The sequence below is a fragment of the Octopus sinensis genome, linkage group LG4 (genome assembly GCF_006345805.1).
Source record: "Octopus sinensis linkage group LG4, ASM634580v1, whole genome shotgun sequence".
NCBI lineage: Eukaryota > Metazoa > Mollusca > Cephalopoda > Octopoda > Octopodidae > Octopus > Octopus sinensis.
The window spans coordinates 127,964,332-128,108,510 of NC_043000.1; the positions used below are offsets into that span (position 1 = coordinate 127,964,332).

General features: G+C 36.2%; 6 protein-coding genes across 11 annotated transcripts in view; 3 read left to right on the forward strand and 3 right to left on the reverse strand.

The window, feature by feature from the left end:
* Positions 1-661, reverse strand: part of LOC115210740 (sec1 family domain-containing protein 1) — a 127,430-nt gene extending 126,769 nt beyond the window's left edge. The window contains exon 1 of the mRNA XM_029779449.2: positions 511-661. Coding sequence (XP_029635309.1) covers positions 511-541 — 31 coding nt within the window. The 5' untranslated portion in view covers positions 542-661. The remainder of the gene's footprint in view (positions 1-510) is intronic.
* Positions 662-7,103: 6,442 nt separating this feature from the next.
* Positions 7,104-24,963, forward strand: LOC115210378 (centromere/kinetochore protein zw10 homolog). The gene is made up of 7 exons (XM_029778947.2): positions 7,104-7,507; positions 10,449-10,651; positions 12,509-13,644; positions 19,342-19,517; positions 22,217-22,426; positions 23,165-23,299; positions 23,453-24,963. The coding sequence occupies exons 1-7, from the start codon at positions 7,465-7,467 to the stop codon at positions 23,833-23,835; spliced, it is 2,286 nt and encodes a 761-aa protein (XP_029634807.1). The 5' UTR covers positions 7,104-7,464; the 3' UTR covers positions 23,836-24,963.
* LOC115211079 (cyclic pyranopterin monophosphate synthase) lies at positions 19,862-37,433 on the forward strand. 5 transcript variants are annotated; one of them, XM_036502473.1, is made up of 3 exons: positions 29,458-30,837; positions 30,895-31,388; positions 36,597-37,433. In XM_036502473.1, the coding sequence occupies exon 3, from the start codon at positions 36,613-36,615 to the stop codon at positions 37,384-37,386; it is 774 nt and encodes a 257-aa protein (XP_036358366.1). In that variant the 5' UTR covers positions 29,458-30,837; positions 30,895-31,388; positions 36,597-36,612; the 3' UTR covers positions 37,387-37,433. The 5 variants fall into 5 exon arrangements, with proteins under 5 accessions (XP_036358369.1, XP_036358368.1, XP_036358366.1 ...); XM_036502476.1 differs by lacking the exons at positions 29,458-30,837; positions 30,895-31,388 and adding an exon at positions 19,862-19,872; XM_036502475.1 differs by having other exon boundaries at positions 29,456-31,405; positions 36,596-37,433.
* A 1,869-nt stretch (positions 37,434-39,302) lies between these two features.
* Positions 39,303-110,190, reverse strand: LOC115210839 (cilia- and flagella-associated protein 70-like). 2 transcript variants are annotated; one of them, XM_036502478.1, is made up of 28 exons: positions 110,066-110,190; positions 106,345-106,447; positions 103,326-103,515; positions 99,585-99,686; positions 96,798-96,880; positions 95,212-95,382; positions 91,951-92,078; positions 91,159-91,308; positions 85,293-85,377; positions 85,029-85,101; positions 82,565-82,626; positions 78,931-79,047; positions 77,425-77,585; positions 73,905-73,965; positions 71,742-71,803; positions 70,556-70,618; positions 64,955-65,093; positions 61,417-61,602; positions 61,030-61,110; positions 56,545-56,597; positions 55,861-55,976; positions 54,220-54,432; positions 51,741-51,886; positions 48,697-48,849; positions 46,863-47,024; positions 43,868-43,957; positions 43,195-43,344; positions 39,303-39,621 (listed from the first exon to the last, which is right to left on the reverse strand). In XM_036502478.1, exons 2-28 carry the CDS (start codon positions 106,423-106,425, stop codon positions 39,505-39,507), a joined length of 3,195 nt encoding a protein of 1,064 aa, XP_036358371.1. In that variant the 5' UTR covers positions 106,426-106,447; positions 110,066-110,190; the 3' UTR covers positions 39,303-39,504. The 2 variants fall into 2 exon arrangements, with proteins under 2 accessions (XP_036358371.1, XP_029635453.1); XM_029779593.2 differs by lacking the exon at positions 110,066-110,190 and adding an exon at positions 109,572-109,657.
* On the forward strand, positions 109,708-119,177 carry LOC115210846. Its single transcript, XM_029779601.2, has 3 exons — positions 109,708-110,097; positions 115,816-117,151; positions 118,039-119,177. Exons 1-3 carry the CDS (start codon positions 109,927-109,929, stop codon positions 118,431-118,433), a joined length of 1,902 nt encoding a protein of 633 aa, XP_029635461.1. The 5' UTR covers positions 109,708-109,926; the 3' UTR covers positions 118,434-119,177.
* A 14,575-nt stretch (positions 119,178-133,752) lies between these two features.
* On the reverse strand, positions 133,753-136,731 carry LOC115211027 (E3 ubiquitin-protein ligase RNF14-like). Its single transcript, XM_029779877.2, has one exon. It carries the CDS (start codon positions 135,819-135,821, stop codon positions 134,451-134,453), a length of 1,371 nt encoding a protein of 456 aa, XP_029635737.1. The 5' UTR covers positions 135,822-136,731; the 3' UTR covers positions 133,753-134,450.
* Between the last annotated feature and the right edge of the window lie 7,448 nt (positions 136,732-144,179).

Genomic DNA, 144,179 nt, shown 5'->3' on the forward strand with positions numbered 1-144,179 from the left:
GAGCTTTTTAGAAACTTTTCGATTGTTTGGTTAATTTTAAGGGACGGACAATACTTTATAAAGATACCCTAATGTTTTTACGGGAAAAAGTACAAGTATGTAAGTTGAGTGGCACCAACTCCCAAAAGAAAAACAGCTGTCATTGTTAATGACAACCGCAGCATAAAATAAGACAAGGCCTGGCTATCACAAATTAATAACGAAGAAATATAGCCAATGTGTACTTAAATGTAAATAAGTATTGCAAATAGACCAAATAGGAGGGGGAAAAACAACACTACAAGTTAGATAGATCTACAGTTGTCAAAAATAACACATGATTTAAAACAATAAACAGTAATGTCGACAACAGCAAGAGTAACGATTCTTCGAGAGACATTAGTGTGTCCCTGAAAACAAATGCCACGAATGAGAAAGCATATCATAATATCTAAAGACAAAATCTAATTCGAAAATGTTAAAATAAATTCTAAACATATAGGAGAAGAGTAAATAAAGAACAATTCGTACCTGTCTGCTTTTCCCGTAAGGAAGCTGACATCTTGCCCGTCCTGTTTACGACGCCTGCGTGAACGTGGCACAAAGAAGAGTTCCTAGTCAAGAGGAAACACTCTCATTCAATTGCACGTTACATTCCCTTTATAACGCACTTGTTGGCCATTATTGATCAGTATTATTATGCAATGGAATATGTTTTCCTCTAATTTCAGGAATTTCATTTCTATTCATTTTATATTGAGTAGAGGGAAACTTTTTTGTTGAGTTATTTATATTCTGTAAAATCAAAATTTAACGGTTCGTTGCCCGCCACGTCAACAAATAATTCAGAATTTTTTTGAAAGTTCATTTTATTTTTCATTTTAAATTCCAATGAAATCAAAAATCACAACCGTCTGAATAATTAGTGAACAGAATTGAGTTACATTGGAAAGCTCACAGTTTTTCAATTGGAAAGAATGTCTCATTTAAATGTCATTAATAATAGTTACAGTAATTCAATATTTTAAGTCGATTATTGAACAAGACATAACGTACTCAGCGACAACAATTTCTAGGACTTGTGTCTACACATGTAAAAAATATAACTTCTTATTTAATATGTATAATATTCTGGTTGCCTTAAATAAAGTAATGAAATTTTTCATTCTTTGTAGTTCACTTTATTTTTCTTGTGACATGTTACACACACACACATTTATATATATATATATATATATATATATAAAATACTTTTTACAAGAAAACTCCTAAGCCTTCATCGAGCTGTTAACAGGCCGAAATTTCCTAAGTACATATACCTCACTGGCGATGCACCGGCATGGCCACAGCTTTAGAGCTGAAACGTGTAAAAGAATGTCTGTGTTCAAAGTAAAATTATAATGATTCTTCGTATATCATATTTCCTGATATTGCTTACGGTCGCAAATGAAGCTGGCGGAATCATTTGTACGGCGAGCGAAATCTTTATGTTTTAAGTTCAAATTCTGCCAACTCTGTCTTTCATCCCTTTGAAATCTATAAAATAAGTACCTTGGAAGCACTGGGGTCGTTCTAACCGATTTACTTCCTCCTCGAAATTGCCGGCCTTGTGCCAAAGTTTGAGACCAATATTGTTGTAAATCTAGTGATATATCCATGCGGAACAGTTTGATGTGAATTCTTAAGTTAACGAATGTCATAGTGAAGGGGAAAAAATGTCATAGTAAAGGGGAAAAAATACTCTGTAAGCGAATAGCTTTCTTGAAAAGTATCCGAGGAAAATATTCATTAAAATACATATTAACCATTGCAGGACCTTTTTCACCTACAATCAACTACTCCGTCATTTACTCTCCCACCACCCGCTTCTTCTATCTCTATGATTCTTTCCCACTTTGTGCGTGTAGCATTCCTATACTCATTGCCTGCCATTAAACCTTGTATGTGCACTCATCCTTCATCTCTTATGTTAAACCTCTCTGTATCTCTTTTACCCTCTCTCCCTTCGAAACGCGGAGTAGACGAAACAGGGACAACTGAAGAAGGGGAATATTCCCTGTGTTGTATGTCTTGTACTCTGTTCTTTCGTTGTTTGAAAAATATTCCGTTTCCATGTTTTTGTTTTTATGCTTTCGTTTCTCATTGTGTTCAACGTTTTTTTTTTTATGTCCTGTACCCATATATGCATGTATATATACATAGAGATGTAGGTATGTATATATGCATATATTTACATATTGTTATATATTGTTTATATCATTATACTAGCAGCATAGCCCGGTGTTACTCGGTTATGTAAGAGCCCCTAGTAGGCAACGACTAATCCCAATCTAGTCCTTTCCCTCTAGGGAACGAAGGCGCATGTGTAGGTTGCAATGTCTTCTCTTCACTCCCAAATGACTATCAAACAGCTATCAATAATTCAACCCAACCAATTCCTACCAGGAAGAAATTACATTCAAGACTTTACCCCCAACTGCTAATAGCTGCTAATAAAGTATCCTATTGGAATAAAAGGGGCCATGTAGCTCCTTGGAGCAGACATGATGCTCGCTGTGAATTTAAAAAAAATTCCTGCCAATTTGTGAAAGATATTGTCGAAAATATGTCATCTTGAATTTGAACGCAATTTCCCAAAATGGCATGATTTTATCGATTTTTTCTGATGGTAAGGTATTGCATGGAAAACTAACGTCAGAATTAAGTTTCTTAGGTAACATTAAGCTTCACCATGAGTTTGGTGAAAATCGATTGCAAGTTGCGAAAACTACAACAGAAAATGTGTTGCATATAAAAAGCTTAGATTCTCGACCCAAAGTCGAATTTATCGATTTTTTTCAGAACTGGGAGAACTTTTCAAAATTTTCGCTGCGTTAGTTTTGAATTATGACATTGGGCTATGTGTGTGTCAAGTTTCATCAGAATCGGTTGGAAGCCGTGGTCAGGGTGAGGGTACAACCTAACAGACACACAGACAGACAAACTGCCGTTTATATAGAGAGAGATGATCGAATGCCACGCATCCTTTTTCAAGTAAGTTTATATATATATATATATAGAGAGAGAGAGAGGGAGAGAGCATCCGTTTTACATGCTGGCATGGGTTGGATGGCTTGACAGGGACTGATAAAGCCAGAGGCTGCACCAGGTTCCATAGTCAGTTTGGCTTGGCTTTTAAGGCTGAATGTCCTTCTGAACTCCAACCACTTTACAGTGTGTACTGGGCGCTTTTTAAGTGGCACCTTGCTTTTAGGATCGCAATTCTGTTATAGTGGGTGGGTCTTCTCAAATACAGCAATGCACCATATATCTTTGTCCTCTGTCATCACCTTCATATGGTTTAGCATTCTGAGATTGGTCTTCAAAACTTCATCCCATGTCATCCTGAGTCTCCCTCTTCCACAGCTTTCCTCCACTTTAAGAGATCAGCACTTCTTTATGCAGCTGTCCCTATGTATCCGCATCACATGACCAAACTGGCGCAGTTCCCTCTCTTGCGTGCTGCATATGACTCGCCTTATGCCCAACTTCTCCCTTAATAAATCAATGCTCTGTTGTACATCCAGCAGAGCATACCAACTTTATTTCTTTCCAGCCTTTGCATCTCCTCCACATTCAGGGCCCACATCTCACTACCATACAGCATCACAGTTCATACACATGCATCATACAATCTTCCCTTTACTTGAAGTCAGAGACCTTTGGTTTCCAACAGAGGTAAAAGCTCTTTGAACTTCCTCCATTCTATTCTTATTCTAGCAATTACACTTTCTGTACAACCTCCTCCACTGCTTATTAGCTACAGCTTCCAGAGAATCACCAGGAAATTTGAGGAAATCAGTTTCCCATGTATCTGTAGTCTTTATGGCTCCCATGCATCTTCCACATACAAACACTACTTTCTCTGTTAATCTTCCAACTGATCCACAACACTTCTTGTGTGTCCATAGCTTGCACTGGGTACAAATGGAATTTCTACCTATACTTTTCCTACATATCAAGCAGAGCCATTTACCTGATGTGTGGAGGGTTCTGTCCAATTTCTTACTTTCTGGGACTTTAGTCTTTGCTAGTTTTACTTTAAGACTCATAAATTCCAGGTTCTGTTCCCACACCCGAAATTTCTTTTCTGTTACAAATTCTGCTATGAGAGCAAGATCCTCAGCATATAGGAATCCTCATGGATTCCAGTCTTAAATACCTCTGTTATGGCCTGGAGGACAATGATGAATAGGAGGGGGTTGTGGACTGATCCTTGTAGCAACTGACTATGAGGCTATTGTACTAGTCACTAGCAGTTACACCTTCCTCTTTGTGTGTGTGCACATGTGCATATATTATTGTCAGTTTGTGTTTATATGTACTGCAATCTGAGTGTACATGTGTATAGTTATATTTTTGTATGTATCTATTATGTGTACATATAGGTAGGAGGGGGTAAAAGTCAATGACATTTTGATGTTGACCATTGGTGAAGTCCTTTTGCCTGTCTCTTTAACTGATGATAAACCTACTATATATTGGATGACTTTTAATACCATCTGTCTATAGAAACCTCTGATTATTTTGGTGTCTTAGTTTGAACCATAAATTAATTTAGATACTGTTGTATTTCGGGACAGTCATTTTTTTTTTTTTTTTGCCAAATAAATACACGCACTATATATTTTTTCTTCACTCATTTATTACTGTTCTTATTTTATTATTCTAACTCATGTCCATTGTCCGGAAATCTTTTGTCACACATCTGTGACCTCTTCAGCAACACTTTTTGTTTTTGTTTGTGTTCTTGCTCCACTTATTACATTAGATCTTCCTATTGTATATTTCTAAAATCTTCTGTCCTTGTTTAGTTAACTGCCTGTGTTAGACCCGCCTTCTAATTATTCAATAAATTTAAAACTAGAACTTAAAAGTAACGCTAGCTTAACAAATGTTGGCTATGTCTATGCCAACTGTTTACAATCATACCAGTTTAAAATTTTGCCTGATGATGGTGGACTATATATTATGATGTAATTTTTTACAACTACATCATCATCATCATTATTTAATGTCCACCTTCCATGCTAGCATGTACATTAAATAAAATTCTTCCGAAACAGCTATCATAAATTTTAAATGCCACTCATGCTTACTATTTTATATATCTATGTGTGTGCCTTTGAGTTTGTCCTCCACCACTGCTTGACAACTAGTGTTGGTTTGTTTACATCCCCAGTTGTTTGTCAAAAGGAGACCTACTGAATAAGCTCCAGACTTCAAAAAATAAGTTACTGGGTTCAATTTGTTCAATTAAGTTCTTCAAGGCAGTGCCCCAGCATGGCTGTAGTCGAATACCTGAAACAAGATAATCCATCAATATTACCATTAATTTTCTGCTTTTGGTCGACTCTGATATACAAGCATTCATTCAGTTTCCTGCAAGATGGTCAAAATTCAATATTCATAGCCAACTTCACTATATTCTCTTCAGTTTTTCTATAAATTAATCTTTCTTTAACAGCCTAACTGAGGGGACCATATTTTGTTGAGGAGGTCTAATAAGATATGTCCTCTGATTTTGGTAAGTAATTAAAAGGGATAAGAATGAGAATGAATTGGGATAATTTTTTCTTTATTTCCTTCATACCTTCAGAAAATAGACCTCTTCTCATCTGATTGGTATAATAATTTTAAAATTATTACACAACATATGATTTGTGAATGCAGGTTTGAAATAGGGTAGAAATCAGACATCAGACATATAACAGATCTTAATTTACAGCATCAATCAAGGTAAATTTTATGTAAATTTGATTGTGAGAATGCACATTTCTCGGAGCAAGATATATATATATATATATAAAAATGCAAAATGGGACAAGAACGCAAAACATTCAGAAGACGATACAAATGGACGGGTCCGTCCATGTTTTTTGTATCGTCTTCTGAATGTTTTGTGTTCTTGTCCCATTTTGTTTATATATATAGATGATGATGATGATGATGAGAGAGAGAGAGAGAGAGCAGTATAATACAACTGAAACTCTGGAGAACGGAAACTTGTAGTGGATATAGCCAAGAGTATCAAAGAACAACACATGATTGATTCCTTATCTTACTTATTTCTGCCAGTCACATTGCTCTCTTTGGGATGAAGTTACTTTTGTTAGCAGACACTCCAGCCAAGTTACTTTAGATTAATTAGTAGTTAGCATTTTCTTTTGGCCTCTAATACTTCTATGGATAAGAATCTAGCTATTCTTGAGCAATCTAACTCTTATACATGTACACACATGATAGTTAACAGAGCAGAATTACTTCTTCCCTGTCTAAACCTTTGCTAGTTTGTGAGGGATACTCTCACACTGTCTGTTCTCAAAACAGTGGCCATTCAACTTTATTGGTATTGCTACAAGATGTCATAGCAGTTGTTTTCAGAACTACATTCGTCCTCTGAAGTCTTATTCAGTCAGAAATTCCTTCTATTAAATATTACAAGCTACTGGCTGGCCTATGTTGAGACTTGTAAAAAATACACTTAGAATTTTCTGTTACATTTAGATCTAATAAATGACCATAGAGTTAATATTTGTATTACTACAATGGAACCAGTAATGGTGGAGTCAGATTTCACTAGGTAATCTTTCATACTTGTTATTACTAGTTACCCAAACATTCAAAAAATTCTACATACTGAAAAGAATGTTGCTTCTGTTTATATAGCTAAGGTGACAGACATTACTGGTCTCTGATTGGTCAAAACAACAGTCATAACAAAATCGCAATTTAAATATATCAGCAAACCAAGGAATACAGTTGTGTGCATTGCGCACTATATTCGATATGACAGTTTGCCCGGCGTTATAGAGCAGGGTGAATTACTCGTTTACATTACTGACGAACACCCCAGATAGTATAATTGTAATTGTAAATGAAACTGCGAGCTTTAGGGGGCTCGTAAGCCATTTCATTTAATTCATTGTTAATATTTCATTTCATATCATCCTTTCTGTATTTTTGTTATATGTACCCCCATGTCCTGTATTGTATTGCCGTTATGTCCCATCTTCATTCAGGCCATTGTGCCTATAATAAAGATTCCAGCAAACCAAGGAATGCCACATTTTCACCAACTGGATGTAAAAACCAGAACCGCTTTAATTTACATTGTATTGTCCAGAAATTTGATCCGCTGATCATATTAGAGTTACTACCCTTGACTGTTGTTTTTAGATTTTCAAACATCCTTTGAAAGGCTGTATATGATCTAAACGTCTTTTGAAGAAATATTTATCTACTAATTGTTTGGATAATTTCAATTGATCGATAAATTTTCAATTCACTTTTTGACAAATACATCAGTACAAGAATACTCTTCTGAAAGGTATTTTCACGTCAGCAATATCGCAATGAAGACGAATTCTGTTACCCAGCATTCAGTGGGGTGAAAATTCAAATTGAGGCTTTTGAGTGGTTGGCGCCTCGTGTCGAAGGATAAGTATGGCGGCGACTTCATCGTCTCTCAAGGCAATTCTGTCTGAATGTGAGTATAATTCACGCCTGTTTGATTGTCAGAAGAATTCTTAATTTCTATTTAAGAACCAAGTCCATTTTGATTTCAAAATATATCAACAAATACTTCTGTTTGCGATATCTTTCCTAATTATGTCATTCTCTCCCACCCTCATCGCCACTATTGTTATTAACGACCTAAGGAGGGAACCTTGTACGCGATGCTGATCGTGATAAAAATAGTTGTCACATTTCCCTCAAAATCACATTGTATTGTTTTAATCAAAGGACAGCGCTTTAGATTGTGTACTTCTACGTTCTCCCTGAAAAGACGAGATGGTCACGACTGAAATGCCTTTGATCGTTACGTTTGGCGTGTGAGGGTTGACGTCTGCTGGTGTATAATATTGTTATGACTACAGGTGTTTCCTTCTCACTAGAATGTCAATTAATAAAAGTTGACAATACAAAAGATGAACGTATATATGTTCTTGTATCTTTCCCTACTATCGACAGCGTAATCTTGAAGCAAACTAAAAGCTATGTTTATATATATATATATATATATATATATTATACACACACACATACTCTAACGTACATTGGCATTTACGCGCGGAGTATCTTTGTCATTACTACGTTACAGGAATACAATAACAATTGTTGGTTTTCGTCTAACATTTGGTGCTTGAAGAAATTACATTAACATTTGACCTAACTTTAAATGCCAAAAGATTTAAGGATGATCTATATATAATATAAATCTGAATTAGAGCAACAGATATTTTTATTTTCAAACTGGTTTTCTAATTGTTTTTAGAAATTAGTTTACCGAAGAACCAATTAAGGGTTATATTATAGCTTTCGTTCATAAAAGTTCGTCTATTACTTCCGATAGAAAGCGTTTTTCTGTGGCTGGTGTAGTTGGTAAGACGAATACAGGAAAAAAAAACTTTTGTTGATTAAATAAATATAAATATCTCTACTGTACTTCCTGCATAGGAGTAGCGAACAAAGTATTATAGCGTGGGACATTTCACTTTTATTCTACCTTTGTTTTTAGGGGTTTTTTTTGTCTTTTAATCCTGTTATTGCTGTTTCTCAATATTACGCACATATGATTTCTGTCATAACTACAATTTGGGGTCTCCCATTAACTCTTAAGAGCATCATATAAATACATGTTATATTCCAATAAAATATATCAGGTGAGAATGATTTAAAATTCTTACAAATATTTCTTCTTTATGTTATCAACATAATCGTAATCTAAGTCGTTTAAAATGTGCCTCTGCAAAATTGCATTTGAAAACATCTTTCACAAAGTTATGGGGAAACAAAGTCGGTGGGTAGGCACCAATTCTGACTAATTTATTTGTTTTATAGCACATTTGTAGGCATAATGTGACTTTTTGCTCTTTTCACAAATATATAACCAGCAATGCCTTAAATTGATTTAGCTCGCACATTGTATTATTATATAAACACACATATATCCTTATGAAATTAAGTCTCACTGTTAAATATCAGTTGTTTACGTCGAAATATGACGACATTGCGATTGAGGTGTGTTATCCAATGAATTTAGTAACTGAGACAACACGCGAGTCTAATTGATCGCCGTGTTTGCTAGTAATTCAATCAAATTCACTTCAAATGTTACCCTACAAGTTAACAAAAATGAAAAAAAGAACACGTATACATTATCTAAAAATATTCCTAGATACACTATGCCTAAAAATAATGGAAAGATTCAAGTAAAATGCCTTTGGTCACTGGCCTGCTCTGTCTGGGAGCTTAACTATTGAAATATCCGAGGGCTGCTCCTGGTTAAGTTGATACTAATTTCAAAATACAATCCAAAGAGTCAATAGTTTCTATTTCTGCCTGTGACGTGTTCATTGTCAGGTCAGTCTTTAAACTTATTTCACTCTAACGGTCATTACATTGATCGCTACTGAATCCTCAGATTATGTATGACTATTCAGCACACTGGGAAACAACCTTTGTGTTTGAGCGCACAGGCATGGCTGTGTAGTAAGAAGCTTGCTTCCTTACCATATGGTTCCAGGTTCAGTTCCACTGAGTGGCATCCTGTGCCAACCAAAGCTTTGTGAATGGACTTGGTAGACAGAAACTGAAAGAAGTCCATCGTGTGTGTAAATATATATATATATATCATCATCATCATTTAAGTCCGCTTTGCATGCTGGCATGGGTTGGACGGTTTGACTGAGGACTGGCAAACCAGGCTCCAATCTGATGTTGCAAGGTTTCAACAGTTGGATGCCTTTCCTAATGTCAACCACTCCGAGAGTGTAGTGGGTGCTTTTATGTACCACCAGCGCGGGAACCAGTGAGGTGGCACTGGCATCGTCAACGCTTGACTGGTGCTTTTTACATTCCTGTGTGTGTGTTTATTTATCCACCACCACTGCTTGACAACAAATATTGGTTTGTGTATGCTTCCTTAACTTTGTGTTTTAGCAAAAGAGACCAATCATGCTTTAAAAAAATGTACTGGGGTCAATTTATTTGACTAAAATCCTTCAAGGCAGTGCTCCAGCGTGGCCACAGTCCAATGACTGGAAGAAGTAATATATATATATATATATATATATAATCATTAATAATAGTAATATGCAATATTCTCATAACAGCGAATTTACCTATCAGTTTCATATAGTTATAAAAAAACCAGCAATCTTCAGAAAAATGTGGATTTTAGATAACTGTGTGTGTACACACACACTTGCATGCATTCATACAACAATTAGACATTGATTTCTGTTTAATAAATCGTTAAGTAATGTATATAACAACTCAACAAATCAGTGAACATAAGCTTGTATACATGGCAGACACACACACACTGTTCTTCTGCACAATTTCTATTACCCAGTCTCTACTCATGGAGTGTAGGATTTTGAGACAGCTGTTATAAAATCTCTATAATTTTCATATTCTTGTAGCATCTTCAGAAAATTATGACATCACAACCAAGTTGAATGAGCTGAGCAGAAGAATCAACAAGATGAAAGTAAATATTCATGATATCATCCAAAACAAATATGTTGACTTTCTCCCCCAATTGATTATTGCCCAAAAACTCTCCAAAAGAGTAGAAAACTTGAAGGGGGAGATGAAAACTGTAAAGACGGAAATAAATACTGAGGTTAGTGTTTGTTTGTTTTTTTATCTTCTATGCATGATGAAAAATATATTTGTTCACTCTAACATCTCCTTTTCCATCCTGACATGACTTGAACTAATTTGGGGCAGTATTTTATGGCCTGATAGTCTTCCTGTGTGCTAACCCTCTTTTACTTGTTTCAGTCATTTGACTGTGGCCGTGCTGGAGCACTGCCTTTAGTCAAGCAAATCGACCCCAGGACTTATTCTTTGTAAGCCTAGTACTTATTCTATTAGTCTCTTTTGCCGAACCGCTAGGTTATGGGGACATAAACACACCAGCATCAGTTGTCAAACGATGTTGGGGGGACAAACATATACACACATACATATATATATATATATTTACACGATGGGCTTCTTTCAGTTTCTGTCTACCAAATCCACTCGCAAGGCTTTGGTCGGCCTGAGGCTATAGTAGAAGACACTTGCCCAAGGTGCCACGCAATGGAACTGAACCTGGAACCATGTTGTTCGTAAGCAAGCTACTTACCACACAGCCACTCCTACGCCATACATTTTCTTCAAGTATATATATGTTCCACTTGTCCTCACAAAATTCAGAACTACAGGACATTGTTTATAGGTGATATGAATTTGACATTACTATTTTCTCTCGTCATATAAAGGGGTAGAATGTAAACATATGCACACATAAATGTGTGTGTGTGTTAAGAATTTTCTCTAACCATTTGATTTTTGGTTCAGTCCTATTATGTAGCACTTTAGGCAACTGTCATAACCTTGGTCCATCCAAAGCCTTTTGATGTATCTAGCAGATAGAAACTGATAAAATCCTGTTGTGCATATTTATATATGTGTATAACCATCTGTGCCTCCTTGTCTTGGCATTGCACAATAGCTGCAATACAAGCAGTGTCCTTTTTTCCAGTTTTCTGTGATGACATGTCCAATCATAGGAAAATAGAAATGTATCTTTGCATGGAAACAATTGAAGTTTGAACAGAGATTTACCTGAACAGATTCCATTTGATCCTTGTAAGCATGAAAAGGTGGATGTTAAAACAGTTATCCACACATATATACAATGGTTATGTGGTTGCAAAGTTTTCTTCACACCCATGTGATTTCAGGTATGGTGTATAGCTTCAGGCCAACTGTTTTGTGAGTGGAATTGCTAGGAGGAAAGTATGTGTTTATGAATGTCATTCCACATGTCCCCCACAGACACTGACTGAAAGTAGTGCCTTTGTAAGCAAAAATCCCACTCTTGATATATGAGGATCAGTGAAATGGAAATAAAATACATAATTTGGAAAACTGATTAAAGTTGGTGACAGAAAGAACATCCAGCTGTAGAAATTTTGCCTCCACAAGCAAGTTTTGTTTCACCTGTGCTTACATAGAAATTCTGCTTTAAGCCAAATCTCTCTTAAATTATACGTTACTGTCTTCATCTTCATGAAAATCACACTAGATAATATAGTTCCTGATATGCAAAAAGACAGGATGGTCATAGCTGGAATGCCTGTAATCATAGGTTTTACTCAATCACGGCTAACCTAGAGCTAAACAATAGCTGAAAGAAAGACTGTGAAGTCACTGGTATATCTTGTATTTGTAATTGAAATAAGACTACTAAAAAAAAATTATGTAGTGGTTAGCATTTATTGAAAATATGTTTGTTTTCATTATCATTTTATAGTTTAAGTGTTATAAGTGTTAATTGTTTAATTTCAAAATTGTTCTAGCTGTGTTATGGGTATGTGGCAAAATAGATTATTAATTAAAATAAGCATTTAATACTATAATTTGAATAATAAGATTTGTGTGTTGTCATATACAAAAACATAATTGCAATTTCTACTTTGTCTTTCAGATTAGTTCCCAGTTGAATAAATCAAATAATCAGTTCCAAAAATTGTCCAGCCAACGAGAGGAAGCAACGTTAACACTGTCTTTTCTTGAAAAACTGCTCGTTTTGAATCAGCACCTTGAGTCAGCTGATGAAGCCTTTCGTCACACTAAATTTGTAGAAGTAACTGGAAATTTGCTGACCCTCCAAAAAATTCTTTCCAAGCCAGTCCATGTGCGCGAGGAGGAAATAAAAATTTTAAATGCCATCCAAACTGAAATAAAGATTCAGAACGAGAGACTTATTCCAGAACTCAATGAAACCTGGAAGCGACATATTGTATGGGATGTTCATGACATCAATTCAGCTGAAGGAAAAATCAATAAATTAAAAATAATAATTCCTCCAAAAAATGATAAGATACTTCAGGAAACGGTACAAGCTATGTGGAAGATTGATATTCTAGATCCATGGCTTGTCAAATTTGGCAACAACCTTCTTAATTATTTCATTAAGCCAATTATCACAAATCCAACCAGACTACTTGAGCAATCAGAAGGCACTTGTTTGGCTCTTGCCATTGATCCTCCTAATGAAGAAAGTCAGACCAGTCCTGAGGATGTTCTCTCTCAAATTGCTATAATTATGAAGAAACTCAATGAAAATCTCTTTTCTGTTCCTCTTACCTCTTCCAATGATGGTACACAGCCAGCAATTTCTCTGATGGAACGTTTTGGTTGCCTTAATTCTCAAGAAATATGTCGAGTAATTGTCCAAGACTGTCTCTTACATGCAATTCCTTGTAATAACAAAGATTTAGAAAAGTTCAATGATGTTATTGCAGTGGTGAATTCATTTCAAAATCAAATGTCTGACATGTCATTTATTGATGAGAAAATTACCTCCTTGAAAGATTTTATGGAGAATGTTAATGTTCTCTTTGCAAATAAAAAATGTCAGGAGATTCTTGAAGCAGCACACAAATTAATGACTTCTGAGATTCATCAAACTTTAGTAATATCTAATGACAAACCTCTTGGAGAATTGCCTTCACTGGATTCTGAAGCTCCAGCTACTAAGAAAGCCAAGAAAATAGAAATATTGGCTAATGAGACTCATCTTAGTGATAATACCTTTAGATTACCTACATGTCATATAAGGTTAGTAATGGTGTAAATCACTTTCAAAATTCATTTTCTTTTCATTAACATTTAAGTGTTTCTTCTTGACTCCATTTAACTTCAAATCTTTTATGGCCAGCTGCTCTTGTGTCATCATCATCATCATTTAACATCCGTTTTCCATATTAGCATGGGTTGGACTGTTTGACTAGGGTCTTAAAAGCCAGGAGGCTGCACCAGGCTTCAGTCTGATCTGGCAGTGTTTCTACAGCTGGATGCCCTTCCTAATGCCAACCACTCCGTGAGTGTAGTGGGTGCTTTTACATGCCACTGGCACAGGTGCCAGGGGAGGCTGGCAACTGCCACGATTGGTTGGTGCTTTTTATGTGCCACCGGCATGGAAGCCAGTCAAGGCAGTGCTGGCATTGGCCATGTTGGGATGGTGCTTTTTACGTGCCACCGGCACGGGTATCACAACTACAATTTCCATGTTCTAATTTTAGCTCAAAACATTTATCAGCCATTTGCTTTGCTATCCTCGACTGCAAAATTGCTTATTGACCACCACCTTTGATCCATACATATATATCAACCAATGCTTTGTGAAGTTGGTAGGTAGAAACTGTGCAATGCTTGTTGTGTGTGTACATGGGGCAGCTTTACAGCTGGATGCTCTTTATGTCATCAACTCCTCTTGTTTCTGAGTGAAGTAGTAAACTCCCAGTCTATCAAATCACAAACAGCCTGGACATGTTTTAAGCTGAGATTTGGAAACAAATGGCATTGATTGAATGCAGTATTTATTTATGAAGATTGCATGACATGTCTAGAACCCCAGACATGCTTTGGTGGTGGACTACAAGCAAATGATATGGTCAAGAAGCTACTGTTTACAAACCAGTGAATGTAAGGAAGGGCACCAAGCTGTAGAAACCATGCCAAAATAGACACTGAAGATCAATGTAGTCCCCTGGCTTATTGGATCCTTTCAAACCATCCAATTCATGCTAGCCTGGGAAAAGGGGCAGTAAATGATGGGGATGATTGCGCATACACACAGAATGGGTTCTTTCAGTTTCCATTTACTAAATCCACTCACATAGCTTTTGTTGGCGCAGGGCTGTAGTAGATGACAGTTGCCCAAGGTGCCATACAGTGGAACTGAACCCAAAACAACATGATTAGAAAGTGAATTTCTCGATCACATGGCCATATCTGCAACATCACCCTTTCTTATTGTAATATCTTTGTACTGTTGACATTGCTCTTCTGTTTGCTCTCTTTACCAACAACCAATATGAAGCTGTCACTCTCTCTCTCTCTTCCATTACTCCCTCCTGTATCATCCTCTTCTATTAGTGTTTCTTTCATTACATATCTTCTCTTCTTTCACCATCTTAGTTATGATTACCTTGAAAGATCACTGTAAAGAGAAATAATTAGTCCTGGAGGCTGGCAAGGCAGCCTCTCTAGTGCTGGTGCCATGATGAAATGCACCCAGTACAATCTGTAAAGCAGTTACCATAAGAGGGTAATAACAAAAGTGAAACTGAGGTGAAATGTTAAGAAAAACAATAGTATGATGAAAAGAATAGAATTATTGAGTGAGAGAGTTGGTAGTGGTTAGTCCACTTTTCTCCGTAAGAAGCATAGGGCTGGTTTTCTAGTTTCTCTTGCATATATGTCCCTGCATGGATGGGACTCTGGTTTATTTTAGGATTTCTCAATTTTACCAACTGAGTGGATTGGAGCAATGTGAAATGAAGTGTTTTGCTCAAGAACACCATGCATCACCTGGTCCTGGAATTGAAACCACAATCTTATGATCGTGAATCCAACATTCTAACCAGTGGTAAGGAAGGGGCTAATAAAAGAGTGAGAGGGTGATAGAGGAAGGAAGAGAGAGTGCTAGTGTGGGGGGTCAAAAATGGGAGAGACAATAGTGCTAGGAGTTAATGAGTGGCAGTGATGACAATTACATGTTTAGCTGTAAAGGAGAGAGCAATCAGATATATGTAGGGATGTTTGATGAATGATATATGTCAATCATAGGACAAGAGGGTATGATGGCTAGCAGAAGAGTTGCAGTCAAGGTGGGGGTTATCTCTCATTTCACAGGCATTGTGGTGTGAGAGGGAGAGTGGTAAGGATGGTGAAAGGGATTGATTAGGAAAGATTCAGCGCCATCTCATATGGGTAGTACGGTGAAGTGAATGATAGAGGTGGGTGCCAATGAACAATGGCCTCCAGTACTACTAAACACACACACATATATAACCATACTACATATATATATATAACCACTGCAGAGTGGTTGGTGTTAGGAAGGGCAACTAACCATTAAAATCCTGCCAAAACAGTAGCATAGGGTAGTTTTTCTACCTGGCCAGCTCCTGTGAACCATCCTACCTATGCATGGAAGATGGACATTAAACAATGATGATATATATATATATAACACCATACTACATATATATAGTGTTTATTGTATTTCTGTGAACCTCTATATTTTGTGCATTATTACCACCACGCTCCATCCAAGATATTTAATCATCAAAACATTCAAGTACCAGTTTTTTTTTTTGTTTGTTTTCTTGATTGACTAATCCTTTTGATACAAACCCAGCTGAAACCGCCTCTGGCTCTGTAGTACAAATGTCTTATTTTCATGAGTTTTGAATTAAAATCTTCCACCAAATCTTAGTCACAATTTATGTTCCTAATACTAGTTTAATAATTCAGTTATTTTACTAAATTCTTTGTTATATTTAAAATTAATTGAAAAAAACACAGAGCATCTCAACAGAAATACAATAACAAAAGGGCTAAAGTGACCTTTCTGGTAACTCAGATGCTAATGTTGCAATTAAAATAATTTCTTTGAAGAATAAAGAATTTGTTCCTATTTTCGTATCAGTCTGAAATATATTAGAAAACTGGTCACATGTATAGTAGAGTTTTTGTTTTTCATTCAATAACCTTAATATTGGGGTAAATATTTTTTTAGATTATATATCTGTATTGGAGGAGGTAGCTGCATGCCTATGTGCTTTTTGTTAAATTTAAGTTAATTGTTTGTGAAACTGATAAACTGTATCTGAGTCCAGAGACTGAATAAAGAGCTTGCTTCCCAACCATATAGTCTTGGGTTCAGTCCCACTGCATGACACCTTGGACTAGTGTCTTTTATTTTAGCCATGAGTTAACCAGCCTTATGAGTGGATCTGGTAGACAGAAACTGAAAAAAGCCTGTCTATCTGTGTGTATTTTTGCATGTGCCCTTGTCTAGATGTCATGAGATTGTTATGAACGAGCATCATTGTCGTGTCTATCAATGGGAAAATATTGCCTCATGTGGAGATAGGTGAAGATTGATGATTAGCTATTAGTGACAGAAACAATCTTTGTAATGAATATTAATATATTTGTACATCCAACTTAACTTGGATGTGCTGTGCAAATACCATAAGCTGCAGTAATCGTCCTCAGATATCATCTCATAGATGTATAGTGCTAAAATGCACAGATTATATCAGCAAATGAAATTTCTTCTGCACCAGTGTTAGAACTGTTGTATTATGTGATTCCAGCATATTTTCCCATTATCAGCAATAGACACTTAAACATGGAATGTTGGGCCAAAATCTCATCAAACTAATATAATACAAATTAATATTCATTACAAATACTGCTTCCATTGCTAATAGCTTATTTATACAGAGCCTGTCAGCTTTTTGTGATTTAGAGGGAGGAATTTTGAAACTAGTTTGTTCAGATGGAACAGGAAGAGAAAGAAACAACACATCTATAGGATATTGGGGTGTGAACCTTTGCTAGTTTAACAGAAGGCCTCCTTTTGGATGTGGTCAAGGATGTTAGTGTCATAAATAGTTGTGTTCCATATATGTGAACAGTATGACAATGAGCTTTGTAGAGAGTCAATTAATCAGAGCTAGCCCAGAAAAAAGCCTAGTTTTTGTGATGCCGTTTTGGTGATGATATGAAGCGTGATGAAATTTCGGCCCAGCATTCCGTGTTTAGGTGTCTATTGCTGATGGCATAAAAATACAATAGCGTATTTTCACTAGTGAAATACACTAGCCATTTTCACGCATGTATTTTCAATAGTGTGATGGCATGAAATCACAATACAATAGTCCTACACTGGTGCTGATGAAGTTTCATCTGCTAATACAATCTGATTTTTTTAGCATTATTCGTCAATACAAGATGATCTCTCAGAATGATTACTGCAGTTTGTGGTGTTCATACAGCTCATCCAAGTTAAAATTGGATGTACAACGCCCATGCTAATTCCATGTGAGAAGCACCCATACTGGTGCCATGTAAAAAGCACCCAGTACACTCTGTAAAGTGATTGGTGTTTTATATGTCTTGTTACCAAATAGCTATATACTTCTTCCACAAATTCCTTTCACTTGATCACTTGGATCCTCTTTACCCAATTTTAATTCTCCATAGTATCTCATGTCTATTCCAGCACAGTCTTTCCTCTTGCACACTGTGTGTAATACCTCTTATACTCGGTTTTTCTTTCAGCTCATTTGTGCTTTGCTATTTATGAGCACTAACATAACACATCAAGTAGAACATACTTACTTGATATCTTTCCAACTTTTATACATCCCCTATATTCAAAATGATAATAAAGAGGCAGTGGTGTATACCAATGATTATCCCTGTTGGTTCAGCTGTTTTCTTTATTCTGTATCCTTAGTTGAGCTCTTGACCATATTGCTGTCAATTATTTTAGTAGCTGTCCACTATTTGTACCTGGTGAAGTCTCTTATGCATTCTCCTCATTCAGCAACCTCTCGTAACAACACTTCTTTACCTCTTTCTTCTTTGGGTTAGTGAGGGTAAGTGAGCCATTATCATTCCATAAGATTCATATATTAAAATAAACATTAACCCTTTCTTTACTGTATTTAATTTGAGATGCTCTGTGTTTCTTTCAATTACTTTAAATATAACAAAGAACTTAGTAAAATAACTTAGTTATCATTCAGCTAGTGTTAGGAACATAAATTGTGACTAAGGTTTGGTGGAAGATTTTAATTGAAAACTTATTAAAACCAGAGCCGGTTTCAGCCGGGTTGGTAATGAAAGGGTTAATTTTGGAAGCACTTTGGCCTGGATATTTTTTGTTAAACTATTCCATTATTGTTACATTAACTTTGGTAATTATATATTTGAAATCTGTTTGCTATATCTTAAAAGATACATCAACATACACAACATACATCAACAAATATGAATATTTAACCCTTTAGCATTCAGATTATTCTGTCAAATGTAATCCTTACATATTCAGTTTTCAATTAATCAAGCATTATCTCTTAGCTTTGAGATTCTGATAATATGATTGTTTATTTTTAGAATGACATTGTAGGATAGGTGTGATAGACCAGAGATAGCTGGTTTGAATGTAAATCTGATTGAACATTTGGGCTAGATGTGGCCTGTTTACATGCTAAATGGTTAAGACCAAATTAGAATTATAAATATTAACATCAATAGCTTAATGTAAACATTAATTTCAAACAAAGCTGCTGTAATTATTGAGAATCTGTTATTTAAAGGATTAATTTGTAAAATTTTGAATGTATAAAATGTTTCTGAATCTACTTAATATATAGACAAAGTTTTATGTATTTGTTATTCTTTAAAAGATTTCTTTCTTTTACTGATATGTCTATATTTTGTTTTTTGTAGTGAATCTGTTGTGAAGCTAATAACATTATCCTATGAAACCCTCACAGAAGCTGTATCCAGTTCTGCTCCATGTGCCATTAAGATGTTTTATGCTGTGCGAAATATGTTTGAGATATTTTGTTGTGTTTTTCCTACTTACCACAAACAACGTTTGACCACTTTACCACAATTAACTGGTAGGAATCATTTTTACATTTTCCTTACAGTCTTTTAGAACTAATGGATGAAAAAAATAACAGTGAGATCACAAAGATGATGGTGCCAGTTAGAACTGCAATAAATGTAGGGTTTGAATCTATGTCATGGTGTTGGCTCAAGAGTGCATTATTTTTAGTAAAGTATTGCTTATCTCAATCATATCTTACTGTTTCATAGAAGTTTACATATTGTCTCATAGAATTGAAAGGATGTTTGAAAAATCACAATATTAAGAACCCAGAAATAAACAAAGATATTTGTTTGGGTACTTGATATTTTCATATTTCTACTGAGAACTAATTGATCTGCATTTCTAAAAAGCATTTGATTTTGGTAGACCTTCAAAAATTTAATTTAAAAAGTGTTTTTTATTGTACAACACAGTTATGAATGAATCATTTAGGTCTGTGAGTTTTGGTTGCATGTAAGATGTGGAGAGACATTCCCAAGACATGCCTAACTGTTTCTGATCATTCAGGGATGAAGAATAGGTGTTGGCAGGAATAAAGTAGTTAGCATAGAACTGTCAGAGCTCTGACTAGTCATTTGACTTAAAGTGCAGTAGAGATGGGGAGGTATGGAAGAGTGTAAATGTGATTAAACACTTGAACAGCCAGTTATGTTCAGAGACAGTGATGGTCTTATAGAGGGTGGTTTTGAAGGTCCATTGCTTTGCGATTATAAATTAGATATAGATACATGCCAGACATTGTTTTCAAACACAGTATCATCACAAAAGCAATCTGCATACATACTAGCAAGTAGCACCATATATACTATCAAATGTTTCCAGAATCTGTGCAGACACTGAGTTATAGACTTCAGTGAACATTCAGGAATTTTTTTTTTGTCACTAAATGCAATAACAATAATAAAAAGAATAATAAGAGGACATATGCCATGAAACTTCAATCAAGTATTGAAAACAATGGTAGTGGGAGAAAAAGAGGGACAGATCTGTTATTGACAGTAAGTGGTAATGTGTGGAAAATCTATAAATAGATTCAGTAGAAGCTAAATATTTCTTAACACCTGAATGAAATAATAGCTTTTAGATTTCTTTTTGGTTTCCATTTTCTGTGTTGAGTTCTTTCATTTATACTGCTAGTATTTGAAGTAACACTTCTCTGTTCAAACTTTGAATATGTAATTAAATTCTGACTGTCTGTGTGTGTACACATCTATGAAATCATGAGTACATAAATTGTTCTATCCACTTCTATTCTCTTCATATTGTAAGTCAATTAATCAAAAATATAGTTTAGATGCCTGATGAATTCTTAAACCATACACTCATAAAACTGTGTGTGTAGCAATGCTTTAGTTTTTGACTAGTCTTACCTCAGCCTTAATCTATTGGACTCAGTCACATAGAGGTAACTAATCAATCATTTCAGAACAGTTCACAGGTCCTGCACATTGGATAAACTGCACTTCTGTTTTGTTTGCAATTGTATTTCGCATTCCATCATATACAGGATTGTAGAGTACAGTGGTCAGGATAAGTTCTATACAGTTTGTTGACCAGTGATTTGGTATATCCAATTAGAATGAGATTCTAAAGGAAGTACACATGCTTGATTCAGTGTGTTCTAGTCTGGGTTCTTCTGGATTTATTAAGAGTAACCCTGCACTGATTCTGTGTCTGCAGAAAAGAAAATAAGTGATGAGGGAGAGGTTTCAATAATATTATTAAGAAAGACACAGGTGTCTCTAATGAAATGTTATTAGTTTGTATCTTTTCACTTAGTCCTTTACTAAAAGTTAGAAATATAAACTATTTGGTAGTGATATATTTAACTATCTTAGAAAGCAACTATTAGTTTAGTAATTTACCATACCATCTCATGTTGATAAATAGACAACAATAGTTACATCTGTGTCATTAATATTTCGATATCTCTTTTCCATACTGGCATGGATTGATAGGATCTGCAATGCAACATCTCAATCCAGCGTCTTCTTGTCTCTCAAGCATTTCTTATGCCACAGGTACTCTCTACACCAAAAATTCATTGTAATTTTCACCTCAGCATCTAAATTATGCAATTGTTTCTCCTACATACAATGCAAAATGCTTCTGATACCCAGCTACTTGCTCAAGCCACTTATAATCAGTTCTTTTTTTTTTATCCTTTATTTCCTTATAAATTTATTTTGCACATGAATACTTGGCTCAATCCATTCTCATCATTCTATTTCCTCTGCACTCACCAACTTGTTTGGCACCACACTTCATGTGATACCTTGAGTTTACCTTTTATACAAAAGAAGAAATCAGTTTATAATTATATTTCTCACTTGCTATCATCATTATTTTAATAGTGAGGATGCAATATATTAGTAAGTTTCCAGCAAACAATCTGAGTCCTGACATTCATTTTCAATTGGTATTGTTTAATTTCCTTTATATTGCCATTATCCTTGAGAAAGTATGTTGTCACATTCTATATCTCATCCTCTAAAATTTTTAAGCTTCATCTCGTATGAAAAACAATAATTAATAATGTTGCTTGAATGGCAGTTTCCCACACCTAAGATAAATATTTACCTAACTTTCACTGGTGTAGCATTAAAATTGACACAATGTGTAACAGAACATTGCTTCATTTTAGAAAGTTGATGATATTTTGTGTATTTGAATCCTAAACTTTTTAAATATTTTGTTATATTGCAGCCATCCACTACAACAATTGTATGTACATAGCTCATCATCTTATGCTCCTTGGGCCTCAATTCAATCGTATGCTACCACCTCCACTGTGTGAGGGTGCAGGTACATTCATGGACCTAATTCAGAAAATCCGTTCAATTGGAACAGGGGATTTGTTGCAACAAATGGCAACACAAAGAAAGGATATTCTTGAATGCCTTAGCTCTGCTGCAGGTAAAGTTTTTATAAATTTATATGAACATTTTCTGATGTTTTCTTTTCTTATTTTTCTTTTAATCAATGTATGTATCTGTATAAATATATATATAAATTATAAAACGGATCTGTTTTAGAATTTCCAACCATGAGTTTTCTGCTGAGTATTCTGCAGACATGTATACTCCCTTAACATAATTCTCAGGTAGAATCAGCAAGATCTTTGAATCAACTTCTTTTATATTTGTCTTTAGACTGTGGTTATGCTGGGGTGCTGTCTTCAAGAATTTTTAGCCAAATATATAGACTCCAGTACTTTTTGTTTTAAAAGACTAGTACTTATTCTATCATTTTCTTTTTAACAAACCTCTATGTTACAGGGACATAAACACACCAACACTGGTTGTCAAGTGGTGGTGGGACAGACACACACATATGTATACATACACAACAGGCTTCTTTCAGTTTCTATCCACCAAATCCACTCACAGCTTTAGTTGATCTGAGGCTATGGTAGAAGGTATTTGCCCAGGTGCCATGCTGTGGCACTGAACCATGTGATTGGAAAGCAAGCTTCTCACCACACAACCAGACCAATGTATTTTTATGCAGTTTCTTGTGCAGTGTCACACACAAACACTAGTCATTGATTTAATAATAATGATCAGAAGTGGGGAATACTTGATGTCACTTTTGTATGATTCTTTTGATATTTCCTTTTTCTCCTTTATATCTCTGGATGTTTTCAAATTCTAGGATTTGTTTCCATTTCTGACGAAAGAAACCGTTTTTCTGCTGAGCGCTCTATTAAGCAAGTTGTCTACAAGCTGAACCACCTAAAAACAGTATGGGAAGACATTCTTCCTCCTAATATCTACTTCAAAGCTATGGGTTTGTAATATTATTTACTTATTTATTCCTGTCTTTCTGATGTGCTATCTCATAATTTAGTTCTTAACATTTTGATTTTTGTAACTTCCAAATTTGTTCCTTTATTTTTTCTAATTTTAAATATAAGAATTTTTTTTTTATCCCCATTTATAGGTGCACTTATAAACTGTGTCTTGGTGGAAATGATTAGCAGCATCATAAATTTAGTGGACATAAGTGCAGAAGAAGCCAGTCACCTGCATCAACTGCTTTGTCTTTTGAATGAGAAAGCTGAACCATTGTTTTGTACGAAACATAATGATGATTCAAGTAACAATGCTCATGTCAAAATTCAGTTACAACGGAACATTCCTAGCTGGATAAAGTTTAAAGAACTCATTTTTGTTCTTAATGCCAATTTACAAGAAATTTCTGACCGGTGGGCTGATGGCAAAGGCGTTTTAGCACATGAGTTTTCAAGTAATGAAATGAAACTGTTGATTCAAGCTCTATTTCAAAATACTGACAGACGAGCTGCTGTGTTAGCTCGGTTATAGTTCCTTAGTTAATTATAACAACTGTAGCTTTAAAAGTATGGGACTTGCAAACTTCTGTTAGTTACATGTCACATTTTACTCAACTTCTCTGAAGATTTTCACCTGTGACTTTCATCCTTCCTAACATATTTTGTCTGTCATATCTGTTTGCTATCCCTCTTTCTCTCTCTCTCTCCATACACACACAAACACTACATACATTCTGTCAGAAAATGAAGGGATGATCACAGCAAGAAATGCTTTTGATTGTAGGTCTGCTTAACCTGGATCTAAACAACAACACATTGTTTTTTTGTTGTCTTGACTTGCAATGTCTGGCTTGCACACCTCAGAAAATAGTATTGGCTGTATTTAGTGGGGAAAGTGCTGTGAGATGCAATAGATTTTCAACTCGAGCCTTTTGTGACCATATTTCTGTTGAAATACACTGCCTTTATTTCATTTAATTTTTAAAATATTGAATTTTTTGAAAAAAATAACTGTTATTAAGCTGGTTAATTTAACACTGGAATATTGAGGGGAAGTTTAAATTTATATCACTTTAAAACAGGAAATTTGTATCATAGAACCAGGGAGTTTTGGATAGGATGGCATCAAATGGGTTCAATAAACTAATTATAGATTAAGAGGAGGAACATTTTGTGGGGTTATTCCTTAGCTTGCTTATATCATTTATACATTTTTCACAGGCTACATACAGAGTCTCAGTGGTGCTACATGTCTACTAGGCCTGTTTTATATTATGTACATGTATTTCTCTTTCAATCTGCTTGTCTATATTAACCTTTGCAGATGTAAATTGAATACTCTCTTCCTTATCTAAAGCAGATATTGCATCCATTCATATGATAATGGACTTCATTATTAAATAAAGGCTAATTTGATTTCTGGAAAATTGGGTGACTTTTCAGTTTTAATATATTTTAGCCTCTCTTACATTTGGTTTTTATTTTATTTATGCATAAGCACTTTCATATCTTCTCACACAGTCTCTATCTCTCTCTCCTCTGACAGTATTTCTCACAAATGCATACAAAATTTCTTCCCATATTAATTCTACAGTTTGTACATTAACAGAAACATTTTATATAAAAATATATATATAAATACAAATTTTTTTTATATTTATCCTTGCTGACTTTTTTTCTATAAATAGTATAAAAAATTGTTTATATCCAATTGACTTCTTGTTATTTGCTGTGGAATAAACATTCTATTTCCTTAAATTTTTTTTGTAATTTCCTCAAAGTTAATTTGCAAGGTTTGCAAATCAGTAAAACAAAAAGCACTTACAACCTCAACTATAGTAATATTATGTCTTACTTGAGTTGATCCAACATTTACTTTGTTTCAAGAAAAAAATATAACTGCTCCATCACAAAATTAAGCCTAAAGTTGTCAAAACATTGGTTAAACATCAATAGCTAGATGGATGTACTTATGAATATAAAATACAATGTGAACATTAATTAATGGAAACAACGAATTCAGTTATAAAATTCAGATACAAATCTATAAAGGTTTAGTTTTGTAGTTTTATTGATTATCATAGTATTTCAGAACAAGTTTGTAGCATTGTGCCAATGTGAAAAAACAGTATTTGAAGAATGACTAAAGAAGAGAGAAAATATTAGGAAACTGAACCCAAAACCATTTGGATGCAATGCAAAGTTTTTCCCATGCAGTCACAACTGCAATTACGTGTGTGTGTGTGTTTTCATCATCATCATCATTTAATGTCCACTTTCCATGCTGGCATGGGTTGGACGGTTCGATAGGAGCTGGCTAAGTAGAAGACCTCACAGGCTTCAGTATCTATATTGGCATGGTTTTTACAACTGGATGCCCTTCACACACACCCTTTGATTTTTAATTTACAAAACAGTTGCAGTAACAACGTTCTCTATTATTAATGAATATTCTTCGAATCCATAGAGATTTCTGATGCTGATATTAAAAAGGTTATAACAGGCGTGATGGGGGAGACACTTGATGTTGAAATGGTAACAAATAAAATTCTTTCTTAAAAGAATGGTTTGTAATGGAAGGGTGATGAAATGCTAACATTTGGGTATTCAATATAGATTTGTTTGCTTTCACAGAAAATCTCCAATAGTTAGATGAGGGAGGATCAGATTGGAGCCTGTTGCAGCCTACTGGCCTGCCAGTCAAACCGTCCAGCCCATGCCAGCATGGAAAACAGATGTTGATGATGATGAGGTGGGGATAAGTAAGCCTCAATGTGGTTGCCAAATCTATTTGAAATAAATTCTCTGCAGTATGCACCATTACTCTCTTAGAACAGAAGCTATATAATGAAATATTGTGGTCTTGGGGTCTGTTAAATTTTTTTCTAATCCCAAGAAGCTTTTTCAAATTTCCTACACTGATGTAGTTTTACCTGCTGATGACAAAAATCATGTTCATTTTCTCTAGAAAGTAACAAAAAAAAAGTTGCAAGCTTTCAAAGTTATCATTTTAACAATTGGAAGCCTCTATTACTGCTGTACCAGAAGTCACAATTGTCTGTTTCTATGGGAATAGCATTTTACTGTTATATATTTCCAGTCGGAGTGCAGCAAATAGGATTTGTCTTAAACACAAGTCTGATTTTCTTTTGCTTTAACCCTTTTATTACTGTAATTATTTTTAGATGCTCTGTGTTTCTTTCAATTACTTAAAATATAACAAAGAATTTAGTAAAATAATTTAGTTATCATTCAGCTAGTGTCAGGAACATAAATTGTAACTAAGATTTGGAGGAAGATTTTAATTCAAAACTTATGAAAACAAAACATTTGTACTCAGAGCCGGGTTGGTAATAAAAGGGCTAACATGAGCTCCTTGGCAGTGAGTTGTGTTAGTCTGTTGGAGAATAAGAAGGCAGAGGAAGAAGCATTTTACCAAAGGAGATGTATCAGAAATAACATGCTATGAGCATGCAACTACACCACAGAAGTATGTATTGTCACTGTACAGAAGTGCCATGAGTAATGTCTGCATCAGAAAAACACATGGTTGGAAAAGGGCACCCTTAGGAGTGGCATTCTGTTTTTTATGAAGAGGAATTAGGAATCAGCTGCACCACAGCTGTTGATTACAACAATTATGAGAAACATGTGCAAAGGATTTACTCAACAATCCATTAAATAATGGTGGTTCCAGCAGAATTGTTGAAATAGATGAAGCAGTATTTTTGAAGTGATAATACAACATAAGTTGAATGTTACCCAGGCAGTGGGTTGAGCTTATCTCAGATAGTCATACTGTAAATGCTCAACTGCAGCAAGTATATGATACTTTGAAAGCCTGCTACATTGTATTGACTATGTCCTAGCACATGTCCTGCTACAGAATGACAATGTCCTAGCACACATAGCCAATACAACCAAGTACAAACTTGAGGGACTGTAAGTGCTGCCTCACTCAGCTTACAGTCCAAACCTTGTACCATAGATTACCACCTTTTCCAAACCATAGCTCATTTCTTGCATGGATGGAGGTTGAAAACAGATGCAGGGAGTTTTTTTGCCTCTAAACCAGCCAAATTGTATAAGCATGGAGTCGAGCTTCTGGTACAACAATGGTAACAGACAATAGATTATGATGGGGTATTTTTGATGAATTAATGCTTTTTGTATGTAATTTGTTTGAACTATTAATTAAAGCTCGTAATATGAATAAACTTGTGACTCAACCATGTATTTCTTGTGCACATGTTCAATATATCAGTTCACCATCTACTTTCATTCCCAACTCAGAAATCATGATCAACTACCTGGCCTTCACTATCCAATATTTCACAGTAACTATCTTACATATAATAAAATGCAATATGTGTCTTGATCACACTCAGAAAAGAAGAGTAAAACAACAAATGGAGTAAGAGATGATCAGAGACACTAAATGCAGGCAAAATGGTTTTGCACTGTTGTAAGTCACTGCTGTTTTAATCAAAATAAAACTGCTAATTTTTATCATAAATTATATTTAGTTTATCAGTTTCACACACACACACATACATATATATAAATAATATATATGAAATTAAGCATAGAACTCTTGTTTTCAAAATATTTGCTTTTCTAAGAAGAGAATAACATTTTACAGATTTCACCACTCTAAGAAATGGAAACAAACATGCATGCATCTAGAACCATACATGCATAGGTTTATATGAATACATATGCATATGTGTAGATACATACATATATATACACAGATAGAGATATTTATATATAAAGAAGGTTATATATATATATATATTCAAATGAGGTCGTTGCCAGTGCTGCTGAACTGACTCCTGTGCAGGTGGCATGTAAAAAACACCATTTGAGAGTGGTCATTGCCGTCAGACTGGCCCTCATGCCGGTGGCACGTAAAAGCACTCACTACACTCGGAGTGGTTGGTGTTAGGAAGGGCATCCAGCTGTAGAAACTGCCAGATCAGATTGGAGCCTGGTGCAGCCATCTGGTTCGCCAATCCTCAGTCAAATCGTCCAACCCATGCTAGAATGGAAAGCAGACATTAAATAACGATGAGATATATATATATATATATATATATACAGTTTTATGCTTTATTGTAGGACCAATGAAAGCGTTGTGAATAGATCTGGATAGAAATTGAAAAAGACCTTGTGAGAGAGAGACAGTTTGTTTTACTGTCTCCTTGCCCAATTCTGGAGCCACCGGCGAGAAACTTGCTGGCATGGGACCGAAATACAACAAAACAAGACAAGGTCGAGATGAGGCCATTAGTGGACGGACAAGGAACAAAACAATAAACTGAGTAAAGGGTTCATATTTAAAAATTTTTTTATGGGGGTGGGTACAAAAGGAAATTATATAACGTGCATACATATTGTCCACATAACGTGTGTGTATATATATATATATATATATTTAAAAAATCTCAAATTTTATTTAATTTGCTTTGCGAGAAGGACTGTTTTAACCAAGTCACGTCTTGTCCCTACCTAAAAACGCGGAATATATAAAACAGGGGACAACTGATGAAGGGAATGTTCTTTTATGTTGCCTGTCTCGTTTCTCTATTTGTTTCTTTCGTTGTTCGAAAAAAAGTTCGTTTTCTATGCTTTTGCTTTTTATGTTCTCGTTTCTCATTTTGTTTACGTCTGTTGACGTCCTGTACCCATATATGCATGTATATATACATATATATGTTGGTATGTACATATACGTATGTATATATACATATATTTATATTATATTAATTACATATATATATATATATATATTATATAGAGAGATATATACTCTCATTATGAGGCCGATATTTTCACCCGAGACGTTACAACCGTATCTAATTCTGTGTATATGCATATATTTATTCGATTGCTGACATTTATCAATGATTTCTCTCATTGTATTGATAATGTTATTTTCTTTCATAAATACTATGCTAGTATTTATAATAATGTTAAAAGCGAAACTTTACTATTCTATTTCGTTTTGGGATTTGGTTTGCAAGATTCTTTATATGAGTTCGTGTGTTGAAGCATATTCTGTTTTGTCTGGGGAGAGTCATTTTCTTTTTGTAAGGCACAAAAAGAAAATCACTCTCTCCAGACACAACAGAATTTACTATTCTACACTTTCACTTTCTTAGAAAATGAAATACCGTTCTACTTCCGTGTGAGGGTGTTTAGTCATTTCTCTAACTTCACGATTATGCCAAGACCACGCAATCCTACTTCAATCCTTCCTGAAAATATTTCACCAATACCTTTAAGAGATTTGTGCAATTTGGAAATAAGTTTTGAGCAAATGATTCTTGATGGTGTCAACAGTCGAGATTTGGAGGGAACGATGCGATGGCTTACAAAACACAACCTACTAGCGAACACGAGAAATTGCGAACAGTGTCAAGAACCCATGCGTCTTGTTGCAGATGTCGCTAAATATCCAACAGACGTGAAGAAATGGAATTGTCGTAAGTGTAAGAAAGAAAAATCGGTACGGGAAGGATCTATTTTCTCAAAATCTAAATTACCTCTTTACAAAGCTACTCAGCTGCTCTACTTATGGTCAACCGACTGTCCTCGGAAAATGCTATTAAATGAGATACGAGTATCGGAGCGTACGGTAGCGGGCTGGTTTGACTTTGTGGGTGATATTTGTCGTAGGTGTATGCTTGTTCACGACAAAAATCTCGGTGGCTTTGATGATGCTGGCAATTATTTCAGACAGACTTTCCCCACACCTCATACATTGGGAAATCTTTTGTTTTGGATTGCCACTTTCTATTCTCTGTGATCATATTCTGTGTAAAGAAACTTTTTTTTCCAAGATTTCTTCGATTTTGTCTAAGAATGTTTTCTCTTAAGTTTACAATTCAATTTATAAACTGGGTGAGGGAAGCAACGTATTCAAAATTAAGACCATGGGAGATGTAAAAATCTGATTTGGCTTTCCTGAAATGCATCATTTCTACAATTCCAATTTTTAATGTATTTTCCCAAAAGTACATTTAAGATTCATTTTTGCCTTGAATAAGGAAGATTCCAATTTTGTAAAAGAAAAAGAAACTTATTCCTTTTACTGTACATATGTAATACTTCCTCTCGAGGAAAATTTGTCACACAAAATATGTTTAGGTACAAGAAGGGAATACGACTGTCATATTTATATAAGCAAAAGTAGTACAAAAAATTATAAACTAAACAAAATTTTTGGGAAAAAAATCAAAATTAAAAATTTTAATGGAATTTATGATTTACCTAGTTTAAATATTTTACTTATTCGTTTCGGTAAAATCTTTTACTATTCCCCATTATTATAAGTCCCAATTTGAATCACGCCGCTTTCCTCCCTTTAAAGTGTTGTTTACATGTGTTACAACATTTTTCACCCTTGAAAAGAAAAAATTAAAACATTTGAAATTGTACAGAAACATTCAGAATTTATTATTTTTCAAAAAACGCTATTCCAATGTTTTCATCTCAAATGATGACAAGTACATAAATATAAGGGCGATCAGTTTTTTACGGAAATCGACGGAAAGGTCTACTAGAGACGAAAGATTGCCAATATAAGTTTTGCATGTTTTACTATAAAACAGAGGACATTTCGAATTAGTTTCATTATATATTTTCTTTCTTTAAATACTGAAATATGAAGATATTTGTTTCTTAATCATATATCTATTAATAGAAGATATTGCGTACGATAAGAAGATTACTCTTGACTAAAAGCAAATTCCAATACAAGTGAACTAAGTAACTTTTATATAGTCTTGGGTTGTTGTGAAGCCCCCAGATCAGACCTAGTCAATCTTATGGCATGCAGATAGCCGTCCGACCGACGAGGTTATATCCAGAAGATGTACGTTTCTATTTATTCCACGTCTCTGTGAAATTGAAGACTATAAGGCACACTCCGACACACATCGATGAAATTGCACGGTATAAACAGTCTGGATATATCTATATGTCTATAAATTCTAGGTGGCTACTTCGGAGGTGATCGAGTCGATCTCAGAGTGCGACAATTACTGTTTGTTCCTCTACACATGACCGTGTTTGATGTCGGTGAGTCTCTTGATGTTACAACTATTTCTGTGTGTATGTCTTTTTAAAGCTTTATGTGTATGTGTGTTGGTGCTTAGACGGATTTTCGGAATAGCTCATCCGACATACCTAATGTACCCCCATTAACTTTGTTTCCTTATAACTTTCAGAAAAATTGATATTTTTTTAAACGAAGTTTTCTATAAATGCTTTTCAAATGGTATAGATTCCAATTATAGCGGAATTTGATAAAAAAATTTTTTCCAAAGGACTGAAATTGGAGTTTCGAAAAATACACACGAATCAACTTAGTTTCCTCATTACTTTTAGAAACATGAATGTTTATAAATGGAATTTTGCACAAAGTCGTGGGGTGGGGACACACTTCTCTACGTCCACTTGGGCATACCTACACATGTTGGATTTTGTCCGTTTTCACCGATGTGGTACAAAAAAATGAATTTGAAAAATCCGTGCTCTTCGAATATCCTGGTGGTCTTCGTGGAGGAAAAGGAAGAAAAACAGAAAAGCTTAAATCCATTAGAGTTATGTCCCTTAGATTTGTTTTTTTTTTTTTTCAATTGTCAATTACATATTTTATACTTAATGTTAACGATGAAATGTGTATGTAATTGTATAAATTGTACTTTTAACAATTGTTCGATTCATTCATAGTAGTGACTTCATCAGAGTTAGATGCTGCATTTATCGTTTTTGTCCCCTATACAAAACAATTGAGTCACTACTTATATTTGATATAATCATTACTTTGTCAAATATATATTTTATCGGTCCAGATGGAGAATATGTAAACGGAACCCTTCCCCTCTTAATTCCGATTCTGAAAAAAAAATTTCAAAAATTGCAACTTCAAAATTTCAATGTCACCCCTCCCCTCCCCATTTCTTAATTTTTCACTTTTTCCAGAATTTTTTTTTTTTTTTTGCGAAATGCGTACAAAAATACGGAGATTATGATTCTGAAAAAAAATTGTTTGTATAATTTCAATTTTTCAAAAAAAAAAAAAAAATTACCCCCCTATCGCCCCTACCTCAAGCAGGTCATTTACATGCCAGAAATAACAGCCAAATCTCACAAACTGCGATAGAAGCGCAGCAACACTAGAAGCTGTTATAATTGAAAATGTGTTACCCGTTACTATAATACATACAGACAAATGGGCCAGCTGGGTTACATTCACAGAACGGTTAACCATTCAAAGAATTTCGTCGATCCTGAAACTGGCGCTTGCACGAACTACTTTGAGGCCTATTGGTCCCGTATCAAAAGACGACTAAAGTATGTGACTGGATCATCGGGCGACATGAAATGGCCCCGCGTCGATGAATCAATATAACGAGAAATGTATGGATTTACTTACTACGAAGACAAACTTCCCGAATTTCTATACATTTCTCGAACACAAAAAAATACTCTTTAATTTCATATTATTGCGGGAAATCACTCTGAAATAAATCTTTGCAGGAAAGTGAGTAATAATAATTAAATTATTGTATGCAGTGCTCAGGTGCACCACAACTTGTCAAAAGTGCGTATAAAGCATATGCAGTAATGTACAAATGTCTGGGAAGTGTGTATGGAGGGGAGAAATTCAGGTGTAGTGTTGGCGAATCTCAGGAAGCATGGAAGTTTTGAAGAATGCAGTGCTCCGACAACTAACAACTGATACCGGCAGTTTGTTCCATGCCTCAGCAACCCTTAGCGTGTAGATTGATTGCACATTTCTTTCATTATGTTATCGCAGTTTTGTGAGATTTGGCTGTTATTTCTAGCATGTAAATAGCCTGCTTGAGGTGGGACGATGGGGGTAATTTTTTTTTTTTTTTTGAAAAATTGAAATTTTATGAACAATTTTTTTTTCAGAATCATAATCTCCCTATTTTTGTACGTATTTCGCCCCCCTCCCAAAAAACAACCCCGGAAAAGTGAAAAATGAAGAAATGGGGAGGTGGGGGGGGGGTGAAATTGAAATTCTGAAGTTGCGATTTTTGAAAATTTTTTTTCAGAATCGAAATAGCCTAAAACGTGAGATTCCATTAAAAAAAAAAAACGTGAGATTCCATAAAAATTTTAAAAAATTAAGGAGGAAAGGGTTCCATTTACATATCCCCCATCTGGACCATTTTATCTTTTACTCGTTTCAGTCATTAGACTGCGACCATGCTGGTGCACCACCTTGAAGAATTTTTAGTTGAATGAATCCACCACAGTACCTAGTTTGTTTTTTTTTGGGGGGGCTAATGCAGTTTCGCACCTCTCCTTGAAAAATGCATTTTTTTGAAAAGTTTTTTTCAGATTCCTACATTTTAGATGGAGATTACGAATATGCAAAAAATTAAAATTTGATTATTAAATATTAATGTTTGTTTCTCTTTTAATTTCGATTTGCATATGTTCGTCAATTCTCTACGATCTCTTTAAAGTAAACAAAATCAAAAATTTAAATTTGTAGTGGGGATGAAATTTAAAAAAAATCTTTTTTTGCATATTTGTAATTCCCGTCATCTAAAACGTAGGAATCCCCAAAAATTTTTTTCCAAAAGATGCATTTTTCAAGGAGAGGTGCAAAACAGCATTAGCCCCGTTTATTTTTAAACCTGGTATTTATTCGATTGATCGCTTTTGCCGAACTACTAAGTTGGTAGGCCTGGGGCTATATAGTAGAAGACACTTACCCAACGTGCCATACAGAGGAACTGAACCTAGAACCATGTAATTGGGAAGCAAGCTTCTTACCACACAGCCACAAAAAAGCATTATTACACATGAATGTCTGAAGTATCCTTGTCTTTTTAGAAAATTTAGTATCATTTGTATTTGTAATGTATATCTTTTTAATTTACAGCCATAATATAAAGAGTTGTCAGTCAAAACTTAGATTGTTAGTGATGGCAACAGCAAATTATTTAAATTGGTTAATTCAGTTTAAATGCTTTTTATTGGGTTGTTAATGTTCCAGAAGGCCAATTGTGGCTGCTACATGTTTGGAGATATGAAATTTTATTTGCCATATACTGGCCCAAGTTTCAATGGGGATTTGATTTACAATAAGGAATGTGTATCTATGTTGATATTTATGGGTTTAGTTATCAAGAGGTTGTCTGCAAAAAGTTTTAGTGAGGAGGAGGTGATTACTTTAGGCAAACCATATATGTATAAGAAGAATGACTGGTCTCAGCCCCAAATCCTATGGTATTCCCAGTAATATAAAGGTTACTGTTGATTTACTACTATTCCCACTTTTCAAGTTATATTATGCTTTAAAGCCATGCTGATATTCATTGATAATTTTACTAGCATCTAGGTGGCTCTTGATGTTACTTGTGACTATAGGCATAGGAGTGGCTGTGTGGTAAGTAGCTTGCTTACCAACCACATGGTTCCAGGTTCAGTCTCACTGTGTGGCACCTTGGGCAAGTGTCTTCTACTATGGCCTTGGGCCGACCAAAGCTTTGTGAGTGGATTTGGTAGATGGAAACTGAAAGAAGCCTGTCGTATATATGTATATATATATATGTATGTGTGTGTAGAGACTGATAGAACCAGCATGGCCACAGTCACATCACTGAAACAAATAAAAGAGTAAAAAGAGAGAGTAAAGAGATATGTTTGACTATTTCAGAGCTAACTGATATAATCAAAATTGGTCTATAGTTTGGGGAGTCATGTTAAGAATTTTTAATTTTATTCTAGTCTGAAGGAACATAGACAGGGTCCAGTGAGTGCTGTATAAATGTTATTGTAAATGCAATATCATAGGCTAAGTATTTTATCAATGCAGATACTGGGAATTCTAACTTGCTGACAAAACTGAAAATATTATGTTGCCATATTTTTTAAACTGGGTAAGATAAAAAAAATTGATATTCACATCTTAGTTAAATTACAACAAAATATGAAAACTATCCTAGTATGCTTTTCTGAGGTCCTTATTCATCTTTATCACCCACTCACAGATCTTGGAGCTCAGTATCTTAAATTTACAAGATTCATTGGAAGTGCTTATTTTCCCTGCTATGGTGACATCAAGCAGGAAAGCACCATAACCTCTAAAGGAGGGTTACTGACATCCAAACTCCCTTGTAATAAGCGTTTGCCTAGTTTTCTAAACACTGTTGTCTAAAGATCAGTTGTAAGTTTCAGGTCACTTGTGAGGTTTCTCATGCATGCTATTGATGACATGGAATCCAGTACAACCTGTGTTACATGGTCAGGTCATTAGCAACTAAACTGGCACCCTCACTAGGCGTGTCTGGCGAGGTGAGTTGCTTGAAACCCAGCGGGACTAAGAGCAAGACCTGTCAAAAGGACAGCTGGACCTAGTGTAGGTTCAGCGATTATCTAGCATTAGTACGGGCCCTTAGAAATTCCAGGTATCCAGCAGCTGGAAGACCAGTGAAAGCATGTCTCTAGAACCCACTTCAAATCCAGGCTATGTCTACTACAGTAATCAGGGGTGACTTGGTCAGTAGATCTTTTGTAAAGGTCAATGATCAACAAGATGAGCTGCTATGGATCACACTATCCAAAAATGTGCATGTAACCAGGGGAAACATGTGAACTTGTATTCTCATTGAAACTCCAAACATTTAACTCTAATTGTAATACTGAATATGATATCCCCACTTCTGTAGGGCGTGGTTGAATTCTCACTGTTTACCAACATACTTTTTCATCAATAAAGTTATTGCACTTAGTTCAGCAGAAATACAATGTTTTTGAAGAGGGATTTGAAGCATTGTTTTTAGTTCCTTTAGAAAATTTAAGGACATTTGTGTTTGAATCATTGTTCTGGTTTCGGTGAATACTTTCATTCGAGTTTAAACCATAATATGAAGGATTGCTGCATGTGTGCATGCACACACACAAAGATATACTTGATCTCCTGTATGGAGTTCTTTTATAATGTTTGCAGATTTACTTTCTATGTCATAAAATTTACAAATGCACCAATATATATTTCCCTATTTTTTCTGTTTTCTTTTCCCAGTTTTTTTTATGGTCTTTCCTTCCTTCTTCCACTATCTGACGAAGTGCAATGTTCAAAACTTAGTCATTATCTCTTGTATTTCTCTGAGAATCAAGCTAAGATTGATTGTGAACTTAACCTCTTTTTTTTTTGTTTCCTTTTTCTTTCCACTTACATATGTACACACACACACATTCATTTTCCATATTTTAATATAATTTTGTCTGTTCCATTTTCAGATAGCAGAAACTTAACATGTTTCGAAGAATATTTCCTTGTTGCCAACTTTTGTTTCACAAAAGTCAACTGTCGGCCAAAACTTCAGAAGAATGTAATTTTATTTTAAAATGTATTAAATCTAATAGGTTCTATAACACACTTTTGACAAAACATCCTTCCATACAAGCCACAACTAAGAGTTTGTTGTCACCTCTTGAGTTATCTGAAACTTCCCTTTGTAGTTTTCCTAGCAATGCCAATCAGATCTACCATTCACTCTGTACAAAGAGCACAAATACACTGCAAACCAAAAAGAGTAGTTTTAGTCATATGAACGTCTCCGGTAAAATAAACATGGTTGATGTTGGTGAAAAATCAGTGACTCATCGTATTGCCAAAGCAACTGGGGTTATCTATATTGGTGAAACAGTATTCAAACTCCTACAAGAAAATGAACTTAAGAAAGGGTCAGCCCTTATTGTTGCAGATATAGCTGGAATAATGGCAGCTAAAGAAACCAGTCGTTTCATTCCATTATGTCATAGCATTCCTGTGGCTAAAGCAGAGTTAACTTTTCAAATGAATGAAGCTGAATACTGTGTGCGTGTAACATCAGAAGTCCATACGGTGGCTCAGACAGGAGTTGAAATGGAAGCTTTAATGGCAGTATCTGTGAGTTTGCTCACCATATATGACATGTGTAAAGCAGTTAATAAAAATATGGTTATTAGTGATATTAAGCTTCTCTCAAAGACTGGAGGTAAAACTGACTTCAATGCTTCATATGATGAAAAAGAAAATACAATATAAATGTATATAAATGTTATAACAATAAAAATTTTTAATTTTGTTTTAAATCAAGTTTTGTTTTTATCCAGACATCATGGTATGTCATCTTCGTCATAATCATCATCATCATAATCATCATCATCATTTAACATCTGTCTTCTATGCTGGCATGGGTTGGACACCTGGACAGAAGCAAACAAGCCAGAGGACTGCACCAAGCTCCACTATCTGTTTTGGCATGGTTTTTATGGCTGGATGCCCATCCTAACACCAACCACCTTACAGAGTAGACTGGATGCTTTTTAGGTGGTACCAGCACCTGCAAAGCCCCTGAGTAACTTGCAAGACAAAGATCCTTTGAGAAAGAAGATATTGAAGGAGGTGGCTTTATGCCAGCTGATGAGAGGTTAGAGTATGACAGAGGGACAGAAACAGGTGACTTGCTATAATGAAGATACATGATTATCGCAATCAGCGGGGAAAGAGCAAGAGAGATGGTGACAATGTGCCAGGGCATATTCACAAGGTACAAGAATGTGAATATAAATGGGATGATAGAGGATTGTCCAGGGTGTGTGAGTAGGGAGTTCATGTGGATGCCAAATGGTGGAAGGGGAATGTAGTGACTGGTGAAACCTGGGTGTATGGGGTGGTGACAGGATAGCCTTCTTTGTTTGCTTGTTAAATTTTATTAACTTTTTCCTTATTTTATAACAGATAATTTTATTTTCTTTATCTACATGTAAATGAGATTAACATCGTTTTTACATCTGATTTTCCATGGGTAGGACTTCTTTTTTTTATGAGGATCAGTCCTCATTCTTCTATTCATATCTTTTTTGCTTTCCACTTTTGCAGATTCTTTATAAGAGCATCATTTGATGTTTTTATCACCTAAATATCATTCTTCACATACACACACTTTCCATCTCCTTGTCATTGCAGTGTTTGTGATTGTGTATTATAACAAATATCCAGTTCTCCTCTGTAAGCTTGTGCTTTATCTTTCTTACATACCGACATTATGCATCCAGGGGGCATTCTTGCCTCCATTCTTTCCTGCCTTTGCATATCCTTCATATTCAGCACCCATATCTCATAACCATGCAATGTCACATTTCATACACAAGCATCATACAATTAACCTTCAACTCAAAAGGAGAGATGCCTTGTTATGAACAGAGATAATAGCATCATGAACATTTTCCCACCCTATCTTACTCTGGTTACTATACTTTCAACACACACACCTCCATTGCTCATCTGGTCACCTAGGTAACAGAATTTATCAACTATTTCTTCATTTCTTAGCTGCTCCTGTTGCCAGCTTGCCTTATTACATATGAAATATTTCTTTGTTAACCTACTATAAATCCCACAGCATCTTTTACAGGCCCATTGTTTGCATTAGATACGTAGTATATAGTTCCTGCTACTCACTTTATACATATCCAGTATGACCACCTCATTCTAATCACTGTGAATAGTGTTCTGTTTTCTCTTTTGTTAAATTGACCTTTAGGCCTCTTAAATGAAGAGGTTTAAAGAAAATATTTCTCCAATTCTTGATTATTTGAGCTATGAGAACCTTAACATTTGCTTCTAGGAGTTTCATTAAACAGACAGTCTTGGTCAATCTATACACTAGATTCCTCAGTGGATTTGTTCCTAACTCTTACTTTACTGATCATTCATGTATATGGTTTGCAAAACTTTCACAAGCTGTTTTGCTTTCCTAGTTTTCCTTGATAAGGTACTTTGCTCCTTTATCTAAGAGCTTCTCCAAGTCAACAAATAATAGTTTGATAAGTATCAATGGTTTGTCCTTGGCTAAGAAATTCTCAAAGAATAATAAAATATGTTCCAAAACACACATAAATGAGGTTCCTTTCAGGAAGTTTGATTGGCTATTTCAGTTTCTTTTGTGAAATAAATTTTTATTACCAGAAAACAAAGTATTTCAAGATATTTTTTGTTCACATTAAAATTCATTTTAATTATTGTTATATATGATGATAATTAAAGTGAATTAATATATCCCCATAGGAAAATATAAGTATTAATGCAAACAATTCATAAAAGTTAATCCTTTTGTAAGTGAAGAGACACAGCCTATTTCTTCTGTTCTGGTAACTACATTCACATTTCTTCCTTTGATAGAATATCTTCTTTTGAATGAAAAGATGTATTTCCAATCTCTGTAGTTTCTTGTAAGAGAAGTATTTCTTGCAAGATTTCTTTATCATTTAACCCAAGCTGAAATGGAACAGAACCATTTTTCAATTAACAGTCATGTTAAAAGAGATCAAATATTACATTAAAGACACAAACAGTTCTTGAAACTTTGAATATATTAAATATTTGGTCCATCTGACTGGTTCCCATGCTGGTGGCACGTAAAAAAACACTATCTGAACATGATTGATGCCAGGGCCGCCTGACTGGCTCTCATTCCAGTGGTATGTAAAAAACACCCACTACACTCCCAGACTGGTTGGTGTTAGGAAGGGCATCCAGCTGTAGAAACATTGCCAAATCAGATTGGAGTCTGGTGCAGCAGCTAGCTTTCCAGGCCTCAGTCAAACTGTCCAACCCATACCAGCATGGAAAACGGATGTTAAATAATGATGATGATAATTGACTTCAGTGAATGGATGCATTAGTAAAGTCAAATAGCTAATATTGTATTTTTGTTTCAATTTCTACTGATAAGTTTGGTGATCCTTGAAAACCAGACAATTGTGTATATTGTTTGAAAATATGTCCTAAAATACTTGAGAATATCAAATACTTTGTAATGCTATCTAGTCAATGATTAACTGAAATCATAATATTAATGTTTTCCAGCTCCAACCTCTTCTAAAATGTGAGTAGTTTGTAGATGGCCCCTCCTTTTATCTTTTGTTTCAGTCAATGAGCTGCAGCCATGCTAGGGCACTGTCTTGAAGGGTTTTAGTTGAACAAATCAATCCTAATACTTATTTTCTTTTCAAGGCCTGGTGCTTATTCTATTCGTTTGTTAAGCTGAACTGCTAAGTTAGAGAGATGGAGGTAAACCAACATTGGTCGCCAAGCAGTGGTGGGAAACAAACCCAAAAATACTCAACATGCACGCATGACAGGTTTCTTTCAGTTTTCATCTACCAAATCCACTATCATCAGCCTGAGGCAATAGTTGAAGATACTTGCCCAAGGTGCCATGCAGTGGGACTGAACCCAGAACCATGTGGTTGGGAAGCAAACTTACCATACAGCCACACCTACAACTAACTACATCCCACATCTCCTTGCATAAAGTTGCACCTTCAGAGTTCATAGTCTTACAAGCTGCATGATAACCTAACTAATGCCAGTGCCATGACAAAAAAGTACCCAGTGCATGCTATAGAGTTACTGGCATTAGGAAGGGCAGCCAGCCATTGAAGCTACACCCCAAACTCAAACACTGGAACTAGATGTGGTACTTTGACACTGTTGGATCTTGTTAAACTATCAAACCCATGGCAGCTTGGAAAGCAGATGTGAAATGATGATGCATAAAGATAAACTACCAAAAACATGGATTTATAACATTTCATTAACCCTTTCATTACAAACCCGGCTGAAACCGGCTCTGGCTCTGAGTACAAATGTCTTGTTTTCATAAGTTTTGAATTAAAATCTTCCACCAAACCTTAGTCACAATTTATGTTCCTAAAACTAGCTGAATGATAACTAAGTTATTTTACTAAATTCTTTGTTATATTTAAAATAATTGAAAGAAACACAGAGCATCTCAAAATAAATACAGTAACGAAAGGGTTAACAATCATTCAGTTCTTTTGTTTCAGTGAGAAAATAAAAAGAGTGTGACAGTGGTAAGAAGTCACACCTGCAAGCTGGCCAAAGCCTTGTATGTGGATTTGGTAGACAGAAACTGAAAGAAGCCTGTTCTGTAAATATATGTACATATTTGTGTGTATATTTGTATTTGTGCCCCACCACTGCTTGAGAACTAGAGCGGTTTGTTTATGTCTCTGTAATTTAGTATTTCAGCAAAAGAGACCAACAGAATAAGTACTCAGCTTTTCTTTTCTACTCTAGGCACAAGGCCTGAAATTTGGGGGAAGGGGATGAGTTGATTACATCAATCCCAGTGCATAACTGGTACTTAATTTATCAACCCCTGAAAGGATGAAAGGCAAAGTTGACCCTGGCAGCATTTGAACAAAATTTATTCTTTTCTACTCGAGGCACAAGGCTTGAAATTTGGGGGGAGGGGGCCAGTCAATTAGATCGACTCCAATACACAACTGGTACTTAATTTATCAACCCCGAAAGGATGAAAGGCAAAGTCGACCTTGACAGAATTTGAACTCAGAACGAAAAGACAGATGAAATACCGCGAAGCATTTCGCCCAGCGTGCTAACGTTTCTGCCAGCTCACTACTCTACATAAGTACTCAGCTTTAAAAAAATTAGTACAGTTAAACTTATCAAGGTAGTGCTCCAGCATGGCTGTAGTCCAATGACTAAAACAAGTAAAAGATATGAAAAAAAGATAAATCTTTACTACCTAATGATAATTACTTTTCAAATTAAATGGCTTAATTATGAAGACACTTGAAGTAAGAGGATTTAGTAGTATGTGCAAAGCTAAGAACAGTTGTTATTAACAAGTGAAATAGTTACATCTCAATATATGAAATACTTTCATTGAGAATACAGGTGTTATCAGATGCTACATTGTGTTTAAAAACACAAGAGATACTGGAGGGAGGCAAAAAGTTGTCCCAGCTGTGGCTAACAAGACCAGATGTATATAGGCGGTCTTGTTATTTTATTATTGTTGTTTCTGAATTTGTACTCACAAGTTTCTTATTTCTTTATTGCACACAAGGGGCTAAACATAGAGGGGACAGACAAAGGGATTAAGTCAATTACATCGACCCCAGTGTGTAACTGGTACTTAATTTATCGATCCAGAAAGGATGAAAGGCAAAGTTGACCTTGGTGGAATTGGAACTCAGAATGTAATGGCAGATGAAATACCGCTAAGCATTTTGCCCAGCGCACTAACGTTTCTGCCAGCTCACCGTTTATTGTACTCACAAGTTTCTGTATTTGATGGCACTTAAGGTGCACTTTTTTTTCGCCAAAAATACAGTAATCCCTCGACTATCATGGGTGTTTCATTCCAAAACCCTCTGTGATAGGTGAAAATCCACAAAGTAGGAACAGTACTGTACTGTATATATATATTTTTATAATTTGTATATATTTATTTTATTACAAATGCAAAACAACAATACGGAGGAATCGGCATAAGTTTAAATAATAAACCACGATAGGTGAACCGCAATATGGCGAGGAATTACTGTATGTCTCAACACTTTGTGTCCTATATGTGAAGTTGAGCCTATATTACTGCTTTAACTCTTTAGCATTCAGGTTACTCTGTCAAATGTAATGCTTATCTGTTCACACTGTTTTGAATTAACATATAGCTTTGAGATTTCAATGAAGTAATTGTATATTTTTAGAATGACATTGTAGGGCAGGTGTGAGAGGCCATATATGGCCAATTTGAGCATAAATCAAGAAGAATATTTAGGCCAAATATGGTTGGTTTAAATGCTAAAGGCTTAATTCCTCCCAAAACTTTTTTTTTTTCCTGAATATGCACTCCTGAAATTGAGGTGTTTTTAATATGTGCATTTGTCTTTTATGCCTTCAAGTATGGTATATAAAAATATTGTAAAAAGGGATCTCACAATAATATTTCAAAAAGTAAATCAACACTTAGAATATTTTTCAAAATATTCAAGAGAAGATTTAAATGTAACTTACTTTTATAGAATACTTGAAACTTTGCTCAGCTTCATATATACGCTTATGTTTAAGGCAAACAAGAGCTAGGTAGGCCCAAATTTCAGGATCCATGTTATTCAGAATATTGGCTTCACATAAAGCAGACTCCGCTTCATACAACTTCTCCATCTAGGAAATAAATTACATAAAATAACTTTTGCATTTATGTTGCAACTGTTAATAACATTGATGAAGATATGCCACAAGCATCAATAAAGACAAGACCAAAATTTTGATAAACTATCATGTGAAGACTCATCAGATGTTGGAACCTTTATTTTAGCAACATCGTTACATAAGTTAAAGAAACAATTCCAGGCAAGAATTAAAATAAAAAAGCCAACCCTACAGGAACTCTAAAGAGATTTCCCATAATTCCAAGCTTCAGATATTCAACATGAATGTAAAATTGATACTCTTAAGGTTTCATTAATGGATGCCATCAGGCAATCCTAAAAATTATGTGGATATATTTTATTATTAAAAATGTTGCTAGCGTATAAAAATATACATTGTCAGGCCTGAAATCTGCAAATTTAACAATGATGAAGTCATATATACTGAAAAAGATTTCTGATTTTGGAAAAGATTATCAATGATTTACAGTTTATACTAATTAATAAGAGGACTTTAAACAAATAAAGATACTCACTCGATAACAAGCTATTGCAACTCCCAGCCATGTGACAGAAGATGGGCTACTTTTACATGCCATGAGAAATATATCCCGAGCTTCTGGAAACTAATTTAAAACAGACAATTTATTACACCATAATGTTTAAAACTGGAATAACATTTTTATAATATTAAAGAAAATTCTTCAATTGCTTCTAACAAGGTATTGTGTTTAATTTTTCTTTGTCATGTCATGAAAAAATCTGTCTGCACCAGTGACTACAATTAGTAACTGTGATGGCAATGAAAATCTTCCTCTAAATATTTGTGAAATGAAAATATAATTTTCTCTTCCAGTGCTGTAAGTGAAGGCACATGGATCAGTGGTTAGAGCACCGATCTTACAATCGTGAAGTTGTGAGTTCGAATCCCGGACCGGGTGACTGCTGGTCTTCCATAAACAACCTTGCCCGGACTTGTGCCTGGGAGGGTAACTTTCTAGGTGCAATTCCACGATCAGTCATGACTGACGGGGGTCTCAGCAGCTGTAAGATAATTTAGCTATACTGACCCAAAGAATGAAATCACTTTTAGCAACAGCTCATTAACCACAAGTTGACAATTAACCCTCTAAAGCCATCACCTTCTGTGACTTCAAGGTCCACAACTCTACTTGGTTCTCACACACCTTTCATATTGATGCTGATGGTGCAAATGCTGAATCTTTACATCATTCTAAACATTTTGTTATTTAATATCATCATCTACTTGTATCCTGACACACAGGTAACACTAACACCCTAGATTTTGTTCTTACTTCCAAACCAAATCCTTACTAAACTATTGCTGTCTCTGTCCCTATTAGAATGTCCAGTTACTACCTAATTAAAACTACCCAACAAACCATAATGCCCAATACCTGCCCATCTCTTGGACCCTATGGAACTACCAATTTACATTGATTATCCCTGGCAAGAAATATGCTACAACACCTGAACACACTCAACATGTCTACCAACTAGGTAGTGGGGGGGGGGTGAGTATGTTCCTAGAACTGTCACTCTTTCAAGACTACGACCCAAAAATGAAAAGATTCCTTTATATACCACAAGGTCAGTTATCTCTTCTACCTTCAAAATTGTAACATGTCTTCCTAATCTCTTGCCAGGAGAATTTCCACCAACTTTGCAGAAACTTCCTTAACCAAGATGACCCTCTTAGCAGCACTTCTGCAGAGGAAAATGCATCATTTTCTGTCTATTTTGCTTCCAACTCCACAAAACACACAGGACTCCTCCAAAACTTAATATTTGGCACTGTACCTTGAAACTTTCCTGCTCCTCTCTACCAGCCCCACCACCAGGCACACATACAGACTGAATCTTAGGCTTTGCTATCACTAAAGATCTCTCCCAGTGAAAGGGTATCTTTAAACATAGCTCAGACTACATCTCAAAGACTGTTCCTTCTCTTCATAACCAGAAAATTCTTCACCCTCCAATGATTAATGATACTCTACAAACTAAGATGAGAGTCACAATGAAATATTGCTCCCACATATGAGATGCTGCTACACAGATATCCTAGACTGCATCTAGAGAAGGGCCACTCAGCTGATTGGAATAAAATTACTACCAGACATGCTCCAGCCTCTTACCCACAGGCATGCTGTTTCTTTTCTCCACTTTTTCTACCATTACTACAATGAACATCTGCCCCATGAAGTTTGGTGGTCTTGTTTCATTTCCAACTTACCTCTCCTTGTTTCATCACTCATGTTGTGTCCAACCCCCACCAGAACATCAGCCCTCCCACAATGTCTTTTCTGCAGGTGTCAACTGGCAGCAGTTTAAACCAAACATTAACAGCATCAGATACACCAGTCATCATGAAGAGTCTATAAAGGCCATGGCTACTAACCCTTCTTCCAACAAGTAAAAAGCAATAACAGTAAACAGTACTATTAGCCCTAACAATATCGTTTTCATTACTCTTCAAACATTACACTTCAGAGCTAACCCCTATCCTTGCCAAACTCTTCAATTGTTCTCTACATACAGGGCATCTATCCTGATCTTTGGAAACATGTCCCATTCTAAAAATCAGCCTTTTTGACCCTGAGGATGAATGGCTTATTCCTTCCTTTTAATATGTCAAAAGTAAAGGAAACAATTGTTAACAACCATCTTTATAACCTCTAGTCTCCTTAATGATCACCAGTATAGCATTTATAGAGTCAGATCAACTGGGAACCTGCATTTATATGTCATTTCTTTGCCCTTGAGAAATTCAATGAAAACAATGTCATTGGTTTTGACACTGGCAAAACATTTGACTATATCTAGCAAGAAAGTTCTTCTAGCTGAGCTGCCCATCTCTGGAGCAGAAGGTTCGTTTCAGAGATGTAACAGAGGTTGTTACAGAAGAAGTAGAGAGAGAAAAACAGGCATTTGTAAAATGGCTGTAATATATTTGTGAGCAAGTATTGATCAAGCAACCAAATGGCTTTCTTTTGGATGCAGCCTAGAATCTTGTTATTTGTTTTAACTCTAATCAGTTAAATTAGGCTCAGCTTTAATCCAAAAATTATTGCTCTTTTTTTTTCAGCTATAGTGTATGTAGAACTACTTTATCCAGTGTATCCTCCCTGTTTTAAGTCAATAGCATGTTATTCGAGGGATGTTTAGTTACTATTTTTAACAGGCCAAACTGTTATCTAGATGTTTCATCATTAGCTCAAGTCTGGGATGTTTGTGGAGGTAAACCAATATGGGTTATACATGAACTTTGGAGAAGGTCAGTATCTGGTAAGGGCTGAAATATTTTGTAGTCCTAAATAGGATGGCAAGTCTTTTGGATAAAATTTTAGGTAGTGATTTGTAATGGTCACCACAATTCATAGGATTTTACATAATAATTTTAGAAATTAAATAATTATTAATGAATTGTCACTGAATCCAAGAACAATTACAGATTGTTTAAATGACTTGCAGTAAAGATTTGAAAAATGTAAGAAAAAGGGCAAACATTACCTTCTTGTCTTGCAGATAGATCGATCCTAGACGCAAATACACAGAGTGAATATCCTGGGTATCATTTACAAATGATAAAGTACGATCATAATGATTTTGGGCATTGGAAACATCCCCTGTTAAATACTTCACATGACCTAATAGTGCCCAAGTTTCGGGGAACTCAAAAATAAAACAAAAAATGACAAATCAACCAGCATGTAAAAAATAATCTATATATATAGAGTTGAGAATGTGTGTTTGTCTGTCTGTGTGTTTGTGTCAATCACTAAAACATGAGAACTACTTTATTCACATTTTATACATGCCTTACTTAGGGTCCATGTAGTGTCATAGGCCAAAAAAATTGTCAACTTCTTGCCTAGTGCGAGCCCAGAGCAATATCATATCTTCTCCACTGTTTCAGTATTACGTGTCAAAAGTGAAAGAATAACATTTCTCTATTGTAATGTCAGATATTTTCACGTTAATAGTTTCACTTCAATACTGAAACTATTAAAGTGAGACTATTATCTTACATATATACAGGCATGCATTCATATATACATACATCTATATATATAAAGATGAGAATGTGTGTCTGTCTGTGTCAATCCCTAAAACTTGAAAACTACACAACCAATTTCATTCAACTTTTACACATGCCTCACTTAGGGTCCATGTAGTGTTATAGGCCCTAAAATTTTTTAACTTCTTGCCTAGTGCGAGCCCAGAGCAATATCATATATTCTCCACTATTTCAGTATTAGGTGTCAAAAGTGAAAGAATAACATCTCAGCATGGCCACAGGTCAATGACTAAAATCAATTAAAGATAAATGATATAGTTTTTTTTCCCCAGTTTCCACAGGTTTTTAAAGCACAATGATAGAGAAAGAAAAACAAGAAAAATATAAGCAATTTCTCAGTATGAATTCACTTTCAGTTTATCTGTAGTTTTACTGCAGTCAGTGCACATCAGTTATTTGCACATGATGCTTTATTACATTAAATGATTATACATACTAAGTATGGTTGTATGGTTTGTAGCAATCTAGTTCTGGGTTCAATCTCACAGCATGGCACCTTGGGAAAGTGTATTCTACCATAGCCTTGATCGACTAAAACTGTATGAGTGAAAAATGGCAGACTGAAACTGCATGGAAGCCCATTGTATCTTTCTCTCTCCCTCTCTCTATCAACCTACCATCCCACCCATCCAAGCCCACTGTTTTACCTACCTACCTGTGTGTGTATACATGTGTGTGTGTGTGTGTGCGCGTGCACGTGCACACACGTGTGGATGGCCAGACAAAAATTGGTGCATCGATCAAAGATCCTTTGTGGTATGTAGTCTAAGTCAGTGCTTCTCAAACTATCTGATGTAACATACTGGGAGTTTTTTTTCCCCCAGTGTGCCAGGGACTGGTAATGTTTCTTAGTAATACTAATTCATACCAGAATCAATATGTATAATGAATATAATAAAAGTTGACAACTTTTTTTATCTTATGTTCATCTTTTCAACAAATATTACATAAGCATTTTATAATGTTTGTTTCTTTTCTGGAAACTCACTGCATACAGGCACCAGTCCGTGGACCACCACTTTGAGTAGCATTGGTCTAAGTCACATCCCTTGAGTCAAGGCAGACTTAGCCATTCAGCCCTTACAACATTGATAAAAACAAGTACCAAAGTACTAGTGAGGGTGGGGAGTCAGTCAATGTAAGTGACAAAAGTTCTTGAAGACTATGCCAACATGTTTGCCGTAGACTAAAAGAAGTAAAAGATTAAAGGAATATACAAATTACATAAGGAAATCTGAAATATATGAATATAAAAAAAAGACTCACCTCTTGACTGATTAGAAGAGCCTGATTCAGATAATTTTCAGCTTCAGTGAACTCTTTTTTGAAAATACTTATTTTAGCAAGACACCAGAAATACTGAATGGAAGGTTTCTCAGATGTCTGGAGGAGTTCATGAGCCAAAGCTCGTTCTGCAAGCTAGGAGTACAATACAACAAATGTCTATTTACTTTTTGCCTTCCTTTCTTTTTCTTTCCTCAACCTTTTTCATACCGACCCACTTGAAACAACCCCTAGTTGTGAAATAAAATCTTTTCTGTTTTAAAATGATCTAAATCAGGAGTCACCAAACTTTGTCGACCATCGACCCCCTTTAGCCACTTCTCCTTCCACATCGACGACGCTCCTCATTTAAAATATCTTAGTACCCTACCATACCGTACCATATCTTAAATGCGTACTCGGTACTGATGCTAGCAATTAAAATGTTAGCTAAAATATACGTATATGACAAATTAAGAAATTCTATTGAAGATGACATACCTTTCACATTTAAAACTATGTGTATGAGTATTAGACTTTCAATTTTTATGAAATTGTTTACTAGGTTAGAAAATGTGAGAAACACATCATATTGCTGGAATATCTTTTATTGAAATTGACAACATCAATGTGAAGGATGAGCATGGTGCTGACTAAGTATTTCAAGCAGTTCATCTGGCGAGCTGGTCTTTTGCACACCAACCCTCATTCGACCCCTTCACTACCATCGACCCCTGTAATTCCTCACCGACCCCTAGGGGGTCCCTCGGACCCCCTTTGGTGACCCCTGATCTAAATTAAAACTGTCATCAAAATTTCATGTTAACTAGCTGACCCCATAGAAATTGGCTCAGGCTTTGGTTCTCTGCAGTCCCTTGTCATGTGCAGATGCAGACACCTAAAACACTGGTCTTTAAATGGTCATGGCTGCTCCACTGAGTCTCTTATCACCTTGTTATTCATCAATTGTAGCTCAACACTGTAGGCTTCTGTAGCTTCCACCACCACTGCATTCTATCTAGTGTTTCATGTCAACAAACAGACTTGAATAATGAGTTTGCTCATGGACATCTTGCTGCCCAACAGCTGTTGTAGCCACACCAATATCCCATTGGGGAAACCACTCACAAAACCAGTTGCATCACCTTTCCCATGCCTTCCTCCATAAATTAAAACCTTCCATTAAAATCTCATGTTAACAAGTGCACTCCATGGATATCCATGGTTTAATTAGAAACAACCACCAAGTATTAAAGAGCAATATAGCACTTTAACTGCTTAATTTATGAGTTTTATATATATATATATATATATATTATATATATATATATATATATATATATATATATAAATATATATAGTTACTTACATATGAGAGGGATGACCACTATGTGGACACCTTAATGCTAGAAGTAGATCCGCTATGGTCTTACCACTAAGAAATGTTCTCTAGAAAACTTTAGCAAGCACCAGAAACGTAAGCGAGCAAGACAAATGAAAAGTAACAAAAATATAGATTAATCTATAGCGGATCTACTTCTAGCATTAGGGTGTCCACATAGTGATAATCCCTCTCATATGTATGTAATACTATTTACTGAACCTCAGTTTTTTAATATGCTAGACCACTGGTGTTAAATTGAAGTTATCAAATTAATATCCAATTTTTCACCCTCATTTTAATTTTAATATATAAATATATATATATATATATATATAGAAGGAGTAAAGATCTCCTTTGGTCACATATGACCATGGGATTGCACCTAAAAAGTTCCTCTCTGAGGTAAAAGTCTGGACAAGGTTGTTTATGAAAGACCAACAGTCATCCATGCATACTGGCCTCTCCTCTTCATGCCACTGATGTTGACCAAGGGAAAGGCAAAGGCTGATACAGCTTGGAACCAGTGATGTCGCAACTCATTTCTACAGCTGAGTGAACTGGAGCAATGTAATATAAAGTGTCTTGCTCAAGAACACAATGTACAGACCCCAGTCCAGGAATTGAACTCATGATTGTAACCACTGATATACAGTACTTAATTACATATATACAATGCAACAAAATAAGTCAACTAATTGAACAAATGCTGAAATGGAATATTTGACTTATTTATAACTTGAAGATAAACAAGATTTCTCGTAAAAGTCTCCTTTTACTTCCCATCCATACAAATACTAATGGTAAGTGCACATATACTCATACCATCTAATCTGCCACACACACATATACAAACACACAGCTAATGGTTGTGTGTATGTCTCAGTGCGTAAATGTGTGTGCACCAATAGTATTCATTAGTGTGTGAGTGTGTGTATGTATGCAAATGCTAGTAGCATTCATTTGAATCTCTCACTCCTTTTCTCTCTCTCCCTCTCTCTTTTTCTCTCTCTCTCTCTGTCCTTTTCTTTCTCTCTCTCACTGTTGCACACTTTCTTTTAATTCTTTTAGCATCTCCTTTCCAGTGTGACAGATTATTTACACTACAGGAATTTACTGTTAATACTTTGTATTATACTAATATAATTGACAGATAGATTTGTTTCAAAGAAGGCATAGCCTGTAACATCCTGCCTCAAAGCCATCTGCCACATGCACTTTTATGGACATGTCTTCTGCCTCTCACAAGATCCTCCTGCCAGAACCTTACAGTGCAGCAGCTGCAGGTTAGAAGAGGCCCCATGTCAGGCCCCGCACCAGATGGCTGGACATGATTAAGGAAGATTTCCAGAAGCTCAACATCATCCTGGTGGACACAGAGAAACCTGGTTGGCTCTATGCACAATGATGATGCTGGGACCACTAACTTGGGATGATCCCAGGCACACTGAAGAGAGAATTGGAAGAACATTGTGACTAGTGGTGTATAATGACATCTGCTAGTCAGGTTGAGAAATGTGATTTGAAACAAAGGTGGCAGAGTATCTCAACAGAGAAATGGTGACAAAAAGTTTAAAGAAATTTCTCATAGTTATACATAGTTATCTACAGATGATAGAATGAGACAAAAATAATTAAAAAAAAAAAAGAAAAAATGTTTAATTACTCTGAAAACTTTAAGTTTAATCAACCATTCTGCTGTGATCATGTATATACTGAATTCAGGTTCTGGTTCATTTGTTGAAAAGTAATCTTCCTCTATTTGACTCAGGTTTGACAATTCAGATTTGACTCTGATATCAGGTCGAATTCCTAAAGAAATTTATTAAATACAAAATATTCTTTTGAAATAATCATTGATAAAATATGTGAAAGATATTACAAAGGAGATAATCTTTTCTTATTAATATTTGGTAGAATTACAAATTTGAATTTGAAATTAAGGAACAAGGAAAAAGATGTATAGAATACACATATTGTTATTTATACATTTTGTTATTGCTTACTTATTATGAAGGTCTTAAAATTTTGAACTGGTGAGTGTGTTAATAAGGCATTAAAACAATGAGTCACTACAGACACAATAAAATATGCTTCAACACACGAATTCACACAAAGAATCTTGCAAACTAAATACAAAAATGAAATTAAAATTTCTAGTAATTGGTAATCATGATATTATTTCATTCTTTTTAGAAATCCTCAGCATGACATAGCCAAAGGTATATAAATTTTATGATGTGAATAATTTGTTTTTTAAGAAGAAACAAAACATTTATAAATATTATTCAAAATGTTAGGTTTAAAAAAGCCACATTAAAAACCAAAATAGATCAATGTAAAATAAATAAACGAAAACAGAAACAAACACGCCTGTTAAAAGTTGGTCTATTAACTGAGCATTAGACAAATTAAAAGTGTGATATTCTTTTGTCAGCAATTAAATTTTTTTTTAAATATATCTTTATTCAACTATTCAAACAAAAGATGAGAAACAAAGAATTTACTTGAATCTATTTCTAACTTAACTAAGTTATAAAAATGATATAAGAAATAATGGTAATGCTGAAAATTTCAATAATAGTAATACTAGGAACAACAACAATGATAGGAAATATCAACAGCATTAATAATAATCATGATAACAATAAAGGAAAAATTAGAAATAGGAGAAAGACTTAGAAAATTACAATTTTTAAATCTCACAACAAGAGATATTCAGCAACAGTACTTTGGAGTAAAGATTGCCAAAATAACATGGCAGTCCTGGTTTAGGACGAATGTTGCCGTAATTTAGCCCCAGGAGACATCGTCTCCAGCTGGCTATACGACACGATCTGTGTCCTTGTATTTTCGAACAAGGGAATCTAGAATCCCAACTCAGCTCAAAACAATATCTGTGTAAATACAGCAACATTTGTCCTAAACCAGGACTGCCATATTATGTTGGCAAACAATCTTTACTCCAGGAGAAAGACTTGTAATGTCAGATATTTTCACTTTAATAGTTTCACTTTAATACTGAAACTATTAAAATGAAATTATTATCTCACATATATACAGGTATACATACATATATAATATATATATATATTATGTTTATATATATATATATGTATACATCTGCACAAATGTATATATATACATATATATCTTTATATATAAAAGTGAAGTTGTGTGTCTGTCTCCTACGATTTAGATTCCTAACTACTCCCACATTTTGCGGTGCAGTTTAACCAAAACCGGGTATCTTATAGTTGTGATTCATATCGAGCCCTTCTGGGTATTAGCGCGCATTTACAATGAGTCTACGATTTAAAAAAAATTTACCATCATTTTTTTTCATTTTAATGCATTTTTTCGCTATTGTATAAGGGAAGTAACTCTCTAAAAATGTCTACGATGAGTCAACGATTTAAAAAAAAATTCACCATCATTTTTTTTCCATTTTTAATGCATTTTTTGCTATTTTTTGGCTATAACTCTCTAAAAATGCTTATATAGTTATTTCCCTTACAAACCCGAGCAACGCCGGGCGATACTGCTAGTATCTTTATATATAAAAGTGAGGTTGTGTGCTGTCTGTCTCCTACGATTTAGATTCCTAACTACTCCCACATTTTGCGGTGCAGTTTAACCAAAACCGGGTATCTTATAGTCGTGATTCATATCGAGCCCTTCTGGGTATTAGCGCACGTCTACGATGAGTCTACGATTTAAAAAAAAAAATTTACCATCAATTTTTCCAATTTTTTATGCATTTTTGGCATATATAAGGGAAGTAACTCTCTAAAAATGCTTCTATAGTTATTTCCCTTACAAACCCGAGCAACGCCAGGCGATACTGCTAGTATATATATATAATAATAATAGTATATATATATATATATACATACATATATATATATATATATATATATATAGATGTATATGTATAGTTGTATATGTGTAGATGTATATATATATATATATATATAGATGTACATGTAATATGTACACATATATATATATATACACATATATACATGCATACATATATACACCCATACACACACATACACACACACACATACACATGTTACATAAGTAAATACAATTAATTTGCATGTGAATTATCTGTGTAAATATGATGTTGTGGCTCTAACCTAGAAATCTGCTGTTCTGTCTTTCAGACTTTGATTCCTCTATGACTTCTTCTTTATCAAGGCTGCTCAGTTGAGATTCCTCTTCACCATTAGGCTCATTTTCCACTTTCTTCTTATGAGCCTCTGCTACAGTTTGAGCAACATTTAAACGTTCTGCTTCATGAAAAGCCATTTCTGCTCTCATTTCATTAGCTGCTCCGTCATAAAGAAGTCCTACAAAACAAGCAAAGAATCAAGCAAAAAAAAAACATGTTAACAGTGGTAGGGTGGAGAGCTTGCAAAATCTTTAGTATGTCAGTCTAAACATTTGGTTGCATTTCTTCCAGCTCTTTACATTCTGAATTCAAATGCTGCCAAGATTGACTTTGTCTTTCATTCTTTCAGAGTCAATAATACATGTAACAGTTGAGTACTGGGGATTGATGTAATTGATTTACCTACTCCCCTCAAAACTGCTGGCCAAGTGCCAAAAATAAGAAAGATATTATTTAGCATATGAAAGAGCTGAGACAAATAAAACAACAGTCTAGATGGTTTATCGTTTAGTTATTTAGGTGTTTCTTTAAATTTTCCAAGGATTGTATTTGCTTTTGATTGTTTCCTTTTTAACCATCTCCCTCTTAATATATCAAGTAAAATATCCAGTACATTTTTCTGCTGCTTTGAATATCTCCGCTAGTATTGAATAATCATGATAATGATAAATGATTAATACTTCTGAGACTTAATTAAGGATAATAAAAAGCAGAAGAGGAAAAATATGTAGAAACACTTTGGTATAATGTTACTTCCTATTGCATATATTAAGGAGGAAACTGCAGTCTTAAAAACGTCCATACAAAAATATCCCATACATCATCACCATGTACACACGTACACATGTACACACACACACACACACACACACAACACACACACACACAAATATACTCATCATCATTATCATCCATTTTATGTCCATTTCCTATGTCGGCATAGGTTGGTTGGTATTTGTGTTTGCCTGCCTTCCTACTTATTAGGACTTTGGTTTTAGCTAGGTTGACTCTAAGCCCCTTCAATTCTAATCCTTGTTTCCACACCTGAAACTTCTCGAGTTCTGATAGTGACTCAGCAATTAGAGCAAGGTTGTCAGCATAGAGGAGCTCCCAGGGGCAGCCTGTCTTGAATTCCTCTGTTATTGCTTGGAGGACTAAGATAAATAGGAGGGAGCTGAGGACTGAACCTTGGTGGACCCCTACCTCTACCCGGAATTCTTCACTGTACTCGTTGCCAACCCTCACCATACTGACAGAAAAACATAAAAACAGAGAAGAAGCACACTCTAAGAAGTAGAGTAGTCTATATTTATTACTGGTGAAGACTGTATATAGGGTTACCCTGGGTTTCCCCCTCCGCACTTTAAAGAAGCCATAGCCCAACAAGTCTTAGAGTCTGATGATACGCCATAAAGATATTCTTGTGTGTGTGTGTATGTGTGTTCTTTTATTCTTTAACTGGTCATAGTTATTGGAATATGACCAAACTGGGTATACCACATTCAAGGGTTTAGTCAAATATTTAGGCCACAGGGCATTTTTCATGTGGAGGAGGAAGAGAAGGCAGCAGAAGTATTTTCAAAACTGAGTAAAAGAAGAAACTTACCTAAGAGTGTCCATCCAAGAATACTTTCTGGATAAATTGCTAATGCTGCTTCAAAGAAAGTCTCACCCACCTCATAAAGATTTTTAAAGCCAGACAAAATACCAACAAGTAGCAACCTGAAACAAAATTTTAAAAGAAACACCATCTTTTAATAAAGCTTCACATCTTTTAATAAAGCTAAATTATTTCGTATAACTTTCATGTCAATTCTCTAACTAATGTTCACACAAATACAGGATCTGTTTTGTTCTGTGGTGATAGAATTACTCTAAGAGGATTGTATCATCAGAACATTTACTACCACACAAGTCTAGAAGAACTTGACTTCAATGATTTCAACACATTTAAGTAATGTAATGCATAAATTAATCAAATTTGTTGTTACTTACAGATGATTAAAAAATCCTTTTAGCATAACCTTCCAGTATATATATATATATATATATATATATATATATATATATATATACATACACACACACAAACACACACACATACATACATACATACATACATACATACATACATACATACATACATACATACATACATACATACATACACACACACATGCCTGCACTACTTAAGACCTACTTTATAGTCCATAAATAATAACCAGTAAGTTTTAGGCTGTTGAATCATTAAAGAAGAAATAAATTAGCTAATCAATAAGTGTTTACATACCCATCATGATTCTGTTGGTCAATAGCAATACATTCTCTGGCACATTGCTCTGCCTTATAATCAAAAGAAATTAGATCTATTAATTTATCAGATAGAAATTATTCTGACACAAGTTCAAAATCTTATGAAAGAAAAAATATTCAGCAATCTAGAGATCTAGAGATGGGTGGCCAACACTGGATTGAAAAAAGAATGGATGTCACATTACACATTAAGATTAGGTAAGATGTGATAAATTTTTTCCAGTTTCTAGCTAATATTACAAAATATTTTAACTATTTATCTCTTTAAGAAAATGAAGATTCTTACAAGCATAAGAATATTGAATCACATTATTGTTAACTACCATGAGGTTTCATCCTCATCACTACTATTTTATCTCTCTTTCTAGCTCTGTCTTATCATTCCCACTCTCTCTCTGTCCCCCTCTCTCTCTCTCTCTCTCTTCTATAATGCAAGTAACCATATAGCACCTCTACAGCAAGAAACCTATTCTCTTTCTGGCCCTTTCTCTCATACTTTAACCACTGGCCTCATCATCATCATCATCATCATCATCATCGTTTAGCGTCCGTTTTCCATGCTAGCATGGGTTGGACGGTTCTACTGGGGTCTGTGAAGCCAGAAGGCTTCATCAGGCCCAGTCAAATCTGGCAGTGTTTCTACAGCTGGATGCCCTTCCTAACGCCAACCACTCCGTGAGTGTAGTGGGTGCTTTTTACGTGCCACCCGCACAGGTGTCAGACAGAGCTGGCAAACGGCCACGAACGGATGGTGCTTTTTATGTGCCACCGGCATGAGGGCCAGGCCAGGCTGGCAACGGACACGAAACGGGGCGGTGCTGGCAACGGTCGCGAAACGGAAGGTTCTCTTACATGCCACCGGCACTGGTAACACATCTGCAATTTCCATTGATCGATTTCCATTGATCGATTTCGATTCTGATCCTCACTTGCCTCAACGGGTCTTCACAAGTAGAGTTTCGACATGCCACCAGCACTGGTAACACATCTGCAATTTCCATTGATTGATTCTGATCCTCCTAGCAGAAAATCACATACTGCTCTTCAATAGCTCCTCTTATTTGAAAGGGATCTCAGTCTTGCAAGCTGCTTGGTGATCTCACTAATGCTGGTGCCATGTAAAAAAATATCCAGTACATGCTGCAAAAGGATTGGTGTTAGGAAAGGCGTCCAACCAAAGAAATCATGTCAAAGCAGATACTGGAGCATAATGTAGTCTTTGATCCTGTTTGATTCTGTCAAACCAATATTCCTAAGTCAGCATGGCACACATAGACGTCAAATGACGACTATAACAATAGTATAGTTCGATAGTCTAATTGATGATTGGAGGCCCAATAAAAATTTCATCTTCAAATCAAGATAGCATACATTAGAATGGCTTATCATTGACTTCTCCTGACTCATGGAAAGATTTAAAATTAGCAATGGAAACTGAAGACAAAATTATATGTGAACAACTTTGATACCAACAGCAGCAATAAACCATACCTTCTCTTGGAATCTATGTACGGCTACACAAACTGAGTCAAAATCAAATATACTTGACATGAACACAAGGGAGTAACAACAACCTTTCTTCACTAAGTTCACAATTCATTTTCATTATATCTTATGTCCATATCATTCCTCTCTCTCTCTCTTTTCTTCCTGACTCTACTCCCAAAGAAGTATATCAGCAAAAAAAAAAAAATTCCAGAATTTAAAAGAACGGAGGGAATTTAGTTGCCAACCCAATATAATACCGTTAACAATTTACATGAACTATAAATCTCATCCCATAATGGATAAAATAACAACAGTGGGAAATTATTCAAATATTTCATCTGTAAAAGTTACAATGTAAATTAAAAACTATTAAAGACAAGCAAAGAAATCTTAGAAGTAAATTTCCAAATGTTACACAAAACAACCAAGAAAATATTTAAGAGCCATCTACACATCATGTTTAATGTATATAGTCGATAGGCCACTTGCTGTGATATCTGTTTGGAGATAACAACTCTTATGGACATACTGTTTATCTCAGAACAAATAGTGCAGTTGCTGGCCTATCAATAGGGAGTATACATTGAGTATGGTTGCTAGATGGCTATTTTAATTTAATACCGCCCAAATCAATTTTTGCCAGAGAGAAAATATTATTTTAAGAAGTTTCTCTCTCACTTTCCTTTTACCATGAGAATCTGTCCAAGAATTAAAGTTATTTTCAGTGTCACTACTTCTTAATTCGAGTAGTAATACTGTCAAAAAAAAAAAAAGAAAGAAAGAAAGAAAAAAGGAAGAAATTCACAACCTCAGTATTAATAGCATCGATACCAATGACGACAACAGTATTATTATTGGAAATAAATAAATCCAATTGGGCTTCATATTATATAAATGAATTATAATATTTAATTACATTGACAAAGGCTGTCCAAAAAGAAACCAAACTTTTAAAATAGTATGGTAACTTGCCAGTGAGTGTATTTGGCTATAGTACTGTGTATTTTTTCTATTTCACTAGCCATGAATAAAATTAAAATATAAAAGGTTGCATAAAAAATGGTATGATTCACTATTCGCAAAGAAGAGAATAACAAGTTCTAAGGAATGGAATGAAGTAGTTCATTATTGAGAATGTACTATTCAGACTAGTGAGGCAGTCAAGAAGGATTATAGTGAAAAACAATCATCCTTTTCATTGACAGCCTGTAAGAGGAGCACTTTATGCAAAGTCATTTTTTCATTTCATTTACAAATTCTAAAATATGTTTTTAATGCTACTAAAAATGGTATAGTCAAACTTGACTTTCAGTCTAATATTAATCATGTCATAGCATGCCAGCTGTCAGTCTCTAAGTACTAGATGTATTGTTTAATACACTCGGTGATTCAAACAATGAAGGATTTGGAGGAGCAACCTGTTTGTGTAAAATACTCTTTCAAATTGAGGAAAACTTTTACAGAGACTTTTCTAATGTTATAATTATAGGGAGAACAACATTATGTGTTCTTTTAGAAGGAAGATTACTTGAGTCATTTATACATCACAAGTAGTACCAGCTTTTCAAATCAGAAAGAACATCTACTAAAGATGATCCCAATTTAAAAGGACCTTCCACAATAATTGTCAATCACATTTGGAAAATGCATACTGTGATCCATGAAGATCATCACTCGTCTGTCTGTGGAATTTCTATGAACTTCTCTAAAAGTCTGTTACTTATGATTTTTTTGAGAAGAAGAAAAAAAAGAATTGTTACTAGTTTGTTGAGAAAATCTCTATAGGAAACAAAAGCAGTCTCTATACTGAGAAGTAATGTTTATTGCCACCTAAATATGGGTGTTCTCTAAGAACAGACAATCCTGCTATTTTAACCTCGGGAGGATGCTTCTCCCAGCTGGTTATTCAGTGCACTCCGCACTCGATATATACTGCAAGTGGAGAAATGACTCCCTACTATTCCAGCTATTGAGACTACCAGGCTGTGCGGTTTCAACCTTATCGTGGTCATCCTCAGTGATGGACACCGGTCTGCTTGACAAAGCAGTTGTTCACCCCAGCTTGCAATATATAGAAAATAAGTGACACACAGTCACAGATCTTGCAACAAGTAAAGTAGCTTGTTAAGAAAATCTCTATAAGAGATAAAAGTAGTATATATAGTGAGAAGTAATGTTTATCACCACCTAAACATGGGTGTTCTCTAAAATGAATTGTGTTGCTGCAAAATTTGTTTAACTGCTGAAAAATGATGAGAAAGAAAACTGATTTACAGTCAGTTAGGAGCTATTTGGTTGTTTGAATGCTGATAATAATTTTCTGATAAATGTTGTAACATCATCATCATCATCATTGTTGTTTAACGTCTGCTTTCCATGCTAGCATGGGTTGAATGATTTGACTGAGGTCTGGCGAACCAGATGGCTGCACCAGACTCCAATCTGATCTGGCAGAAGTTCTACAGCTAGATGCCCTTCCTAACGCCAACCACTCCGAGAGTGTAGTGGGTGCTTTTACGTGCCACCGGCACGAGGGCCAGTCAGGTGGTACTGGCAACGGTCATGCTCAAATGGTGTATTTCTATGTGCCACCTGCACAGGAGCCAGTCCGGCGGCACTGGCAACGACCTCGCTTGAGTGTTTTTTCACTTTCCACCAGCACAAGTGCCAGTAAGGCAATGCAGGTAACAATCATGCTCGAATGGTATTTTTTTACGTGCCATCAGCACAGAGGCCAGCTTGTTGCTCTGGCAATGATCTCACTCGTATGGTACTCTTAGTCATCGAATTTGATTTCGATTTCAGATATGGAAAGATATTCCAGGACATTTCCAAAAATAATAAAACCTGGAGGAGCAGTGGATTAAGAAATGAGAGAACTATTTTGAAGGAGGCAAGTCTGATTAAATTGTAATTGTCTTTTTTAAAATGTTGGTTTCTTTTTGGACTAACTTCATATATTTGTTAATCCTACCTTGTCATAATCCATGCAGCCCAAGCAGAATACTGCATAATCTATCCAATGCTGTGGATAATTTCTGTCTTTGATTATACGCTGAAAATATAAATTTCAAATATTATTTCCTTCTTACAAAGATGCATAATTGACAAATAAATACAGCACAGCAGAGAGATAAATAAATACACAAGATGGCCAGCTGAATGGATAAAGAGAGATAAAGACATGAATATAGAAATAACAAAAGAACAATAGTTCAAACTAACAAAAAGAAATATTGGATCAAAAAATAACAATAAAATAATGTAAATAATTATTGGACCTATTGATTGTAGAAAGATTGGATATTAACTTAGGCCTTATAAGAGTTACATTAGTTAGACTAGATAAAATAACACATACCTCTTCATGATATTGAGAAGCTAAGGTCATATTTCCATTCATTTCTGCCTCTTCTGCAAACTGTTTTAGCTGAATTGTATCTGCCAATGGTTCAGGGACAGAAGGTTGATCTTGTATATTAAGGAATTTATTGAGGGCTATATTCATCTCGTCCACAAGGAAGATGTACAATTCACTGAGAAACTCCTTGAAAAAAATGTTATATTACCTTTATAATATATCAAATACAAAAACAAACATTTTGAGGTAAAACAGTCAACTTTACTAGACATCTATATCCAATGAGGAACTACTAGCGTAGTTAGGAGTGGGGAGCAATATGAGTGGTCCACCCCAGGCAGCACTTATAAAGGAGCACCACTGTTGGGTTTGCTGTAGGCAATATGTGCATTTTGTGGGGTCTGGGGGTGGCAAAACAGCAGGGCCACCAAGGGCGGCACACACTCTAGATATGCTAGAGTGAGGAACATAGAGAATATTCATAATCTCTTTTTTTCTCTCTTTCCAGCTGGGGAAGCCATGTATCATCTCTTCAGCAAAACACCTGCTCCTATCTCTCAATCATATTTTAACCTCTCAACAACTGACATAAAGCCACCACCCTTAAAACTACACTCTCATTTAGTTAAAGGGTTTTTATCTTGTGAGTTACTTGTTGATTTCCCTAGTGCCTGTGCCATGAAAAAAGCATCTGGTACACCTTGTAAAATGGTGTTAGGAAGGGCATCCAGCCATAGAAACCATGCCAAAGCAGATATTGGAGCTCAGAGCAATCCTTTGCCTCATCAGTTCCTGTTGGACCATCCAAGATGTGGCAGCATGGAAAATATAGCATGGATATTAAATAATGATGATTATATTATAACATGTAACATTTATAACATTTTATATTATTTACATAATGCTCAATGGAAATGTACCAATTACCAAAATAAACAATAAAAGTGTGACTTGGAGATAAGTAAATAGAAATTCCCTCATCTATCTATTTTCATTGCTCACTATTCAAATGCATATCATGGAAGTAAAGTCCTTAGGCACCTCCTCTATAGGCCACTATCAGAAGCCACTGTCATTACACTTTCCTGCTGGATTTCCAAGACTGACCAACTGAGACTAAGGATATATTCCAATAACCCCACTCTTGGACTATCCCTAGATCTGCCAGTTGGCTTGGCTTGAAGAACCTGTCTTTTGATCCTTTCCTGCAACATTCTAATCACATGTCTACAGAACAGTAACTGTGACATTTCAACGATCTTGTATAATGGTTAATCCTTTTATAAACACTCTGAATGTTGATACTAAATTTATTAAGCTTACCTGACCATTATACTTCTGACACATCCTCAGGAGTTTTATACTGATTTTTGACATAATTAAACTGGAATATGGAATATAAAAGTATCCTACTGGGAGACAAGGAATTACCTCCAATAGATTTGAATTCTTAGCCAATCCAATGCTTATTCAATGAACCATTTTGCTTCCACCTTATTAAGGTATATTTTTTCTTTTACTTGTTTCAGTATTTCAACTATGGCCATGCTGGAGCACTGTCTTGAAGAGTTTAGTTGAACAAATCAACCCTACTACTTATTTTAAAGTCTAGAACATGTTCTATCAGTTTCTTTTGCCCAACCACTAAGATACAGGAGATGTAAACAAACTAACACCAGTTGTCAAGCAGTGGTGGGGGACAAACACAAATACAAAGATACATGCAGATACACACATAGGCGTAGGAGTGGCTGTGTGGTAAGTAGCTTGCTTACAAACCACATGGTTCCGGGTTCAGTCCCACTGCGTGGCACCTAGGGAAAGTGTCTTCTACTATGGCCTCAGGCCAACCAAAGCCTTGTGAGAGAATTTGGTAGACAGAAACTGAAAGAAGCCTGTCATACATATGTATATGTATATATATGTGTATATGTTTGTGTGTCTGTGTTTGTCCCCTCAACATCGCCTGACAACCGATACTGGTGTGTTTACATCCCCGTAACTTAGCAGTTTGGCAAAAGAACTGATAGAATAAGTACTAGGCTTACAAAGAATAAGTCCAGGGGTCAATTTGTTCTACTAAAGGCAGTGCTCCAGCATGGCCACAGTCAAATGACTGAAACAAGTAAAAGAGTAAAGAGTAAAGAGAGAGTACATGTATGCACACAATCAAATGCACCTCACACACACACACACACACACACATAAAAGGGTCCTCCACAATTTCCATCAACCAAATTCACCCACAAGAAATTGGTTGATCTGGGGCAATAGTATAAGTCCTTTGCTCAAGGTGCCACAGAGTGGGACTGAACCTGAAATCATATGGTCTCAAAGTGATCTTCTTAACCACTCAATCATTTTCTTTTGTTAATCATTAGAAATATTTAATCTTCAGAAGCATTTAATGAAAATAACTTGCAAATATTTCAAACTAAATTTTAATTATTTTCTTTCCTTTGTCCTGGTAAATCAGTTTTACCCCTACTTCTACCATTTTAGTTTTCTGTTAGATTTGTCTCTTTCCATCCTGCTACCATTCATACAATGTCTAGCTTCATGAGCCTAATACCAACCACTTTAGAGACTTATAAATTTCTGGAGCTCCTTCATTCATGCTTTCATATTCCCTCAAAGTTTTAATGACAATTGAAACTAAGCATTAATCAAATCATGTTATGAGAATGGTGATAAATAAGATAAATAATCCATTTTGTTACCATTAGGCACTATTGACTAAACATATGGAAGTATTTGAGCTTAATGTTGCCAACTAACAAAGCACTTGTTTATTACACAATTAATTACAGGTGCAGGTTGGCTATGTTGTTGGGAAGCTTGTTTACTGACCATCTGGTCTTGGGATCAGTTCCACACTGTGCTACACCTTAGGCATGTGTCTTCTGCTATAGCCCCAGGATGACCAAAGCCTTGTGAGTGGATTTAGTAGATAGAAACTGGAAGAAATTCATGTGTGTGTGTGTGTGTGTGTGTGTGTGTGTGTCTGTGTTTGTGTGCATGCATGCGTGTATGTGTGTGTATATTCTAGACATCATATGATGTTTTTAAGTGAGCATCCTTGTCATCCAAACAATGTCGTTCATTTCTAGTTTTCCATGAAAAACATGGACCATGGGAAAATATTACCTTGCTCAGAAACAGGTGAGGGTTGGCAAAAAAAAGGGTATCTGGCTGTAGAAGATCTGCCTCAACAAATTCTATTTGACCCAAGTGAATATGGAAAGTGGTGGTGGTGACAGTGATGCTGGCAGCGACGATGACGACGGCAGGCAATGATGATGATACTTCATAATAACAATAGTGAATGTACCCCAACATACTATTTATTTACGGCAAAGAGAACTGGTCTGGAAAGAGTTTAGCATCTTAGAAAATTACAGGAACAATGGAAGAACATTGTCAATCGCTCAGTCGTTAGAAAGGAACTCTATTGATTTCTGTCAATTAAATCAATACTCTAAGCATAATGTAAAAAAAAAAAATAATAAAAAGTTAAAATAATTCTGTGCTATTGTACCTGTAATTTCTCTTTATCATCAAAATCACTTGTCTTGAGATACTTCTCCCGGACAATTTTAACAACAGCATGTTTCAGACGCTCTTTATAGGTGAAGTATTTACCAGAAGTGTTCAAGTGAAATAACAATTTCTGTTTCCTAGAATCAATAAAAATGTATGATTTAGACTGGATAAAACTCGATAACTACAAAAAAGTAAAAGTGCTTAATTTAAACTTTAGCTAAATGTTTACTTAAATGGGATGCGCAACAGCTGTATGACAAAACGTAAGTTACTTTAGTTTCAAATTTTAAATTGTAACTTCATGTTAACAACTTCATTTCTATATCCTCTAAAATGATGAACTTAAGAAGGCCAGGTACTGTAAATCACTGTTAACAACTTTATATATAAAATATTAAAATATACACCAGATGTGCAGGAGTGGCTGTGTGGTAAATAGCTTGTTTACCAACCACATGGTTCCGGGTTCAGTCCCACTGCGTGGCACCTTGGGCAAGTGTCTTCTACTATAGCCTCGGGCGGACCAAAGCCTTGTGAGTGGATTTGGTAGACGGAAACTGAAAGAAGCCCGTCGTATATATGTGTATATATATATATGTGCGTGTGTGTGTTTGTGTGTCTGTGTTTGTCCACCTAGCATTGCTTGACAACCGATGCTGGTGTGTTTATGTCCCCGTTACTTTGCGGTTCGGCAAAAGAGACCGATAGAATAAGTACTGGGCTTACAGAAGGATAAGTCCCGGGGTCGAGTTGCTCGATTAAAGGCGATGCTCCAGCATGGCTGCAGTCAAATGACTGAAACAAGTAAAAGAGTAAAAGAAAGTATGTGCTTCAGTAAAATATGTAATATTACTAGCTTTTTTTATGCTTGTATATTGTTACTATGGTTTGTAGGATTTAGCCAAGACTGTTAATATCTCTAACTTGCAATGATATGTTCTATTGTTGTTCTATCTTGGGAGAGTCATTGTACCAATAAGTAACACAAGCACTGGTTCTATTTCACTTCTGTTATTATTAATCAACTAGTAAACAATTTAATCAATTAACAAATCAGTTGCTAGATTAATTGTTGGGTCAATCAATCCTTTCATCATGACTTGCAACTTGAGACAGACCCAGTGTAGTGAGGGCATGTTGTTGCAAGTCACAATGAAAGGTTTCAAATGACCCAGGCTGAGTGATTGATTGACCAAACAATTAACTGAGCAATTTACTAGTTAATTGTTAAATGGTTAACTAGTTTGTTAATAATAATAATAATAATAATAATATAATAATAATAATAATAATAATAATGATAAAAGAAATCAAATAGAACCAGTGCAAGTGTTTCCTATTGGCAAAATAACCCTCCCAAGAATATTTGAAACCAAGCACAAAAAAGAAATATTTTTCTATTTTTTCTATGAAAAGAAAAAAAAAAAGAAGTAAGTTATTTTTATCCTCTTTTGTTCAAAAAGGCAGTTAGAGGAAAACCTGGAAAGAATTATCAGAATTCCTGCCAGAAATATGGCAAAAGTGGATCCACATAAAAAAAAAAAGACTTTATTATCAAGACAAAGCTAATAATAAAACTGTTTTTAAATAGGTTCTTCAGGCAAAAATATTTAACTCATATTAATTTAGCTGGTCTAGCCACTAAATGATAGTAAAGGAAGATATATTCCACTTTGGCATATTGTGTGGTTAGTATCTTGATCAGCAGCTGTTTCTATGGAAATGTTTGGCTTTTCTGTTGATGACAGTTTTTCATGTAATGTTTACTATGTTTCCATGGAAAACTTGGAATTGCCATGATGAAAGACAATGCCATTACATTTAGCAAGTTCAGCTTGCTTCTGGTGGATTGCTTCATTTAATTGTCCAGCTGGTCATGGTTGTTGTCATCGTCATCAGTACACATCCAAATTGACGGTCCTGTTCATGGGAAGAAGCTTGTAAGAGACAATGCCCTTCCAATCCCACTAAATTGAAAGAATAACCTTCTTTGGGTAAAGTCCTGCTTTGGAGGTTGTTTGTGTTGGTTTGTTGCACTTCACTGTGATCATTTGTACTTCACATTGATATTGACTATCCATTTTTCAATCCCTGTTACTATTCTCTTCAAAAAAGTGGATTGCTTGTTTCACACATCTTCAACGATTTGCAGATGGACATTTGTTGGGCCATGTTCTCCCATTCAGTTGATGTGACATCCAAACACTGAGCCTGCTGACATAACCAAGTTGATGCAGATGGTTTTCAACACTTGATTTGGATGTTTGGAGAATATTTGCGACCATCCTGGTCATATAACAGAGGCTGGTCTCAACTAACACCTTCACTTTGTCAATGTTAATCTCGGTCAACTGGAGCAAGCTGCATCTTGAACAGAAAAATTTCCCAATTGAAATCTTGAAAACCTCTTCTGACACCCATGTTCTGTGACAGTATCCTCTCCATACACAACACATATCTTCCTGCAAGTTTTCACTGTTGTTTTGTCTTTTTTAAGATGAAATAGTGCAATGTGTTGATAATGTTCGTTTTGGTCCTCCATTTTCAAGGTGATCTCAAGCACATAAAATACAAACTGTCTTGTTGCATGTTTGAGTCAAACTACATGTGTCTCAGATATCTAATAAGTATGCATGCACAAAAGAAACAAGTGCATTGTGTCAGATATCTAATGAATATATATGCACAAAGGAAAAAAGCAAACAAACTTTTTAGCTAACCCAATAATATATTTTAACATGCAATATATAATTTAATGAAAGTTAAAGAAGTGATTTTAAATTCTCCTGTTCAGGCTATATTATTAGCATTATCTTGCGTTTGAGAATTTAAAATCACTTCTTTAACTTTCGAAGACATCTCAATGCTTATAAAGCAAACTTCGTTTGTTTGTTTAAGTTCATTGTAATTTGAATTTAACATAGGATAATGTCTCATAAAACGAGATTTCTATATATCTTAAATTTTCGGAAGAATTTGTGGTGCAGGCGGTTTAGCTTAATTGGTTCAGAGCACTGCGACGCATAATCACGGAGGTGTGAGTTCAGGTCTCATAGCCAGCTGCCAACACTTTTTTTCTGCAAAATAAGGGTAGCTTATCCTTTTTAGGCTATATTATTAGCATTATCCTGCATTTGAGAATTTAAAATCACTTCTTTAACTTTCTAAGACATCTCAACACTTATAAAGCAAACTTCGTTAGTTTGTTTACGTTCATCGTAATTTGAATTTAACAAAATTTAATGAGTTGCTGGTGGTGAAATACAAATTTATAAGCAAGGAAGTCAAAGAAAATATGGATGTGAAAGAAACAAAAATAAATTATATATAACAGTCTCGTTATTTTTAGTGATCATCAGAAGTGTTAATTTCAACTTGCTCCAGCAGTATGATAAAGCTATATGATAAGACAGCATATTTTTAGTTCTCAAAGTTAGTAATTACACGTTTAAATGCTGTAGAGATTCACACAGAAAGTGAGTAACAACAATTTTCACTTGTATCATGAATATATAATGTTGCTGAGGTAAAAATAAATGTAATCAACATAGAAAACCTGGCAGAAAGTGATGCAATATTTTGGTGTTTTATGTAACTGAAATGTGTTTCTAATATTCAGAGCAGCTAAAAGACAAGAGAAAGGCTGTTTCCAGTGGTTGAGTTCTTTTGGAAGAGAAAGAAAGAAAGAACAGCTTTGACTTCTGTTTATGTAGTCAGTACCTGGCTGAGAGGCATTGGTCTAATAAACCAATGAAAAGCAGTGAATGAGCAAAGCTTCACGTGGCTGTGTGAGTGTCACAATAAAACCAACACTTTACTTAATTATCAATATGACAAGTATACTAAAAGACTATTGTGATGAAGAGAAAATGTAATATATCTGCTATCAGAGCATAAATGTGTGTGTGTGTGCATGAGAGAGAGAGAGAGATAGAGAAAGAGAGTATCCACAGGCATGGTTCTGTGGTAAGAAACTTGCTTCCAGACCACACGGTCCAAGATTCAGTCCCACTGCGTGTCATTTTGCTCAAGTATCTTCATCTCTAGTCTTGAGCCAACCAAAGCCTTGTGAATAGATTTGGTAGACAGAAACTGAAAGAAGCCCATTATATATATAGGTATATATCTAAGTGTGTGTTTGTGTCTGTGTTGTCTCCCACCATTGTTTGACAAGTGGTGTTGGTGTGTTTATGTCCCTGTAACTTAGCAGTTTGGCAAAAGAAATCGATAGAATAAGTACTAGGCTTTAAAAAGATAAAGTATGGGGTTGATTCATTCAACTAAAAGTCCTTCAAGGCAGTGCCCCAGCATGGCCACAGTCTAATGACAGAAACAAGTAAAAGATAAAAGATATATATTGTATATATACACATAAATATTGAACAATGAGAATGAGTGTTCAACACCACATTGATAGATAAAGATTGTTTATTTGTGTATTAAGGCTACTTTTGGTTTCATGTTAAGGAATACCTCAACAATTATTCAAGTCTTTCATATATACAGGGTGAGTGGAAAGTAACTAGGCATTAGAAATTGCTTATAGAATTTTTAGTATTACTGAAGTCATGATGAAAACATTTTTTAACCAGACAACACTAATGGGGATTTTTTACTTTCTACTTGTCCTATTTCTTATTTTCCAGATGGGCAGTTGCTCAACTGTTCAGGAGTGAGCTAAGATAGCAGCACGCTATGAAGTGTGAAATTCCATTGTTTTGGTTCAGAGATGGTAGTGTGCATGGAAAGGTAAGCATACAACATTACATCTGGAGACAACAAGAAGTTGTCATGCAAAGTTGATGACCAAAGGCTCTGTGAACAATGCAGGAAGTGGCTGTCCAACCACATCCCAATCAGCGGAGAATGTGGCAACAGTGCAGGAAATGTTTAATCGCAGCCTGCAAAAATCAACACATCAAGCAACTCATGAAAGTGGACTAACAGGACACACAATATGTACAGTGTTGCCTAAAAAATTGAATTTTCGTCCATGGAAACCCCATTACACGCAGGAGCTAAAACCTGAAGACTGTGACCACAGAAGTCCAGAACACCAAGAAGTCCAGATCTCACTTCATGTGATTTTTACCTGTGGGGTTACACCAAAGAGGTGTACAAGACAAAACCTCGCACACTGGAGGACTTGGAGATATGGATTCAGGAGGTTTTCAATGATATCCCAGACGATATCCTTCAGAAGGTTGTTCATTCCATCCCTGGCTCTTTGAAGAAACTGACTGGTGCCACCAGTGCCACAGAGTAGACTCAGTGTTTTTTACATGGTACTAGCACAGGCAAGGTCAGTTTTGGCTTAGTTTTTACAGATAGATGCCCTTCCAAGTGCCAACCACTTCCTAGTGTGGACTGGATGCTTTTTACATGGCACCAGCACCAGCAGGATCACCAAGTAACTTGCAAGACAAGGAATTATGAGGGGAATGGGAGATTGGAGGAGATGATCTTGTGTCAGATGATGAAAGGTTAGAGTCTGACAGAGAGACTGAGAGGCAGAAATAGGTGACTTGCTATAGCAGAGGTACATGGTTACCTGGAGAGAGAGAGGGAGGAGCGCACACACTTTCCTCTTTCTTACCTGTCTTCCATTTCATCTTCATTTGGTCTTCTGTTTGTATCAATTTCACCTTTAAATTGCTGCCTTGAAGTGAAGAATAATAAAATAAATAGAATAATGAGAATAATGATGAATTTAGGGAAAATAAATCAAAGATAACATTTTTTTCTATAGTCAAATAGTATGTTTTTATCATTTGTAATTTAAAATTTTTTACAAACTGAAATGAAATTGCAGCCTATTTTAAATATGGCTAACTGAGATAAAAGATGCAGAGGCATATTAGATGCACTCCAGTTTCAGCAGTGCTTATTCCAGAAAATAGTTTTCAATGCATTAAAGCATATAGCACAGGTCCAACTTTACATTTAGGGGTAAATTTTGGGGGATTTTTTTTTTTTTTGAAAAACAAAAGCGCATCTTATATAGGTACAAGCATGGCTGTGTAGTAAGAAGTTTTCTATCCAACGAAATGGTTCTGGGTTCGGTCCTTCTGTGTGGCACCTTGGGCAAGTATCTTCTACTGTAGCCTTGGGCCAACTAAAGCCTTGTGAGTGAATTTGGTAGAAACTGAAAGAAGCTCACTGTCTGTGTGTATGTGTGTGTGTGTGTGTGTGGTGTGTGTGTGTGTGTGTGTGTGTGTGTGTGTGTGGTGTGTGTGTGTGTGTGTGTGTGTGCGTGCATGTGTGTCTGTCTCCCACCACCACTTGACAACTGGTGTTGGTGCATTTATGTCCCTGTAAATTAGTGGCCCTGCAAACGATAGAATAAGTAGCTGGCCTTTAAGAAACAAAGTACTGTGGACAATTCATTCAACTAAATCACTCCAAGATGGTGCCCCATCATGGCTACAGTCTAATTAATGAAGCAAGTAAAGATAGAAGATTATATGCTATCAAATGTGGTAGTTTTTAACCTTTTCTCAGCTTCTCAAAAGTGAGGGTGACCCAACATGAATACAAAATACTTGATCTGCAATCAGGTATTAGAAAAAAATGATATGGTTGCACCTGGAGTGCCTTTGGTCATAGACCTGTTCAACTAGTTTTGACTTGTACCAAACAACAGTAACAATAACAAACAACACGGTTGTTTCGATAAGCTCATAAGCTCATAGCTGTGACCAATGAATCAGACATTTGCAAAACACTGTTTTGTACAACTCATCGGAATACAATTTACTTCTTTTGCTGTCTTCTTTGCTCACCTAAATTCATCAAGGACTTGTTCAGTCACACATTCAATTTGTTTATGGAAGTCAGATACAGCCTAGAATAAATCCATTAAGAAATATTATAAGTAAAAATACATTCTACCGATATTAATTTTATTCTCTCTTATATTTTTAAATGTAAAATTTTAGAAGGTTACTTTATTAATAATGTTGATCAAGAGACTTATTAGAAGTTCTTCAATAAAAACAATGTCAATAATTCTTATAGTACAACAATCTCTAATAGAAAGTTAATATAAAGGTACATAATGTAAGATTACTGTGAAGGAAAAAAAACACCACAGGAAGGGAATGTGGCAGCAAATAAACCATAGTCATGTACCAGAAATAACTCCCATTTAAAATTTAAAAAAAAACTATATCATTGACACCAACAGCAAAAGATGTGTCTACTAAGTGTTTGTTTTGATGGTGTAGATATCCTTAGCCACAGCTAAAGAAAGACCTCCCTTACTGACCAACATAAAACTGCTTGCCTACAGTTTCCAGTCTTTGGTCCACAGATGTGCTCTCCTCTCTCCACCCTTCTAGTATTAATATAGTGGCTTATTCTACATGGAGCTGGCTTGTCTTACAAGGGTGGGCTGACTATGAAAGAGTGATGTTAGAGCTGTGAAATTTTGCATGCATTTTAATTTCAACTCATTTCATTAATAACTGCATTATTTCTTTCCTGGTAAACTGACATCTGACTGTCCAAAGAAGACTTCAAAAGAAACTAGTAGTGACTTCGCTTGAAAATCAACAAAATTTGGCATTGTAATGTTATCAAGTACCTGATTCATTCATGTTGACATTCATGTTGACAATTCCAGCTTTATCAATAGTGCAAAAGTGGGTAGCTGAACTTATGAGGGGAAGGGAGAGTCTTGAAGATGATCCAAGGTCTGGATGTCCTGCAACTGCCACCACCAAGGAAAACATTCACTGTGTTCACTACATGGTGATGGATGACAAGTGATTGACTATAAATCAAATAACTAATGCAATAAGCATATTCCATGAGAGAGTTGAGAATACTCTGCACGATGAACTTGGCATGACAAAGGTTTGTTCTACTCAGTGGGTGCCCATGTTTTCTGACATTTGATCATACATGCACCAGGTTGATCACATCACAAGAAAATTTGACATTGTTTGAGACAGAGTTAGCTGGTTTCCTTGAACATTTCCTAACCCAGGGCGATTGTTGGCTTCATCACTTTGAGCCAGAAACAAAGAGACAATCCATGCAGTGGAAACACCCTCTGCACCTGCTTCAAAGAAGGCCAAGATCGTTTCATCTGCAAGAAGGTGATGGCCTCAGTTTAAAACACATTGTGTTTATTGACTATCTTCAAAAAGGCCCTACCATCATTGGAGAGTACTATGTTATCTTGTTGAGATAGTTACAAAAAGCTATCAAGGACCAAACACCCAGGAAAACTAAGTCCTTGGTTTCAAAGGCTGCTATGTGTGACTGTGGCTTTGAACTGGTTGATTACTGTCCCCATTTTCCTGATTTGATCCCATCTGGCTATCATCTGTTTCCCAATATGAAAAAAACACTTGGTTGGGAACCAGTATTGCAGTGATGATAACATCATTTTTGACCAACAGGATAAAATCTTCCTCACCAATGGGATCCAAGCATTGCAACACTAATGGAAAAAGTATGTGAACCACAATGGGAACTATGTTGAAAAACAAACCTCGGTTAACCCTCATATGCTACCTTCACTTGGGCACTCTGGGATCATTTGTCTCTTCCCCTCTCATCATCAATACTGTGTCCCTCTCCCTCAAACCTCATACTAACTACTATGCCAAGTTTTGCCCACCAGAATGTTGGCTCTCAGGAATTCTCTCCCCACCCATATTTTTTCTGAAACTATCATCTTTCGATTGTTCAAGGGGATTGTTAACTGTTCTGTTTCATCAGTCTTGAAGGCCTGCAAAGGTAATAGGTACAGTCCTTTCCTCCAGACCAAACCAAAAAAAAAAAAGATAGGAATAAAAGTAAAGTAAAAATCATCAATCAGATTTAGCATACTAGTTGCTTATTCCTTCAATATAGGATACACTTCAGGGACAGGACATATAATAATGAAAATGGCAAGTAATATAGTTCAGATATCAAGTGAAAGTGAAACTTACCCTCGCAGTGCCACCTAGTCTTTTGGGAAACATAGGTCGAGGTGGAATATAAGCTTCCACCCTGAAACAAGAAAATATAAAATTTAAATAAATTATTTAAGATATTCTAAAATGCTAAGCTCAACTTCCACCAAATAATAACTTTCACACTGTCACCACAATCCACTGGTTGTCATTGTCTTTATAAAGTCCCAGCTTTAATTCCTCGTTTAAGCCATTTGCCTTCACTTATATTGCTTATACTCTCAACAAAACAATGGTTGTTACACAATCAAATACGCCATAACAAACCTATTTGTTTGAATCCCCTGCAGCCATAGGTGTGCAGCTTTGAGGAACATAAATACAAAAAATTGACTATTTATTTAATCCAGTTATTTAAACCATTACTGTATATATTGTTGCTTGGTTTGCAAGATAAACAGTTAAATCCTTCTCAATTTCAGTTCTGATAACTTTATATAAATGATTAGCACAGTGGTTCTCAATATTTATGACTTTGATGTACATAGGAGAGCAAATAACAAAAAAAAAAAAAAAGATACATTTCATGTACATTAGATAAAAATATTTTAAATCTAATAATTTAGAAAAATATACATAAAAAAACAGTTTTTACTTTATTTTATGTACAACACAGCATAATATAAAATAACTGAAATGAATTTGAACATCATAAAGCTTCACTGTATGAGAATTACAAATATAAATACATGCTTTCTATGTTACTCATGTGTTAAAAAAAAAAGTTGGAGAGAGCATCTCTTGGAAAATGCAATTTTCCAATTGCCTTTTTATAAATCAGTAGCACATCTAAATACCCCTTGCAGTGCACCATTTAAGAACTACTGGTTAAAGCGGAAGTTACTTTAAGCAAGACAAAATTTAATGTAAGCTGCATGTTAGTTATTAAAAACGAAACAAAGTTCATTATTAACAACCCATATCAATATGCTAAACGTTTGTTTACTGAAAGTAAGAGAGGAAGATTGGATTGCACTAACGAAAAGCTCGAACATCATCTTAAAGGGACATACAGTAATGCTGATAGAAATAAAGTACTCCCAGAAATGCTCTGGCTGAAGAAACCACCTGAACCAAAGGTACCATTCAGTTTGAGTGACATCAGACAGAAAGAAATTGATGAGTTCATTAGAAAAGCAAGAACAAAATGTTCACCAGGGAATGACGGAGTTAGCTACAGGATGTATAAGTATTGCCTGAAATTGCATTTACAACTATTTGCACTGATAAGGGAAATGTGGAAGAAGAAAGATGTAGCAGAGTAATGGTGTATAGCTGACGGTATCTATTTACCTAAAGAGAAGGAGGCAAAAACACTAGGGTAATCCAGACCTGTTTCACTATTAAATACTGATGGGAAAATCATGTTTGGAATCATTGCCAGGCGAATCATAAGATTCATACAGCATAACAGATATGTTAATGAAGCAATCCAAAAGGCTGGAAGCTATCAACTGTGCAAAACAACTGAAGTAAAACCTGTACATTGTATGGCTAGATCTTGCCAATGCATATGGATCTGTTCCACATGCACTAATTCAAGCAGCTATGGACTTCTTTTGGATTCCAGAAGATGTTCAATGAATGCTCATGTGTTACTATGATAAATTAAGGATAAGATTTACAGTAGGAAAGTTCACAATGGAGGTATTGCAGCTGGATGCACAATACCAGTCATCTTATTTGTGCTGCAACTACTGATAACATCAATTGCTGAAGAATATAAGACAGGAAAGGCAAGGACAGTAATGATGCTAAGGTATTCAAAAGATAACAATATCAGAAAAAACCTTCCAAAGGTACAAACAGGGAGGAAATGGAAAGTGGAAGAGGCAGTAAACAGGATGATCAGAACGCTAAGGTATGCCGATATAGTTGGAGTGACACAAGAAGCAAGAGCCAGTCTAGGGCTGCACAATTTCAAGCCATTTTGCATGAGCAATGTAAAAGAGATGAAAGAGGCAGTGGTATACGAAGTGAGAAAGGAGGAAGAAGAAAGGCGAAATGTACATTTAGTGCAATGTAGTCAACAGGGACAGTACCTGAGATGGGAGGAATATGTGGTCAGCCGCAGAATCTCATGGAAGGAACTTTGGGCTTGGGAGCAAGCAAGAACATCCTTCCTAATCAAGTCTACTTTGACATTTTACTTTCACCGGCAAATTTAGTCTGGGGGAACATACAAACAACTGATGAATGTAGATGCAGAGAGAAAGTGACAGTGAGACATGTTCTGTCAAACTGCAATAGGCAGATATACATGGCGTCACAATCAAGTCCTTGGTGTCATAAATGCAGCACTCAAGGAGATCAAAGGATATAGAAGGGGAGAGTACCCAAAAGTGGAAAACATGGAAAAATATACTTCCAGGAGGGAAAACGACATAAGGCCAAGACTTCAAATAAAGTATATGAGACAGACGAAAGATGGAAGGGATATTAAGAGTTGGCTATGGATTTGGAAAGACTGTTAATATTTCCACTCATAAAAACAACAAAACAACTGGACTTAATCCTATGGAATACAGAACGGAAAATTGGAATTTTGCTAGAGCTGACAGTGCCATGGGAAGAGAACATCACTAATGCGGAGAAACGAAAGTAGAAGAGGTATGAGAGATTAATCAAAGAGTGCGAAGAACAGGGATGGATTGTCAAGTATTACCACCTGGCAGTGGGGGCTAGAGGCTTCATTGAAAGGAAAATGGTGATGTTATTTAAAAGAAGGTTTGCATTTTCAAGCTCAGAGCTGAAAAGTGTAATAAGGAGGATGCAGGAGGCAGTCGACAAAGCCAGCATCTATATATGGCTGAAGCGAGAAGACCCAAAATGGCTTGAAAACCATAACATGCTGACTGGGAGATAATGTCGTTAGGTGAGGCTGGCTGACACTTAAGCAGCATCACTGATTGGCAAGAGGGCCAAGGTAGCAATCTCGTTCATACCATACCCTCCTCCTGGTTCAAAGGCTTGTACCACCAAACAGCTGGTTGGCTCTGGTTGCTGGAACTGAAACTAATACAACACTGTTGGAAGGCAGGTTTAGAGAAGGCACAGGCTAAAACTACGCGCCCTTCTCCTCCATTGATCAGTTGAAGCTTAGACAGTGTCACATGACAGTTAGCTGGTGCTGGCTGCTGGAGCCTACTGGCAAGTATTTAAAGGGAAATTTGGCAGGATGGTCATTTGCCCGCTGATATTTGCTGATGCTGCATCGAAAAAACCAAAGAACAGAAGAAAAAAGGAGAAAGAAGAAATGCACTCAACACCAGAGCTGAAGACACCTCCGAAAGGTGGGGCCCTGCCACTTTGAAAATGATAGAGGAGTAGGGGCTGAAACTGGACGTGGTTCCTCCTGATGGTGTCTTTAGCGACTGGATCCTTTAAAGGAGCTATTGAGTTAGCGAACCACGAAACATGGTTGGAATTCCTTCCTTAATAAAAGAATAAGTGAGCTTAAAAATGTATATAATTTTTTTTCCAGTCAGATACTTACAAATTAGATAATTCTATTGCTGTTCTCTTCGCTATGAGAGGGCGTTCCAGGCTTATTGAAAGGACTACATGTGACCTTGCTTCAACAAACTGTTGTCCTTCAGCATTTGCATTATGTAAGTCTACATCAGAGGTTGTTTCGAGGTTTGGTTTGAGTGCAGTCTACAGAGACAATAAAATAAATAAATTGTGTCTGTCTGTCTACCTATCTATCTATCTATCTGTATATGAGGGGGTGCTGAAAAGTTTCTGGCTTTGAGTAAAAGAAAATACAGGAGGATCAGATAATTATGATTTTATTCAACATATTCCCCTCTCAGGTTCACACACTTATTGCAGAGGTCCTTCAGTTTTCTCTAAGCCCTGTAAAAGAAATCGGAATGTTGGTTCACCAACATTTCATGATGCCCTTAAACCCAAGAACTTTTCAGCACTCCTCGTACATTTATATATATATATAAATTAGAAAAAAAAACACATTTTATCAATTCAATAAGGAAAAATTAAATTATACCATTTAGAAAAATTACATATTATAGAATGATGATTAAGTAATGTGCAAAATAATAAATAAAACATATATATTTGGTAGAATAACGACACGTGTTTCGTGGCTATATTTAAGAAATAGTAAAAATAATAGTAGTAGTAGTAAAATCACTTCAATATAAATATAGCCACTCTGTGTGGTAAGTAGCTTGCTAACCAGCCACATGGTTCCGGGTTCAGTCCCACTGCGTGGCATCTTGAGCAAGTGTCTTCTGCTATAGCCCTGGGCCGACCAATGCCTTGTGAGTGGATTTGGTAGACGGAAACTGAAAGAAGCCTGTTGTATATATGTATATATGTGTGTTTGTGTGTGTGTGTTTGTCCCCCTAGCATTACTTGACAACCGATGCTGGTGTGTTTACGTCCCTGTCACTTAGCGGTTCAGCAAAAGAGACCAATAGAATAAGTACTGGGCTTACAAAGAATAAGTCCCGGGGTCGATTTGCTCGACTAAAGGCGGTGCTCCAGCATGGCCTCAGTCAAATGACTGAAACAATTAAAAGAATAAAAGAGTAATATATGGTGAGTGTGGAATGTTTACCAAGCACACCAGAATATACATCTCTGATGGGTTACATTAGCTTCTCTAGAACTTTCAAAAAATGGCACAGTCTTTACTGCTATATGATAACTGGTTATTGCTAGTTGGACTGGGCTTCTGACAATCAAGCCTTCTAGCAGACAAACTAGCTCATAAGTCAGTACATTATTTACTTGCTTACAAATGCAGTACTGTGACCAAAATGTATTATTTTTAGCAGAATTATTACATATCATCATTCATTATTACTGTACCAGTCACAAGTATCAATGTTATTACAGTCATCATAAACTAAATGTTTTTTGAATTAATGTTTGGGAAAGAAAAACTAAATAAGATCAGTGAAATTTCTCTGAAGTATAATATAAATATTATTAATGAACACAAATAAATAGAAAGTGAAAGAATATACATTACTTTCTTTGACTCTTTTTTCTCTTCTTTCCCCTTTCGTCCTGTTGGAGATGGTCCAGATGATACAAAGCTGAGTGAAAATTTAATTGCCTCTTCACTAAGTACTGTTGAACTGATTGCCTGAACCATAAGAAAAATTCATCAATCATCATCCATAAAAATTTATCAATCACACAAATAATTTTAACATAGCTTTAATTGTCAAACCAGAAAAAAAAATGTCTTTTCCTTTCTTTTCATTTCTCTGCTATAAACATTTGGTTTCTTCTTCGTCTCCTTTACCTTCCTCTCTCCATCCCTTAGTCTTCTAATTCTTTCTCCCAACAAACTCTTTATTCTGCCCACCCAGTTAAACCACTACATTTATAGTGAGAGAGTGTTTTTCAGATTGATGTATTTTTCTTGGGCAAAGTTCAGAGAGCTCTTACCTCTGCTGGTGACAAAGGGCCTCTTGCACAGAGTAAAAGGTAGACTGTATGACGCATGTGTACAAACAGCCATGCCACATGGCAGTGAAACATGGGCTGTGACTGCTGAGGACATGCGTAAACTCGCAAGGAATGAAGCCAGTATGATCCGATGGGTGTGTAATGTCAGTATGCATACTCGACAAAGTGTAAGTACCTTGAGAGAAAAGTTGGACCTAAGAAGCATCAAATGTGGTGTGCAAGAGAGACGACTGCACTGGTATGGTCATGTGGCGAGAATGGATGAGGATAGCTGTGTGAAAAAGTGCCATACCCTAGTGGTTGAAGGAACCTGTGGAAGAGGTAGACCCAGGAAGACCTGGGATGAAGTGGTGAAGCATGACCTTTGAGCTTTAGGCCTCACCAAGGAAATGACTAGTGACCAAGACTTTCGGAAATATGCTATGCATGAGAAGACCCGGCAAGCCAAATGAGACCATAATCTCGTGGCCTATGCCAGGGGTGTAACCAGCCCACTTATGTGTACCTTTTCCTTCTTTGGGCACTAAAACTCTGCTTGCGAAGACCTGTTGAGGCAAGTGAAATCAAAATCAAAATCAAATTCGATGACTGGTGTCCGTGCTAGCAGGGTGTAAAGAGCAACATACGAGTGTGATTATTGACAGAGCGGCTAACTGGCTTCGTGCCAGTGGCACATAAAAGGCACCATTCGAGTGTGATCGTTACCAGCGTCACCTTACTGGCACTCGAGCCCCATGTTAGTAGGGTATTAAGAGCATCATCCAAGCGTGATTGTTGCCAGAGCGGCTATCTGGCCTCCGTGTCGGTGGCATGTAAAAGACACCATTCGAGTGTGATCGTTACCAACATCGCCTTACTGGCATGTATAAAAGATTCGAGCGAGGTCGTTGCCAGTACTGCCTGACTGGCCCTGTGCCGGTGGCATGTAAAAGCACCCATAACACTCTCGGAGTGGTTGGCATTAGGAAGGGCATCCAGCAGTGGAAACTCTGCCAGATCAAGCTTAAAGCCTGGTGCAGCCATCTGGTTCGCCATCTCTCAGTCAAATCGTCCATCATCATCATCATTGTTCGACCATGGTCGAGACAATGGAATTTACCATGCTACACCAGACTTCACGGTCCATCATAGCATTACGGAGGTCCTGTTGCTGGATGCCTGTATCCCTGGAGATTACATCAGGGTAGGAGAGTGTGCGCCCTCTGGTATTGCGAGTAGATGGCTTCCAGAGGAGAAGAGGAGAAATTGCCTCGTTTTCAGCTCTACAACAATGTCCAGCAAACTGGACTCTCCCACCTTTCATAAGAGATGACACAGGTGGTAGTTTCCTATATATTAGCATTTTGGTTGGATGACACTTCCACGAGAGATTTTGAGCTCTTATAAGGAGGCGAGTGTAGGTTCCATCCAACCGCCTCTCAAGCTTCTTTGATAACGTCCAGGTTTCTGAGCCATATAGTAGAATTGGTTCGACTGTGGCTTTGAAGATTTCAAGTTTGAAGTCTCTACTTAGATTTGATGACCAGATCTTATGCATGTCACTACAGGCTGAACAGGCCATGCCCTTTCTAGTTAGAAAATCTTTTCCAGATGATGATATGTATGACACAAGATATTTGTAATCAGAAACCATATTTAAGGGCGCATTGTTGAGAGTATGGATGATGCAATCACTGTTGGACAGGCACTTGTTTATATATTCAAATCGTCCAACCCATGCTAGCATGGAAAGCGGACGTTAAACAATGATGATGATGATGATGATGATGATGATGATGATGCAGGGTTCTATATGTTACAATTTACTAAATAGGATGTTTTACATGATTGAATAGTTTGAACATAGATTAGTGACTTTGGATTATATACCACACAGTGGTGGCTTGTAGATAAAATTAGTAGGGGTGCTGCTTCAGAAAATTTTTAGCCATTGTTTTAATTTTGTGTAAAAGGAAACAAACATATAAAAAGAAAATTTATACATAAACTTGATTGGTTCGCATTTTAGCCACTGCTGGGTAGTGTATTTAATTTGTTTACTGAACACTGCTGCGAATTCCCCACCATTTTTCAAAAATCCCCATTGAATTATAAAATGGGGGTGTGCCCTGTTTTTCAAATCCTGGCAGTAACACTGAAGCTGGAAACAGGATAATAATCTAATTCTACACTTTATCATATTCAAGAATATAAACATGTTTTTAAGCACAACACATGTGGAGTCAAAAAGAAACATTACCTTTCACCAGCACACTGTGGTTCCTGGCCCGAAGCTTCCTATCTCGGACAAGTGAGCATATGCACAACAGCCAAACACCACATTGCTGGAGCTGATGTTGAGCGAAGCGGTCTTCGTCCCAGTAGTGGGAGAAGTCTGAAACGTGGTCCTTTGCTATTCGTAAGACCCACAGAAGAGAAAGCAGGTCAACCCCCAACACTGAGAGCATCGATGGATGGATGAATGCACATCCAGGCTCAGCGGTTGCGTAGGAAGACGGGGATAAGAAACAGGAAGAAAGAGTGAGAGAAAATTGGAGCGAAAGAGTACAACAGGGGTCGCCACCACCCCCTGCCAAAGCCCCGTGGAGCTTTAGGTATTTTCGCTCAATAAATGCACACAACGCCCGGTCTGGGAATCAAAACCGCGATCCTCCGACCGCGAGTCCGCTGCCCTAACCACTGGGTCATTGCGCCTCCACTACTGGAGCTGCGAAATGCACAGTTCTATACAAGGATTTTTTTTTTTTTTTCATAAACTAGGGGATGGCCACTAACATTAAGCTTAAGGATTATATAATGTACAAGTATAAAGAAGAAATTAAAGAAAAAATGACTCATCACATTGAATGTTATCAATAATATCGAGTGGAAATAGGGAGTGCTGCAGTTCCGCAGTTCCTATACATGAGCTGCCACTAATACCACATATCTGTTTTTAGAACCAATAATTGTTTTACCTCAGTTAATTCTATATATGATAGTGTGCAATGTGAAATCAAGATTAATACTTTTAATTTGTAAATGTTGAGATTTTAATAAGTTACCTGTCCTCTTATATTCACATGTATAAAATATTTAAAAATATGAAATATCAATCCTTACTTTGAGGAACTTCAAAGAAAGAACTGATGCAAATCTAAGCATTAAAGAAGGCATGTACAAAAGAAATGTTCTTAAAAAATTTATACCTTTTCTTGGTATTCACCCTCAGAAAATGGTTGGACTTTATAAGCGCCTTTTATCTGTTTCACTGTAATTAAAAAGAAAAAAGTCAACAAGCATTGATTACATAAAACAGAAACATAAATGAGTATAAAATTAAGATGATTAATGAAATGATCATTGATAACTTTTTCATCATGTACAGATATTGTACGATACAAATAAGATGATAACTTTTTCCGAACAGAAACACCGTTAGAACAGCAGAAATATTGGGTAAATTACACTTACATAGTGTCTAAATTTGCTGATAAATTTGTCAGTATCTTGTCACCATTATCTATCTCTTGCAGTTCCTACTCATTATTTTTCTATTTTTCTCCCCTTCTCTTCTAGATGTGAGTAGCCATGCAAATCCTCTACAGGAACCTGTACTGCAGTCCCTTCTCATGTTTCAATCCCTTTGTTCACTAGCATGGAGCTGACCCCCGACTCCAGGGTTTGTATCAGGTCATCCCATAAGTTCTGTCCGAATTTTGAATAAAGAAAACAAGTGATCAAATGTTATATTTAATTGAAATTTAATCATCAATGTACTTCCCTTGATTATCTATGACTTTGTTCCATCTATTTACAAGCTTTTTTAATCCCATAAATGTAAAACTCTTTTGATTTCAAAACGACGAACTCTGAAATGTCAGTTTCGACCTCCTCCCTGGCTTGCGAAAGTTATGTCCCTCGAAACAAATGGTAGGCTGAAGGAGCAAGGTCAGGAGAATAAGGTGGATGAGGAATTTTTTCCCAACCAAGCTCTTTGATCTTCTGTGATGTGATCTTTGCAGTGTTGTGCATTGTCCTGATGAAGTATCACTCCTTTTTGATTCACTAAAGCGGGTCTTTTTTTCTTCAAAGCTTGGTTCAAACACTCTAATTGTTGACAGTAGACTTGAGCATTGATTGTTGCATTAGGTGGTAACAATTCAAAGTGAATTACTCCTTTGCAATCCCACCAGATAGAGAGAAGAACCTTTTTTCCATGAAGTTCCCTTCTCGGTTTACAATGTTTCACTTTTCAATAGAAGATCCACTTTTTGTCACTAGTCACAAGTCTATCCAAAATGAGTGAAATGAGTTCGCAAGAATGGAGAGAAGAGCAGATGTCAACTTGGGATTTGCAGTTGCTTTCAGACAATTCATGAGGTACCCATTTTCCAAGTTTAGGAATCTTTCCAAATTGTTGAAGATGACAATGAACAGTTGTATGGTTTGAACTAAGCTTTATTGCCAATTCTTCAACTGATAATGCAGGATTTTCTTCAAGTAATGCTGCAAGGAGCTTATCATCAAACTCAACTGGACACCCTGTTCAATCTTCATCTTCAAGGCTGAAATCTCCACTTCTGAATTTTGCAAACCATCTTCTGCAAGGTTTTTCATTCAAGCATTCTTTCCCATAAACTGAATGTATGTTTCGAGTTGCTTCGGCTGCAGAGTTTCCTTTTTTGTACTCATAAAGCATTATGTGTCTCAAATGCTCTTTGGATACTTCCATGTTAGAAAGGGTTTTAATCAAAGAAATTTTAATTCTATTATTCTGTAAAATAATATTTAATTAGTTTAAATGTACACAAATGCATAAAAATAATTTTTAATTCCATTAGACATTCTAAAATACTATTAAATTTCATTCAATTTTAAAAAAGGTAAAGTCGGACAGAACTTATGGGATGACCTGATAGTTCCATGAGCTGCAAGGTGACTTCAATAGTGCAGGTGGTATGGAAAAAGTGCCCAGTCCATGCTGTAAATGGACTGGATGCTTTCTGGAGCATGATAACCCATGCCAGCAAGGAACATGGATGTCAAATGATGATGATGATGATGACGATGATGACTGGTTTTTAACCAATTCTGTATTTGATAGTGTACAATGTAGAATCTGGATTTAAGATGCATTTAATAAGGAATTGAAAATGTTGTACTCTTTTGTTCATTGAGATCTCAAAAGCCTTTGAAAAAGTTATGTTCACCATTGAGAAAATTACTAGTACTGTATCTCTAAACTATAAGACATTTATCAGAATTAACTACTACACCACTCAATACTTCACAATATTTCTAGTAACTCTATCCTTTCAAGTATTTGGCTATTCTGTGAGAATTTAATCTCCAAAAATCAATATAAAATATTACTTTTACACCAGTGCTGCCTAACATTTATAAAGATGGTAAGGCCAACTTCTTATATTTAAAACTGCATATTTTGTTAATCTCTTAACTGTATTATCGGTCTTAATCTTTATTTATCTTAACAGCCCTAGCAGATCATTTAACATACTACTGTAATTGACAGTAAAATAATTATATTTCATTTTAATTATCCGTCATCAAGAAGATTTAATTAAAAATATACATAGATGTGATTGATCATGATTGATCATGCTTGTCTTTTATTCAATGGTTTTATCCACATTCATTTTATAAACTTACCTCCAGGATACAGAAGTGGACTGCAATCAATGTACACTACTCCATGAAAAGATGCTGTTCCTTCATCTTCATGCTTAAAGACAAAACAGTATTCTCATTGTGTTAAATGCATTTCTTCATTTCTGTATTGAAAATATTTAAAATTCAGTTTTAAAATGAAATACAAAAAAACATATTGAATACATCTAAAATATATTCTCATTTTTACATCAGCTCATTTCACTGCATTTTTATTTAATTCAATATTTTACTCTCTTAACATACCTTTTTAAGTCTGCCCCCAGTTGGAACAGTTATACGCAATATTTCCAGTGGCAGGTATCGCTTTGCTGTTATAGTTTCCAAAAGACTGCCAAAAGAGAGATATGCAAAATTTTATGAGATTTTCCCATTCAAAAGGATAAGAAATTAAAAAAAAATAAACCAGACATAACAATAGTCTTTTCTACTCTAGGCACAAGGCCTGAAATTTTGGGGGAGGGAGCCAGTCAATTAGATCAACTCCAGTACACAACTGGTACTTAATTTATCGACCCTGAAAGGATGAAAGGCAAAGTTGACCGTGGCAGAATTTGAACTCAGAATGTAAAGACAGACGAAATACCTATTTCTTTACTACCCACAAGGGGCTAAACACAGAGGGGACAAACAAGGACAGACAAACAGATTAAGTTGATTACATCGACCCCAGTGCGTAAGTGGTACTTAATTTATCAACCCTGAAAGGATGAAAGGTAAAGTCGACCTTGGCGGAATTTGAACTCAGAACGTAACGGCAGATGAAATACGGCTACGCATTTCGCCCGGTGTGCTAACGTTTCTGCCAGCTCGCCATCTTAAAACAGTTCATATCAATAATCTTTTCTACACTAGGCACAAGGCCTGAAATTTTGGGGGAAGGGGCCAGTCGAATAGATCAACTCCAGTATGCAACTGATACTTAATTTATCGACTCCGAAAGGATGAAAGGCAAAGTCAACCTTGGCGGAATTTGAACTCAGAAAGTAAAAACAGACGAAATGCCACTAAGCATTTCGCTTGACATGCTAACATTTCTGCCATCTCACTACCTTCAGACATAACAATAATAGACAGGGAAAAGTGAAGTTGCTTACACAATTTTTGTGTAGCAAATAATTCCAGTAACTGAATACTTAGATATCCTTTATAGAGAACTAGCAGAATTTCCCGGCGATGCTCGGGGCTGAATTGCTTGAAAGTACTGCTAATGATTGCACTGAATTATGATGATTATTCAGGCAAATATTGATATAAGTTTATGGCGAATGAATGTATTTGTAAGTGTATAGAAAGCTGTGTAAAGGGGTTCCTAACCCCTCGTAGAATGGTGTAAGAATTGAATGTGAGGTTGCCTTGAAAAGAGCCATGTTATTGTTCTCATAATTGTAAGAATTTGATAGTCGTGGAAGGCGGTGTAAAACGTTTGCAGGTGAATAGGGTCTCTTCGTTTTCCACGAACGGCAGCGGATGTGCTGTTACAAAACTTCATGCTGTGTTAAAAGAGAATGGATGCCCTATGTAGGCAAGAGGGGAATGAAGCATGGGTAAGTAAATATGGGTAATTTATAAAATATAGAACAATAGCATCTACTCACCATATGTCAGACCGGCAAGACTGTAGTTGTGCTGAATAGATGAATCACAACACAGTGGTGGAGATGTTTTCATTGATGGGCATTATGATTAAATGATCTGTTGCTTAATTTCCAAAGTGTAAGTTGCGATCGTGTTGTCGCTTATGTAAACTTTAACAGTGAGAGTGTAGATGTAGGGGGTAGATGTGTCATGTACGTTGGATATAGAAGATGAGGCTGGTGGTTTGATGATGAATGGATAGAAATAGAGGTGAGCAAAGGACAGGTGTTGGTTAAGTGTGAATTAATGTCATGAAACGCCTAAAAATGTAAATGCCATCATAAAAGAGAGTAGTATGTAAGTGAAATACTAACGTGTTCGAAAATGATGAAACGTAATCCTATAAAACCTCCTTGTACACAATGTTTTTTGTTTTTCGTTGTGGAACGAATGCGAAAGCATCGCTGTTGCTGCCGACACGCGAGCAGGCAACATAAAGCTGACCATGAGAGAAACATGGCTCTCCCAAATGTATTCCCGCCACAGACAGTGTTTGACCCTGCACTTTGTTAATTGACATTGTGAAATATGACCTTACTGGCAACTGGGACCTCCGAAATATGAAAGGTAGGTCTGCTCCTGATGGGAAAAGATGCATCCTAGGTATGAGCACAACGTTGTCTCGACCGCACCCTGTGATAATGTTGGCCTCAATCCGATTGGGAGATAAGGACTTAACAATGAAACGTGTGCCATTGCATTGTTTTGGGGGAACCAAATTTCTAATGAGCATTATAGGGGCACCAACTTTAAGTTTGAGAATGTGTGGTGGTAGTCCAGGGGGCTCAAAGGAATTGAGTACCTCTATTGGATAGTTGATGACATCCTCTGGATCAGGAATTGTATCGATAGACTTATATACATAGACATCCCCAGGAATGAGTTTTAGCATTTCATCATTAATATGGTGAACAGTTTTATTCCTCGGGGCCAGAATAGCCCTTTGGCCAATCCAATCCATATTGTGATAATTAGCTTGTAGATCTGGGAACACTGCATCTCTGAGATCAGAAGGCTTTTTAACAATGGTACAAATGGAATCGATGGCAATATTACCATTTTCATCCCCTGGTATTTTGCCTTCGCCAAGTGCAAGGAGGGTGTGAGAAAATGCTGCTGATGTGATATCACATCGCATATGAGCACGCATATTTGTGTGAAGTTTGAGAGTCTTCACCAGTGGCCACAATGTGGATGACTTAAGACACGCACTTAGTGCATCAGCTCTAGTCCCTTTGGGAATAACGGGAAGTGTTTGTCGGAAGTCCCCTGAAAGAAGAAGTGTTATGCCTCCCATGGGAGCTGAAGAGTGTTTGATGTCTCTGAGGGGCCATCGTGCATTCATCCCAAACGATAAGCTTGCATCGTCTGAAGACTTCTGCCTGATCGGAGCTGTTACTGATGTTGCAAGTTGGTGTCTTAGTCTTCGCTAAGTCAAGCGGGAGCTTGAAAGTGGAGTGAGCTGTCCTGCCGCCTGGCAACAAAGTGGCCGCAATTCCAGATGATGCCACAGCTAGGGCAATGCCTTGTGTTCGCCTAATCTCAGCCAATATTAATTTGTTGACAAAAGTTTTCCCAGTGCCCCCAGGAGCGTCCAGGAAAAAAATCCCCCCAGCTTTGGCCCGGACTGAATTAACAACGGAGTTGTAAGTGAACTTCTGTTCTGGAAGGCGCTTTGGCTCATTGTCGGCTATGTACTTGGCAAGCTCGTCAACATTAAAACATGTCTCACGCAGCAAATGTAAAGACAGAGTGTTTGTGCCTACACATGCCAAGTCACCACACAGTGGGACTGAACCCAGGACCATGTGTTTGGAACGTAGTTTGTTACCACACAGCCACACCTGCCCCTATGTATGTGTGTGTATGTGCGTATGTGTGTATGGGTAGATATATTATGCATGTATATATGTGTATATATATATATGTGTACATATTGCATGTACATCTATATATATACATCTACACATAAAATACAAAATACTAAGTTATATCTTGATATCACTAGTGATAACAATACTCAAAATATATAACAGACTGGAATTGTAGGCCTGTCTCTTGCAATTTCGATCAATTGGATCTTGTCCTCCCTCTTGTATAGAAGTGTACGGCTGCAGCGAAATTCATTTTTGGACTTTCTTCTATCGAAGGCATTTTAACAAAAATGCTTCCGTAAAGACGGTGAAAATATTGTCAATTTCCCGAAACAGGGACACAATTCAATTTTTAAACAATAACCAAAGCCCCTTCTCCGTAAGGGGGAGGGTTACGGTTTACAATTATTTAACAAATGCAACACAACAACGTTTCCCTGACAAGGAACCAACAAACGTGATTACAATAGTCAAACAGTAATAATAATAACAACAAACCTTTTTAATTTATCTCCATTTATGTGAAACCACTTATTCAAGTTCAAGTCATTGATGCAATTTTATACGAATTGCTAATACACACACACACATAATAAGGGTGAAAAATTGAATATTAATTTGATTAATATGAATTGAAAACCAGTGGTGTAGCATATAAGACCATAGCGGATCTTCATCATCATCATCATCATCATCATCGTTTAGCGTCCGTTTTCCATGCTAGCATGGGTTGGACGGTTCTACTGGGGTCTGTGAAGCCAGAAGACTTCATCAGGCCCAGTCAAATCTGGCAGTGTTTCTACGGCTGGATGCCCTTCCTAACGCCAACCACTCCGTGAGTGTAGTGGGTGCTTTTTACGTGCCACCCGCACTGGTGCCAGACAGAGCTGGCAAACGGCCACGAACGGATGGTGCTTTTTATGTGCCACCGGCACGAGGGCCAGGTGAGGCTGGCAACGGACACGAAACGGGGCGGTGCTGGCAACGGTCGCAAAACGGAAAGTTCTCTTACATGCCACCGGCACTGGTAACACATCTGCAATTTCCATTGATCGATTTCCATTGATCGATTTTGATTCTGATTGTCACTTGCCTCAACGGGTCTTCACAAGCAGAGTTTTGACATGCCACCGGCATTGGTAGCACATCCGCAATTTCCATTGATCGATTTCGATTCTGATCCTCACTTGCCTCATCACGTCTTCACAAGTAGAGTTTTGTGTCCCAAGAAGGGAAGGTATGCGTACGTAGGCTGGCTCCATCCCATGTAGAAGGCCACGGGTTATGGACTCACTTGTCCTGCCGGGTCTTCTCGCGCACAGCACACTTCCAGAGGTCTCGGTCTCTAGTCATTTCCTCAGTGAGACCTAAAGTTCGAAGGTCGTGCTTCACCACCTCGTCCCAGGTTTTCCTGGGTCTGCCTCTTCCACAGGTTCCCTCAACCGCTAGGGTGTGGCACTTTTTCACACAACTATCTTCATCCATTCTCGCCACATGACCATACCAGCGCAAACGTCTCTCTTGCACACCACAACTGATGCTTCTTAGGTCCAGCTTTTCTCTCAAGGTACTTACACTCTGCCGAGTGTGAGTACCGGCATCACACATCCATCGGAGCATACTGGCTTCATTTCTAGCGAGCTTACGCATATCCTCAGCAGTCACGGCCCATGTTTCACTGCCATGTAGCATGGCTGTTCGTACACACGCATCATACAGTCTGCCTTTCACTCTGTGCGAGAGGCCTTTTGTCACCAGCAGAGGTAAGAGCTCTCTGAACTTTGCCCAAGCTATTCTTACTCTAGCAGTTACACTTTCAGCACACCCGCCCCCGCTGCTGACTTGGTCACCTAGGTAACGGAAACTATCAACTATTTCTAGTTTTTCTCCCTGGAAAGTGACGGAAGTTGGTCTCAGAGCATTTTCAGTGTTTATTGTTCCTGAGCATCTGCCACATACAAAAACCATCTTCCTCTAGCAAAAAGGATGACCAGTATTAATGGCTCATCCCTGTTATATAAATACTTTCACTTTAATAGTTTCACACTTGCAAAGAGAAAGTAAGAGAAATTGTGGTGGTAATAGCAGGAGTAAACCACTTGAAATCAGAGAGGTAAATCGTAAAATATTGAGTTTTCTCGAATTTTTGCTTAATTGGGAGTCAAATTGAAAAAACTTTACATGCCATGACCCAATCGAATCTACTTGGAAAAATCATAGGTAAATTCCAATTGAAGAAATTCTATATTGTAGAATTGTATTAAAAAGAAACATGGGAACAGGCAGAGAAAATCTGCCTTTTATCATAAGAGGGCACTGGCAAGGACCTCGCTCGAATGTTTTTTCACGTGCCACCAGCACAAGTGCCAGTAAGGCAACACAGGTAACGATCACGTTTGAATGGTGCTTTTTATGTGCCACTGGCACGGAGGCCAGCTTGTTGCTCTGGCAATGATTACACTCCTATGGTACTCTTAGTGCTCCACTAGCACGGATGCCAGTCATCGAATTTGATTTCGATTTTGATTTTACTTGCCTCAGTCAGACCCATTCATATTATCAACTTCTATTATTGTGTTAAGCAATTTTGTAAAACATACTGTTTGGCCCCAGTTTGATGGAGAAAACATCTTCGTTCCATGTTCCAAATAAATTTTGATTTTTCCATTTCTGAATGTTTTCTGTATTCTTTGTTTTCCTTTGATCGAAAGTCTCCATCTTCATTTTCTTTTGGATCATTGAAGATGAAACTAAAATGAAAAATAATATATTATTAATTAGAAAAATGATATACGTAAAAGCATGCATGTATTTTAGATATTTACTGCTTCTAGAATCTATATTTTTTTTATATATTTATAACAGAAAGGGAAATATTTGTAATAATTTGCATATAAAAGAAAAAGTTGACAACATTTAGTGATTTACTTTTTACCTTTTTTTTTTACTTGTTTCAGTTATTAGACTGTGGCCATGCTGGGGCACTGCCTTGAAGAATTTTTAGTTGAATGAATTTACCCCAGTGCTTATTTTTTTGTTAACTTATTTTTTTGTTGAACTACTAAGTTACGGGGATGCAAACACACCGACAGCTGTTGTCAAGTGGTGGAGGTGGTGGTGGACAAACACAGTCACAAACAGACAGACAGACAGACACACACACACACACACAAACACATGATGGGCTTTTTTCAGCTTCCATCCACCAAATCCAGTCACAAGGCCTTGGTCAGCCCAAGGCTAAAGAAGACACTTGCCTAAGGTGTCATGCAGTGGGACTGAACCTGGAACCATGTGGTTAGAAAGCAAACTTCTTACCACACAGCCACACCTACACCTATGTTCAGAATGTTGTAGTAATTCTAGATGGTCATTGGGTTGAAATGATTTACCTGTTTGGAATGTACACAGCATGTCCAGTAGCTGGAAGAGGGTTGACCCATTTCTTCTGTTTACATAATGGGTCTTTATCACCTGGACTTCGGTGCTGGTTTCCAACAAACACAAGAATGTTTTCTTTCTGAATGAAATCATGAAAAATTAATTTTGCAACATTGCATTTTTAAAAATTCTATTTCCAAACTTTTATGTAGATTTAACAACTTCTAATTCTACTATTGGAGAATGTTTTTCAAGTCTCTGTTTATGGAAGCAGTGCAGGTGTAGTATGAGGTATCAAAGTTGCCTGTGAATGATATCTAGATACTAAAATCAGGAAGGAATGAAGAGTGTCATCATCTGCATAGAAGTAAAAGTTGTTGGAGATGATGACAAATAAATCATTGGTTTGCAGGAAAAATATTATGGAGAACAAAACTAATCTTCAGGGCACATTAGAATTAATATAGTGTGGGTCAGAGAGAACCTTATTAGCACATATTGCAATGGTGAAATTTAACAAGAAAGCTTTAGTCCAAGAAACAAGAGACAGTTAGTTCCCATAGATAGGCAATTTTTGTTTGAAGATTGACAAACTAGACATGATTGGAAGGGTGAAAGGTTCAAGGTGTTGAAGAGGTTGATTTTTAGGCTGATATGTCACCTTAAAGCAATGGCCCAGTGGTTAGGGCAGTGAATTCGCAGTTGTAGGATCGCAGTTTTGATCCCCAGACCGAGCATTGTGAGTGTTTATTGAGCAAAAACACCTAAAGCTCCAAGAGGCTCTGACAGAGGGTAGTGGTGATCCCTGCTGTACTCTTTCGCCACAACTTTCTCTCACTCTTAGCCAGTGGGGTGGCGTCATTTGAAGGCTAAAACAATGCAAAGCGCATTGTGACCAGCGATGTGTAGCAACATCTGATAGCCTGATCAGTCATGGTGATCACAGTGATGGTGATGTCACCTTAAAGATACTGGAAATGAGGTGGGCAGGTCTGCTAGAAGATTTGTAGGCTAATTTTATTATCAACAGTAGAAGTGCTTTGCTATCAAGATCAGCAATACTTTTTACCAAATTTCTCAAGGGCAAAAGTCCATTAACAAATGATATAGGAGAGTAGCACTCCAGCAGATCTGGCTTTATGGAAGATGCACTGATAGTCACTAAGGAGGAAGTGTGATTAAAGGTGTCAGAAAAAAATTGTTGTTAGTGACTCTCCATCATCTTTGAAATATTAAGAGTGGAGTAATAGGTCAGTAGTTGATGGAGTCAGAGAGGTTTCACTTTTGGGGATGTGTGTGTGTGTGTGCGTGCACGTGTGTGTGTATATCATGATGTTGACCAGACTATCAGATGTTATGCACCACAGGTCACAATACGCTTTGCATTGATTTAACCTTTGAATGATGCTACCCCACTGGATAAGCAAGCATGTCAACATTCCCTCTGATCAGAAGACTATTCTCTCACAGGGTTACTCATTCACAGCTGAGTGGACTGGAGCGATGGGAAATGAAGTGTTTTGCTCAAGAACACAACATGCTACACGGTTAGGAAATCAAACCCATGATCTAGCAACTGTGAATGCAATACGCAAACCACTAGGCCAAGTACCTTCACACACACAAACACACACACACACACATACACACACACAGTGTGTACCATAACCATTTAATATCTACTCTCCCTGCTGGCATGGGTTGGATAATTTGACATAATATGGTGAGTTAGAGGACCATATTATCCACCGATGTCTGTTTTAGAGTGATTTCTATGAGTGGACACTCTTCCTAAGAAGCATGCACAATTTCTATGATGCAATAAAGATTCTGTATAGCATCAGGAATGTTTTGTAGCATCAGTCAAGCACCAGAAAACATCAATACCAGTAGCAGCTCATAGATAAAATTAGTTGGGTTGCTGCTTTAGAAAATTTTTAGCCATTGTTTTTATATAGTGTAAAAGGAAACAAACATATAAAAAGAAAATTTATGCATAAATTTGATCAGATCGCATTTTAGCCACTGCCAGGTAGTGTGTTTAATTTGTTTACTGAACACAGCTGTGAATTCTACCCTGATTTTCAAAAATCCCACCTAAATCACAAAATTGGGGGCGGGGAATGCCCTATTTTTCAAACCCTGGCAGCAACATTGAAGTTGGAAGCTGTATAATAATCTAATTCTACACTTTATCATATTCAAGAATATAAACATGTTTTTAAGCACAACACACGTGGAGTCAAAGAGAAACACTACCCTTCACCAGAACACTGGGGTCAGCACTGAGTGAACAACAGTGCTCTCTTTCCCTAGTGTGAAGCTTCCTATCTCGGACATGTGAGCAAGCACACAACAGCCAAACACCATGTTGCTGGAACTGTGAAACGCACAGTTCTATACAAAGATTTTTGTATTTTCTTCATAAACTAGGGGATGGCTACTGACGTTAAGCTTAAGGATAATATAATGTACAAGTATAAAGAAAGAATTAAAGAAAAAAGGACTCATTGTATTGAATGTTATCAATAATATCAATTGGAAATAGAGGGTGCTGCAGTTCTACAATGCCTATACACGAGCCACCACTGATCTCTAATGAAAGGCCAATAATGAAAGGCAGTGGAGAATGCTTCAACTAGCTCCTAACACAGCATAAACCAATGGATCTAGCAGTCAAGGAGAAATGTTGTGAGATGCCTGCCATTCATCACTTGGACAAAGATGTTTGCTGAAGTTAGTGCTGGCATTTAAAATGTTAAAATACATGAAATCTCCTGCATGAGGCAATATTCTTGAGGAAACCATGAAGGAGGATAGTTACTTCTGCAGGAAGAGTTTCATTTCTGCGTCACTCAGGTAAGGAAACAAGAGAATAGAGCTCAGCATAGGAAGTTTACTAACATCGTTGTCATCATCATTACCTAGAGAGGCAAGGGAGATAAATTGAAGTTTCTAAAGTCAGAGGTAAGTATGCTCCTGTTCATTGCTTGGAAGTTCTGGCCAAGGTCAAGGTCAAAAGATTGGTCTACTCAACATGAGAAAATATCAAATCAGAGTCAAAGTGTAGATGCATAATTAATTAGCATTATTACTCTAACTACATGTGTGTGCATGTGTGTGTGTAAACATTTAGACACACACACACAACATTCACCAACTGGTTAATTATATATAATAATATGTATTTCTGTTGACTGATCACGATTATTTCATCTATAGCAACTATATTTATTTCACACGTACAAATATCATAGATAAAGAAGTCTTACATGATCGATAATAGGTACTGAAATAGCTGCTGTCAGTACATGATTTTGTAGAACTAAAGTTTCTGGTGGTGAGTTAAGAGATTCGATTGTTATGGTCATGATATTGTAACCAGATAATTCTTCTCTCTCCAGAAGGGATTTTGATATTGATATACAGACATCGATTTCAGGCTGAAAAATGAAGAAAAAATAAATAAAATAATTTAGTCTATTATCTTCTTACAGTGTTTTTAAAAATTTATCTTGTATATTTAAGAACTAGACAATTAGATATGAGACTATGGGTGACAAGTCCAAATCTGAAGATGGAGTTTTGCTATATTTCTGTGCAGAACACTTTATATTTATTTTTAAGTTCATCTAACTGTTGATAATAGATAATAGGTATCAGTAGTATGGAAATGTTGTCTCTGATACTCAGGTATCCTACCCAGTAGAAGTTTTATCTCACATCATCACTCTGCAACTGCAACTAAAGGCTGGCACATAAGCACATAAACTGCTTTTTTTTTTGCTTTTTTTGTGTATAAAAGATTTTATTAGGCCATTGTCAGGTAAGAGCTCTCTGAACTTTGCCCAGGCTATTCTTATTCTAGCAGCTACACTTTCAGCACACCTTCCCCAGCTACTGACTTGGTCACCTAGGTAAAGGAAGCTATCAACTACTTCTAGTTTTTCTCCTTGGAATGTAGCAGAAGTTGTTCTCTGCACATTTTCAGTGTTTATTGTTCCTGAGCATCCGCCACATACAAAAACTATCTTCCTAGTTAGCCTTCCTTTGATATTGCTGCACCTCTTATGTGTCCATGGCTTACACTGGGTACATCTTATAGAGTTTCTACCTATACCTTTTCTACAGATCAAGCAAGGCCAACTACGTGAAGGGACTTGTGGTATGCCTGCCTTCCTACTTATTAGGACTTTGGTGGAAAAAAAGTAATCTCTTCATGAGAGTTATTGTAGTTTAGCTTTAAGCCAATCCTGATTATAGAATCAGGATTATTTTCACTGATGTTGGTAGAGTGTTAATTATCTGCATACCTATGATCCTAGTGGGTGTCTTTTAACTTTTATGTGTTTCGATCATTAGACTGTGGCCCTGCTGGTCACCACTTTGGAAGGTTTTAATCAAACAAATCTATCTGAGTACTTATTTTTCTTTTTGAAATCTGGTACTTCTTCTATGCATCTCTTTTGTTGAACTACTAAATTACAGGGACATAAACAGACCAACAATGGTTGGCAAGGGGCAGAGGTACAGACACAAACAGAAAGACACACACACATGCACATGTACAAGTATATATCTGTACATATATATACGTATACACAATAGGCTTCTTTCAGTTTCCATGTACTAAATCCACTCACAAGGCTTTAGTTGGCCCAGGGCTACGGTAGAAGACATTTTCCCAGGGTGCCATGCAGTGAGACTGAACCTGAATCATGTGGCTTGAAAGCAAACTTCTTACCACACAGCCACACCTGCCCCTATATGTATTTTCTTTTAACCATATAACTGATAAAAAGGGTCACCATTAAGAGAAACTCATTATTTCAAAGATGTTTTTTTTTTCTGTACATACCTTTGGAACATCTGGTAAGAAACATTCCAATATTGAACCAGGAATCGATACTAATTCTATAGTTGTTTCATGGCTTATTTCTCCTGAAAAAAGAAAACTCAGTCAAAAATTGGTCAAGACTACTACTATTGGGTTGTCCAGAATATTCATGCCGATTTTTAAAGGAAAGAAAAAAGTCAATAAATACTTGCCATTACATTTTTAATCAACCAAATATGAACCATTTTGTTGCACAATGCATCTCCATCTTTCCTTTAACTTGAAAATACCCTCTTCCCAGAATTGAGGTGGTTTCATAGCAAAGAATTCATCAAGGTATCTTCTTACATCATCCAAGGAATTGAAATTTTTACCATTAAGACTATTCTGCAGAGACCTGAAAAGTGGAAATCCGAAGGAGCAATATCTGGTGAATATGGAGGGTGGAGTAACACATCCCAGTCGAGCTGCAGCAATTTTTGTCTGGTTGCTAAAGAAATGTGCAGTCTTGCATTATCATGTTGGAAAACAACACCCTTCCTGTTGGCCAATTCTGGACGTTTCTCTTCAATTGCTGCTTTTAACTTGTCCAGTTCTGTGCAGTATTTCTCAGAATTAATTGTCTGGTTACTTGGGAGAAGCTCATAGTACAGAATTCCTTTCCAATCCCACCAGACACAAAGCAAGACTTTTTCAAGGTGAAGATCCACTTTTGGGGTGGCTAAGGGTGGCTCATGTCGCTTACTCCAGGATCGCTTCCTCTGAACATTTCGGTAGATAATCCATTTCTTATCACCTGTCACAATTTGCTTTAAAAAAGGTGCGTTTTCATTCCGCTTATAAAGCAAATCACAGATGGAAATGTGATCCAAAAGGTTCTTCTCACTCAACTCATGTGGTACCCAAACATCATAGTAATTTGTGTACCCAAGATTTACCAGGTGCTCATGAACGATGGATTTTGATGGGTTGAGGCTTTCTGCCAATTCTGAGGTTGTGCAATATGGGTTATTCTCAATTAATGACTTGATTTGGTCATCATCTGTAGTGGATGGTCTGCCTGATCACTCTTTATCAATAAGGCTACAATCTCCAGCTCGGAACCTTGCAAACCACTTCCATACAGTTCTTTTGAATAAAGAAACATCACTGTAAACTGTGCATATTTTTTTGGTTGCTTGTGAGGCATTTTTCTGTTTATGGAAAAAGAAAAGCATCAAGTGCCGAAAATGAAGTTTCTTATCTTCCATTTTACAGAATTAACACAGGTTATAGGAACATAAACCTTCTTCCATGAAAAGATAGCTTAAACTGTGCTCTAAATGGAGGTGTAGTCAAATCCTATTTTATGGACTCAACCATGTTCTAAAATAGGTTGAAAGGTAAGCACGAACATTCCAGACAACCCAATACTACTACTACTACTACTAATAATAATAATAATAATAATAATAATAATAATAATAATAATAATAATAATGAGAAGAAGAAGAAGAAAAAGAAGAAGAAGAAGAGGGAAGGGAGAAGAGGACTTATTGGATGCGAACACAGCATTAGAGCAGAAGAAAACAACATAGCATGGTATGTAAAAAAATGCCACAGAACCGCTATTATTACAAGTAAGAAGGTCAGGCTTGTGTAGGATGAAAGATTGCAAAGATAAAGCACTATACAAAAAATTGAAAACGAATGAAACTGAAAATAGGCAGGTAAAGAAAAGAATGCATGGTCAATTTCATAGGGATGTTGAAGATAAAACAGACAAAGAAAAAAGATGGCTGTGGATGACTAAAAGTGATTTAAAACCGGAAACAGAGGCTCTAATCTGTGCTGCCCAAGAGCAAGCATTAAAAACAAACTACATAAAATACAGAATAGATAACACAGCAGAAAGTGATAAGTGCAGAATCTGTGGAGAAAATGGTGAAACTGTATGGCATATTACCAGCCAATGTACGCCACTAGCCCAGAAGGAATATAAGAGATGCCATGACAATATAGCCAGGCTTGTCCATTGGACACTTTGCAACAAGTATGGACAGCATCATCGAAAATAGAAATGCAAAGATCCTATGGGATTTTATGATTCAGTGCAACCATGAGATAGAGAATAGGAAGCCAGATATAATCTTGATTGAGAAAGAAAACAAACTATGCTGGATCATAGATATAGCATGCCCAGCTGACAAGGTATGTGATAAAGAAGAAAGAAATGTCAAGAGATATGACAGGTTAGCTTGGGAAGTTAAGCAGTTGTGGTCGATGAAAAAGGTACAGTAGTACCAATAATTGTCGGAGCCCTGGGAACAATGAGCAAAAATCTCGAGAAGTACATGGAACAAATAGGGGCTGCAATAAGGGTGAAGCACTTGCAGAAAACAGCACTGCTTGGAACTGCTCGAATACTCCGGAAGGTGCTACCTTAGTTCACTGGTAGTGAACAGCTGACACCGTAGTACATCTCCAGCATTAGAAGCTGTGCAAAGGCAATAATAATAATAATAATAATAATAATAATAATAATAATAATAATAATAATAATGACAATAATACCAATATATACATATGTCCTGATCATCATCATCACTTAACATCTATCTTCCATACTGGCATGGGTTGGACAGTTTAATAGGAGCTGGAAAGTCAGAGAACTGCATCAAACTCCACTGTCAGTTTTGCCATGGTTTTATAGCTGGATGCCCTTCCTAATGCCAACCACTTTACAGAGTGGGTTAAATGCTTTTTACCCACTGTATATGAGGGGAAACTACTAATACTATCTGGTTAAAGCCAGCCACACCAACTTACCTTTGACGAGAGGTAAAAGATCAACTGTGCATTGGCCAAGAGTAATTGTTTTCTCCTCGTCTTTTTTCTTTTTGTCCTTGGTGATCGTTTTAATAAATGTAACTGAAATTTTAAAAATGAAGTTAGTTTTAGAAATACAGAAAATATCTGAAATATTTTAATAACAGGTTATTATGTAGCAAGGGAAGAATCATTTGGACATCAGACAGAGTGCTCAAAAAAAAAAATTTTAATTATGTAGTTAGGTTTGAGAGTGGAGCTAAGGTGGAAAGGTAAACCTGTTAAGACCTGGCAGAGGACTGTGGTGAGGAGGACTTGCAAGATATGGGTTAGGTCTGGGAGCAAGTTTGTGACAGGGCCTCGGGATGTGCTGGATGGTCTCTTGCCACCCCACAGAAAGTAGGAGGGTTTAAAACTAAGTTGTAGTAAGTTAATAATAAGGTATTTCATAATAATTCTTTCTAATTTTGGCACAAGGCCAGTAATTTTGAGGAAAGGTGACAAGTTGATTACACTGGCTCCAGTACTTGACTGCTATATATTTTATTTACCCTGAAAGGATGAACAGTAAAGTTGACCTTGATGGGATTTGAACTCAGAAAGTAAAAAGTCAGAACAAATGTCACTAAGCATTTTTTTCTTGCATGCTAACAATACTGCCAGCTTATCACCTTAAGTTATTTCATAATAATGGTTTCACATTTTGGCGCAAGGTCAGCAATTTTGTGGGAGGTGGGTAAGTTGATTACATTGACCCCAGTGCTCAATTGGTATTTATTTTATCAACTCCAAAAGGATGAAGGGCAAAGCTGACCTCAGTAGAATTCAAACTTTTAATATGTAAACCTTCTTTTAAAGGAATGGTTCTATGAATTATTTAACATAAAAGATATTAAATTCTAATACTCAGTAAGTACAGAGCAACATCATCATTCTCCATGTAAGCATGGGTTGGGCAGTTTACTAGGAGGTGACCGGCTGGAGAGCTGCCTGGAATCCATTTGTCTATTTTGGCATGGTTTCTATGGCTGGATGCTTTTATATGGAATCAGTATGGGTGCTTTTCCGTAGTGCTGGCACAGGCACTTTTACATGGTACCGGCACAGGTGCTTTTTATGTAGCACTGGCACTGTCTTTTTACATGGCACCAGTATGGGCACTTTTGCATGGCATCAGCACAAGTGCTTTTATGTGGCACCACAAGCCTGCAAAACTAGGATCTCTTGGTTGAGAGTAAGATGTAGAGGACATGCCTGTATGCATGAACAGCCACAATTTACTTAGCTTGAAATGTCTTCTCAAGTGCATCAAACCACCAGAAGTTTCAGTCTCTTGTCAACTTCTCTGTGTGGCCAATGTCTGAAGACTCTTTCTCACCATTTCATCCCACATCTTCCTGGGTGTACTCCTTTCACATATTCCCTTCAGAATTAGAGATCAACACTTCTTGATTCAGTTGTCCCAATCCATTGTCAGTGGTGCTGGACTGGCTCCTGTGCTGGTGGCACGTAAAAACACCATTTGAGCGTGGTCATTGCCAGTACCGTCAGACTGGCCCTCATGCCGGTGGCACGTAAAAGCACCCACTACACTCTTGGAATGGTTGGCATTAGGAAGGGCATCCAGCTGTAGAAACTCTGCCAGATCAGATTGAAGCCTGGTGCAACCATCTGGTTCGCCAGTCCTCAGTCAAATCGTCCAACCCATGCTAGCATGGAAAGAGGACGTTAAATGATGATGATGATGATAATCACATTACCATACCACTGCAGTCATCCTTCTTGCACACATCTGATGCCTTGTATACCCAGTTTTTTTTTTTTCAAATCACTTACAACCTGTCATATGTGCACACTGGCATAACCCATCCAGCAGAACATACTGCCTTAATTTCCTTCGAATTTATGCATTCTTCAGCAGTCACAGCCATGTAGCATAGCTGTTTGTATGCAGGCATCATAAAATTGCCTAACCCTAAAATTTGCCTGAAGGAGAGGCTCTTTGTTAATAACAGAAGTAGTAGTTCTCTGAACTTTATCCAGCTTATTCTTATTCTAGCAGCTATGCTTTCAGAACTACCTTCTCCACTGATAACTTGGTCGCCTGGTAGCAAAAACTGTCTACTACTTTTAAGGATGCCTCTATACATTTGAAGGAGTCTCTTGTCTGTAAATTCATGGTGTTTAATGCATTTGAACATCAGCCACATATAACGACTACTTTCTCTTTTAACTTTCCTGTGATACTACTGCATCTCTTATGTGTCCATAGTTTGCACTGGGTACACTGTATGGAGTTTCTACCAACACCTATTCTACATACTGAACAGAGCCATTTCCCTGAAGGGATAGGTGATTTGTCTGTTTTCCTACTTACTAGGACTTTGGTCTTTGTTAAATTAACTCTAAAGCCATTTGATTCCAGACCTTGCTTCCACACCTGCAATTTCTTCTCAAGTTCTGGTAGTGATTCAGCAATAAGAACAAAGTCATCAGTGTAGAGTAGCTCCCATGTGCATCTGTCTTAAATTCCTCTGTTATGGCCTGGAGGACTATGAAAATCCTAATTCCATCAAATCAGGAAAGTAGAATGTTAGTACATCTACTTTTGTTTATCATTGATTTATGATACCACAGTGTGCTCATTGTGAACCAAGTTACACTTATCACAAGTGTAACTTGTGATAATTTGGAGCAGCAATTAGTAAAAAATTCTGCTCAGATAGCAAAAAAATCCCCAATAAACATCCACATTGCTCAGGACAACTTGGGGCCATGGAACGAAACCTATTTTTACCATATGTTCTATTATTCATTTCTTATTGATTCACTTAACACAGTCTTTTCTTGGAACCAAACACCTATAATAAACAAGGATAAATGTAGTTACTTCCTAGTATTTCCATTTAATATGTAAACCTTCTTGAGAAAGAATGATTGCTAGAGTATGTTTAGCCAAGTTAAATCAATGACAAACTTCTTTTCCATAGGAATTAATTATACAACTGTGGGCCTTACACCTACAGGAGGAAACTGCCATGACCAGTTTAATTAACAAGCAAATATATCCAATAATAAACCTGAAATATATGCAAAGTATAAATTATAATTTTCTGCACATGCACACATTGAGTGTCTATTCTTTCTCAATGATGACCAGTGTGGAAAACTTATTATCTTACATCAAATACTAAATGTTCCTTGCTTTAGAAAACTTAGTCAAAAACAAATAATTACACTCCTATAGATCAAAAGTTAAAGTTTGTCTCATTAGGCCAGAGTTTAACCAAGTTTCCAAGGTGCAACTGAAAGTACAAGAATTCATTCCTAAATAAGATGTCAGTCTGTCACAAGGGCAACCCACAGCTATCACTGGCACTCATTTTCAGCTGAGTAGACACGAAGTGAAGTGTCTTGCACAAGGAGACAATGCAACACCCATGATCCAATGTTTTTAACTACACTTTATAGATTACACCTTGGATGCCTTTAGCAGATAACACACCTTAAGCCAGGTCTTTGGTTTAAAGATATTTTTGTCTTCCTTCCCTCTAGTTTTGGAGGCCATGAAAAGGGTCATAGACATTGCCCTTCCTCCTGACTATGCAATATAAAAATTTCTCAAGATTAGTCAAATGGCCTTCTAGATAATACTGATTCTCTTTTTCTTTTCTTGACTTAAAAAAAAAGCCAACTAAAAAACTAAAACAAAAATACCAAATCCTTTGGTTTGTTACTTACGCACAACAGGTCTATATGCATATTCATCTATGACATATGCATCACTGTTTGGACAAAGTAAAGAGAAACTATAGTTAAAGTCTATATCAGAATCATTGGTACAATCAAATTTATTAGCTTCTCCATATGTCTTTTCACAATAATTGGCTTTGACCATGATACTTCCCAGAAATTCACCTTTGTTTCCTCTCTGCATGGAAAAACAAGGAAAATAATCAAATAAAAAAAAAACATTAAATGATAAACAATTAGAAAAATAAAAATAAGAAATAAGTGGAAATTTTACCAGTGAGTCTGTTAAATTATAAAGCACAAACAGAAAATTACTCTCCCCAGACACAACAGGATAGGCAATAAATTATGTGAGAAAAGGCAGAAATGATATAATTCTTATGAACCTTTCTATTGAAATAGAACAAAGAGTGTAAACTAATGGGATATATCTGGTTCTCACTATTTCTTAATTACTATAGACACAGGCATAGCTGTGTGGTAAGAAGATTGGTATTTACATGTTAGCAATTAAAGAAAATTCTCCTCTAGCTGTATAAGCAAATAACTTTCACTTTCTCAGCAATTTATGCTTTCTGAGAACAGGAAGTGTTAATAGGATCACAGATCTCATCACAGACATGAGTGACAAATATGAAGTGCATGAGTTAACAAGGGAAGCTCTGTGGAGTTACTCAATCTGCTAGAAATAGCAGCCAAAAGTCCCTTGAACCACACTATGCTATTTTAGGAAAGGTCACACTAAACAATGCAGTATCAGTTACACTCTGCATAAGTAAAAGAGATGATGATGATTGAAATGTCTTTGATCATAAGCCTGCTCATTCTTGGATGACATGGGGTAAAGGACAACTTAAAAATGGTTTTAAACCATCAGTGTCAGAAATGATTAATTTGTTCAATAGGTTTAGTATGACAATCACAAAGGAAAGAATAATTTGAGGATGAAGCAGTTTTATTATTCACTCAGGCTGGTTATCTATTACAAATTATGAAAGGATATGAGTTTAGCAATCAGCTAAGAAAACAGTTGTCAACTGCACTAAGTCTCTGCTATTCAGACCCAGAATCTATAACACCAAATGGAGACTATTTTATAGCAAGATGGACTGGGCCATTACATATTATGTGTTTTTGCTGGAGCCATAGTACATCACCATACAAGATACAAACCAATGATCTTTCAGCTTGCACTAAGATTACTCCATCAATTGCAATTCTCATAGAATATATACAAGAATGTAACAAATGATTTCCTAATTAAATATGGTGAAAGATTAGCATGGTAACTAAAGTACCATAAACAGTTTCATACTTTTTGTGCCGAAACAATCAACTGCTGAGATATATCATTACTCCTTTATCTAAACTATTATATAAGACAAATATATTGCATATTAAAAATTGAGATATCTTAATATATATTAAATATTTTAATATTTAACCAGAAGAAATTAATGTGTTACCATATTAACAATGGGGTGAATTGAAAGTTGGATGAATGGGAAGGGTAGTTGTTTGTTTTGAATTCTTCATCTGTTTATTGTTAAAAGCTTGACATGATCATCCAAAGAAGATTAACAGAATAACATCAGAAAGTTCTATGTATAGTTGTTGTATGTGAGTTAAAAAAAACAAAGCAAGTATGTTCCTATGAAAGTGGAAAGTATGTCTAGTGTTAATGTAGATATTTTTTTTTTTTTTACAACACAGCATTTTGACAGTCATAACTGAGGAACCCCTGCAAAATGTAAATATTTGCTGATGTTATGCTTTGCTGCTCACATAACTAAGCTCCTGACTCTCACAGTCTGCTTGTCCCTGTAAATCTCTTTTAATATACTCCAGAACATATCTGACTCAACAGATCTGTGGTGACATCATCACTTGCAAATATGAGAGATGTCTAGATATAATTTCATTTACCAAATTTTTACAGACACTATTTATTCAATTGTCCAAAACTCAGTTGTAGATTACAAAGATTTTTCTGATTGGAAACAAGTGTAGTGTTCAAATCAATAAACAGAGCTGCAGTGAGTATTTTATTTCGATAAATATTAACAATTTGCATTGCCTAGGTTTATGTAAATGAGAGACAACATGACTGGCGTGTAGAATGGCTTACATTAATGGTTAAGGAATTGAATCAGTTTGCAGAATACATCCCATAGTGTAGCCTTTTGCGAGTTCAAAGCCTAAACATGATTTTTCTGCTTCTACAAGCCAGCAGTAGTAGTGGCACCATTTATTTTCTTACCTCAAAATACAATGCTAATCACCATCATCATCATCATCATTTAACGTCCACTCTCCATGCTGGCATGGGTTAGAGAGTTTGACTGGAACTGGTAAGCTGCACCATGTTCCAGTCTGATTTGGCATGGTTTCTATGGCTAGATGCCCTTCCTAGTGTCAATCACTCCAAGAGCAGGTCCTTTTTGCATATCACTGACATGGATGCCATTTACATGACACCAGTAATGGCCATGACTACGATTTCACGGATGTCATTTACATGACACTGGCAATGTTCATGGCTATGGTTTCACTTGGCTCGACAAGTCCTCTAGCACAGTATATCCCTAAGGTCCCAATCACTTGTCATCACCTCTGTGAAGCCCAACAATCAAAGATCATACTTCACCAACTTGTCCCTTGCCTCTGAAAAGCCCAATGGGAATATTGATGCTAAATCCAGACAATTTGAACTGTGATTATACTTATTGAAGAGATTAAGGATTTCTAATAAAAGGTAACAAATTTCAGAGGAGGAAATCTAATCAGCACAAATATTTGTTTCATACTTATTTTACTTGACTCCAAGAATATGATAGGCGAAGTTGAATGGGAATGGAACTCAGAATATAACTAAATACTTTGAAGTATTTTATCTGTTGTTCTATCATCAATATTGATGAGAATAATTATTCCGTAGGAAATTAAAATTGACCAAAATAAAAATACCAGGGCAAATGAAATATGTGAAAATATTTGGATGACTTACAAAATGTCTGCCTCTCAAGAGGGAAACTGTTATTGTTTCTACATCCTGATTTAAGGCTGGAGTCTCATCTTTAGCAGACATCTTGTAGTCACTGAATTAGCAACTGAAAAATAATTTTCAATACGAATGAGCAACCATGAAGCTAAATTTAATAAAGTCATCACACTCAATCAAGCATATACACACAAAATTCATCAGTCAAGGTTGACAGAGAGTTTGTATTGGGTTGTCCAGAAAGTTTGTGCCGATTTTTAAAGGAAAGAAAATGGTCAATAAATACTTGCCATTACATTTTTAATCAACCAAAAATGAACCATTTTTTTGTACAATGCATCTCCATCTTTCCTTTAACTTGAATATACCCTCTTCCCAGAACTGAGGTGGTTTCATGGCAAAGAATTCATCAAGGCATCTTTTTACGTCATCCAAGGAATTGAAATTTTTACCATAAGACTATTCTGCAGAGACCTGAATAAGTGGAAATCCGAAGGAACAATATCCGGTGAATATGAAGGGTGGGGTAACACATCCCAGCTGAGCTGCAGTAACTTTTGTCTGGTTCCCAAAGCATCAAATGCTGAAAATGAACTTTCTTATCTTCCATTTTAAAGGGTTACAGAATTAACACAGGTTATAGGAACATAAACCTTCTTCCACGAAGAGAGAGCTTAAACTGTGCTCTAAATGGAGGTGTAGTCAAATCCTATTTTATGTACTAAAATAAATCAAAAGGTAAGCTACTATAAATCGGCGCGAACTTTCCAGACAACCCAATAGTTTGGGTTTACTTGCCATCATGAAGTTAATGACAGTGTGACAATGACAAGTAGGCCAAAGCTTTGAAGTCGTTGTAAAAAGAAATATGGTACATCACTGAAAAGTGTTGAGTAATCCTTCAGTTCCATGTGAAACTGTTTTTACATATAACCTTACATAAAAGCAAACATCATCATTATCAAACTGTCCAACCCATACCAGCATAGACTAGGTGCATTTCTGTTTTACCTACATTAATGAGGTCACTATGCAGTTTACAGGAGTATGAACCCTGAGTTGGTGGTGGAGCAGTCAGCTTCATATTAGGGGACAAAGGGATTACTGTGAGGATGGAGACAGAGTAGGTTCCTTCATGGCTACTCATAACTTGTAGGGGAAAATGTAGAAAGAGAAAGAGAAAATGATCAGTAGGAGCAAGACAGAGATAATGGCGATAAGGTACCCAGGGATCCTCACAAGTCATGAGCAAAATAGAAGAGGGTGGATGGATGATTTGCAAGATTGTATGGGAAGTGCATGAGGGGTGGAGAAGCAGACTACCAAAATGGGTAGGGTCAAAGGCAGGATGAAACAAGAGTTATGAACTTGGGATGATAGAGGGATGGAGAAGAGTTGGGATGACAAGTAGCAGGAGTAGCAGTAATAATAGTAACTGGTGGGGTAGTCAGTGAAGCAACAGGGGAGCAGCAGGCATAATGCATGAGGTGGAGAAATTCACTATAATGGGTGGAGAACATATAACATAGCACTTCCAGAACTCAGTTTTGCTGAAGAATGCAAGTCTTTTTGAAAACCTCATATTGCTAGAGATCCTCATCATTTGTCATCTCATCCATTAGGCTTAGAGTCTTGAGGTCAGCTTTCACAACTTCATCCCATGTCTTCCTAGGTCTTTCGCTTCTGCAGGTTCCATCCGTTTTAAGTGAACAGTACTTCTTTACACAGCTGTCCTCATCCATAGGTATCACATGCCCATATAAATGCAGTCTTCTTTCTTGAACATGACATTTGATTCCTCTTATGCCCAGTTTTTCACTTGGCACCTTCATGCTAATTCTTTCATGCACACTCATTTTGCACTTCCAGCAGAACATGCTCACTGCATCAAGTCCTCTGTATTCATGTGTGAGTATGTGTGTGCATGCGTGTGCATGCACGTGTGTGTACACATGTGTGTTTGGGTGTATCACATCATCATTTTACATCCATGTTGCCATGGGTTGGACCAATTGTTATAGTGCTGCTCACCTAGGCAGGTCAAAGGACTGCATCTTTCTCATATGTTTCCCTTTTGACTTGGTTTCTTCACAGACTTCTTGTCTGGGGTGATTTCTCTGCATTCATACTCTGCTCACCACCTGCCACTTATGGTGCCGTCCAACCTTTTTCCCTCACATAGCTCCTGATGTATCCATCCACTTATCCCCCACAACCCCACTCTTTGCATCTTTTTCTCTCACTATCCTTTCCCTACAACTTCTTTGCCACCTCTACACTCTCATATCTTTCCCATTTCCATGACACCCACATACTTCTTTTTCTCAACACACAAAGACGAGTTAAATCGAGAGTTCAACCATTTTATGATTTTTTTTTTTAGTTGCGATACAGGTTACTCCTTGTTTCACCAGGCTGCAGCTATTATCTGGGCAAGCCTCACAATTTTACTTAACAAATAAGTTCCCCTCCTATTTCATGAGTTGAATTCAGTAAGGTCATGCTTTTCAAACACAAACGTAATCCCTACTAAAAGTGAGGCCAAACAATGCCAAAAGAAAAGAAACAGCGCCTAGTTTGTAACAAGTTTTTGTTATGCGGATCATTACCAACAAAAATGATATTTTCTACATAAGGATGGCTGCCAAATGCTGGAGCAGCTATAGTTCCAAAAGATAACGATACACTTGATAAATTTAGAGATTCACAAAAGATACAGAACCGTTAAATCTGCGCACTTGCGTCTCTTTACCGTCTGCCCTACATGATGCCAGAAGGGGGCCTGATTGGCGATTGCGCAATATGCGTTTAAACTGTCCACCACACTTGGATCCTACAACAGATACTTTGCGTATTGTAGCTGTCTACCAAAAGCAGTAGGGCCATTACCTCGTTGATAAATGCGATGGTTGTTTCAGCGTATTTCAGTTGTAATTGTTTGTGGAAATGTTATCAGTGTTATAGGCTTGTTTCAATCATAACTAGTCTTACCATATTAAGTAAATAAACACTTGCTGGTTGCATTTTGTGTCGACAAAACGAAACTAATTCTGACATACAGGATAAATAAGGTGGTAGAAGAATTTCACCAAGATATAAAAAGGGTAACATATACTTGTGGAAAGTTTTGACTGATATTCTGTGAAGAAACATCGTTAATGCACAATGGTTACGCATACAGAGACACACATATGTATATACACATACGCACGCAATAAAAATAAGTTCCTTACTTTTTTTTATTTCTTTTCCTCTGTAATTGAATCACAGCACCTTATGACAATGTATATCAGTGCGTTTCTCTTGTCTCCTAGCAACGCGTTCTAAGCGCCGTCTCGAAATATTACAGAGTTGTCTAACTTGACAGTTGGCACCGTCTGGAGCCATCTTTGTTATATGATAGCTATTTGTCTTTTACTTACAGCTGATAACTTAATTTTCAGTTTTTTCTCCCTTAATGTAATCTCCCGTTACTTTCACATCTGTTTGCGAAAAAGGGGGAAAGAAATTACGAACACCAAACCCTGAGTAGCAATTAATCTCCCCCAAAGAAATATAATAAAATAACAAAAAACAACAACAAAAAAAATGGTGGGTTGTTCGGCTCCAAACTGTTCCAACAGAGCTGCAAAAGGTGGTTATAAAATGAAGCGGTTTCCTGCAGACCCTGCCATTAGACAGATTTGGATAAATAATGTTAAACGAGCAGATTGGAATTGGAACCCACCAGCAAATTTTCGAAACTGTAGACTTTGTGAGGTAATCTTTTGTTTCTTTTTTCTTTTTTTTGCTTCGATCAATAGTTGAGTGTAATAAAAAAAAAAAAAAAATTACTTCATCAATCTGCGCCAATAATTTTCCCGTTACTGCAGAGGTGGGGGGTTTTTTTTGGGGGGGGAACAAATTTTCCTCTCGGAAATCTTGTCAGTTGTTTATTTTTTCATGATACACACACGTGTTTTGTTTGTTTGTGCATGTGTACATATGCATGAGTGCGCGTGCGAGAGAGCGCTTTACGTAATTATCAGATTCGATTAGAGGTCTTTGGAGAGTGGGAAATAAGTGCCATAAAGTTTAAGACGCCTCATTAAATCACTTGAAATGTTATGATACGCAGTTCGTGAAAAATAACAAAATACTTTAATGTAGTTTAACACTTTGTTTATTAGAGAAAAGAGAGAGGGAGAGAAAAGAAAACATAAACGATTTTGTAAATTATAAAAATTATAAAAAACAGATTTTGAGCTTTCGTAATCATATTTTGAAATCCGTCATTTCCAGATGTTCTCAAAATTCAATTTCTTTTTATTTACTTTTCAATTAGTAAACACTTTTGAAATTTACTGTTTTATGCATTGTTACATAATTAGAGGATTAGAGAAGGAATAAAGATTCTTAAAAATAATAATAAATAGTGTTTTGGCAACAAACTCTTGGATAAATTATTATTGTTTGTGTTGTACCCTATGAAAAATAAACAGCGCATTAACAAGGAAGCGAAATAGTCGTGTCGACGTATAATATAAACATCTGGAAGGAAAAAAAAATTACGAAGAGCAGATAACTCGTGTTGACATATTTAATTTTAATTAAGTTTATCAATATCTTCTGAATAGAATTAATTGTTGCTATTTTACTTAGTATGCTGATTTGTTTTCATTCTGTTAAATCACTATTGGTTAAAGAACTAAATAAGGATTTAATCTTTATTCGCTTGTCTGTGTAAATACTTTACCTGTGAAATCTGCTTTTGGCTCCAGACAACTCTGTTTTGTGGCTTACTTCCGAGAGAATTGATAATAACATAATTTAGAAGAGATAATTCCTGAATCAAGGTTATGTGATTATATAAGCGTTCCAATATAATTTTATTTTGCTTCGTTAATAAAAGCGATTGCTTTTAGCTAGTTTTTAAATATTTCTTTAATAACAATTGTTTTTAATATAGGCACCAGACCTGAAATTTGGGGCAGAGGAATTAGTCGGTTACATCAACCTTAGAACTCGACCTCGAAAGAATGAAAGGCAAAATTGACCTCAGCAGGATTTGAACTTAGAACGTAAACAGCCGGAAGAAATGCCGCTAAGCGTTTTGTCCGATGCACTAACGATTCTCCCAGTATGATTAATAACAATCGTGTATAGCCTTACTAATTTTCGAAAGTGTTATGTAATCCACTCTTTTTACTGAAATTTCCCTCTCAGCTAGAGAAACTAAACAAAATCCTTACGATACTTGTTGGCGACTCTCAAAGGGAATGGGAGATATCATCATTTAACGTCCGTTTTCCATGCTGGCATGGGTTGGACGATTTGACAGAAGCTGGTCAGCTGAAGAACTGCCCAAGCTCCATATCTGTTTTGGCATGGTTTCTACGGTTGGATGCCCTTCCTAATGCCAACCGCTTTACATAGTGTACTATATGCGTTTACGTGGCACCAGCACCTACGAGCCTGCAAGATTAGGAATGCTCAGCTGGAGTGGGGTGGGGGCGCATGGGACAAGCCTGTATGCAAGGACTACCACGCTTTTACTTAGCTTGATATGTCTTTTGAAGCATAGCCAGCCTCCAGGAGTCTTAGCCCTCTGTCATCCCATCTGTGAGTCCTAACGTCTGTAGATCCTTTCTCACCATGTCGTCCCATGTTTAAAAACTTTTTTAACTTGCATAATATATATTTACATGCTTAAGGGGGACATGTTGTTTGCAGGCAAGAAGACATCTGGTCTTCGTTTACAGACAAGGGGACAACTATTGACATGTTTCTGTGTTATTTAGTCCTCATTATCATAACGATTTACTCAAATTTATCTTGATCAATTGAAATTAGTTTTCAGATAAAGAAAATGAGTTACAAAAAGTTTCGACTAGAAATAATTTGTATGTTTGAAAAAATTAAGTAAGTCACAAGCAGTGTAGGTTCCCAGTGCCTGTGATGAGGCAAGTAATTCTGGGAAGGCACACTATTTTGCTTATTCATTACTTCTATTTTATTTATTTATTCTGAAAATTTCCTCCCAGGACAACACCCACATCATGTCACTGGCTATAGGAAATAGCACAACTGGATCAATAATGTGACTTAGATAAATAAATTAAAAGGTAAGATACTGAACAACATGTAAAAAATTATCAGTTAAGCTTTCCCCACTCAGCTGGAGGAAAAAAAAATCGGCGATGATTATTAGGAAATTTCAACAAAAAGGGGAGATAATTTAAAGAAATTTAATAGGTTCATAAAATTTATTCACATGCTTAAACTGTGACCATCATGTCGTTTTCTCAGATACATTACACCCATGACCACATTATCAAATGTGTTCTTTTTATGACTTTGAGATGTGTTTGAAGAAAATTTCGTTACTGTTTTTGTGCAGATTGTGTACCATCTAGAGGTTTCACACTGTTTGGCTCCAAAGTTGTTGGGTTGATCATATCAGGTCTAACTGAAAACAGTCTTTGTCATAGGTAATCAGACATCACAAGTCAAGATATAGTGAACTCAACATTTATAAATATATATATCCATGGTGTGTGCATGTGTATGTATGTATATGGATGAGGACAGCTATGTGAAAAAGTGTCACACCCTAGCATTGGAGGGAACCTGTGGAAGAGGTAGACCCAGGAAGACCTGGGGTGAGGCATGACCTTTGAATGTTAGGCCTCCAGGAGGTGATGACGAGTGATCGAGACTGTAACCATGGCCTATGCCAGTGCAGCATAACCAGCCCATTTCAGAGTAACCTTCAGTACTGAACAACAAACTGTGCTTGCAAAGACCTGTTGAGTCAAGTGGAGTCATTCTCATGGCCAATGACAGTCCCGCCTGACTAGTACCCATGCTGGTGGAACGTAAAAAGCACCATTTGAGTGTGGTCGATGCTAGTGCCACCTGATGGTCCCATGCTAGTGGCATGTAAAAAGCACTGTTCGAGCGTGGTTGTTGCCAGTGCTGCTTGACTGGCTCCCATGCCGGGGCACATAAGCACCATTCAAGCATGGTCAATGCCAGTACCGCCTGACTGGCCCTCATGCCAGTGGCATGTAAAAATCGCCCACTAGACTCTTGGAGTAGTAGGCGTTAGGAAGGGCATCCATCTGTAGAAACTTTGCCAGATTAGATTGGAGCCTGGTACAGCCTTCTGGCTTGCCAGTCCTCTGTCAAACCGTCCAACCCATGCCAGCATGGAAAGCAGACATTAAATGATGATGGTGATGATATATATATATATATATATATATATATTATCATCATCATTTAATGTCTGCCTCCCATGCTAGCATGGGTGGGACGGTACCACATAAGCCAGCCAGGCCAAAGCCTGCACCAGACTTCTGTGACTGTTTTTGGCAGGATTTTTACAGCTGGATGCCATTCCTAACACCAACCACTCAGCAGAGTGGACTTAGTGCTTTTTATGTAGCACAAGCACAGGTGAGGTCAGTTTTGGCAAGGGTTTTACAGCTGGATGCCCTTTTGAACACCACTCATTTTACAGTGTAGACTGGGTGCTTTTAAGTGGCACTTGTACTGACAGAGTCACCAAGTACTTGCAAGACTTGAGGAGAGGAGACACTGGAGGAGGTGATGATGAAAAGGTTATAGTGAAACAGATATAGGTGTCTTGCACAAGAGGAAGTACAAGGTTGCCTGGCTGGAGAGAGAAAGATCAGGAATGAAGACAAAAACAGATGTGCTACCACAAAGAAAATACATAGTTGCCCAACCTGAGGGAAGTGCAGGAGATGGAGAAAGAGTGTGGGAGACTGCAGGATGGAGATGGTAGCAAAATGCCAGGCATGCTCACAAGGAACGGGGATCAGAGTATAAATGAGATAGTTGAGTAAAGGAAGCTAGAGATATAGATGGTGGCAAGTGCCAGGACATACCCTTGAGGTTCAAATGCCATAATATAAGTGACATGATATTGCAAAAGGAGTGCGATTAAAGAGTGTGAGTAAGTAGTGAAAGACCTGGGTATATATAGAATTGGAAGGTTTACTGGATAGATATAGAATTGGAGGGTCTACTGGATAGCAATGATACAGAGGAACAGGGGTGTGAGGACAGGATTGGGGAGTGATAGCTAGGCATAGTGAATGAAAAGAGAAAATGCGAGAAAGAGATGTAAATTGGTTTGTTGGGGTAGGGTGAGGGGAAAATTTTCTTGTTACATGTGGGTGGAACACAGCGGTCAAGGACTAGCATATGGCAGAGTGAGACAAGGCATGTGAGTAGAACGCACAGGTGGGGGGCAAGCAGAGAGCAATGATAGAGTAACACCAGGCCAAGAGGACAAGATTTGGGAGTGGGAGGTAATCATAGTACATGAAGCAGAAATGTGAGGAAGAGAAGGGATGTAGAGAGGTAGTTAGGGTTAGGGTAGAGTGTGTGAGAAGTTTTCTACACAGCACTTCTAGAAGTCAGGTTCACTAATGTGGGCATGTCTTCTCAAGAACTTCATATTGCCAGACATCTCAGTCCATGGTCATTTCCTTCATGAAGTCCAACTTCCTGAGATCAGTCCTTACCACTTCATCCCATGTCTTCTTGGGTCTCCTCCCTCTTTCATGTTTACCATCACTTTCAGATTGGCACTTCTTTATGCAACTGTCCTCATTCATATATATATGTGTGTGTGTGTTAAATAAAATAAGATAACAAGGCCAAGGCAATTTGATATTCCTAAGACATTTATAAATAGAAAGGTGGTCTTACAGCTGTTTCAGAGAAATAAATGATATCCCATCATCAGAGATGAGTTAAAAGAGCTTCAGTAGAAGGAATTAGTAGAGTTCATTATTCTGGAGAGGGTGAGATATACAAGAAATTAGATATAATGCAGGAAGTATAAAAGGAAAATATGAAAATAAAAATATATGTTGGATGTTAAAGTTGCTGTTCCTGCCTTTTGGGTCTTCTGGATACCAAGATATCTCATATTATTATATACATATATATATATATATATATAAAGGTGCAGGCATGGCTGTGTGATTAAGCAGTTTGCTTCTCAACCATGTGGTTTCAGGTTCGACCCCACTGCATGGCATCTTAGGCAAGTGTCTTCTACTTCTACAACAATTCAGGGCTGATCAATGTCTTGTGAGTAATTTTAATAAATAGAAACTGAAAGAAGCCTGTTGTGTGTGTGTGTGCATGTGCTTGTCTAATTGCCTTGATAGGTTGTAGATTCTTACTTGTGGATCATTGAAGAGTAACTGTTTCTCAAACCTTTCCACCTATGCCAATCTGGAAAATTAAATGCAGAGCAGTGATAATAGGAATATTGAATAAGAAGTTTATCTTATTTTTGTTTCTTATTTCAGATGTGCTGTCATCTTATAGTTACATTTGGGAATATAGAGGCAGTGCTTTTGTTTCTTGTGAGGCGTATGAATTATGATATATTCTCACCATCTTTATATACTGCTTCATACAATTACTTTTATCTAATTATTATATTTGCAGGTACATTTTGATGACAGTCAATTTGAATACAAACACACACCTGAGGGGACTGGCAGGTGTTTGAAACCAGGTGCTATTCCAACACTATTTGATATGCAGTCTGGAACCATTTGTCAGTCTAATTTAACTAACCTTCACACTAGCCAATCCCGGAGACATAAGAAAATTGTTGGTGAGTTCAATCCTATACTGTGTTTGTCAAATCTCGAGCAGAGAAACCATCAACTACCAGGGCTGTCAAAACATACAAGTATTTCTACAAACATCTTCAATGCTACAAGCAGTCACAATATTATTGATATGAACTTCTTTAAAAAGAAACAGACTGAGAAAATAGTTAATTCTCTTCCTATTACTTCATACATTGATGAACAGACAAACTTTTCTCAGTTTTCAAATCAAATTCAATACAACTATCACAGGAAACCTCAAGCCTCAAGCTCTAATGATACATTAACATTTCCTTCCAAAAGAATGGAGTCTATTCATCAACCAAATCTTTCTCTTTCAACTAATGAAAGTGTTGCTTCTATGTTGCCTGTTCCTTCACACCATCTTCTACATACTGAATCACCTAATGTAAATTTACAGCCTCTTCTACAACCTGGAGAAATTAAAGTAGAGTATGTAGAAGACTCTTCTCAGAACTCAGAAAGAAGCATTGGTGAACAAGTAAAGACTATCTCACCTCATCTTTCATCCCCCAAATTACATACTGTTAAACTATCCAGTGAAAATATTCAAAATTCATTGTTACAAGATCAAGCAGAAACTTCAGAAATGTATCCTCAGACCCATCTTGGAAATCTTTCTTCATTGATGTCCCATGAGTCAAAAGAACCTAGAAACTATCCAAGCAACACTACATTGATAAAAGATATTGAAATTGAGTCAAATGCTTCTAAAGATGAAGAGGATCTTCAGTTTCAGAGACTGTCTGATCAATCAGATGTTGGCATAAAGAAAGACACAGTGAAGACTGTAAAAAGTCATTTCAGTCCAACTATTTCTTTACATTCCAATTCAATTTACAATCAAGGTTTACAATATTCATCTCAGTCCAATGTCACAAAAGTTGAAACTTCCATATTAAAATCTCCCGTGACTACCCCTGATGTGCTTGTCAATGAAATTGAATCAAAACACTTGTATTACTTCCATATGTCAAGTGACTCACGGATACAAACGTCTGAACCAAATGAGGATATTAGTCAGCAGGATTTAGAATGCCATAGACTTGTAAGGGGAGCTCAGAACCTAGAGAATAATGAATCTTTTAATAATAGAGTGGATATAAGAAATATTGGGCCATGTTATACACCAATATCTGAATCAGGTAACATATCAATTTATTATTACCTTCTTTCTGTGCAAAGAGCATCATGTGTGTGTGTATGTGTGCATCATGTAGCATTACTTCTCAGATTTCTGACTCTCTAAAGCTCTCTTCCCACTCATATTTTAATTTTTAACTGAAGGCATTGATTTATACAAGTTCAAATTGAATATCAGTTGCATTGGTCTCCTTAATTTTAGTAAAGTTTGCAAACAGTGGCTTTTCCTCCACAAATGCATTGCATAAAAATGCCTAGTGTATGAAGAATGGATGCAAATAACAAATCCAATATTGATAAATACCCTCTGTGTGAAAAGTCTGGCTGCATACACGTTAGCATATGTCAGGTACATACAATTGACAACACAATTAATTAAGATTTATTCAGTGAGTTCTATTCAACACATGTTTACACGTGGAATTAGCAGAATCATTATTAACTTTAGTTTTGGCCAATAAAGTTGAACTGAAAAACCCTACAACGAGGCATGAATTGCATGAAGCCGTCTTGCAGTCTTGGGAAGAGCTATCTGAGCGGAAAATTTGTGGATGTATTCAACATCAAACTCGTGTTCGGCATCAAATAGTTGACTGTTGTGGTGGTAACAGATTCATGTAATAAATTTTGTGTTTATTTTTGTTTCATAATATATATTTTTTCGGATGCAGCCAAGAGGTACATTTTATGGGAGACTTCTTAAAGGAGGGTACATATATGCTATATGTAACCTACTTCAAATATATTGTATGGATTTTTTTTTATACTCTAATTTAGATACCAGAACTTGCCAGTGCCTGCAAGTTCATAAAAATTTCCTATTGTCTTTTGCTTAAATAAATATTTAATGTATTATTAACTCCATTTTTCTCTTTTTTTCTTAATCTAGTATCAACAAGTCCAAGAGTTACAAAATACCACGAAAGAATCAGTCCAAATATTATGCAAAAAAGAGACAAACAATTGCCAAAAAGTAGAATTAACCATAAACTTGTATCAGTGGAAAATTTACATCGGAAATTGAAAGAAGAAAAGAGAAAATGTCAAAAATTGAGACTCGAAAACCAAAAGTTGAGAAAACAACTTGGTCCACTTCGCAATTTGCAAAACTGGATTAACAGGCTTCTTAACACTAATGAAAGTAACCAGTTTGAAGAACTGAATTTTCGAGAAAACTCTACTGATACACTTCAAAAGGCTCTTAAACTCTGTTCTACAGTATGTGGTTATTTAAGCAATGTTGTCAGTCTTCCATTTTATTCAAATATTACCAGATCAATATAGAAGAATTAAGTATTACCATAACTCATCTTTCTTTGAGTAATTTTTACTCCAGTGATGCAAAAGTAAGAATTCCTTACATTAGAATAAAGTATAATGACTTTAAAGTTAAGGCACCAGATGAACCATATAGACATAAGTTCAAACCTTCCTACAACACCTATTTATTATGTCTTGTACTTGAACTTGATATATAATTGTGCTTGTTATGCTTGTCTGGATAGCAACAGATTTCACAGTAAAATGAAGTTTGAAACAAGTAAATCTACTTGCTCAGAGATATATTGCAATTCCCACAGTTTGATATCCATTCACAATAGAATATTGTAGTGTTATCTTACAATAATTCCTAAGCGATAAAATAGAACTGAAATTACAGCAGTATTGGTTGGTCAAAGGTTGGCTGCGAAATGCTATAAGAAATCTAAATATTACAGAACCTCACTATGAGTGAATGTAAATATATTCTTTTTATACTATTGACATGTGGGCAAATATGGGTGAGAGTCTCCTGACTCTCCGATCAACAGCATAGATCAGCTACTTTTAAAGCAGTCATCAATTATGCCAGCATCATAGTGGATACCCTAATTAGAAAGAATGCATTTACTTTCTTATTTAACCTGCAGTAGATTTTGTAATACTCTTTTACTTGTTTCAGTCATGTGACTGTGGCCATGCTGGAGCACCGCCTTTAGTTGAGCAAATCGACCCCAGGACTTATTCTTTGGAAGCCTAGTACTTATTCTATCGGTCTCTTCTGCCGAACCGCTAGGTTGTGGGGTACGTAAACACACCAGCATTGGTTGTCAAACGATGTTGGTGGGACAAATGCATACACACAAACATATATACATACATACATACACACACACACACACACACACACACACACACACACATATACGGCGGGCTTCTTTCAGTTTCTGTCTTCCAAATCCACTCACAAGGCTTTGGTTGGCCTGAAGATATAGTAGAAGACACTTGCCCAAAGTGCCACGCAGTGGGACTGAACCCGGAATCATGTGGTTGGTAAGCAAGCTAATTACCACACAGCCACTCCTACGCCTAATATTTAAATTTATTTCACTTCTGATTTATGCAGTATTGTTCATTAATAGAATTAGAAGTATTCCACACCCAAAACATTATTTGGTCAGGAGTATAACTGGTTATGATTCTCTTTAAAAAACAATACTGCATCTGTTTCTGATAGCTACTCCTTAAATAAGGAGTAACAAAGTGTGTGTTGTTTAAATTAAATTTTTCATTATTATCAGCCTTAAATATCATTTCAAATAAGCTAAATATAAAATGTACTCTATCATGAAAAATATAATGATAAAAACAATAATCCTTTCTACTATAGGTACATGGCCTGAAATTTGGGGAAGGGAGATAGTTGATTACATTGAGCTCAGTGCGGAATTGGTACTTATTTTTACAAACTCAAAATAGTGAAAGGCAAATTAGCCTCGGTAGAATTTCATCTCAGAATTTAAAAAGCCAGAAGAAAAGCCACAAGACATTATTTTGTTGACTGCCCTAATTGTTCTGTCATTTCATTGCCTCATAATTGTTTCTAATATAGGCACAAAGTGAGCATATTTCAGGAGAGAGGTTTTGTTGATTAAATTGACCCCGGTACTTGACTGGTCCTTTATATTATCAACACCCAGACAGATAAAAGACAGCTAACATGATCATCATCATTTAATGTCCATTTTCTATGCTGACGTGGGTTTGACGGTTTGACAGAAGCTGACCAGGTGAAGGTCTTTTCAGGCTTCATGTCTGTTTTGGCATGGTTTCTACAGCTGGATACCTTTCTTAACACCAACCACTTTTCAGAGTGTACTGGGTGCTTGTACACAGCACTGGTACATGTGCTTTTTACATAACACCAGCACTTATGATCCTGCAAGATTAGGGATGCTCAGCTGGAGGGCGTTGCAAGGAACGAGCTTGCCACGTAAATAATATCATCATTTAACATCTGCTTTCCATGCTGGCATGGGTTGAATGGTTTGACAGGAGCTAGCTAGACAGAAGACGGCTATGCTTCACTGTCTGTTTTAGCATGGTTTTTATAGCAGAATGTTATTAAAATTTGCAGAATTAGTTAATCACCTTAAAAACATAAAACCTACATTCTTGAGGTTGTATTTCCTCTTACAGGTATGTTTGTGTGTGTGTGTGTATGTACTTTTGCATTGGTTTCTTGCATGTATATCTATTTATTTGTGTATTTGCGTGTTCAGAAATGTAAAATTGCCGTATTATATTCTGTTCCGACACAGTTTACATCCTCCTCTCCGCCCTTCTCATCTTTTTTTATTCTCCCACATTGCCTTCTTCTTTCACTTTCTCTCGTTCTTGATTTATTCTATTGCTCTCTCACTTTTCTTTAGATAAGCATATTGCACACATTTTTCTCTTGTTCTGATTCCATTAGTAGAACCTCAAAAACAAACATCTCTGGAAAAAGATAAAATTTTCCTCCATTTAGTCCCACTGGGTGGCACTTTGGTCAAGTGTTTTCTACACTAGCCTTGTGCCTACCAAAGCTTTGAGTAGATTTCATTGATAGGAACTGAAAGAAGCCTATTTGTGTGTGTGTGTGCATGGAGGTGTTAATGTGTTTGTATCCCCTTGTCTTGATGTCATGTAATGAGCATCACTCTCACATAAGTGACATCCTTCATTTAAAATCTTCAATGGAAACCTGTTTAGTCCAATTAGAGAGAAATATTACCTTGCATGGAAAGACTTGATGGTTGATGAAAGGAAGGGTATCTGGCAGTAGAAAATCTGCCTCTAACAATTGAAAAGTGTACATGAAAATAACATTGATAATAAATGTGAGTAGAAATAGTGTAGTTTCTACTGCTGGATGCTCTTCCTATCATCAACCACTTTACAGAGTGTAGTGGGTGCATTTTATCATGGCATCAGCATTAAAGAGGTTGTCATAACCTCTAAAAAAATAAAAGCTCCTTTCAAATCTTTGTTGTCTTTATTTGTTTGCCAACTACTTTACACAGTTTTATTATGTCAGCATTCGTAAGGTTACCTTGTACTTCTGAAGTCTATAGTGTGTATTTGTATGTGTATATATACAATCATCATTTAATACCCACTTTTCCATGCTTGCATGGGTTAGATGGAATTTGCTGCAGCAAATTTTATATGTATACATACCCTTCCTGTTGTTAACCCTCACTTTTTATCAAGCAAGGTAATATTTCCTGTGGCCAGACAGGTTTTTTCCTGAAAAATATGCACAGAATTGTAATCCTTATTTTACAGGCTACATGCCTGACCCTCTCATACTTGTTCTGCAGTTTAGAATTAACTTAGTTAGTTACTGTATTTTGCCTATGCCATTTATTGTAGCCATTAGCCTCAGAACTTGTCTTCTAAACTGGGAGAAGTATAGATTTTTTAATACATAGCTTCTCGCAATAGCTTACTACCATAAGCTCAATTCCTCCTGGTCCAAATGCTCATCCATAGTTAAATTACACACTGTTACCTTTCAATATACAACTACAGTTGCACAATCGTTTGTCTGGTGTGATTAGAATTTTCAAACTGCATTCTTTCAGAGAAAGCTGTATCTTTCAATCCAACAACTATTCTAACATTTAAGAATTTGTCATGTAAAGCTCCCTACTCATATTTTTTCTTCTAGTGCATACAATAAAATTATGGGTTTACAGTTCACTTACAAACTGTTAGTAAATAGTGTTTCTTCAATACAGAAATTCAGTGTGGGTTTTTTTTTCTTTTGTTAGAATGTGTTTCAGTTGATTTTCTTAGCCCTAGATTATAGCTTAAGATGATTTTGACACAAACTCTTCTTTTATTCTTGTGGTATTACTTCACAGAGTTATTGTAAGTGAGATAATAATTTTTTCATAATATTTGGTGGGATTAGAATTTTGAATTTGAAATTAAGGAACAAGCAAAAAAAATTGCATAGAATACACATTTAATTACTTATTTATTATGAAGTTCTTAGAATTTCTAGCTAATGACAAATATATATAGCAGTGTTTCGTTCTTTTTAAAAATCATCAGCATGATATGACCTCAGATACAGTAATTAAATATTTTAATGAAGCAAGACTTTTATAGATGAGAAGGATCTTTTCCTTTTGAACGGCACTTTTCAACACAATTTCTAGTTAACTAAACACTTTTAAACTTCGTATACTGGTAGAATGTGTTTATAAAACATCATTTTTTCTTGGCTTTATTGAGAAAATTCTATATGTTGTAACATATTTCGTCTTTAAATTCGAGCATTTCAGCAATTTTAACCAGTCGCTGATGTCCATTTAGGTAAATAACATTCTGTGCATAATGAATATGTACCTCCTTTAAGAAACAGATTGGGTTTATTTACATTTGTGAAGAAAAAAGATACCCTTCCCCAACCCCTAACTCTCACCCTAAATCTAAAATAGATTGAAAAGCAATAGATCAATACTAGGGTTATAATTATGGGTGACAATTTCATACGACACCGCTACGGAAAATGGGATTTTTTTCTAGCGTGTCAAATGAAAATGTCACCCATAATTATAGCCCTAGTATCGATCTATTGCATTTCAATCTATTTTAGATTTAGGGTTAGGGTTAGAGGTTGGGGAAGGGTATCTTTTTTTCTTCACAAATGTAAATAAACCCAATCTGTTTCTTAAAGGAGGTACATATTCATTATGCACAGAATGTTATTTACCTAAATGGACATCAGCGATTGGTTAAAATTGCTGAAATGCTTGAAATTAAAGACAAAATATGTTACAACATATAGAATTTTCTCAATAAAGCCAAGAGAAAATGACGTTTTATAAACACATTCTACCAGTATACGAAGTTTAAAACTTTTTAGTTACCTAGAAATTATGTTACAAAGTGCCGTTTAAAAGGAAAAGATCCGATGAGAAATAATTAGTCTGAAAGAAATTTATGGAAATTGTATTTCCTTTTTCTTCATAGATTGTAAGTTAATTTCTTTTCACTGTCAGCTTAATTTTTTTTTCAAAGAACACCTTTATTTTTGTAGATCCATCATTGTATGTATCATGTGTGAATTAGTGTGTGCTTCTCAATATCCAGAACTAATTGTAAATTCCTTCGGTGACTTTTTAATTGGAATTACTAAAGGACTTCTTTTGGCTGCTAATTAATTTTTTGACTGGGTTTGACTCACTAAAAACTCTTTGCTTAAATATGTAAATAAATGGATTAAATTTGGAAAAATATTTTTAGATTATTTGGCTGTTATAACATCATTAGCACTGACAAATTATAATCTTACACTTATTTTTTCCAAAAACAAACATGTTTTTTTAGTAACAATGGAAATTTTTCTGAACAATTTTCTGTGATGAGCCTAAATATAAAGTGCTAAAATATTGTCAGAAAATTCTTTTGTGCAAAACTATCGATAATTTTTTAGAAGAATCTTCCATAGTTCAGACATGCTAAAAGATCATTAATGCACTTAATTTCCACTACTTTGAAAATCTACAAATCAGCTGCCTGAAGAAGAGACAATACTTAGATTTATATTACAGAAGAGAAAAGAACAAAGTACTTTATCAAAACATTGTGAAAAGTTAATTTGAAAGATATTTGGTGTTTCTGATTTTACCAGAATATTAGGTTGTGAAATGTTTTCAATAGAAACATGTTAAATTAAAATAAATATTGAGTAAATGAAAATTTACAAAATCAAGGTAAATTTTATCCTTTGCTATATTTTACACACAGATTATATCTTGTAAAACAAAAGTTCAATGTACAGATGGAACAATATTATTATTTCTTATGTAAAATAAATGTGCTTAACTACTCTGTTATTAAAATGCCTATTTGTTCTGATTGTTGTTGTTATCATTATTATTATTATTAAGGTGGTGAGCTGGCAGAATCCTTAGCAGTATTTTGCCCTGCACTATTTTCTGAGTTCAAATTCTGCTGAGATCGACATTACCTTTCATCCTTTCGGGGTTGATAACTTAAGTACCAGTGAAAAACTGAGGTTGATGTAATCGACTATTCCTCTCCCTTAAATTTCAGGCCTTGTGCCTATAGTAGAAAGGATTATTATTAATGTGGTCAACTAGCAGAATCATAACCATGTCAGACTAAATGCTTAGTGGCATTTGACTTGACTCTTTACATTGTGTGTTCAAATCAAACCAGTCAACTTAGCCTTTCATTCTTTTGGAGTTGATAAAATAAAATACCAGTTATGTATAGGGATCAATGTAATCAACTTCCTCCTCTCCTCAAAACTGTTGGCTTTGCATCAAATTTTGAAACCATTATTATCATCATTATATGGCGGTGAGCTGGGAGTATTATTAGCACATCAAACAAAATGCTTAGTAGCATCTCTTATGGTTCTTTATATTCTGAGATCAAATACTGCCAAGGTCAACTTTGCTTTCATCCTTTCGAGGTCAATGACTTACCGTAAATCCTCGAGTATAGTTCGCCCTTGAGTATAATACGCAGGAGATTTTTAGGAGGCTGTACCTCTGAAAAACCTAAACTTTGTGTATAATATGCACCCCTTCACTAACCTGAGTCGTGCATAATTAAACCAGCAGCACCTAGTCAAACAAACACTTCTGTGCATGCGTAATACAATAATGGTGGTGTTCTTAACTGTTATATGGGAATGTAAATTTGATTGCAAATTGTTTTTGTTACATGTTATTCTGTGTTCTGAATACTTTTATTTTAATAAATGTTGCTTACTGCAAGTTATGGATGAATCTTTTATGACTTCATTGCTTTCAGGCTTAGCTTAAGGTATTTTAGCGCCCAACATCACAAAATGCGTCTGAATAAACATTGCCAGATAGCAAATAGGCTCAGACATTGCTAAGAAACTATGTTTCATTTTTAACCTCGTAAATAGTACGCACTAGGGATTTTGACCTTTAAATTTTGGGGGAAAAAATGCAGATTATACTCGAGGATTTACGGTATCTCTTTCCTCGAAACTGCTGGCTTTGTACCAAAATTGGAAAGAATCTTAAGGCTGCAAGTTGGCAGAATTGTTAGCACATCAGACAAAGTGTTTAATGGCATTTCTTCTGGCTCTTTATGTTCTGAGTTCATTTTCATCACTCACTGTCCACTTTCCATGCTGGCATGGGTAGGTCAGCTTGATAGGAACTGGCAAGTCAGAAGATTGCACAAAGCTCTGCTGTTTTAGTTTGATTTCTATAGCTGGGTGCCCTTCTTATTACCAACCACTTTAAAGAGTGTACTGGGTGCATTTTATGTGGCATCAGCAGCAGTAAGATCACCAAGTAGCTTGCAGGACAAGCTCTCCTTAATTGAGCTGGAGAGTAGTATTGGGGGACAGAAAAAGGTGTCTTGCATTTGAAGAAAGACATGGCTACCTCAGATGCAGGGAGAGAGAAAGATATGACAGAGAGGAAGCAGGGCCACATAACCAAGCTACAGAGTAGTGTATATAGTGGAACAGAGGTGGGTAGGTAGAAGAGTTCACAAGATTTTGAAAGGAGAGTGGGAGCTGGAGGTTGGGGGAAGGGGGTTTAACAGGGTCATATTGTAGGAAGGTGGATACCTGAGGGGGAAACGGAAATGGTGAGCATGGATGGGCTGTAGGGGAGACACACACATAGATATATATGACATTGTTGAAGACATGAAAATTACAAATTAAATAGCCAGTTCTCCCTTACCAAAATAGTTTTCAATGGTTGGCACAAAACTACACATTTGGGAGGGTGCGGGGTCAATTCAATTGATTCTAGAACTTGACTGGTACTAATTTTATCACATGAGAATGATGAAATGCAAAAGTGACATTGACACTGGATTCACAAATACAATGAGATGTAACTTGATAGTGGAAGCAATTTTTCTGTTCTATTGATTCTGTTAATCAGACAATTCTGACTTAATTCTTCAAATTTCTAGATTCCTCACCAACAATCCTATTTTTTATCATTATTTTTACTAGGCATGACTGCAAAAGCAAATAACTTTACTGTAAAATAAATTAGAAAAAAATATTTTTATAAATCTGATACTTGCTTCTTCATAGACAAAAGTATTCACAAATTAAATGCTAATTTGTATCTGCATTGCAAGAAAGTGTAAAATTATTAAGGATATTCTTAGCTATAGTAAATTTCATAGGATTGAAATAAACTTCTTGTTGAAATCAGTGTCCCTTTTTTTTTTTTTTTCAGGCATAATAATAATGAAATTATTGTATAGTGCTCAGGTGCACCACAACATATTATTAAATAGCCCAGTCTTAATTCATATTAGTATAAAGAGTTACTTCCCTTGTTCCCATATATCGAACTCCTTTTGTTAACAAATAAACCAGAGAATAACTTTAGATAGATCAAGTCAGTAAATATTTATTTTTATAGATTTATAAAACAACAAAAGTAAAAAACACAAAAAATAATGGGTTTTTTTCCGATTCAGTTATTAAATTACGTTTATGTATTTGTTTTGCAAGATTCCTGATGTGAAATCTTGTGTTGAAACAGATATTGTTATATTTCAGGACGGTCATTACCCCACCCCCTCCACTTGGCCAAATAAACTCGCTACACATTCGTTCATCATTTCAGCTTCATTATTGTTCTTATCCTAGTCTCCTTTGTTTCTTATTTTAGTGCTTTTAGTCAGAAATCTTTTATCACACCTCCTGTAACCTCTTCAATGACTCTCCATCCCACGTGTCTCCCTTTGTCTGAAATCTTTCATCACACATCCTGCATGACAAAATATTTTAGACAAAGGACAGTAAAATAAGAACAATAATGAAGCTGAAGTGATGAACGAATATGTAGCGCATGTGTTTATTTAGCAAAAGGAAAAAAAAAATGACCATCCCAAAATATAATTATGTTATTGAATGAACAGGAAAGATGTCTTTTTGTACTCTCATCATAAAATTTTTTTTTAATATTAGACATGGAAAATTGATTTCCTACCATGTCTTATAATAATAATGATGAGAGAGTCATAAAAATTAGGAATTTTTACTAAAAAAAACTTCATTTCTGTATTATGTATATTCACGTCCCAAGGGTTAGGCAAATTTCATAGAATTAGGCAATTTATGCCTCAATGTTAGGCAAGTTGGGACATAAATATACATAATACACAATCAAAGTTTTTTTTAATAGAAATTTTTAATTTTTATTACTTTCTCATCACTATTATTATAAGACATGGTATGAAATCAATTTTCCACCATGTGTAATATCTTTTTTAAACATTTTATGGTGGGGAAGTACAACAGGAAGTCTTTCCAATCAATAAACCTTTCTTTTTCAAGAAAAAATTAAATAAATTATATTTTCATGTGAGCTAAAACAAAATCAATCAGGTTTTATGTTATCAACATTGAGCAGTAAATTTCTTTTTATATAACTGGAAAAAAATATAACGATAATAATTGTTTGTTTCATTTCATATTTTATCAATTTACTTATCTGGACATTCAATGTTTTAGAAAGAAAAATATATGAATTGAAATGTTTTGTTTTTTTTTACTGTAGAAGTTATTGTTGATTGGTGGCATTTTAAATAAGCAAATTTTGTGTGATTAACAAAGAAAAAAATGAATTTGAAGAATTGGTTGAGTTAAAAAAATTAAATTTTTCAATAAAAGGCAACCCATTCTTAAAATTTATTTTTTCATTTCTAGCCATTTAAATTTTTCTATTCCTTTAATATATATGTTTTCATCATTTACTTCTGTTATTATATTCCCACTGAATTTTGCAGTAGCATTGCAGGTAAATGATCTGAGGAAAGAAAAATTCGATTAAACAAAAGGGGAGATAAACGAGTAGGAATTTGCCAATTGATTGTGTTTACTGCACAAAGCAAGGAAAAGGTATAAGGTAAAAGAAGTTATTTAGATTAAACACATGTAAATGCCTTGCTGAACATTCCTTGTATCACATAGATTGATACAGTAGACAACCTTGTTAGCTGTTACTGTTTCTTGTAAAGAGAACTTTATATTTTCTTTTAAATAAAAATGGTATCAAATGAATTGTTAGTTTTCTTTCGTCCTCATCACAAACTCAATGGCATTTTTTAAGAAATACCTGAGAATGTTTATAATTAAATAGCTTTGAACATAAATTTTTACATCATTTACTTATATTTTTACCTCCCAACTGAATTTTGCTTAAGCACATACACACTCCTTGTTTTTAAAATCATTAAGTATTACTTTAGAACATTGCTTAACCCTCTAGCATTCTGATTACTCTGACAAATGTAATGCTTATTTATTGACATCGTGTATTATCTCATAGCTTGAAGATTTTGATGATATAATTGTATATTTTTAAAATGTAGGGTAGGTGTGAGAAACCAGATCTGACTGGTTTGAACATAAAACAGAATATTTGGGCCTGATATGGACAGTTTAAATGCTAAAGGGTTAAACAGCAATGCAATTTCATGACTTTGTTTGTGTGGAGTTTAAGATGTTTGTAATAACATTACCACAAGAATCAGAAATGAAATCAAAAGTGTGAGCTTGAAGCAGTCATTTTTGCATGTATCATTCACAAAGGGTTTTAAACAGAAGAACATAAGGATAAGCATCTTCTTCATTACATATTTCAAAAAATATTCGGACAGTAGATATCTTAAAAAAAAAAAAGGCTCAGTTTACCAGCTGATGATCAGAAATTAGTAACTCTGACTACTGGAAATTGAAGCCTTTCAGTTATAATGTATTATATAAGTTAATGGAGCTGTGACACTGAACAGCTTCAATATGAATATATTTTTGTAGCCCAAGTCTTGTTCACATTTCAGAAGCACCTTGTTTTGATATTAAGTATTAGTTTATGAAAATTACCACCACAATGAGACTATGGGACAAGAAAATACTTCAGCATTTGATCAGTTACTGACATTCTATAAAGCTCAAGTTCAACCAACATGATGCTTCTGCTACTCTCTCTCTCTCTTTCACACAAACAAGCTGGATGACATTCAAAAATGGTGATTTGGTTGATTGCTAAATAACATTAGTTCAAACATACTGCCTTTTCTTTCTACCTGCTCTACAATAATCTGTACTCCTTTAACCTAACAAACTGCATACAAGTTCCAGCTAATCTCACCCAAATGGGTCTATCTCTGTTCCTCTCATCACTCTTTAGATCTTAATCCTTCTCAGAACTACAATCCTGTGGAATTCCTTTCTCCAAACCATCTTATCACATGTAGATATTTATCTAAAGTCATACAAGCTGAATTATTAGTTTTCCAGTTTCAAAGAGACTACAAACACCATGGGTTATAGTATCCCCTCTCTTTGATTAATTAAAAGGGCAAAAAATAAAACATTCCACTAAGATCCAGTGAGCAGATCAATATAAAAATTTTACACACAAATGTAAAAGAAAAATACAGTCTATGGTATTAAGAAATAAAACGGTTGAAACTGGAACCATTTTGTATTCCAATGGCTTTAAAATTCCATTAATTTCTTTTTTTGATAAGTTGCAATGTCAATAATATGTATAGAGGAACTATGCTCAACAGAATCACACTCAATATATATTACATGTTAATAAGGTGGCAAGCTGGCAAAATTGTTAGCACATCAGGCAAAATGCTTAGGGGTATTTCATCTATGTTCTGAGTTCAAATTCACCAAGGTCAACTTTGTCTTTCATTCATTCAGGGTTAATAAAAAAATAAGTACCAGTAGAGTACTGGGCTTGAAATAATTGACTTGCCCCTCCCCAAAATTTGAAACCAATATATTACACGTTAATTATATTGACAATCCTGGAAGAATGATGAATAAAGCTGTCCCAGTTAGACTTGGACTAAGAACAGTCAGACACCAAAGTAGATACAATAATGAATCTAGTACAGTGTTTCATTAGCCGCATCACCATGACTTCAAAGCAATATCAATGGAAGAGATGGCAGTATTTATCACAACATCTGCAATCCCTACCAGACTGGTGAAATCAATGCAATTGCAAAAACAAACAAAATCAGAATGTTCCAGAAGGGCTGTAATTCTGAATAGGAAATCTTAAGCAAAATGTATTGTGCAACCAACTTTCTCTCTTTTCCTTACTCTCAGAAAAACAACCAGTAAGAGCCCAGAATGTCACATTTTTTGCTCCTCATGCCAGATGAAGTGACTGAACTCTTCCACAAATTTTGCTATGGAGTAATTGTTATTAATACAAATTATCACCAGTTCCTCAAATTCCAGATTTCACACTGCTTTGTATAAAGTGAGACACAGTAGAAATAATGAATGGAGGATAGATTAGGGCATTGAGTGGATTTTAGGAGAGATTTATCTGTTCAAAGGAGCAGAAGTATTATATATTTCTTTACTACCCACAAGTGGCTAAACACAGAGGAGACAAACAAGGACAGACAAACGGATTAAGTCGATTACATCGACCCCAGTGTATAACTGGTACTTCATTTATCGACCCCGAAAGGATGAAAGCAAAGTCAACCTCGGCGGAATTTGAACTCAGAACGTAACAGCAGACGAGATACGGCTACTCATTTCGCCCGGCGTGCTAACGTTTCTGCCAGCTCGCCGCCTTACAAGGAGCAGAAGTATTATAAAAATGATAGAAGGAAAACATTGTCTTTCTCTTTATGTGAGTATGTATGCTTGGACAAAACGAAACAGCATATAACAGTCAATGAGAGAAAGGGATAGCATGGCTGTGTGGTTGACAAGTTTACTCTGCAACCATGATTTCGTTGATAGAATAACACAAATGTGTAGCTTACAAAATAAATAAAAGTACATTTTCCAGCTGTCCATACACACACACACAATCATTTTATGTCCACTTTTATATATATACATACACACACATAAATTTTAAGGCCATTTTTCATTATAATAGGAGTTAGCCTTGCAGGCTCCATGAGATTCTTTCATTTTACCCCTGTACTCTACATCCCCCATAACCTACACCCTTGCATTCATTTTCTCCTCTATCATTTTTAGCCATATATTTCTGTCTTCCCCACATTCATTTCCATCTCTTCTATCACCCAGTCATCTTCTTCCTTCCTCAGCCAACTCATCCCATTTCTCTTCACCTTATCCATCATGGACTCTATTCCAATAATTATTTGTAATTCATTTTCTGTTTTCTTCTCACCAAATCATTCCCATTTCCATTCTTCCCAGCTTTATTTGTTGCTTCTTATTCATTTCCTATATCTCACTCATGTACCTGCTGTGTACATCTTACTCTTCAGTTTCAGTGAGGTTTCTCCTCGTTAGCATGCAACATGTCACTTCAGTAACAAAAATTTCTTACACTGTCCATCTTCACATTATTTCCAAGTTCCAGCTAGACAGTTTCTCCATGTGCAACTCCCTCTATACACACTTTATCAGCTAATAACCATTACACCATTACATTACCCATGAACCCATGTAAATTTATATATATATAGTAATCTGATGCACATGCAAAATATATATTTACTCAACATCATCATTTAACGTCCATGTTCCATGCTGGCATGGATTGGATGGTTTGACAAGACACAATGAGCCCAAGGACCAAATGACCAAGAAAAAAATGTCATCCACAGAACAAGTATTACTTCTTGTGAAGACTGAAGCCAGCCATATTGCAATTCCTTCAGAAGCCAGTACATAATAGACTTTACATGACTGAAGTGGTACAACTGGAGAGGGTACACATTTTGCTTGAATTATTTTGACAATACGCAAGTATTGTCTTACAATTGCAGCACAACTAAGCCCTAAACATTTTCACAAATATGTTAAAACAGCACTGCAGCATGATCAGTGTGAGTACAACTGACAAAGTGCACTTTGTGGTTTTCAACTAGAAAGACGACAAATGACATCACGAGGAAAGGAAAGCCAAAACACAAAATTTTGAATGGTGAAAAGGATGAAGGTGTAGATGGATTTGTTGAGGCACTTGTGGTCTCATTCTAAAAACCAAACAACACCCAGATTTCATGGAGTGGTCATATTTGAAAAAAAAGAGGTGTCCTTTTGCCAAGTTGAGTGTGTCACAAGAAGGCAATATGGACTGGACTTACAAAAGTAAGTATTTCTAGTATCATCATCATCATCAACATCAATTAGCCTCCGTTTTCCATGCTGGCATGGGTTAGATGGTTTTACTGGTAAGCTGGCATGGGTCAGATGGTTTTACTGGTACAGTTCCAGTTCCAGGCTCCAGTCTGATATGCTTTGATTTCTACAGCTGGATGCTCTTCCTAATGCCGACCATTCCAAAAGTGTAGTGAGTGCTTTTTATGTGTCACTGGCACTGACCACCACTATGATTTCACTTGGTTCGCAAGCACAGCAAATCACCAAAAGTCATGATCATTCGTCAACACTTCTGTGAGACCCAACAGCTGAAGATGATAGTGTATATGATGTGCAAGAATAATAGTGCACAGTACTTGCAGTAGACTGTTATGGATTTGGAGTTAGATCCACAATGTTCCACCTCACTGGCATTGGATTGAGAAAGGATAATAAAACAGTGATTGATGATTTGTAGAGGGAAGCAGAGAATGTCTCATCATAGAAGGGACATGTACCTGAAAGATCATCCCCAGCCAGTGACAGAATGAAATACACACTACATGACTAGGGTAGTAGCAGATTTCCTTAGTTTACTGTGGTAACTTCATATATATCAGAAAAAGTAAAAACATGCTCTGATGTGGGTCCAATGGATCCATACAGTCCATGATACCATCAATGCAACTTAATATTGCTGGAGGGAGTAATACAGTCAGCAAAGTGCTAAAATCATTGTTGTATATATATATACACACACACACAAGCATATATAGTCACAAAAACATATACATATATAGAGAGAGAGAAGAGATAAAAGACATGCATATAAGACTTTCTTGAACCAGTATGCAGGTATATGTGCACATAAGGTTGACAGTTTGAATTGTAGCAGGTTACTTAGTTTGGAGATAAAAATATAAATAGCAAATAGGTAGATTCTAGGGTGGTGCAACTGTGGGATAGGATTTGTGGAAGATATTCAGTACAGAATCTGGATGATGATTAGAAGGGAAGTAGTTAAATTAAATAAGTCAAGATAAGAATGAAAACTTCAAAAAAGATTGTTGAGAGGGTACAAGAGGTAGAGTGAACACAGCTTGAGTGTGGGTCATGATGTGTGAAAAGCAATGTTGAGTAAAGGCTCGCACTCTAGGATGTGTTTGTATGTGCACAGTGGTTGCTTCATCCTACAATTCTGATTGTGTGACATGCAGGACATTTCTCAAGGCATTAAGGATTTGAAGTGAAACAACTTCAACCACAAGCACATATGTTAAGGATATATTAACTGCTAAGACATTAATGTAAATGATATTAGACATTATAAACCCTACTTTTATATCAGTGGATCTGTTGCTTTTTTTTCTTTTTCAAATTCGTGTTTTTAATATTTAATATCATTTACAGTTGTGAAGGCTTTACTTTTACCTTTCACATGTTAGTGTAAATCCATCTTAAAAAGAAATATAACCTATGTCATAAATAAAATGGACCAATGTTTTCTTTTGATATACTAAAGACCTTGTAATAATTTTGTCTTATCCTTGTCTTCATTCTCCTTTTAATGAGGTTTCAAGTGAGGTGAACCAAGCTTTTACAAACCTTAAGAAACCAAATCAAATGATGGTTATCCCTCACACACATATTTCTTCTTCATTTCAAAAATGAAATACAATACTAATAATGGTATTGGTAACATACAACAAGTGATATTATTTCGACATAGAATCGAAACCAGTACACAAGACTGACTCCTTGAAAGTTAATCTCTTTTGTATATTCCCACCCACTAACTAAAAACAATAATAATCACTTCAAAATCAACAAAACTTTTATATAATAAAACCTCTTTTTCTGATTTCTTCTTTTTCTTTAGTAACTTATCACAGAAAAAAATCGACATCGTGGAAATCATCATCGATATCAACTCCTTCAAAAAGCCGGTTAAAGCATGGACTGGCACTCGAACTGAAATGTATGTAAGGCGAATTCCTCGGTAATGTTTCCATGCACAACCAACAAAAGAATGCATTGCATTTGGAGCAAACCATCTTGTTGCAACCATCTATTTTCTGGATGTGAGTGTTACAATGAGGGCATTGCTTGCTGTGTTGCTCAAGCCATTCTTGTGAGAAAGACTCATCAACAATATCCTGTAAATGTTTTTTGCCAAAACGTTTTTCCAAAATATGCTTGTTTTCAGCATCAGCATTCAAATATTCATCTTTCAACTTCTGTCGATCCTCAGATTTCATTTTACAGTTAGATAAACCATGGTATGTTAACCTACAGAGACTACAAAATACCAGGTTGCAACTGGGGCAATTGCCTATATTACAACCACGGTCTAAAATGACAGGCTGGCCACAAGCTGGACGAGGGCAGTATACTAAGTCTGTCATTGTCTGAAGACCTAACTGTAAGAGTAGGTAGTCATATCTGGAGAAGACATCGGGGTCCACAAGTGACTTAACTTGAGATGGATGAATTTTAGATTCACATTTGTCCGTTGGGCATTGTAATCCATTAATATTTCCGTCTTTTATATTGATAGTAAAATATTCTTTCATACAGTCTTTGCAGAAAACATGTTCGCAGCCATCAAGCTTAATACACTTTGAACCTAGTTTATCACAGAAGCAAATGTTGCAAGTAAACAAAGTTTTTGAAAATTGTCTCTGATTTTCCTGGTTGTTGTAATCAAGAATAGTTGGTAACAATAAATCCTGAGAAGCTATGTCTTGTATTCCGCGAGGATCGAACTGACTGTCTGTATCTTCGCTATGTTTAGTACCAACCGAATTACTTACCACGCTTGATAGATCTAAGGGAACTTTTAACCCGAGCAAATCGAACGTTTCATTTTCAAGAACGTCAAACCAAAGAAATAACACTACCATGCCATTATTTTCCTGATAGACTTGGTCAAGCCGCTTACATAATACATCGAGTTGGCTCTTAGAAAGCCACTTGCAGGAAAGTGTGAAGATAGGTGCATGGTGAGAAGGATAACCTGTAGGAAGTTGAAAGTTGAGAACAAGAGGCGGCAAGTGTTTGATATGATTGAGTTTTTCGGTGATATTAGCCGATGCCGAATCACTATCGCTGCTTTGTATTTTGACACTGAACGGTTGAGGTAGCTTCAATTTGGCAACAAACTGACCACCGTAGTCATCAAGTGAAGGTAGAAATATATCCTCTTCATAGATGCTGCTTATAGCAACTAGTTCTTCAGCTCGTTCATCGTTGTCCATTTCGAAATGCGAGTCAAACAAAAAATATCTAGCATTCGAAAAGTATGTTTATTTATGAGCTGCCTTACTTTTTGCTTGTTTGTTTTTCTTTAATTATGTTCTTACATATACATACAAATGATGGTACTCACGAAAACAAGTTCACGAGTGAAGAAACAGCATATTTTATAAAGAATTCAGAGGAGCTTCTGCGAATAAACCACGTTGCTGAAAACAAGTAACGGAGACACTCCCCCTGCAGTGGTAGTTTCGTCAAAAAAGTTATTAACTTTTTTTTTTACATTAAATTAATAATGATCACAACCATTATTATTATTTCTCTGTCATAATCAACTATTTATCGAATGTTTTATAGATATAGACTATCTTAATTTTGTAGCTTACAATTTCCAAGTAGTCTTTGTTATATTTTGTTTTGTTTAAGCAGCTGATAAGTTTAAGAAAATGTTTTTGGTCAAAGTCAGCTGGGTTTCGTGATTCATAAAGCTTATTAAAGCTACAATAGAAAATTACGTTTTTAAGTTAAATTGGACAAACTAAGTAAACAACTTTCTATTTAGTTAGTTAGTTTCATGCCAGAGTGAGAGGGAGAGAGATAGCAATTCTCATATTTTGCTTTTCGTGAAGCAAGCAAACCAGCCGGATGTGATCCGTTGAGAGAAAAAGAGAAAGCGGAACTTGAATTGTTTATCTTTCTTAAGAACGGTATCGATGTAACTATAACCATTCCTATTAAGGATTGAAACCTTATTCGTTTTTTTCTGTATGATAATATTTACACAAATGATTTTTTTTTAATAGATTGTTTTAAAGATTTCAAATTTATTGTAGATGTAGAAATAAGGAGATAAGGCGTTCATGACATTCTCGAAAGTACTAAGGACATTGATAACTGGCGTAGTTTAAACAGGAATCGAATCTAGCTCAGGAATAACCTTCTCACAACAGCAACGTATCTATCTCTTTTACACACACACATTATTGTAGACAGTATAAAAGATACACAGACACACACACACACACAAAAACTAATGAACTTCTCAAGAATACAATTTAGCAAAGTAAAGCAACAATTACGGTTTAAAAAATAGATAAATAAAAGAAAGGGGAAAAAAGGTATGTACACCCCATCAATTATATATTGCTGCACGAAATACAGGGCTTTTAACTCAAAATACAGCATTACCACTTGTTATAATGAGGTTCATGCGCTGCAAGAGCCAAGTACATGAGAAGCTTCAAACGCTCACACACACACACGCACAGTACATCTATTTCTCCTGATTGACTACATAGTCAATAAAGTAGTACAGGGTGGTGTCATTCCATGACCGACAATGTGGTCATCAACTGCTACAAGAAAGATGCAGTTATAAAGACACCAAGTTGATGAATGAAGTTTTTGAAAGACTTAGCACAACTGATTAGGAAGAGAATTAGTTTATGAGGACATGCTACAGATGCTTTCTTCCTAGTGGAAATACTGCTGGAGAAATATTTATCTAGGAGTAATTTGCAATATCTAGCAGTCATTGACCTGGAAAAGGCGTTTGACAAGTTTTCACACTCTGTAATCTGGTGGTCTTTAAGAAAACTAAGGGTATGTAAATAGTAATAGAGGGCAATGCATGCTATGTACAGAGGTGCAGTCTGCAAGTAGAGAGTAATGAGTTCAGAATAGAATTTATGGGGCAGGTAAAAGTTAATCAAGGCTTAATTCTCAGCTTTCTCCTGTTTACTCCAGTTGTCCACAGAAACTGTACATTGATCAGTAAGTTCTTACAGCTGAATCTTTAGATTTTAAAATGATTTTCCATATGTATATGAAATACTTAGCCAAAGATAAACCTCTGTACCTGGCTTTCGTTGACATGGAGAAAGCCTTTGACAGGGTCCCCCAATCCCTTATCTGGTAGTCAATGAGGAAACTAGGGATAGATGGATGGTTAGTGAGAGCTGTGCAAGCCATGTACAGGGACGCTATCTGTAAGGTGAGGGTTGGCAACAAGTACAGTGAAGAATTCCAGGTAGCGGTAGGGGTCCACCAAGGCTCAGTCCTTAGCCCCCTCCTATTTATCATAGTCCTCCAGGCAATAACAGAGGAATTCAAGACAGGATGCCCCTGGGAGCTCTTCTATGCTGAAAACCTTGCTGTAATTGCTGAGTCACTATCAGAACTGGAGGAGAAGTTTCAAGTGTGGAAACAAGGATTAGAATCGAAGGGCCTTAGAGTCAACCTAGCTAAAACCAAAGTCCTAATAAGTAGGAAGGCTGGCAAACCACAAATCCCTTCAGATAGTTGGCCCTGCTCGATCTGTAGAAAAGGCGTAGGTAGAAACTCCATAAAATGTACCCAGTGTAAGCTATAGACACATAAGAGGTGCAGCAATATCAAAGGAAGGCTAACTGGGAAGATAGTTTTTTGCTTTTTCTGTGGCAGATGCTCTAACAATAAACACTGAAAATGTGCAAAGAACAACTTCTGCCACATTCCAGGAAGAAAAACTAGAAGTAGTTGATATCTTCCATTACCTAGTCAGTAGTGGGGGAGGGTGCACTGAAAGTGTAGCTGCTAGAATAAGAATAGAATGGGCAAAGTTCAGAGAGAGCTTATCTCTGCTGGTGACAAAGGGCTTCTCGCTCAGAGTAAAAGGTAGACTGTATGACGCATGTGTATGAACAGCCATGCTACATGACAGTGAAACATGGGCTGTGACTGCTGAGGACATGCATAAGCTCACAAGTAATGAAGCCAGTATGCTCTGATGGGTGTGTAATGTCAGTGTGCATACGTGACAGAGTGTAAACACTCTGAAAGAAAAGTTGGATTTAAGAAGCATCAGATGTGTGCAAGAGAGACGACTGTGCTGGTATGGCCATGTGGTGAGAATGGATGTGGATAGCTGTGTGAAAAAGTGCCACACCCTAGCAGTTGAGGGAACCTGTGGAAGAGGTAGACCCAGGAAAACCTGGGATGAAGTGGTGAAGAATGACCTTCAAACATTGGGCCTCACCGAGGCAATGACTAGTGACTGGGACCTTTGGAAATATGCTATGCTTGAGAAGACTTGGCAAGCCAAGTGAGACCATAACCTCATGGCCTATGCCAGGGGTGTAACCAACTTACTTATGCATACCTTTCCTTCATTGGACACTAAACTCTGCTTGTGAAGACCTGTTGAGGCAAGTGAAATTGAAATCGAAATCAAATTCGATGGCTGGCATCTGTGCTAGTGGAGCACTAAGAGTACCATCTGAGCATGATCATTGCCAGAGCAACAAACTGGCTTCCGTGCCGGTGACACGTAAAAAGCACCATTCAAGTGTGATCATTACCTGCTTCAGCCATCTGGTTTGCCAGGCGTCAGTCAAATCATCTAACCCATGCTAGCATGGAAAGCGGACGTAAAACGATGATGATGATGATGATATATATATACATATATATATATATATATATATATATATATAATAAAATATTAGGGAATAAATCCAAACTTACAGGGAAAAATCAGATTTAGGATTGAATCCAATTTTATAGTAAAATATTATATTATATTAAATTAGAGATAAAACCACTATTAGGCAAATCATACAATGAAAAACTTAAGCCAATACATAAGATTAATTAATTTATATTATTTTTAATATATATCAAAATTATTAAAAAAAGATAATTAGTATAACACTATGATCGTTTTATGGCTGTCCAATTCGTAAAAATTCGATTTACAGTCATTCTTCAGGTGATTGAAATATTTAACTTAAACCTCGCCAAGTTAAATATTTCAATCACCTGAAGAATGACTGTAAATAGAATTTTTACGAATTGGACAGCCATGAAACGATCGTAGTGTTATACTAATTATCTTTTTTTAATAATTTTGATATATATTAAAAATAATATAAATATATATATATATATTATATAAAATCCGTTGTGTCTGTCTGTGTGTGTGTGTGTGGCTTCTAGGATCTTGGGCATCCTCCATCCGATTGCACTGAAATTTGATATGTAAATACCGAAGGTATTAGGGCATGTATAAGTCTTGAAAAAATTACAAAACTTGATTCCAGGTGAGAATGCGATCGATAAAGCCATGGGAAATTGTTTTTCTTTGGAATAGAAAAAAGTCTATCTTTATTTCTTCTATTGCTGGTGCCTCAAATTTAGGTTAAATCAGTTTTCCTCAAAGGGGAGGCCTATGGGTCAGTTGGACAAGTTGTTTTGAGAAAATTTGGTTTAGATGTTTGACAACTCAGCACCGTCCATTGGAGGGGGAGGCGTTTGCTTGTATGTATATATATATATGCATACATACACACACACGCATATATATATATACACATACACACATATATATACATATACACACATATATATATATACATACACATTCATAAGCATGTACATACATGTTTGTATATATGTTAATAGCTTCAAATTTAATAGTTTCATTTCTATTAGTTTCACTATCTATACATATACATGTTTGTTTATATGTATATACTAGCTGACGTACCTCGTAATTCCTGGGAAAGCAGGGCTTATCCCTTGATTCTGTTCTCGTAATTGTTTCACTAATCCAGTAACAACAATACTAAGTATGTAACCCTTAAAATGCACACACACAAAATACACATGGACACATATACACTACAACACTGCTAAATAAACATAATGAGGCACTGAGAACATGCAACCACTGCGTTTTTCACACATTCAAATTCTACCACAAATCCATGCCTAAATGATCATACAGTATATTTCCACAATACCCCTTAGGTAATCCCAATAACCTTATAAATCTACATTTTAACTCCTAATCCCTATCTAATTTCTCTTTCATACTCAAATATCACAACCATTTAATTATATTTGTGTGTATATGCATGCATACATATATGCGTGTGTGTGTGTATGTGTGTGAGTATGTATGTATGCAAGGTATATATACGTGTGCATGCAGGGGTGATAATACATACAGACACACTATATATGGGTGTACGTATGTACATATACATATGAGTACGTGTTGTATGTGTAGGTGTTGATATGTACAAATATCTATATACATATTTAATATGTGCATGCTTATACATCTTCACATATATATTTTCTTCTACTACTAAGCATTGACCTGTCCTCTAACCAACCTAACCTATATTCCCAAATTCTTCATTCCACCATTTTACTACCCCTCACTTAGGCTCTATCACTACATACCTGACACTCCTTTACTCTTTACACTCTCATACCTCTCAATCTCTCTATCACCCATCACCCCCCATTCCTTCTATCTGACACTCCTTTACTCTTTACCCTATCATCTTTTACATCTTTTATCTTTCTCTCTGTATCACTCTCACCTCCCCATTCCTACTATCAATTTATCTTGACTGACCACTAACAGTACACCCTCCCTCTCTTCATCTCTATATTATCTCTTGAGAGTCAAGACTATTGAAAAGGTTGCAAAGCACAATGAAAATTTTAGGAAAATAAAAATAAAGAATAAGGGGAAATTTTACCAGTGAGTGTGTTAAATTATAAGGCACAAAAAGAAAATGATTCTCCTCAGATACAACAGTATATATAATATATATATATATATATAATATATATATATATATTTATATATATATATATACGAGCAAAACATCCCCCATCCAATGGACAGTGCTGAATCATATCTGCTGAATAAAAAGCAATCAGTGTTTTCTTTTCATTAAAAAATAATTAAGCATGCCTTTATTTCAATAAAATCTTTGGTTCTATAAAACGAAGTTAAGGCAAAAAAAAAAAACTTCTTGAGAAACCAAATAGTCTTTCCTTCCTTCATGCCAAGTTTGAAAAAAATATCTCTTTTGTATCTTCCTCTTTTGGTCTCTTAAATATACTGTATTTTGTGGCATTATTTCAAGTCAGCCGGCTTTTTTTGCGCAAACTGTACGTGCATGTTTCTCACACATGCGTAGTATTGATCGCAACAGCTAATGTACTTGCATGTACAAATGCACGTTCCCACGGCTTTATTGATCGCATTCTCACCTGGAATTGATTTTTGTAATTTTTCAAGACTTATACAAGCTGGTACCGTCGGTATCTACATATCAAATTTGAGCGCAATCAGATAGAGGATGCCTGAGATCCTAGAAGACACACACACAGACAGACAGAACGGATTTTATATACTAGATATATAATCGATTTCATTCTCAGCAGACAAGGAATGCATGGTTGCTCTTAAATACAAAGACCCTCCCTGGTGAAGAATGTACCCCACAAACATAGACTAATTATTAGTGACTTTAGACTTGAGCTCAGAAGGATGCCAAAAACCCAACCAATCTGGAAAAAAAGGACTTGGAAGTTTAGGAACCCTTCGCATGGTCAGAGATTTAGGGATATCCTTACTAAGAAATTTTATGATAGGGAGGAAGAGCTATAGTCCTGTGACATAGAAGGCAGTTGCAAGACAGCTTGCTGAGTGCCAGAGACCAGATCTGTGGCTGATGCAAAGTCCCTTCTAGACCTATGGTAACATGGTGGTGGAACAACACTAGACAGGGCCATTAGAGGAAAGAAACAGGCCAAGAATGCCTGGAAGAGTGGCGGTAGCAGGGAACTGTATCAGATAGCCAAAAGGGAAGCTAAGAGACAGGTATATATAGCCAAGGGTGTAGCAGAAAAGAAGAAATTTGCCAATGTTCAGCAATGTGAGGATGAGACAACTGAAGTATTTCGGATTGCAAGACAGAGTGTGAGAGAAAACCATGATGTCATAGGAGAGAAATGTATCTGCATGGATGATAGTGACCTTGTGTTTAATGTTGCAAAGAAAAGGCTTGGAGAAGCCATAATGAAAGACTGCTGAATGTGAAGAATGAATGGGAGGAGGAGAGTCTGCCAAAGTTTGACCCAATTGAGGGACCAGCTATCCCAATCGACAGTAGCAATTAAAGATATGAAGACAGGGAAAGCACCTGGCCCTTCAGGAATCACTCCTGGGATGCTTAAAATATCGTACAGTGTGGGTTATGGTTTTGTCACCTGCATCATAAATCAAGTAGTTCATGAAGGAGTCATATCCAATGACTGATGTAGCAGCACCATAGTCAACTACTACAAAGGGAAAGGTGAGACTTTAGATAGAAATAACTGCAGGGGCATCAAATTATTTGATCAGGTGATGAAAGTTACAGAGAGGGTCATAACCCAACTAATTAGGGAGAGTTAGCCTAGATTAGATGCAGTTCAGTTTTGTGTCAGGCAGAAGCACCACTGATGCTATATTTCTGGTAAGGCAACTGCAGGAGAAATACCTAGCCAAAGATAAACCTTTATACTTGGCTTTTGTTGACTTGGAGAAAGCCTTTGACAGGATACCCCGATCCCTTATCTGGTGGTCAATGTGGAAACTGGGGATAGATGAGTGGCTGGTAAGAGCTGTAAGGTGAGGGTGGGCAACAAGTATAGTGAAGAATTCTAAGTAGAAGTTGGGTTTCACCAAGGATCAGTCCGCAGCCCCCTCTTATTCATTATAGTCCTCCAGGCAATAACAGAGGAATTCGAGACAGGATACCCCTAGGAGTTCCTCTATGCTGATGACCTTGCTGAGTCACCATCAGAACTAGAGGAAAAGTTTCAGGTGTGGAAACAAGGATTAGAATTGAAGAGCCTTAGAGTCAACCTAGCTAAAACCAAAGTCTTAATAAGTAGGAAGGCAGGCAAACCACAAATCCCTTCAGGTAGTTGGCCCTGCTCGATCTGTAGAAAAGGTGTAGGTAGAAACTCCATAAAATGTACCCAGTGTAAGCTATGGACACATAAGAGGTGCAGCAATATCGAAGGGAGATTAACTGGGAAGTTTTTGTATGTGGCAAATGCTCAGGCGCTATAAACAGTTAAAATCTCCAGAGAACAGCTTCTGTCACATTCAAGTCAGTAGCAGGGGTGGATGCTCTGAAAGTGTAGCTGCTAGAATAAGAATAGCCTGGGCAAAGTTCAGAGAGCTCCTACCTCTGCTGGTGACAAAGGGCCTCTCATTCAGAGTAAAAGGTAGACTATATGACGCATGTGTACGAATAGCCATGCTACATGGCAGTGAAACATGGGCTGTGACTGCTGAGGACATGCGTAAGCTTGCAAGGAATGAAGCCAGTATGCTCCGCTGAATGTGCAGTGTCAGTGTGCATACATGACAGTGTGTAAGCACCCTGAGAGAAAGTTGGATTTAAGAAGCATCAGATGTGGTGTGTAAGAGAGACAACTGTGCTGGTATGGTCACGTGTTGTGAATGAATGAGGACAGCTGTGCGAAAAAGTGTCACATCCTAGCAATTGAGGGAACTTGTG

Coding starts and splice junctions, on each gene's coding strand:
- LOC115210378 (XM_029778947.2), top strand. CDS start 7,465: ATGGCGGCGACTTCATCGTCTCTCAAGGCAATTCTGTCTGAAT. Junction 13,645..19,341: donor TTACCTACATGTCATATAAG/GTTAGTAATGGT, acceptor TGTTTTTTGTAG/TGAATCTGTTGTGAAGCTAA. Junction 22,427..23,164: donor ATGCCTTAGCTCTGCTGCAG/GTAAAGTTTTTA, acceptor TTCAAATTCTAG/GATTTGTTTCCATTTCTGAC.
- LOC115211079 (XM_036502476.1), top strand. CDS start 36,613: ATGTTTCGAAGAATATTTCCTTGTTGCCAACTTTTGTTTCACAAAAGT.
- LOC115210839 (XM_036502478.1), bottom strand. CDS start 106,425: ATGTCTGCTAAAGATGAGACTCCAGCCTTAAATCAGGATGTAGAAACA. Junction 61,603..64,954: donor ATGATAAAGAGAAATTACAG/GTACAATAGCAC, acceptor ATTTTTTTCAAG/GAGTTTCTCAGTGAATTGTA. Junction 48,850..51,740: donor TTAAACTTAAAGTTTTCAGA/GTAATTAAACAT, acceptor TTGTACTCCTAG/CTTGCAGAACGAGCTTTGGC.
- LOC115210846 (XM_029779601.2), top strand. CDS start 109,927: ATGGTGGGTTGTTCGGCTCCAAACTGTTCCAACAGAGCTGCAAAAGGT. Junction 110,098..115,815: donor GAAACTGTAGACTTTGTGAG/GTAATCTTTTGT, acceptor TTATATTTGCAG/GTACATTTTGATGACAGTCA. Junction 117,152..118,038: donor TACACCAATATCTGAATCAG/GTAACATATCAA, acceptor TTCTTAATCTAG/TATCAACAAGTCCAAGAGTT.
- LOC115211027 (XM_029779877.2), bottom strand. CDS start 135,821: ATGGACAACGATGAACGAGCTGAAGAACTAGTTGCTATAAGCAGCATC.